Here is a 144179-nt window from a genome sequence, read left to right as displayed (position 1 = left end):
CTTCCAACACTATGTTGAATAGGAGTGGTGAGAGAGGGCATCCCTGTCTTGTGCCAGTTTTCAAAGGGAATTTTTCCAGTTTTTGCCCATTCAGTATGATATTAGCTGTGGGTTTGTCATAAATAGCTCTTATTATTTTGAGGTACGTTCCATCAATACCGAATTTATTGAGCGTTTTTAGCATGAAGGGCTGTTGAATTTTGTCAAAAGCCTTTTCTGCATCTATTGAGACAATCATGTGGACATACCATGCTCATGGATAGGAAGAATCAATATCGTGAAAATGGCCATACTCCCCAAGGTTATTTATAGATTCAATGCCATCCCCATCAAGCTACCAATGAGTTTCTTCACAGAATTGGAAAAAACTGCTTTAAAGTTCATATGGAACCAAAAAAGGGCCCGCATTGCCAAGACAATCCTAAGTCAAAAGGACAAAGCTGGAGGCGTCACGCTACCTGACTTCAAACTATACTACAAGGCTACAGTCACCAAAACAGCATGGTACTGGTACCAAAACAGAGATATAGATCAATGGAACAGAACAGAGTCCTCAGAAATAATACCACACATCTACAGCCATCTGATCTTTGACAAACCTGAGACAAACAAGAAATGGGGAAAGGATTCCCTATTTAATAAATGGTGCTGGGAAAATTGGCTAGCCATAAGTAGAAAGCTGAAACTGGATCCTTTCCTTACCCCTTATACGAAGATTAATTCAAGATGGATTAGAGACTTAAATGTTAGACCTAATACCATAAAAACCCTAGAAGAAAATCTAGGTAGTACCATTCAGGACATAGGCATGGGCAAGGACTTCATGTCTAAAACACCAAAAGCAACGGCAGCAAAAGCAAAAATTGACAAATGGGATCTAATTAAACTAAAGAGCTTTTGCACAGCAAAAGAAACTACCATCAGAGTGAACAGGCAACCTACAGAATGGGAGAAAATTTTTGCAACCTACTCATCTGACAAAGGGCTAATATCCAGAATCTACAAAGAACTCAAACAAATATACGAGAAAAAAACAAACAACCCCATCAAAAAGTGGGGAAAGGATATGAACAGACATTTCTCAAAAGAAGATATTCATACAGCCAACAGACACATGAAAAAATGCTCATCGTCACTCGCCATCAGAGAAATGCAAATCAAAACCACAATGAGATACCATCTCACACCAGTTAGAATGGCAATCATTCAGAAGTCAGGAAACAACAGGTGTTGGAGAGGATGTGGAGAAATAGGAACACTTTTACACTGTTGGTGGGATTGTAAACTAGTTCAACCATTATGGAAAACAGTATGGCAATTCCTCAAGGATCTAGAACTAGATGTACCATATGACCCAGCCATCCCACTACTGGGTATATACCCAAAGGATTATAAATTATTCTACTACAAAGACACATGTACACGTATGTTTATTGCGGCACTATTCACAATAGCAAAGACTTGGAATCAACCCAAATGTCCATCTGTGACAGACTGGATTAAGAAAATGTGGCACATATACACCATGGAATACTATGCAGCCATAAAAAAGGATGAGTTTGCGTCCTTTGTAGGGACATGGATGCAGCTGGAAACCATCATTCTCAGCAAACTATCACAAGAACAGAAAACCAAACACCGCATGTTCTCACTCATAGGCGGGAACTGAACAATGAGATCACTTGGACTCGGGAAGGGGAACATCACGCACTGGGGCCTATCATGGGGAGGGGGGAGGGGGGAGGAGGGAGGGCTTGCATTGGGGAGTTATACAAGATATAAATGATGAATTGATGGGTGCTGACGAGTTGATGGGTGCAGCACACCAACATGGCATAAGTATACATATGTAACAAACCTGCACGTTATGCACATGTACCCTAGAACTTAAAGTATAATAATAAAAATAAAATAAAATAAAATAAAATAAAATGACAATTTCAACATAGGGTGATGTGGGATGTCAGAGAAGGTTAGGGAGCTACAAAGAGCCAACCTAGGAACAAAAAGTTCACCAAATACAGAAGAAAGATTTTGTTTAGCCTAAACCTGGCTCAAGATTTTGCCATGTGATGAGGAATTCCAAGTCAACCCCAGAGCCATTCAATATCACAGCTGCAAGTAAAAGACACAGCGGTGAAGGGGACTCAAAAAGACCACTGCATTGGAGAATCTCCTGCCCCTTCAGACACTGACTAATTGGTAGCATGTGTCAAAATAATGAGTATGTGTGCCATTTGACCTGGCGATTTCCCTTCCAGCAACCTACCCTAAGAAACAGTGAGACAGGTGTACATGCAAGATGTTTATAATAGTGAAAAATTAGAAACAAGCTAAATATCCAACAATAGGAGATAGTTTGTAAAAGTCATGGTACCTCCAAAAAATGAAAACTATATACAGCCATTAAAAAAGTTTATAGATTCACTTATTAACATATGTTCACAACACATTGCTAAGTAAAAATTGTAGGCTGCAAAAATCTGTAGGCTATGCTCCCACTATAAAAAATGTATTGACATGTGTATATGCATCTGAAATAAAATATACCAATGTTAAAGACATTTATTCCTGGTTAGTGAGATAAGTATTGTGGGGTTTTTGAAGATCATGCTTGTGTCTAATTAGTACGGATTTCATCTATGATGAATAAATTCGTTATGGATAAACTCTCCACCCTTAAAGAATGATGCCTTAATATGGTTTACTTCAGCCACATATAGGTATATCTGTGAAAAATCAATCCCATGAAAATTTATAGAAAGACAATTTTTTTAAGTCTAACTACTTGATTCTCCTGAAAAATAATCAAATAGAAGTCTTTTAGTGCTTGCTGGTGAAAAGTATCAAACTGTGTAAAATATTTGAGAAAATCTGTTCTGAACCAAATATGAGTGACTATGGTCCGCGACACAACCCCAGGAGATCCTGAGAATATGTGCCCAAGGGGGTCCGGCTATGGCTTGGTTTGTTTACACATTTTACACATTTTGGGGAGACATAAAACATCAATCAATACATGTAAGATGCACATTGTTTCGGTTCCAAAAGGCAGAACAACTGGAAGCAAGGAGGTGGGTAGGTGGGGCTTCAGTGTGAAAGGTAGGTTCAAGGATTTTCTGATTGGTAATTGGTTGAAAAAGTTTATTTAAAGACCTAGAATCAATGGAAGGGAGTGTCTGGGTTAAGATAAGGGGTTGTGGGGACCAAGGTCCTTATTAAGCAGATTAAGTCTACAGGTAGCAGGTGTCAGAGAGAATGGACTATAAGTGTTTCTTATCAGACTTAAAAATGTGCCAGACTCTTAGTTAATTCTCTCCTGGATCAGAAAAAAAGACTTGAAAAAGGAACAGGATTTTCTACAGAAGGTAGATTTTCCCCACAAGAGACAGCTTTTGCAGGGCATTTCAAAATATGTTAAATATATATTTGGGGGTGAAATTTCTTTCAGGGCCTGTTATCTGTCATGTTGATATCTTATTGCTACAAACAGTCTGTTTTGTCTGTCTTAAGGTTCCTGTTTAAATGTTAATGCTGGTCAACTGTACCTGAATTCCAAATGAAGGAGGGTATAACGAGGCATGTTCAACCACCCATCCTCATGATGGCCTAAACTAGTGTTTCAGGTTTGCTTTAGAATGCCCTTGGCTGAGAGAAGGGGTCCATTCAGTTGCTTGGGGAGCTTAGAATTTTATTTTTGGTTACATGTCCTAGCTGCATACTATTTTTTTAATGTTTTATTTTGGAGATGAGCATTTTCTACACCACATGGATTCCCTTTACCCACGTACCTACTCACCTGTTAATTATACCATTCTGTCACATGTTTCTCAGTCAAACTCATCTTGGCCTTCGAGATGCTTTAAGGTGTTGGAAACCTTAAAGCACCATATTGGTGGGGGTAGACCCTCAGTGTTAAAGGAAGCAACAGTCATCCAGTCCATCCCCTCCTTCCAAGGCTCGGGGCCCTCTATGATGCCCCTGCCTAGTGGCTGCCTGTCCTAGGCTTGAAACATCTTTTACTTCCTTTCCCCCCACCCAACATCACCTGAAACAATCAGTTATATTTTTAGAAAGTTTGTGAATGAATGAATGAATGAGTGAAAAGTCAGGCACTCCTTGCTTGGGGAGACTTTGATATTATAGGGCTGTGATACAGTAAAAAATAAATATTTGGTCTTTGTCCCAAGATCCTGGCACATAGCTAAAATCTTTGAGTGACTTTTGTGTGCGAATGAGATGACCAGTGGCTGGGGGCCCCTAGATAGCTTCAGGATGGGGACTGCTCGCCAGAAAGACTAAGGATTAGAACTTTCACTGCCACCCACCAACCTCCAGGGAGGGAAGAGGGGCTGGAGGATGTGTTAATCACCAATGGTCAATGATTTAATCAATCATACCTACATAATGAATGCTCCATAAAAATCCCTGAAGAGTGGGGTCTGAGAAACTTCAGGTTGGTGAACACATCCAGGTGCCGGGAGGGTGGCCCACCCAGAGAGGCATGGAAGCTCCAAGCCCTTCCCCGATACCTTGCCCTATGCATCTCTTTCACTTGGCTGTTTTGAGTTGTATCCTTTATAATAAACTGGTAAATATCAGTAAAATGTTTCCCTTTATTCTATAAGCTGTTTTAGGGAATTATTGAACTTGAGGAGGGTGTTGTGCAAATCCCCTGAAATTACAGCCTGTCAGTCAGAAGTACCAGTGACAACCTGGGACTTGTGACTGACACCTGAAGCGAAGGCAGCCTCATAGGACTGAGCCCTCAATCTATAGGATAGCCATAGTCCAGGTGGATAGCATTAGAATTGAATTGATTTGTAGGATACTTGCCTGGTGTCCGGAAAGACACCATGCATTTGCAGTCAGAAGTGTTGTGAGTAAAAACAGTTATGGATTAAAAGCACATAAGAGAAAAAGCTTCAAACAACCCTTCGCTAGTGCAAACACAGCACTCAAATGATCAAAGAAGCCCAGGGTCTACTTTCTAATCTTATCACCTGTGGCTCTATGGAAAAGAATTAGCAAACATACCTGTGGGTATGCACCAAATGTTAGCAGCCTAATTTGCAAAGTCAAGAGACTGAGGGATAACCCCATCTAAGTTCAACAGACTAAAAGTAACACAGTAATGTTATTCCAAGAAGAATAATGATAATCACCATTATGGGTATCTTCCAGGTCCCAGGCATTAATGCCAAGTGCTTCACACACATCCTGCCTTCATCCATTGCAAAACTCTATCAGGTGGGTGATAATATCCTTATTTATCAGACAAAGAAACTGAGTCTCAAAGAGGCTAATTAACTTCTCCAAAGTCGCACAACTAGTGAGTGGTGGAACAGGAATTGTTGCCTAGGTCTTTCTGAGTATAAAACACATCTTTTTAACTGCTGTGCAACACTGGCTCCGAAGCTGTTTTATGAAAGTATCTCCTTATGAGAATATTTCAGTGCACTGCCAGAAGGCAGATTGTCTCAAGGTCATCTGTCATCTTTACCATGTTCACTGTCACTGGTAAGAGGATTTCATATGAGCCTTCACACATGTGGCTTCCCTGTAGGACTGGCTACATAATGTGTGGGTCTGCACGTAATTTGTGCAAAATGAAGTCTTGAGACCCCTTGTTCAAATTAAACATTTCAAGGTAAGAGCAGAGCATTAAACCACGGACTGCCCAAGTCGCATATCCATAAAGCAGGTCCTCCTCCCAGGGTTCCTATGTTTATGCCCAAATAATCTAAGATTGTCTTGAAGGAGAAACCAGAAATTCCTGAGGTAAAGAACTCATCCAGTAAGCTCTTCAGCTGCATGCATTTATTTATTCAACAAATATCCTGTGATCTTATGACATGAGAAACTCAAGGGTTAATTTAAAATGCCCCCTAACTAGACACTAGAGCCACAGCTGGACAGAACCCTGATTTTCCTTCTCCCTAAAAACAAGGGAACATCTTCATCTTGCTGGCTTGGCTCAGCAGCTTAGCTTAAAGGCAAAGGGGGAAAGTCCTCTTTTTTTTTTTTTTTTTTTTTTTTTTGAGAAAGAGTCTCAATCTGTGGCCCAGGCTGGAGTGCAGTGGCGCAACTTCAGCTCACTGCAACCTCTGCCTCCCAGGTTTAAGCGATTCTCCTGCCTCGGCCTCCCAAGTAGCTAGGACTACAGGTGCTCGCCACCATGCCCGGCTAAATTTTGTATTTTTAGTAGAAATGGGGTTTCAACTATTGGCCAGGCTGGTCTGGAGCTCCTGACCTCATGATCCACCCACCTCGACGTCCCAAAGTGCTGGGATTACAGGTGTGAGCCACCACACCGGGGAAAGTCCCCTTTAAGCAAACATATGGACGCATGGATCAGTCCATGCTCCATCACGGCCGCCTCAGCTACACAGAATCCTGATATTCCTGCTCTCAGGGAAACAGGGAATGAACATCTTCCTCTTGCTGGCTTGCCTCGGCAGCTTAGCTCAAAGGCAAAGAGGGAAAGTCCTCTCTAAGCAAACATATGGACACGTGGATCAGTCTCCGCTCCTCCACCGGTGCCTCCTAAGGCAGTATGCCCTTTACCAGAATACAACGTTTTCATGCCTATTTTAATTGTGTTGCTTGCTTCCCGTTGGGTTGAAAGCTAGACCGTGGGGGTGGCTGGTAAGTCATTTTGAAAAGACGAATACCTGTTTTCACACCTCCATTCTTGTGTTGTTGATTTTGGGGCCTTTCCAACCCTTTCCAAATGTTTTCTCAATCCCTTGAGTGTCTAGGCTTCCTGCTTTAAAGGCCTCCCTTCTAACCCAGGGTTGCCCCATTCCCCTTAAAACATTTTTCAATAACCCAGAAAAAACCAGGCTGAACATACCCAAGCTCCGGAACCAGCAAATCTTGCTCAAACCCCACTGATGACTCCCAGGGGAAGCCAAGAGGACAAAGACAAGGATGAGGACGAGGACCCAGGACCCGCTGGTGAATGTCAACTGCTGTCAACTCACTTTCAACCTCGGCCAGTTGTCCCAGGTGTAGCCTTGGCCTCCAGAGAGCTGGTCCCCGGTTGTTACTCCAGGTCACTTGGAATGTAAACAAAGTGGTTGGGCTTTCCTTCTTGGAAACCAAGACAACAGCTGGTGCGGGGCATGGGAAAGAGGTAATTTGCCCTCTCGCTCTTGCTTCAAAGCAGCAGGAAAAATCACCATGACTCAGAGGTGTGGCTCCACAGTGCTCCCTGCTGGGCAAATTGTTCCGGTCTGTCTGACCACTGGACAATCACGTGTGAATTTTGTGTTGAGATCTGGAGTTTACTTGCCTTGAACCCCGTTGAGTGTCTTCAGAGGGAGAAAGAAAGCAAATAAGTAAAAATGAAATCTGTATATGCTTGGTTCTCCCAACTAACAATGGCTTCCCCATCAGAGCAGACGAGAGAAAACCCAGCATCGCGGTTTTGACTCTACTTTCACTTCAAAAACAGCAGTTTGAGTGCCCTAGCTCTGAATCTAGGAGGATTCTAGGATTTTCCATAAGGATGATGAGGATAGCTTCAGCTGAAGACTTTCCCATAGGGCTCAGGAAGGGGATTTTATAAACTGATCTTTCATCCAATCACAGGACTGGCACTGTGAGGACTCACAGAGTCAAGAAAGAAGATGCCAGCCATAGTTGTTCTTCTCTTATCCCACCAGGATGCAATAAATATCCCCCAACATGTCCAGTCGCCAGAAAACTCCAGAAAAGAACTCCATTTCAGGAAATATAAGAATAGCTAACATTTTTATTTAGGTTACTGGAAAACACATATACCAACTACAAGGTATTATTTCTAGACCCACAGAAAACCAGAGTAAGGGAACTCTATTGAAACTGACTAAATATACTAGTGTCTCTTTAATAGTTAAAAGATCAATTTAACAACAATGTTGTCTGCTTCTGGTAACTTTTCTTTTTCTAAATCATTTTTCAAGTGCTGTTTGTTTTTTTTTTGGGGTTTTTTTTTGTTTTTTTTTGTTTGTTTGTTTGTTTTTACTAATGCAATTGAAAAATCCACTTTGACTTAAGAAATCCCTTCTTTGTATCTGAATATCAAATTCATTCTAGCTTCTCCTTGTTTTCTTTTACAAAGAACAAGGGAAGGGAATAGACAGACATGATTCTGAGAGGAGGCAGGCATCTTGGGAAAGATAGAGGATGGGCTCAAAGACTCTTTTCTGATGAAATTTCATTGCATTTTAAAAGAACTGCAGATACAGGAGTTTGTAATTTTCCCAGACAGTAGCATTGGGACATGATTGACTGACAAATACATTTTTGGCTTCACAAGATAAGCTGCTGCCCAGCTGATTATTCTTGTAACCTCCTTGAACCCTATTAACCCTTAGCAAAGGGCAATTATTGACTGGTAGGCGGGAATAGGGATATTCAATTGACCACCAGAACCTTACCAAGATGACCATGCCCCAACAAGCAAAAGGAAATGTTTTCTCAACCTTGGATCTGTTTCCTCCCACACCTGTTCCCTTCTGTCGTCTCTATGCCCTTGCATATCTCTTTTGCAAGGCAGACAATTCAATTACACTAACATTCATAGTGATAATGGTAATAAGATGAGGCACAAAGAAATTAATGTAACCCTGATCCTCAGAGAGATACCAGGATAGTGAACAGGCAGACAAGAAAACACTTAGCACACTCTGTTATGATGAATTGCTATGAGAGAGCTCTGAACAAAGTGTAATAAGGACAGACTCCCTGAAAGAGGCACAACTCAAACATCACCTCTTCTGAGAAGCCTTCCCTCCTTCTCCAGGCTGACAAGGATAAGAATTCAGCCAACAAATGCTTACTGAGTGCACTGCATTAGGATCTAGGAGGACGTGATGACGAAGTAGTACTCAAAGTGCTTACTTTGTAGATACAAACAGACAGATGAATAAAATACGTAAAAGTTGTAACTGATGCAGTGAAGGAAGCAAACAAGGGGAATGAGGTAGGACTAGGAAAGAGAGACCTATTTTAGGTGGAATGGGAAGAGGAGGCCTCTCTGGGAAATATCATTCAAACTGAGGACCAAAGCATGCTCCAGGATCAGAGGGTGCCAGTCATCTGTGAAATGGCGGTAGGTGGAGGGTAGAAAGTGGTTCTGGAAAACAGAATGCAAATGTGGGCAAGACCATGGGATATCTGAGGAACTGAGGTAGAAATGAGTAAGCTTGTAGGTTGAGGCTGAAGGAAGAAAAAAAGGCAGCGATAATACCAACATTTCTGGCTTTGAATCTCTAAACAGATAGAATTTACTGAGATGGGGAAACTTGGGAGTGGGTACAGATGAGTTTGTACGGGGAAAAAAAAATCAAGAGTTCCATTGTACTATAATAATTTCCAGACATCTATGCATTGCACAAACAGAGACATCATTTAGGTTGTAGGATATATGAATCCAGAACCTGGGAAAAGGCCTGAAATAGAAACATACATTTGGGAGTTATCAGGATACATGTGCTATATAAATACCCAGGAAGTGATTCAAAGGGAATGCAGAGCCCAAGAGAAGACTGAGATTAAAACTGGGTCCAAGAAAATTTTCACAAACTATGCAAGAGCATAGATGATGAAGGGTTAAGGGAGGAAAGAGAAGAATTCCAACTAGGGAGACTTAGAAAGGATTAAAAAGGTAAATTAAAAAAAAAAAAAACAGCAAGCACTACTAAAATATATCCAACTCTAGCTGGCTGACTAATGAGGCTATAGAAGTAAGGACAAGCTGGCTGCCCCATCTGTCACTCTATGGATGACCAGGGTTGACCATGTGGACTTGACCATCTAGGCAGGCAGCCATTTCCTCACTGTCCCTTCTGGGTTATGCTCCCCTATACTGTGGGATCAGTCTCACAGAGGCACCCTGCTCTTCCTGCAGGAACCCCCAAAGCGAGCAATGAATTCGCCTCAGGTTCTAACTCTTTCCTTCATCAGTATCTTCCACAGATAATTCAAGACCTCATCTTCATTAATCAAGCCTTTCCCTTAGCAGATGAACAGGCTTATAGCACACCCAGCCTAAAACTAAAACAACCCAACATATAATCCTGCTCTCACCTTATCTGCTTTCCTAGTACCATCTACCTCTGACTACCATTTATGGAAAAAAATAATTTGCATTCATTTTCTCTCCACCCGTTTTCAACCTATGCCAACATAGCAGCTGCCATCACTTTGCTGACCCAGCTCTGGCAAAGGCCAATGATAGCCTTGAAACTGACTAATCCAATGACCACTTTTCAGTCCCAGGATTTGATCTCTCCATAGCATGCGGCACTGTCGGCCACTTCAAGTCACCTGCTCACTCCTGACTCCCCTCCTTACTTCTCAGCACTCTGCACCCTGTGAATCACCTCCCTCTGCCCATCCTCGGATACTAGAGCTTCCCAGGATTCTTCTGTCACCCCAATTCTTTTCTCTAACTTCATGCTCTGTGCAGGTGAGCTCCCTTACATCTGTAATACAAATAGCACTCCATAAAGTTCCTGGCTTCTCGTAACTCTAACTGCCCAGTGAGCATCTCTACTGATATCCCATTCGCCACAAATGCTAAGCCAGTATGCTGAACCAAATTCACTGTCTTCTTCAAATTTAATTTCTCTCCTGAATTCCTTTTCTGCACTTACTTCACCCCCATTTGCTTAATCTAGAAAGCTGAGAGATGGCTTTAAGCCCTTCCACCTGCTCACACGTACTTGCACTTGATCACCAAGTCCTTCTAAATATCCTTGGAATCTGGTAACCTATGTTCATTTCTATGCCTTAATTTAGGTCATAATCTCCCACCTAAATTATTGCTGCCATCTTCTAACTGGTCTCAGTGCCTCATTCCCCTTGATATGGTTTGGCTCTGTCTCTACCCAAATCTCAACTTGAATTGTATCTCCCAGAATTCCCATGTGTTGTGGGAGGGATCCAGAGGGAGGCAATTGAATCATGGGGGCTCGTCTTTACTGTGCTGTTCTCGTGATAGTGAATAAGTCTCATGAGATCTGATGGGTTTATCAGGGGTTCCCACTTTTGCTTCTTCCTCATTTTTTTCTTGGTGCAGCCATGTAAGAAATGCCTTTCACCTCTCACCATGAATCGGAGGCCTCCTCAGCCATGTGGAACTGTAAGTTTAATTAAACCTCTTTTTTTTTCCCAGTTTCAGGTATGTCGGGTATATTTAAGGGTTTTGTTTTTATTGTTAATAAAGTCATGTTTTTGTGTTATGGGAAAGGAGCCACTGGTCCAGAGGACAAAAGGTTAAAAGTTTTTGTTAAAAATAATTTCTTTGACAGTGAATAGTGAATCATTCATACCCTTTTATTTGGCTGTTACATTCTATGTGCAAAAATGTATTTCCTAAATGTAGATTGAATGTAATCAGTGACATCTTTACCCATAAACTGGAAATATGCACAATATTGATCTGCCATGGTAAATAACAGACTTGTAACTATTAAAAACAGGTAAGGAAAGAAAAGAAAGGCAATTGCCAGTGAGATTTGGTTGGCTTGCTCTACCTTCTATTGCTCTACAATTGAGTCACTGGAATTAATTTGTTGTGCTGGTAAAAACACAAACACAATGATAATCAATGTCTTGGTCTCAGAAAGTAGAGTCAACTGAAGCAAGAAAATAAGGGAAAACACACACGAAGATACAATTTGCAAGGCCTTGGGTTGTGTGAACAAAAGTGTTCTTTCACCTCTGAACATGTCTTAATATTTGCCAGTGGAATAGAACAGAGAAATGTCAACATATACGTACCTTTGGCTTGAAGTTGACAGAATACCTGACTTCTTGAATCAACAGAACAATGCAGTGGATATTCCAGAAAGGATTTATCTAATTCATTATTCACTTTTCTCCAGGTAAGGACTCCTTGGGAAATAACCCTTGCAGGAGTGTGAAAATGGCTGCTGTCAACACTGAAAATATCAATAATAGCTACACTCTTGTTCCCAATATATTTATTTATTATTCCTTCTGACCCCTTCCATTATACTCACCACTCTAGATAGAAATTAGATTAATATAACTAATTTCTCTCTCTAAAGCAGGACTTTCAGATAACCATCTTTCCATTGGACATGGCACCCTTGGAAGGACTGGAATGAAGAGAAGGGCTTCTGTCATATGTACTTGGTGACTTTGTGAGACACAGCTAAAACTGAGGAAGATGGCTAGGCATGGTGGTTCATGCCTATAATCTCAGCACTTTGGGAGGCCTAGGCAGGAGGATCACCTGAGGTCAGGAGTTCAAGACCAGCCTGGCCAACGTGGTGAAATCCTATCTCTACTAAAAATACAAAAATTAGCCAGGCATCATGGCATGTACCTGTAAACCCAGCTACTCAAGAGGCTGAGGCAGGAGAATCACTGGAACCCAGGAAGTGGAAGCTGCAGTGAGGAGAGATCATGCCACTGCACTCCAGCCTGGGTGACAGAGCAAGACTCTGTCTCAAAAAAAAAAAAAAAAAGAAACCTGAGGAAAATGATGACCTTGAATTCTCCCCAGCCTGCCCATCAGAATCCACTTTCCCTGTCTTAAAGGGCAGACAAAAAAATGACTATTTCTGGAGAACAGGATTGGGACAGCAGATAGTCTTTTACTTTTTTACTTTATGCCATTTTATAATATTTAAGGTTTTTATTTTTTAAGATACAGCTTTATTTATTTACTTATTTATTTCTAACGAATAAAAATTGTATGTATTTATGGTATACAACATGATGCTTTGATATACACGTACACTGTGGAATAAAATAAATCAAGCTAATTAATGTATCCATTACTTTATATACTTATCATTTTTTGGCGGTGAGAACACTGAAAATCTACCGTTCTCCCAATTTTCAAGTACACAATCCATTGCTGTCAACTCTAGTCACCATGCTGAACAATAGACCACTTGACGTTATTCCTCCTACCTGAAATTTTGTATCATTTGACCTGTAAGGTACAGCATTTTATTACAGATGATAGCTTTGTGGATGCCTGAATATTCTGATCACAAGCAACCAGATTCATTATTTTATTACCTTTCAAACATTTGAATTTAGAAAGTGGTGGATGCTGTGACATGCTACCCAGATCCCTATCCCCCCACGTTCAGGACTGAATGATTCATTCGCCCAGCTGCTGGGCATGTTGATAAGTGACAGCTCTTAACTATATTCCCCCCAACCCCAACCCTGTCCCCTGTTCCAGCACAGCCCCATTCAATAGCTCGTTAATGCAGGGGTAGAGAGGCCCGACTGTTTTCCTCAATTCAAGATCATTCTGAAGGGTCATCCCTGTTCCAGAGCTCCTAGTCGGTGGGCAGGCTTTGGTGCAACTGTTTCAACCTCTCCCTCTGCCCACCCTTGTTTCCCTCATTCCTTCATGAGGATTTATGCTGAAAGCTCCTCCGAATAAACTCCATGCACACAAGTCTCCATCTCACAATCTGCTTCCTGGGACCAACCAATGTCACCTCAACCCCAGTGTATCAATATCTGTGGAAAGAATCTAAAGTTCAATGCTCTCAGACTAATAGATAATGAGTTCTCCATTTGAAATGTTAGCAATTAATTATGATCTAAAAATCAATGATCCTTCAAATGCTAAGATTCTATGAAGAGTTTATAAATATCTGCTGATTGATGGGATTGAGTTCCATAAAAATACTGGGAAAATAGATTCAGTCTATAATTCCATTACTCTCTATTCTTAGAAATTAGTCCAATATTTATTCTTTACACTTTTTCTAGACCATATGTTGCATATAAATAGAAAAAATGATAGCTGAACCAATCCCCCAGGTACCATCAGCCACTTCAGAATATCTGAGATGTGTGTTGTTGGTTAATAACCATCCATTTCACTCTTGAACAAGTTTGTCTAATTGGGTTTTGTTCATGCTGACATCCATCCACTTTCCTAAGAAATCTACCCAATTCCAACTGTTCTTTCTTAATTTTTTTAGAGACAGGGTCTTGCTATGTTGCCCAGGTTGGAGTGCAGTGGTTATTCACAGGCATTGTGATAGTTAGCTCACTGCAGCCCCCAACTCCCAGGCTCAAGAGATCCTCTCGCCTCAGCCTCCTAAATAGCTAGGACTACAGGTGCACACCACTATGCCCAGCCCAACTATCCTTTTAAGTAAAGATTGAGATTAAACACAATCTTCAGCAGTTAGCTTTCCATGATATCTAAGAGAGAAGGATGATTTTCTTCCTTTCTCTGTTTTCTTCTACCTATCTCCCTTCGTGTACTACTCCTTCTTCCATTTAAAATTCTCTTGTTTGACATCTACAAATAGGTCTGACAATCATTTTCAATTACCTAAACTTATTCTCACTTTTTTATGGTGACCTTTTCTTTTGAATGCTACATCTCCACTCAAAGAATGACTTCTTTCTGTAATCATTGTTGTCCTTCTTAAGGCAGTGCCTCTTAAATTCTTTAAGATTCTTTAAGAATTTAAGATTCTTACATTATTTTTTCTTCAGAGGCACCTGGCTATCTTGCTTTTTTTGAATGAAATTATTGAAGACACCCACTGGAACAAAAAATAAAAATAAAAAAAAAAAAAGCAAAAGAAGGATCCATGAAATTTTAAGGAAATGTGGATTTATTGAAAAATATGGATAATACAAAACACCGTACAATTAGATGACAAAAAAAAGAAAACTCAGTAACAGCATAAAATCAAAACTTCTCTAAGTTTCAGTTTTTTCATCTCTAAAATTAGATAATATTCCCTAGGGGATTTTCAAGGATGAAATGAAGTCATGTATATATAGCCACATAAGCTTGGCTGATCCTATTTATATTTGTTTATGGTGATATTGAACACTGTAGATATATGTCATTGCCTCACTCTTACCAAATTTCATACTTGGTGGAGAAAGCTTTTATAATCAAAAGAGAATGAAATGCCATGGATATTGGGATTCCCTAAGGACTGAAGGGCTTCCAAAGGGAGTCAGACCACCACCAGTGTGGACCAAGTGCTGACATTTACTGCCATCTGTTGGGTGATGAGCAAACTGTTCCACTCTTTAAAACACACAGAAATTCGCTTCTGGAAGATTTCTTCCTCAATTCAAAAGGCATCCCTAGCTCATCACTGTTTGCATATGCTGTGAAATAAACATCAGCCCCACTCATATAGAGACAAGACCAGTAGCTGTTTCAGGAAAAAGCGTAAGTTAAGTCACAACCCTAAACAGCCACACCTGAAGGCTGCAAAAGAAAAAAATTAATTCCAGGGGCTGCTATATGCTCGGCTACATTTGCCACTACAAAGCACATACCCAAGGCTCAATTCAATATCTCAAAGGTTGGGACCCATGTGGTCATGCCCTGGGCTCTTTCAAAGCACTGCCTCTAGACCAGACAATGCTATTGGCTTCCTGACAACCAAACCAATAATCACAAAATAATTACCTCTCCATTAAATACAACCTGGAGCAAAGTTAAAGAAAATAACAAGCAGTGCTTGGGTGTGGGTTGGGGGAGGGGAAGGTAGCTTGAATGATCCTTCCTTACACAGAAATGAGATTTTGAATAATTCTTCAAATCCAAAACCACTAGGCAATCGTATATACCAAGAGGATGGAACGCATGCTTTCAGTCTCTCGATAGCTTCCTTGGAGAGGTAAGGGGTCAAGCAGGTAACATGAGAAAAGTAGTCCCAGAACAGACTGTGCGCAACCTGAAAGGTATATGCCCTATCTCAAGAGACAGCCATTCCTCAACCCCAGTTAACCCCTGCCCTGCTGGACTAAGAGGTGTGGCCTAGTAACTACAGGCATGGATCCCAGAGCCAGGATGCTTGGGTTGAAGGCCTAGCTTTGTCACTCACTGGCTGTAAAATCTTGGGCAACTCACCTACTCTTTCTGTGCCTCAGTTTCTATACCGGTAAAATGAGGTTAAGAGTCACTCCTGCTGCATCATATTGTTGTGGGGATTAAATAAATTGATACACATTAAAGCATTTAAAGCCATACTGGGATATAATCACTCAATAAATGGTACCAAGATAAAAGGAAATGTTGTTTGTCATCAGATCTCCCAATTTTTAAGAGAAGCCAGAATCAGGATTTTTTTTTAAGGTAAAACATTTTTAAGTATAGGTGAACAATTAAAACAGGTCCAAAATCCTCTGTGAGCCTAAAGAATATACCCATGGGCCACATACAGTCCACAGGCACCCAGTACCTCATGTCCAGTGCTGGGAAAAAGGCAAAGCGGGAGGCAGTCAGGTCTCAGACTCACTTCCAACTTCATCACCAGCTCTGTGATCCTGACAACACAGTGGCTGGGAACTTGGGATGGTAGAACCACATGACAGAAAGTCCTGTGCCAGATTACAAACAGCAAGTGACAGATGGCTCTCCTGACCAAACGTAAGAGAAAAAAGTACTCTCAGTGACATAAGTGACGCCTCTAACATAGACAGGGCATGGGGACAGCATCTCCCTCCTTGACCCCAAACACTTCATTCAAGGTCTTTAACATTGCCGTCATCTATCCTAGAGACCAGGATTGACACAGATCAAGTCCAGCCACCAAATCGAGTTCATTCTTTTCATTCCATTTTCAAAGGACAGTTCTTGCTCAGTGAGTCCATACTCTAAAGCAACTGTCGAGATTGCCAAAAACACCAAACGGCAGTTCCACAAACAGTGGTCATATCTGCTTATCCAAGTGAGACATTAAATACATGAGTGAAAAATAAATAAATATCATCATCATTGAGAAACAACACTTTTTAAAAGAAAAACCAAAGCATTAAGAAAATGAGGTCTTCTTTTTAAAATTGTAAAGATCTTCCTTTCATTCTCCTTTAATACTGCGGGCCCATTGTCTTTTCTGACATCATTTAAAGCCAACCAGACAGATTCATAACGAGATGCTAGTCCTCTTCTATTCTACCGACAAATATGTGGCCCATCTGCCTCCAGTCAATGATGGAGCACGTGGAGATGGAGCAATGAGATATTTTTAAACATTCCTTTAATTAATTCATTCCAAGGAGTTGGCACTTGGAGAGTTGCGGGGTGAGGGGCGGGCAGAGGGAGGAGAGAGCGAGCTCACGATCACGGTAAATAAAGAGATTTGCCATAATCTGGATTCTAAAACCCTTTCTATGAAGCATCCTGCCTGGCCCCCAACAAGCTGTTAAGGGCATGAAATCAAAAGCTGCAAGCAAGGCAGTGTCTGGTGTTTGTTAGATGTTTCTTCAGACTGCGAAGACAAGTTCTTTAAATGCAAGCAAAACTAAAATTTTATCTTCAGAATAATGCTTCTGCTTACTATTGCTAGAAGATTTAATACTATTGGTGTGTTAGTAGATTAAAATAATTGTAGTAGATGACTGAAATGAAGAATAGTTTCAGCTCATGCCAAGAGGCAAGCCAGTCCAATGGGGGAAAAATTCAATATGAGAAACAATTCAGTTTGCCTTTAAAAGGGGGGAAACCAGACATCAGGGCATTGTGTGACACAGCCATGGAGGAGGGCAGGGAGGGGAGGATTTACATTGAAATCACTCTGTGTTGAGCTTCAAATTATGAAAAAGCTTTGCAATTCTGGAACTGTAGGATTTATGGCACACTGACCCAGAAATCTCACACTTAGCTGTTAAATATAATGCTCGTTTTTTGCAGCTGAAACATCATTGCTTAAGGACTTTTCCTTGTCTGACACATCCTTTAAAGCCAAAGCCAAAGGAGACACAAAACACCTAATTGTGTTGCATGGAAGAAGAAAAGAAGTGCCATTGGTACTGATGAACAGATTTGTCTTTTGGTTGTTAATAACATGGAGTTTCCGCCTCACAAGTTTCATCTGGATTTAGAAATTATTTCCTGAGAATTAAGCTTTCAATTACTCACAAGCGACTGTCTTAGTAAACATGAAATGGTTTTCTCATAGCTCTACTAATATCTATTTTCCCCAAGGAGGCTGATTTCTATATTATTGAAAATGAGAAAATAAAATTCCAGCCAAGCCTGAGGCATGCAACCTGCAAACCCCTCTAGACCATAGAAGCCCCATATCTTTCACTCATTTCCCAATAAGTCCACTCTATGGGCTCTTCCTCCTGCTGACCTCAGATTCATTCCCAAGGGGAAAAGCGAGAGGACAATGGTTATGGTTTGCTTTTACTTGCTTGAAATAATAAATTCAAGGGGTCTCCCTTGTCAGGGTTTTTCCACTGTCAGCAGATTTCTGTTTCCCTTGCTCTTTAAGTCAAACTGAAGCACAAGCCCTCATGGCTGGCTTTCGCCCTGACCCCTTGGCTCACGGGAGCTGATCAGAAGACAGATTGCCTTGGGTCTCTGACATACAGAGTGACCTAGCCACCCCCCACCTCCAAGAAGATATTTCTAAAATGCCTGCCTCTTCAGCATCTGGGCACTCCACTGTGACCTAGTCTGTAATGGACACTAGCCTGGCTGCCACCAACTACTTATAATCTCTTTCCAATTTGGGTCAGGGACCTAAAAGCCATCTCCGTAATTCTAGCCATGACAGGGGACTCAGAAAGAAAGAATGCTCAACTATTAAATTCGACCTTGCTTTGCAGGAAAATATCTCTCAGAACCTGGGAACTACCAAAGTGTCCACTATTGATTTTTATAGAAACCATATGCTAATAATCTCAATTCCAAATAATCAAAGCCCTCAGAAAACCAGACTGTGGTGGCATACGCTCTGCACAGGCAAAGACCAATGCACAGGTTACAAAGAGAATATCCTAAAAGGCAGTTTGCAGGATAGGTATGCCAAAAGTTTGAGAGAAAGCCAGTAATCTCACCAGCCATGCCCAGCACACATCATTTTCAGATGATAACCCCAAAGCTTTTCCAAGTATTGGAATCTTTCTGGAAAGATGGTATTATATTCTCTCTATATAATTTTATCCTTAAAGTCTATTTTTGTTGGACTGCCTACTTCAGAACCAAATGTGATGAGGTACACAAATGAGCTTTGAAAGTGAAGTGTTAAACAAACATAAGATGTCATTATTGCTTCTAATAATTCTTTAGAAATTGGTAATTAACATGTTCTGCTGCTGTTAATGACATCACCAAATAAATGTGAACCAGAATGGTCAGTTTCCCATATTACCCTATTCCCCAAACATTCTGGATCAAACAGAGTTGAACTGAAAACATATAAATTGAAAGCATATAACAATATTGCTATTTTTGCTTCCTTCTCAGTAATTTATTTTTCAAGGAAACAATTTCAATATTGTTAAATGGCAAAAGCTAACAAAGGAGATAGCCTGAGGAGTCTTAGTAAATTTTTCTTTACAAGGCACATTAATCAAAGATGTTAGAAGGGCCAAGAGATCTCATGAATCCATGTGAACAATTTATTAATAAAAATCCTTGACTGGATGGAGCTAGACTTCTAAAAGGCAGATCCCAGACTGTTTCTGTATCCCCCCAACTCGGAGTTCCTCACATGTGAGTTCCACCCAACAAGTTCTCAGTAAATGCTCCTGGAATAAAAGAAGAGAAGAAGAAAGGAAAGACCAGGGCTTCTGAGAATGTCACCTGCTCATCAGTTACTGCTGTTAAATAATAACGGATCATAGATCCTATATTTGTTTCGCAGCCATTCAACTTTTTTTCAATTCTTTCATCTCTTAAATATAAATTCCTCTGATGAATCTTTTCTTAACCATACACAGTGCAGAAAGATGGGATTAATTGGATGGGAATCTTTCTAAAATGCTGAAAATCACTTTGGCTCTATATTGAATGTCACATCATTTGACAGCTTTCATTTAGGACAAAAGTGAAATAAACATACTCAGTTTGGGGTTGTTGTCATAACTTCTCCTCTATCTGGCCATCAAAATAGGGAGTAAGCTGGATGCAGGATTTGGAAGACTAATATCATCCATCTTTTTCACAGATGTTTTCCACCCTAGCCGTTACAAGCAAGGATAAGTCTAGAAGGTCCCTGAAGGCAACCAGAAATGCTTTCATATCTTTTCTCATATAAAAACCTTTTTAATTAAACATGGGAAGGCACTGATCTTGATCAATATGGGCTCCTACTATCTATTTCTAGATATCTTTTTTAGCACAAGGTACCACCCTCCTTGAACACAGGTGTCTTCTTGAAACATCTTTTTGGAGAAATAATAATCAAAAAAGTCCAAACTGCAGAATGGTTAGGGCAAAGGGAGAGACAAAATTTCATGCAATGACAAGATGCCAGATGCGTTTGGAAGGACTCTGGGGGACAGAAAAGGAAGGAATTCCTTCTCCTGGACACAGAGAGACAGTTTTAGAAATATTTTCCTTCTATTGGAGATTGCAGTCTAGAGATCTGGCTTTGGATACCAGCTCTTCATGCCTGCTTAGAGATCCATTCCCCTAAAACAAGCCTGCGGAGTTGGTAAAATATCTTAGAAGAAACTGGAAAATGCCAACACCACCACTTGAGCCCAGAGAAGTCCCTGATATTTGCTTTTCACATAACATGGATCCTGTGATCGCTTGCAAGTAAGTGCAATTTTGGGAATTAACCAAAGGGCTGAGCTGCCCAGTCTTTTCATTGCCACTCAGGTTCTATCAAGCCCAAAAAGTTTTCTGAGAGATACTGGTCCAAGGATTCTGTTTGTGGACCTTTCCTTTGATGTGTCCGTATTCAAAGAATCCTTTTGCCCCCTGCAGCCCCTTCTGTCTCTTGCTAAAGACAGATGTCTTTAATTATCACTGTGAGGGAGCTTTCCCCATGCCAACTGCAGTCTCGGGAGGCAGGACACGACTCCAGACCCTTGGGATGAATAGGGAAGCCAATGCTATCCCCGTCCGCTGGAGTCTAGCGACTCCTGCCCTTGTCCCAGACCACACGTTTTCCCGCCTCCTCCCGGGAAGCACCCAAATCTCTTCCACCCTTCCTTAGAGCTAGCCAGGGAGATTCCGCCTTCCAGGGACAAGGAGCGATCGGAGTGGGCCCAGTATCTCTACGGCGACTCTGCAAACCTGGCGTTCAAGGCCGGGCGCGCTGGTCCTTGCCCCGCCCCAAGGCCCGGTCTTGGCTCATTCATTCCGGGCCGGTCCCACCTGCAAGCCCGCGTCCGGCCTGCGGCGCCGCTCTCCAGGCGCTGCTACCTCGGTGTCTGCTCACACTGTGCCCAATCCCCTATTGTTTTGAAATCTCAAAAGTAACCTCAAGAGGATTTCTTCCTCACACTCTCACGCCTCCAGCGCACCTTACCCTTTTAATCAAAATAAAACCCTCCGCCTCTCGCATTTTCAAAGGATTAAGCAGCAATCTCCAAGAAAGAAAATCAATCCCCTCCCCACCATCGCATCCCCAGCCAAGCCACTGCTCCGCCACCATCTCCCAGGCCCGCCGCCGACGCCTCTCTGTCCCCATCCCGGATAGGGGCACCACCACCCCGCGCGCGACCCCGCTTTCCCGCGGGTACAGCTAAAAATCCCCTCACCCTTCCGTGGATGCCATGGTCTGGGGAACGCCCCCTCCTCTTCAGCACTATCCGGCAGCTGTGGGCGAGGGAGAGAGCGTGCGCCGGGGTGAGCGCGAAGTGCGGCCGGGAGCGGTATTTAAGAGGAGCCTCTGCCTGCCCTTCCACCCGCCTCCGGGGTAAGCCCTTTAGCGCCTCAACGGGCGCAGGAGGCTCCTGCCGGCGCTAATCCGCGTCCCGGCTCTCCAAGGCGCGCGACCCGCGCTCCCCTCCGCCCGCGGGGATGGCGCTTGGCCTGAGCTCCGGGGGCTCCGAGGGTGGCTTCCCTGAGAGAGCGATGCGCCCAGGACTGCAGGAGGGCGTACGCCGGTGATGCGCCCCTGCAGCCGCTGCCACCTGTGCTTTGCTGCGGGGCTTGCGGGTGCGGCGAGTGGCGGGAGCAGAGAGTGGTGGCAGAGGACGGTGAGCGTGCGTGCGCGTGTGCGGGTGTGTGCGCGCCGGGGGAGGCGGTGGAGGCCGCTGCGCCCTGGCTCGGCGCCGGCCGGGGAGGGATTGCAAGGTTTAGCCCCGCCGGAGCTGGGGATTTGCAGGCGATCCCTCTCTATTTTCGTCGAGAGCTGACATCACCCGCGCCGCCGCCTGGGGCAACTCCTTTAACCGCCGCCCCCCGCCCCCAACTCCAGACACGGTCCCTCCTCTGCCATCCCTCCCCCCAGCCTCTCGCCATAAATTAGCCAAATAAGAAAAGAGGCCCCACCGCTCGTCCGGGAAGGCTTGGGCAGCCGGTGGCAGGAGCCCAGGATCTAACGAGTTGCTATTGTTTCCCCTGAAGCCCGCGTGGCCCCGGGTCACCCCGTGAGGGGTGAAGCGCAGGCGACGGCGCGGAGACCCGGGATGCCCCTCCGTCTCCGCCTCCCTGGAGCAGCCCCTGGCGCTCCCTCCTCACTCCCCGGGGCACCCGCTTCAGCTCACACTCACCCCCAAACTCACAGGCGGGCACACCCACCCCATCCTCCCACGTCTGGGGGTCCCAGGCCCCGCGGAGTCGGGCGGCTGAAACACGCGGGTGGTGCAGCCTAAACGCGGCCCAGCTGCGCGCCCTCCCCCGCCGAAGCTCGAATAAATCTCCGGCCTTCAATTATTCAGCGAGATTAATATTAATGCAGCTCCCTGGGGGCGGCGGGCGGGGTGCAGGGGAGGCCGGGATTTTTTTTTTTTTTTTTTTTTTAGTCCGAGAGAGGTCGGCCTGGTGGGTGCGGGCTGAGAAGGCGCAGAGAGTTGGCCGAAGTGAGTGGCGGCGGACGCTTCTCCACCCACTCGGCGCTGCTCGCCGCCTGCTTCCGAGCCCCGGGGGCGGCGCACAGAGACAGATGGGCTTGTGTAAGGGAGAGTTCGAGTCTTCCGGATGGCTTTGCATAAAAATGACGAGACCTGTGCAGCTTTGATTATCTCTGGAACACAGCAGGAACCTAGGGTCCCGCTACCTGCCGAGCCTGTGACCGCAGAGCAGGCAAAGCCTCACTTTCCTCGTCTAGACAATGGAACCCAAAAGAACTCACTTGGAGGGCCACAGGAGAATTAAACAGACTCTCTTTTCCCCCCAGGCTGTAGACGCTCTTCGGATTTGCGCTGTGCTGGACCTTGTTAGACGATGTAACGCGACCGGCCACGTACAAACTCTCAGAGCAGGTCCTGGGGATGGTGCAGAGGAGCCAGGGTGCCAGCAGGACGATTGGTAGTTAAATGCCGCGCGCTGATATCCGAAGGCTTGAGTTCTTCACCACATTCTAGCTGAGTAACCTAGGGCAAATTCCTCCATCTCTTTTTTCATCCCACCTGTAAAATGGGACTATCTTCTCCCACTTCTCTGTGCTAAGCGAACTAAATGAAATGGAGAAGATATGTAAAGTTCCTAAACTGGCGTCTGGCACCCAGTAAACCCTCCAAAAATGTTCAGTGCATTCTCAGAGTCCTTAGAAGATAGTTTATTGGACAAAATATCCAAGTATGAATAGACAGATGAGAAAAATAACAAGAAAAAGAGGGAAAACACATTAATAGAATTTAAAAAATAAATCTCAGCTCACCTCCTTCCTTCACTGTCCTTTACAAAATCTGAATCCAAACGTCTTCCTCCATCCATGCCTTTCTCCATCTCTCCCCTCCCCTCTTCTCTCTCAATCCTGTCTGCACCATTAGAATAATCATCTGTATCTTACTCATCCTAGGGTCCTTCAGAACTACTCTAACTTTGCATTTTCTTTATTAAAAAAAAAAATACCATAAGCATCCTTCATCCTAGGGCATTTGACTTTGGGTACTCTCCTCTTCCAAAAAATTATTGTTTACCCTGGTAAATGTGTTTAAAAATAATTTGTAGATGAAAAGCTACCTTCTTTCACTTTGGTATTATGTTTGACACTCTCTCCTCTTAAGCCCCGTCAAGGGTAAGTTTGTGGCTTTGTATCTGAAGTTGTCACATATACAAACTTTACAGTCTAATTGTCTAACTTTACAATTTAGGCATTTTATTTCCCTTTCTGCTGAGGTGGCAACTGGAAAAGAAGCCATCTCCATCTCTCCCAGGCCTAGATATTAATAATCCCAGGGGCACTACTCTGCTATTAGCACCCCCCTTAACATGAACATGAATGAACTACTCCATCACAATCCCTCAGTCTCTACACACAGGCTTTGGGGGCTGAGCTGTGCCGTTCATTCATACTGCCAAGAGCAAGGCACCTGGTGGTACATAAATACAAGGTAAAAAGGAAACAGAAAAAGGGATGGAGTTGTTTTCACCTTTTTAAACATTCAATTTAAAAACTCTTCATTATGTTTTCAATGCTCAGGACATGAGAGAATCCAGGTGAATCATCCAGCATGGCCGAATTAGATGGTCATCATTCCAGTTTGCCACTTTCTCTGTAAGCCCTGACGTCCCGTTCTACACTTGAGAAACATTTGCATTCAGCTGCCCTGGAAGACCAGGTCTATTAAGTCACATGGACTATGCCACAGATAATTCTGGCTAACAAACATTAACTAGAAGAAACTGGTTCTCTTTCTTCGTGCCAGAGGGCTTTTGCCAATATTCACACCAATTATTTTTTAACAAACTGGAGCAGTTATTTTCAACACTGGCTGCCCATTAAAACATTCTGAGAGAGCCTTTTAGAAAATAATAATACTCAGGTCACCTTTCAGAGATTTCTGGTTCATCCATCTTGGGGGTTAGGCGGGGGCTGACTTGGGTATTTTTAAAGGATTTCCCCAGGTGATTGAGCCCACTGTGCAGCCAAAGTCGGGAAGTGCTGGACTAGAAGTGGTTCAACAACATAGAGGAGGGTCTAGAAATAGGGCTCCAGGAAGTAGTTGGAGCATGGTACATTTAGCCTTTGGAAAGAAATTGATAGGGAAGATATGATATAGGGCTGATCCTCTTGCCTTTAAAGACAGGGAATAAAAAACTTTCCAGGCAAACACACACTTGTATGTTATTCTAGAAAACCAATGTGAGTAGCTACAAAAACATAGAGCTTTCTTCTAATGTTGTGCACACACAAAGCACACATTAGCTACTGTACAGCATGCGACCATGCTGAATAAAAACTCAGCTCTGGGTCAGACAGTTGTGCCTTAAATACTATCCCTGCTAAGTATTAGACTCTGTGTTACCTTATTCTGGGCACAGGATCTTAGCTTCCTCATCCCCAAACTGGAGAAGATAATAATGGCCACCATCGGGGTTGTTGTGAGGATTAAATGGGATGTGTGGGAAATGCTTACATCTTTTTCATGCTCAATAGAGAACCATCCTAGACACGTGGGAACAGCAGCATTCACCCGGTGTAATTTACAGCGAGTTGTCTTGAGAACCTAGCCTCCCCACCTACCGTGTGACCTCAGGGTCTCCTTTTAATCGTCACAGCAAACTACAAGTCTCTTAACCAGCCATAAGTTGATAGAACATTGGAAGGAGAACAGAACAAGGCCAACCCCACAGGCTGCAGGAATACTTATGAATTTGCTGGCATCTCTCAGTCTCCTCTAGGGATCCCATAGTCATGGCGAAAGCAGAAGACTGACATTTATGTATAGATTTACCTTTCTTAAGTCTAGCTAATGGGTTCTCGAACTTCAGTGTCAACAAGAACTACTCAGCAGGACTGCATACAAGAAAATCAACTGTACCATACTCTGATAGGTGATGTAAGGGATTCTTTTTTTTTTTTTTTTTTTTTTTTTTGAGACGGAGTCTCGCTCTGTCGCCCAGGCTGGAGTGCAGTGGCCGGATCTCAGCTCACTGCAAGCTCCGCCTCCTGGGTTCACGCCATTCTCCTGCCTCAGCCTCCCGAGTAGCTGGGACTACAGGCGCCCGCCAGGTCGCCCGGCTAGCTTTTTGTATTTTTAGTAGAGACGGGGTTTCACCATGTTAGCCAGGATGGTCTTGATCTCCTGACCTCGTGATCCGCCCGTCTCGGCCTCCCAAAGTGCTGGGATTACAGGCTTGAGCCACCGCGCCCGGCCAGGGATTCTTAAAAATGAATTTTGATCATAAGGGTTTTTTTCTTTGTTGCCTTATTGATTCTTGACTGAAACTTAACCGAAGTTCCCAGAAGTGAGTTACTATAGTTGAGTTAAGGTAGTGTGTGAGCTAGAACTTCGTGGTAGTCGTATGAGCTTAGCATTCCCTTAGTAATTCCTATATGCATAATGTACTGTACCTTATATATTGTATCTTGTTTGGTTCCTAAGATGACATTCTGCAGAAAATATTATTAAACCACCTTTTTACAGAGGAGAAAACTGAGGCCAAGAGGAATTCAGGAATTTGCCCAAGGTTGTATTTGTCGGAGTCCCAGCTTAAAAAAAAAAAAAAAAAGATGGCATATTTAAATTAAGTAAATTGTGATAAGTTTAATAAAGGAGTCATTTAGAAGGGTGTGGGAGGGGGTAGGGAAACTCTAAGAGATAGGGCAGACTCCCTGGGCTACTAACTGTAGGGAACAATTGCCCATCCTAAGCCAAAGGGAGGGTGCCAGGACCCACAGGAGAGTTCTGCATGCAGAAGGCCACTTGACAGGAGCTGAGACTGTGGCCATAGCAGCCTGCTGGAAGGGGGTCTGGGAATAAATACCCCAATGCCCACTTTCCTCCAGTCCTTCTTTTCCTTCCAGGACTCTGTACTGGCCAAAGCCAGATGGAAGCTTCAGGGCAGGAGAGTCCACTGAAACAATTCACATGCAGTCCTTGCAGTTCAACCTCCCTGAGAAACAGAGGATGGAGAAGGGTGAAGAATGGCTCTACAGGGCTAATGGATGAAGCCAGGGTTTGAGTTTAGGCAGTCTTCCTGCAGAATCTTGCTTTTTAACCTCTCTGCTATGCAACTTGGAGTGACGATGTTATCATTATTGGAACAGGTAGCCCCCATAACATGTGGGACCTCTCTACTATGGGGTTTTCCAGCAGATAAATAGACTTAGAGTATTTACAAGAAATCAGAAGAAGGTATATTTATACTGTGGAAGAAGTCACAACATGGCCTCAAATTTTTTAGTCCTAAATGCTACAATTCTCAATATTCTTCAGCAATTATTGTAGGAGCTTAGTTGGACCAAAGAAGAGACAAAGACTCCCTTATATTGGGCCTTCTAAGGGATTCATCCCCTGTCTTGGCTCTCCTGCAGAATGCTTCAGATTGGTTGTTGCAGCTCCACATAAGGGAGGTGGGGTGGGAGTGAACTCCTAATATAGAAAAAAAAAAAAAGTCCTACATTGCTTTCCCATGAAAGGCTGCTGAATAAAACCATTCCCCCTCATGATGACAACAAAGGAGAAATGTTTCAACGTTCAAAGTTTATCAGAAGAAAGTGACCTAGAGAGAGAAATAACAGCCAAGTGACCCAAGGGTTATCCACTCGAAAGTCACTGTCATTTAGTAATGTCTGAGAAATACGAATTTGACTTTTCCCCCCATGTGCAATTACTGTATCATCTGCTTTGCTTTTTAAGATTATTGATGTCCTCCAAAACTTAGTAATGAGAAAACTATCCACCATCAGCTCGTTAGGTGGGGTATTCATATTTGTGGTTCTTTGCAAAGTCAGAACCACTCTGGGAACAGATTTGTCCTAACAGACTTTCCACACAGCTGTTCTTGGTAAAGTAAATCTAGGCAGGCCTGTATTCAAATCCCACTTTCTCCACAAGTGACATTGAGTGGGTCACCTAATCTCTTTGAGCCTAAACTCCCTCCTCTGTAAAATGGAAATAATCCTTGTAGCTTCAAAAATTATATATGTAAAGCAGATATCACAGGTCCTGGCATGTAGTGTGAATACACTGTTGGTATACAATGTCCTCTGCCTGCCTAAATAACCAGGGAATTATAAGCTGTGTGTCTGGATCTATCTGTAACACCTTGACCCATTCATTAACTATAAGACTACTAGTTTTCAAAAATATGAGCTATTTTAGGATGAATGAAAAACGTGAATGAAAATTATTATATAGTGTTCCAATTTCAGAGGAAAGATAGTATTCTCTGACAGTGTTGGTTCTGAAGCCAAGAGCATGCAAGAGAGAAACTGGAGAATCCTGAAACCAAATTGAAAAGATTTCAGAAAGATAAGTGGATTTAGAGCAATAAGTAGCAGGAGGAGAATGTTCACAGTGGCACCACCATGACATTGAATTAGGAATGCTCATGTGGCCACAGAAGTTATAACAGTCTTCCGAATTAGACCAACCTGGGAACCATCCATCTTGACCATGTTTGGAGCAGTGAGATTCAAACTGAGTTCACCATTCTTTCTTTCCATTTTCAGTGAACTTGAGTAAGTTATTTAACCCTCTGAGCATCAGTGGGTATAGTAGTGACCCCATCCACTGGGCTGATATGAGAACTGAATGAGGCTATGTCACATAAAGCACTTAGCACAGTTCCTGGCACACTGAGCTGTTATCATCTTTATGACGTCAGCTTCCTAGCTGCTGGCACTCTCATCACCCAAAAGATCGGTGGTAATGCTTTGGTTTCAACAACACAGTACAGCTACAGATGAGCCAGCCTGTAGCCCTGTCAGTCTGGTGGTGGTCACTGAGTAGATTCAAGGGAATCATCTGTCTTAAGGGTGTTTGGAGCTGTAAGATACAAGCTGAGTTCATTCACTCTTCTTGTTAATACACATTAGCAAAAGAGAAGTCTGGGAGTTCTATTTTTACCTCACTCTCTTAGCTGATGAGAGAAAAGATATTACTTCATAGAAATCTCAATTCAGACTGAGAACTTGGTCTAAATATAATCCATTCTGCAGGCAGAAATTGTCTCATTAAGTAGAGGGCTCGGGAAGGTTCAAACAGTGGATAGCTATGCTTACTGCCTGATGAATTCTAATGGAAAGAGTGTGAATTCATCCCATTTGTTTAGTATAGATGAAGAAAGGAGACAATGGAAAAAGATGAATTGTGAGTTCTCAGTATATCATTCCCTCTGTCAGCGTTTCTGCTACAAGATGACTTGAGGGTAAATGTCAGGGGTAGTGCAAATTCTTTATGCCCACCATAAAAACCATAACATTTTGAATTAGAGCAACTGTCTGTTTTTTTAGCTGCTTGATCCTGTATGAAGTAGAAATACTCTTTGAGAGTGATTACTGGTATTTTAATTTCTACCCCCAGTTTCTCCTAACCTTGGCAATGATTGCCAGTAATGCCTCCATCTTCCCTCTTCCCTTTGTTCTGCTGGGACATTACAATATTCAGTAGTGACAGCCTCATGAGGAACAAAAGAATGGAGAGACTTTTTTTTTTTTATCTTTGGGGGGATTTCTTTGCTGAACAGCAGCTCACTGTGATTAAATGCTAAGTGATTTGGATAAAGGACTGAATCAAGGACCCAAGCCAGAATCTGATGACCTCAGAAAATCCAGCGATGTTATTCTTGTTCTATTTTCTCTGTTCACTTCTTTATGAAATTCCTTGGTCATTCTGAAAGAGGCTGTGTATCACATCCCAAAAGTATTTTTCTTATAAAGTGATTTTCCTTAATAAGAGAAAGAGAGAGAGAGCAACCAGGTAATTTAGTTTTAAATTGAGATTACAGATTCAGAGTTGTTGTTGTTTTTTATAATCAAAGACTAAAGGACTAAATTATGCCTTTTCATAAGTGCAGTGAATTGGAAGTTATCCCAGTTCACTCTGAAGTTTCATTTCATTAGCACCTGGACACAGCTTTATTTGTAACACCCTGTTCCCCTTTCAATGGAAAATAAACAACTTTTCCTGAATTGCACATATTTAAGCACAAAGGAAGATCATTCTTTCCTTCTGTCTTGTGCGGAATTACTTTTTCCTAGAAACCATAAGTTCAGGAACATAACAGTGGTTCGTTTTTCTCCAAGAATTCATTCTTGAATGTATTCCTCACCTGAGAAAGCTATTCCCTAATTTTATCTACTGACTTTTTTTTTTCTTTATTGACAAAGCTCTCCATCAAACCTAGTCCAAGCTTCTGGATAAACAGTCAGTGAATTGGAATACAAACGTGAAGTGAGCCCTAAAAAACTCAGCCATTGAGACAGTCTTCTTAAAATGCTGGGCCTCAACAGCACATCCGGGCAGAGCTCTGCCAGGGAAAGCAAGTTCTGCTGCCAAGAAAAGCAAGGAGAGACCACAAATTGCTACCAAGCCACTCCAAAATGTTCTTTCCAACAGCCCTATCTTTCCAACAGCCCTGACAAGATAAACTTCCCCAAGCCCTAGGGATCCAAAGTATTTCACTTGAAATTTTCACAGGATACTAAAGAAGGAGAAAAAATAAGGCAGGAGTAAAGATACGTGTCTTACTTCTTTGGCTCATCCATTGGCTGTCAGCTTTCTTCTTTTAATTCATCTGATACCATTTAAGATAATTCTCTGTTAGAACAACATGCACTTGTGTCAATGCAATGAGACTCAAGGTCTTTATTCATGTCCAGGTTAGGACAATACAAAAGCCCAAATTCAGGTCAGGCACGGTGGCTCATGCCTGTAATCCTAGCACTTTGGGAGGCCAAGGCAGGCAGATTGCCTGAGCTCAGGAGTTCGAGACCAGCCTAGCCAACACAGTGAAACCCCGTCTCTACTAAAATGCATAAATAAATAAATAAATAAATAAATAAATAGCTGGGGCCGGGAGCAGTGGCTCATGCCTATAATCCCAGCACTTTAGGAGGCTAAGGTGGGTAGATCACCTAAGGTCGGTAGTTCGCGACCAACCTGACCAACATGGAGAAATCCCATCTCTAACCCTGTGTTTCATCTTATGTATTTTCCAAACTCGCTCCTTACTTACAGTATCTTCCTTTTTTCCTGTCCATCTTGCCAATGACTTGATTGAAGTTCTAACTACCTGTGAATGAAAAGTTAACAGTCCTACTTGAATTGCCCCTTCCTCTCAATTTCTTTTGGAGTTTACATAAGAAAATACAGAGTGAGTTGACTACCCAGTCACTCATGAAAAGTCCATTTAGTGTATAAACCTGATCACTCCCAAGGAAAGTAAGTCTTGTTTAAATCATAGATTTTACTTAAAGTTTGTGTACCATATGATTAAATTTATGTGATACGTAAAATTTAAGTAAAATCTGTATGATTAGGGAAGATGCTTAAATACATACAGAGATGCTCCTCAGCTTACTATGGGGTTCCATCCCAGTAAACTCATCATAATTTGAAAACATCATAAGTCAATAATGCATTTAACATACTTAACCTACTAAACATCATAGCTTAGTCTCGCCTTCCTTAAATGTGCTCAGAACACTTACATTAGCCTACAGTTGGACAAAATCATCTAACAGCCTATTTCATAACAAACTATTAAATAGGTATCTCATGTACTTTATTGAACACAGTACTGAAAGTGACAAACAATGGTTGTATTGGCACTTGAAGTACGATTGTGCTAAATGCATATTGTTTTCATACTATCATAAAGTCAGAAAGTCTTAAGTCAAACCATTGTAAGCCAGGGAGCATCTGTATATGTATATGTGTGTTGCATCTGTATATGTGTGTACGTACGTGTATATATATGCATGTATATATGAATATATGTATATATGAATATATACATATAGTATATATACACATATATATTATATATGTATGTATATTTTATATATATATAGTCAATGCCTTCCAACCAAAGACCACTGGAAACATACCTGTAACTGAACAAGTGGGATTTTTTGCTCCTTGCAATGAGGTAGGATGCACATCATGGTCAACCATGGGGTGTCTCATCAAGAGTGTGTTAGAAAGGAGTTACAGGATTTGAGTTTCTATTAAGTGATCTTAGGTTTCAAAGTGGGGCTTTGTTCTGGACTGGATGGGAGTAATTCTATAATTGGCCATGTAATAAATGTTATCTAAAAGGAAAAAAGACTATAAAGATGCTACCACTGTAATTGATGAAGAAGCAGCAGTCACTCATACTAAATAGCAGAGGGGGATATTTAGCACCTTTGTAGTTTGCATAGTCACCTGGCTTTTGTCTGTTATTACAGAAGTTATGAAGTGGTATTGTTTAGGTCTTGATCCATCAAAGTCGCAGAATAATTCTGACGATATTGGCATTCTGTGAAAGTATTTATCTTCAACAAGAGAGCATCACAGTCTCATTGTGAGTGCCAGATCAACTCCTGGGCACCAAAGCCCAGCTGGTATAATGTCAGATGTCAGGGGCTACATGGATACATAAAAAACAAAGCAATCATCACAAAAGAAATCAGAACCAAAGTACTCTGGATGAAGCAAGAGCCTTCTCTGGTGCTCCCTGAAGGTGTCCTCAGTCGACAGCCACTTTTTCAGCATTAGTATTCCATAACTTGTGACTGCTTTGTTCCGTGTCAACTTAGGGAAACTGAAACTAGGTTGCAGAATTCCCTTCCCTGTATGGTTCCAGGTTAGTGAGCACAAGAGAAATTGACATGAGATTTGGAAAGGAGAGTAAAGCAATGCCTACTTTCATGCTTTGGGAGTTGTTTAAGCACATCAGACACTGTGGCAGCTCACACACAATGTCACTATCTGTCGGCTCACCTTGTTGGGGTGAGAAAGCACCCAGGCCCACAGCTTCTCCAATGCCTGCTGAAAATCCTCCTCTGGCTTCCCTGAGTCCTGGACTGGGTGAGTGTGCAGCTATGAGCAAAGGGCACCCGCTTCTACTACAAGTCACTCACATCATGGAGGCTGGAGGCAGCAAGAGACAAACACAGGTTTCCATTTGTCCTTGCTTTGCTGACTTCACATCCAGCTTTCCTTCCTGACCACTGGCGTGGTTGATTTTAGGTCCAACACCAAAAACAAAGGCAACAGTCTTGCACAGACTTCTCCATCAGTGGTCACAATTTTGTGTGGTTATAATAATCTCTTATTCTATAGGACTGTTAAAAGTTCTGATTCTCTGAAAAGCCCCTGACTTATATATGCTCAAGATTTCTAGCTTTGGAGTTCTATGCTAGGAGGCAAGGGCTATGTTACAAAAAGAGATGGACAACATTCTGATAGCAGCCAGATATGACCAAGGGACAAGCTTGGATCTGATCCTCTTTGCCTGCCTCAAAGTCTTAGGTGAGTGTAATCAAGTGTTCATAGCCCACAAGAGCAGTGCTAGGGTAGGAAGATCTAGGGGTGGTGGCAAATGGCCATGGAGCTATTAACCAAGCAGCCTGGGATGTCATTACCAAAATTTCAGGCCAGATTCAGCTTCTGAGGGGGCCAGAGTCATAGCTAAGATGATGTACATGTGAACCAAATCTGAGTAGTAAGACAAGAAGAGAAAATAACACAAGTAGTAAAGAGAGCATTAAAAAGAAGTAGAGAACATGATATTCCAGGTGGAGGGTCAGGAGACGGAGGGTGTAGGCACGTATGTGTGGAGCACCTACCGAGGCAGTTGTGGAGCTGTGCCTAGCTGAAGAGCGCTGACCCTGCCGGGTATATCATGTATTATGTTCATTGTTTTACACAACATCTCACTTAATTGTCACAGCTACCACAATAAAATCTCAAGATTTTATTATGCCAACTTACCAGATAATGAAACTGAGGTAGAGAGGCTAAGTACTTGCCCAAGATCACTTTAGAAAAGAAGTTAAAAGACAGGAATTTGTATTCAGATCTATCTCTTTGATCCAAGTTCCATTACACCTTTTAAGATCCAAGCTTTCTAGGCTTAACAAAGAAAAACCTTTGAGTGACCTGATAAATATTTATAGAATCAAATCCTCCAGCCTCCGTCAAGGCTTCAGTTGATGACAACCTCGGGTTAAGCTGCTCACCAATTCCTGACCCACTGACACTGTGAGAGAATAAACACTTACCATTTAAGCCACTAAGTGTCGGGTAATTTGTACTCAACCATTGATAACTAACACATCCCTCTTTGATTAAGCCAGGAGGATGGGCATGGAGGGTTGAATGAAAGGAGGAGGATGTGATTTATGGAAAGCCCCAGGAAAGGCTGACAAAAAGAGAAGTAGAAGAAATTCTCTTGTGGCTCAAGACCCAGACATGGGGGGAGACAGGTTGGGAAACAAATAAAATCCTCACCTCCTGTCTTGGGCTAAAGTCCTTGAGCTTTTTGAGATAGATTAAGGGAACAGGGGAGTTCCTGTTTGGGTCTACAGAAGGCAAATGTCTCCCGGAAAGCTCTGTAACAAGCCTGGCCTCTCAGCTGTCATGTGGTATGGAAAGGACCAAGAAGTTCCCCCAATCCCCCAAAGGAGGAATAGGAGGTTGCAGAGAGTCTGGCTGGGCAGTTGCCAGAGGTTGTCACTGTGGCCATGAGGCTGAGTGACCCAGACAAGGGTCAAACAGGAGTCAGTCTGCAGGAAGGAGGGCTGGGCCCCATGAAAGAGAGAACATAGCATAAGTTACACTAATTACAGACTCTAGCATTAAATGTCAGCAACAAAAAGACCCACCACACACACCCAAGAACCAGCAGGAACTTGGGGGTCCCCCACTCTTATCCCAATGCTTGAAGGAAGGTAAGCCTCCAAAGCATCAGCCTAGTGAAGAGAAAACTGGCGAGGAGAGCAGGGGAGAAAGGATAAAAGAGTAAGTCAACCCAAAAAGAGGGTCACTGCCAAAATTACTTAAGGTGTCTGACTAGACTGAATTCATGTTCTTTCCTTCACTATCCGGTGGGAAGTGAGAGTAAGGCTTGAGAGAAAAATCACATAAGTTATAGACAACAGTGAAGCTACAGTTTCTTGGCATATCTAAACTTAGTGTGAGTTAATATGTGACTCCAATTCATATGCTATAAAAACATTCCATGAAGATTTATGGAGGTTCAAAGCAGGACTTTGTGCTAGATCTAGAAGACAAGAAGCAGAGGCAATCCTAAAAATCATCGAATCTCTGGTGTTTCTGTTTGTGCCTTATCGTAGGGTACCCATGTCCCTCCTCCCCTGGCCCATGACCCATTGAGCTCTAAGAGTTGGTATTAAAAAGATGATATTGACTTTGTCAAACACACTATTTGGGAATGATAGCCCTTGGCACTATTTTAAAGGGCTATCACCAAGCCATCAGCCCTGATACATGTAGCTCTGAGAAACAGCATGCAGAAATAAGAGCATAGCACATTTGTTTTGTAGTTCAGAAGCCAACCCTTGTTTTATTAAAATGTGTACAAGAGATGGGGAAGGAAAAGGACCAGCGTGTACTGCGGCCATGTACACAAAGGCATGCGCCACATCCCAGTTCTGCTGCCCTGGGCTGTCCCATGGGCAGCTTTCTAGAACTTGAGAGCCTCAAAAGGGGTCTCATGAAGCCCAGATCTTCCCTGGTCAAGCTGATGGCATTCGTGACACTGAAAGGTGGGGAAGACCACCAGGTCAGTGGAGTGGAGAGGTTTTGTATATGGTCTTCTTTGAAGAAACTTACTTCTTGCAAGCCCTGGCATCTTCCAATTGACTGTCCTGTTAGTGGAGGCAGCATCAGCCTACCAGCAATGGAGGTCTACTCACCCTTCACTGAGTTTTGTCCCTGAAGTCAGAAACCCTGGCACAGCCAAGTTCACAGACAAAATCACACTTCAGGCCCACACTGCTTCACGCAATGACACATGTATAGATGGATATACAGAAACACTTCTCAAGGAGTGCATGAGCCTGGTTCATTTCATGTTTCTTTCAATCCAGTCTTTAAAAGGCAGCACCTTGGTGAAGGCAGTGGAGAGCCTGTGGCTGCATGTTTTATCATAGCTCCAGCTGACCAGTCCCATCAGATGCCAGCGTGGCTCAGGAGATGCTCGTCCCGGGAAGGACACAGCTGCGATGCCTCCTGTCTCTGCAGTGCAGATATCAGAAGGGGCAGTGGGGTCCTGGCTGGCACAGAACATGTTATCAGTGACACTCACTGGGATGCCATGGTCCTCATGCTGCTCCTCACACAACAGCGAGTCCACCACGCTGACCACCCCAGAGCGCAGTGTGTCGTTCTTGAAGCCAGGGCTCCTCACATCTGCCAGGACATTCCAGCCAGCCACAGTGATGTGGGACTCCTGGAAGGAAGTGCTGAGATCCCGACTGGCAGCAAGGCAGATGGGCTGGACTCGGGTGCTGATGCGGGCCTTGTCTAGGAGCTTCAGGATGGCGATGTCAGCATCAAGCAGGATGGGGTCATAGTTGGGATGCAGAATGATAGCAGAAATCTACAAATGTAAGGAATGGGCAGCAACGGTGAGGAGGCGCTCCACAGTGGACAAGAACAGGCAAGGCTTGGGGCTAAATTTTTGGGAGAAAATGTCTAAGAGGCAGCTACAATTATTTGGAGATACTTTACTCAAGAAATCATGGAAAACAACTGCTCTACTTCCAGGATTGCAAACCAAAGTGCTTTCTACAGCCTGGAAAGTGGGATTAAGTAAGTGAAGTGGACAGTTGAGGCTGCACAGCGATCTAAGGTGGGCAGCGGCCACATCACTGCAGTCAGCCACTCCATGCTGAAATGGGACCAGCATTCTAGTTTTGCCAGAAAATGAATTCCAAATCTTTATTTGAAATATCTTGATGTTAAACAATGCTTGCAAATAAATAAATGATTAAAAATATGTGTCAGCACCATCAAGGCACAAACCCTCACAGGCTAAGTTTTCAACCTCTGGTCCACCGTAAATATTTCATTTACATTCAAGTCAGCAAATAGAGCTATGCTCAGAATATTCCACAAGAGTTTTCCACAAAGTCTTCCCTGATTTTCCCAGTCCTTGCTGGTCATGCCTTTTGATGGGTGCCTGTAGGAGCACACATCTTGTAAAATTTTTATGCATATGTTCTATTACCTCAGTCTCCTTTGAGTATATTGCCTTGGGGCTTCTCTTGTGTCACACTGATTATGATAAATTTGTCTGTCTCTCCCACTCAACTGTGGACTTTTCAGAGAAAATAAAACACGCTCTATTCTTTTCTGTGTCTACTTACAGTGGAAGGCCCATTGTGGGGGCTCAACAATAGATGGACAGGCAGGTGGATAGATGAAGAGATGGATGGATGGATGGATAGATGGATGGAGGGATGGATGGATGGATGAATGGATGGATGGATGAACAGATAGATGGATAGACAGATGGGTAGGTGAATAAAAGGGAGGAAGGAAGGGAAAGACAGACATATATTATAAATTTGTTAGGAGTGTATCTAGGTTAAAACATCTCTGTCTACCTAGGACAGTGCCCAAATGTAATAGGTGATTAACCTTTTTTATTCAAAAAATATTTATTGATAATCTACTTTGAGCCAGGCACTGTGCCACGCTGTGAGGGTACAATGACAAATCGCAACATTCATGGAGCTAACCGTTTCAGGCAGAGCCAGCCATTAAACAAATAATTTCACTAATTTTTAATTTGTTACAATTTATGACATATGCTACCAAGTAACATATGCTACTAGGAGAAGTACATTTTGCTCTTAGGTGATTAACTTTTGATGACCACAGTGATAGATGACTTTGCCTCTATCTTGTTTATAAAATAATCAAGGTGAAAAAAAGACTCCACAGTCTTTCTAGATGCCCCCGTCTAGTATCTCACTATGAAATATTGAACACTGCTATATGCCAGGCTCCAGGCTGGCTGCTGACATGCTAAGGGGACAGGGCTTGGCATAATCACTGTTCTCCCATGCTTGGAGTTTTTTGAGCCAGAGCCCCAGCTTCCAAGTACAAGCCCTCTCTTACCCGTAGGCTCTGGATGGTCTTCTCATCCCGGTCATCATCCCGGTAGAATTTCCCCAAAACAACTTTCAGGTCTGCTGTCTTGATCATGGTGACCTTCCCCAGGTCAGTAACACAGTGGGCAGCCACCACCACGGTGCGCTCATTCACCAGGGCACCGCTGCAGACCAGGAACCATGCTCCCTTGTGAAGGCTGCCATCATGCACCCCGCTGGTCCTCCTATAGATGGCCGCCTGCCATGGCCAGCGCAACCCTTGGGTCTTCGGAGCAGTGACGTTCTCAATTTTCCCACAGACTATGGAGAAAGTACCGGATTAGTAAGATAAACTCAGACTTTGCCATCCAAAGGAGAATGTATCACTCAACCAGAGAGCACACATCTGGAAAGGTGAACCCTATGGGCGTGATGATCACTAAGCCAAGTAACCTGGTTTTCTTCTCCCCTTAAATATGAATCAACCCACCTTGACATGGCTAGCTATAAATCTAGGGTTAAAATTGGAGGCTTTGCAGTCAAATGAAACCTAAGTTCTGATCCCAGGCACTTACTATCAATAGAACTTTGGGCAAGTTGTCTAATCTTTTAGAGCCTCTGTCTTCCTGCCTGTAAAATGGATAGAACAGTAATAATGGTCTCACAGCTCTTGAGGAGATTAAATGAGATGGTACATGTAAACAAACTCAAAATATCCTGACTATCCTCATAGTCATAACCACAACGAACTAAACCATACTGTTCTCCTTTCACAAAAAGAGTGGGGAAGGCAGCTTAGTAAATGCAGGCCCCTAATCCAGACACTTCCACATATTATCTCAGTATTCATCATCATAACCTTATGATGTAATTAATACCTCATTACATTTTTTATTTTTTGAAGCAGAGGCTCACTCTATCACCCAGGCTGGAGTGCAGTGGCATGATCTTGGCTCACTGCAACCTCTGCCTCCCAGGTTCAAATGATTCTCCTGCCTCAGCCTCCCAAGTAGCTGGAATTATAGGCATTTGCCACTACACCCAACTACTTTTTTTTTTTTTTTTTTTGTATTTTCAGTAGAGACGGGTTTTCACCATGTTGACCAGGCTGGTCTCGAGCTCCTGACCTCAAATGACCTGTCCACCTTAAATAGGGGAGCCAAGATTATGTAACTTGAGGCCCTCTGGCACCTTTAACCCCTTTCCCCACTTGGTGACTTAATGACCCTTTTCTCTAAGTAAATATGACAGAATCACCCAAGAACTTATGCCCCTAAGATTTAATGAGTCAATTTCTCCTGGGTAGTAAGGTTAAGCCAAAGGAAAAAAAGTTCTAACTATGGAATTTCAGATATCACCAAACTAGAGAAAGCACTGGAGATGCTTTCCCAAAAGTCAGGGTTAATGGTTTTTCCCAGGCAGCCACAAAAGATGGAGCATGCTCAAGCCCAAGAATGAGCCTTGACTCACTAGGGATGCAGGATGGTGCCCGCCCACTCCACTTCCCAGTCCTCAGACATGTCCTCCGGCTGCTGCCCAGGCGGCGGTAGAAGGGTGAGATGCACTCATACTGGAGCTGGGTGTGCAGATGTTGGTATCCCGTGGGCAGATCTCCAAAGGGAAGGGCTGGCTTCTTGGTAGGGGTGCTCTGCAGTTTCTGCTTGCTGAAGGCCGCTGAGTATAGCTGGTGTAATGGTGTCTCCCTGGGTCAGGAAACATGCGCCCAGAGAAAGGGCAGAGCGAGAGAAAGTCATTGTGGCCTCTTTAGCATTCATGCCATGTCCCATGTAGATATTTGGTTACAGAAACAGAAAAAATCTCTCTCTCTCTCTTTCTCTCTCTCTCTCTGTCTGTCTTCTGAGGCAGGGTCTCCCTCTGTCCCTCACTCCAAGATGGAGTGCAGTGATGCGATCTTGGCTCATTGCAACCTCTACTTTCCGAGTTCAAGCAGTTCTTGTGTCTCAGCCTCCTGAATAGCTGGGATTACAGACATGTAACACCACACCCAGCTAATTTTTGTATTTTTTGTAGAGATGGGTTTTCATCATGTTGTCCAGGCAGATCTTGAATTCCCAGGTTCAATTCCCAGATTCAAGCAATCCACCCGCGTTGGCCTCCCAAAGTGCCGGGATTACAGGTGTGAGCTACCCTGCCCAGCCAAAAATGTCTTTCTCATTCTATGTCTCTCTGTTTCTCTCTTTCTGTGTCTCTCTCTCTCTCTCTCTCTCTCTCTCTCTCTCTCTCTCTCTCTCTCTCTCTCTCTCACACACACACACACACACACACACTTCAACTCTCCCACTGAGCAAATTCTCTTGTACACTTCAATCTTCATTTTATGTCTCCGTGTCTATTCCTGGCATGATTCCAACTGCTTAAGATTTTAACCAAAGAGAATAATATCTGGCATAATAGCTGCTATCCAAAGGTACATTATACATGCACACACACAGAAATTAATTGCAACATTAAACAGAAAAGGGAGTTAATTTGAATGAGCAAAATCTAGACTTTTTTTTTCTCCAAACATTATCATAATGGGGCAATATTAGGAATTGACTTGAACTAAACTGTGTTGATACAGTAGCTTGATTTAGCAATTAGCAGGTGTAATTAGTACACCTCAGAGAATAGAATTTTCTCTCAGGGCATATTGATTGGGAGAAATATGAAGCATTGTGTATAAATGGGAAAAGGGGATATTAAATGAGCCCTGAAGTTGGAGCCATCAGAGACAACTCAGGGATTCTTGGGGAAGATGTGCACACATTCTGCAGGTTGTGTTCATTTTATATTGGCACCTAATGACTGTCACCTGAAAAGCTGAAATTCCTTTAGGAATCTATGTTTTCATCCCTGTTTAATGAATGGGCAAAGGAAGCGCAGAGAGACTAGTGGAAGTACACAGAGGCACGCAGTAAAGAAACTTGGTACCCAAGGCAGTGCTTAGCAGTCACAATTTCCACCCTGGTGTCCCCACCACACCAATATGATATCATCATAAGAAATCTATTTCATATACAGTGCTTGGCTCAGAGCAAATATTCCAATCCTCTTGATTTCATTCAACAAATCTTTAGCTCATGTTTATAAGGAGGTCTGTAGCTCAGGGAGCTCCTGAACTTGCAAACAAGCTCCTCCCTTGGCCATGGAAGGTATACACTGTTGTTGGGGGCTTCTGGATGAGGAGGTAGCTTCTGGATGAGGAGGGATACCCTCCACTTCAGCAGCCTGTCTTCCCAACAGATACTTAAAACTAGTTTCAGCCTTGCTTTTTCATTTACTTGAGAAACCTGGCACCTTGCCACCTAACCTCCCATTAATATTGCTTTAAAAATAGGAAGCCCAGTAGTCTTTTTGAATAGTGCAGGGGCCTGTCTACAGCATGTGTCTTTGGGAAGAACAGGTTGGTCCCATTTAGTGGAGAGTCCAGCCCAGGAAAATCACACAGATCAGGAAAGAGGGCAGAATTTGAATTTCACTGCCACCGTTTCCAAGGAAATGCCTTGCCCCTGAAAGGAAAAAGACAAAAATGGAAGGAGACAGCCTGAGGAGGGGTGAGAGACTGATGGATATTCTGACTTATGAATATTCCAGGGAACTTGGCTGTGGTCAATTTCAGTCACCGGAATTCACTGTTACTATTTCTAACAATAGGTGAGAAATCACTTTCCGATGAATTATGTGTGCAAGGTGCTTTGCTACAGCCTTTACATAAGACTCAAAGTATAGTGCATAAGGGAGCAGACCATGAAGCCAGATACTGAATTTACATCCTGGCTTTGCCAGTTCTAGCAATGTGACATTGGACAAGTTACTTAACTTCTCGGAGCTTCAGTTTACCCCTCTGTAATATAAATAATAAAATCTATAATAAAATGGTGATAACAAAAATACTGACCTCAGAGGTTATAGTGAGGATTAAATGAACTAATGCATGAAAAGCAACTGATACAGAGCAAACATGCAATAAACGTTAGCTATTAGTGTTGCATATAATCCTTAAAACAATCCCCAGAGGCAGATTGCTATGATTATCCCTACTTTTCAAAAGAAAAAACTAAGGCTCAGCAGGTTTAGGAACTTGCTGAAGAATACCCAGCACTAAAGACAGAGGCAGACTCAGGTCTTAAACCTTTGTTTGTCAATCCAATTCATTCATTCAATAAATACTTACTGAATGCCTACTATGTGGCAGATACTGTTGTAGGCACTAGAACTTTCAGCACGAACAAAACAGATAATGTTCCTGTATGTGTAACTTTCACATTTTGGGGAGGGTGAGGGAGACAGAAATTGGACAAATAAACCCTTACAAAATATGTGAGACAACAGGTGGAGAGAGATGCCAAGATAAAAACAGAAACAGAGTAAAGGCTAGAGTATTCTGGCTAAAGGGGTCCACTAGACAGTCAGGGTGAAGATAGGATTGCTATCTTTAAAAGGATATTTAGGGAAGATTTCTCTCTGTTAGGCAAAAACTGAGCAGAGAACTGAAGGAAGAGAGGCATTAAGCCTCACTGAGATCTTGTGGAAGCAGGTTCCAGACAGAAGGAGCCACAGTGTCAAGTTTCCAAAGCAGGACTGTGCTTGAAGTGATAGAGGAAAATCAAGGAGGCCCATGTAGCTGAGTGGAGACAGTGAGGAGGAGAATGTAGAAGAGATGAGTAGAAAGGGGCTACTCCCTCCCCACCAGGTGGACCCCACCTTTGTCTTCCCAGGAGAAAGGCTGAGCATACCAGAGGGCTCACATCCTTCTGTGTGGCTGGTCATTTGTCTCTAGTTCCTGGGTTCCCCCAGCCTGCCTCATCTCACTGGTTACCTCCAAGCATAACTTCCTAAATTGTAGCTGGTTGTGTTTAACAGAAATGTCATCTTCCTAGAAGCTACCATAACAAGTACATAGTAATTTCAGGAAGACTCAAGGATTCAAGTCCATTTTCTCAAAGATCATCTGAAAGTCTTGCTTTCTACCAGTCGTCTACTTTCCCACGATCCAGTGAAATTTGTACATCTTCCAACAGTTGCTACCTCTTGGCTAAAGGCAGCTGGCTAATAAGCCTCCATCTAACAAGCCCTATTCTTTCATGACCAGTTAGCACTAAATGTCCCTAAGAAACCTCAAACCATCTTTGGCCAAACACAAGTGGGGAAGGGGAATGGAAGGGGAAATACTCATTAGCCTTTAGGGCAGAGTGCAGGTGTTTCGACCTCACCTTGACTGAACCTGCATTGGAAGAACTCTCCTTCTTACCAGGTCTGAAATCTTTGGTTCTCGGCAGGCTAGAAATAAAAAAGACAATGCTGCACAATCCTTTTCCATATTCACTGTTCACATTATTCAGTTCAGATTCATACCTGACTCCCACTTCTGGACACCAGGTGCCCATTCCCCAGGCTCTCAGAGGCACGACATGTCAGGCAAGCTTGAACATCTCACTTTACAAAAGAGCTTGCTGCCTTTAATCTTGATTGACAGCACCCTCTGAAGAATCTAAGAAGACCAGATGCCTCTGAAAGGCTGCCCCACCTGAGTGATTTGGGACAATGGCATCATAGAGTAGGATCATCTGTTCATGTGAATGTAATTAGCAAACTTGATCAAAATGGAATAAAATTCAAAGTGAAGGTTCTAAAACGTAGCCCACATGGGGAATTACAAGGTTCTCTTTTGACACCAGACAGCAGTGTCAACCATAGATAAGTCTTGGAAAACAGATTCCTTCGTGTTCTTTCTCTGCCGTTAAGGCCCCTAACAATCACTTGAGGGCAATTCAAAGCCCAGTTTAATTTTGTTGAAGTCTCTCTTTCTTCATGAGTGAAAAGGAATCCCTCCCATCTCACTTTCCCAATCAGGCAGCCAACATTCATCTAATTAGCAACTTAGAGAACTTTGGTTGTATTAATTTGTAAGAGAAGAGTGGACAAAAATCTCCAAGGACATATGTGACACCGTTCCCATACTTAATGAAATAAAAATCAGAATTTGTGCTGGTGGGGATGAAGGTCGCTTCTGGCTAAAGTCTAAAGTGATTTATTCCTTTCACAAACCATTCCCTTTCAATCCTTTTCCCATGATTCAGGTTGTTGACAAACACCCAGAAGGCAAAGTGGAGGATTAAGACAATTATCTGGATAATCTAGGACAAGGACATGTTTTCTTCCCAGTAAACAGCCAGATCATTGTGGCCTGCCCCCAAATAGAGAGGCTGTTAACCTGAAGCAACTAGTGAATCAATTCGGTGAGAAACTATACATCCCCACTGCCAATAGAGAAGGTTCAAACGTCTCTATTCAATATTCCACTTTTCTGTCCAACCTACATATTTAAGTTTACCCCTTGATTCCCAGATTGTCTCACTTTGAGTTTACCATGATGACTTCACTTCTGCCTACACCTCTTTTCTTTTCCGCTGTCTTCCATCTGGAATACCATCCCAACTCCTCTTCACATGTGCAAATCCTCCCCAGCTTTCCAGACTGGCTCCAGTCCTACTGGATTCATGCAATTGTCCCTATTTCAGGAACATTGATCTCTCCTTTTGCTGAACTTACACCACTCATCTCTTCCTGTAACTATCCCTTGAATGTACAAGGGTTTACTCTCTGTCTTTGTTTTTAAATATCTTAACATCTTCAATCCTCCCCCTCCATAGGCTGGTAGGGATGATGCATCTATTTTGTTCTTTTATTTCTCGCATCAACTTAATATTGCATAGAAAGTAGATAAGTGGAGCTACGTAAATGCTTATACATTACCTCAATTCTATACTTGGATTTGCATATATTAAACTCAGCCCTGTCATCTTTCCTAAATTGCTCTGATAACTACATTCCTCTTCTTGATCACCTCTCGAGGTGTTGTGATTAGGGAAAGCAGGTCCTCTTGAGGGGAAAAAAAAAAAAAAAAGAGAAGCAAATGTTTTTAGGATGGTTTCCAACCTCAGAGTTATATATGGTTTCAGAAGGGACTTAAGAGAGAAAGGCATTTTTCCAGGGGCTTAAAAACATGCAAAGGAGCTACCAAAAGGTCTAGCAACTTCATCAATGTCTGTAGACTTCAGAAACAATTGTAAATTACCTTTTATGCAGATGGGCTGTTTCCCTGACCACTCTCCATTCTGCTGGCAAGTTCTTTTCTCATTGCCACTAAGAACATAGGAGTTGTTACAAAAGAAGGACACAACGGTGCCAATTTTAGCATGGCGTCCATTGATAAGCCCAGGGCCCCCTGTTATTTTCTTGTACCCATTGACTGGGCCCCCAGGGTCTGAGCAGTTTCTTTCTTCAAGGACTAAAAGAAAGTAAAAGAAAAGGAGAATTGTTAAAAGTCTGAGTTATTCTATTTTAGAATAGAATCTTTCATGTTTCATTGAACTAAAAATACAATGATATAGGACTTGGTGCTCAAAAGTATTACTAAAAGAAATCGTATAATAGAAAATTCATGTATTAGACATGTATTTCCCTTGTTTTCATAATTTATTCTTAAATTGAAAAGTATCTAATTCTATATATAAATAAATTTGATGCCAAATCTGGCTCTTATATCATCTTGTCCATTTCTTTCTCAAACTGTAGGAGCTAGGCAACCCTGAGTAAAATAAATATCTCACCTAAATTTCATTATCGGTATACAAGGATTATTGATTTTCAGTGTTGTTGTATTATCTCCTTCATTCTTTAAAGCTTGGGCAATTAAAAACTATTCCATTTCCTATTTGTATTGTACCCAGAAAGTACAGCTGCTTAGAAATAAGAGTAGATACGTGAAGTTAATTTAGATTTCATATTTAATCTCTAGGAAAATAAGTGTGTTGAAAGTTATAGTTAAAAATACTAGAGGACAATATAATTGTAGAGAGACAATAAATTTCCCTTGATCTCCAAATACAACTTTCCATCTAAGTATTGATACTCATTACAGAGTTATCTCTATTCTTTGACTCCTGTTGAATGGCTATTTAAAGTAGAAATGGCATCAGCAGCTATTCTGAGCACTAAATAGGACTTTTTAGATACATTCTGGAAATATTCTATCAGATAGGTAACATATTTCTCTCAAATAGATTATGACACTGTACTGAACATGACTTGCCTAAGGAAACTGAGCTCCCAGAGAATTCAAACTGTGACTACTTGATTTGGGTACCACTCTACCAGCCTCCCTACTTTCTTTTCCCTTTTCTTTCCTTTCCTTTTTTTTTTTTTTTTTTTTTTTTTTTTTTTTTTTTTTTTTTTTTTGAGACATGGTCTCACTCTGTCACCCAGGCTGGAGTGCAGTGGCACAGTCTCGGCTCACTGCAACCTCCATCCCCTGGGCTCCAGTGATCCTCCTACCTCAGGCTCCTGAGTAGCTGGGACCATAGGCACACACCAGCTGATTTTTGTATTTTTAGTAGAGATGGGGTTTCACCATGTTGCCCAGGTTGGTCTTGAACTCCTAAGCTCAAGCTGTCCTCCCACCTTGGCCTCCCAAAGTGCTGGGATCACAGGTGTAAGCCACCACAACTGATCTTAGTTTCTTTTTTTTATAAATAATTTCAACTTTTATTTCAGATTCGGGGGTACATGTGCAGAATTATTACCTGAGTATATTGCATTATGCTGAGCTTTGGGGTACAATTGATCCTGTCACACAGGCATTGATCATGATATCCAGTAGTTTTCAACCCTTGCCACCTTTTCTGTCTCCTCTTCTAGTAGACTCTCTGGTTTCCTTAAAATCATTTATTCTAAGACACAGACAGGCTCATCCCTGTAAAACAGTCTCTGTGCAATGCAATTATGCTTTTGTTTCTTTCCTTCTTTTTAGTTTTATTTTATTTTCAGTTTCAGATACATGTGCAGGACGTTCAGGTGTCTTACCTAGGTAAACGTGTGCCATGGTGGTTTGCTGCACCTATCAATCCATCACCTAGCTTTTAAGCCCCCCATGTATTAGCTATTTATCCTGATGGTCTCCCTCCCCCCACAACCCCCCAACAGACACCAGTGTGTGTTATTCCCCTCCATGTGTCCATATGTTCTCATCATTCAGCTCCCACTTACGAGTAAGAACATTCAGTGTTTGGTTTTCTGTTCCTGCATTAATTTGCTGAGGATCATGGCTTCTAGCTTCATCTAAGTCCCTGCAATGGATATGATCTTGTTCCTTTTTATGGCTGCATAGTATTCCATGGTGTATCATGTACCACATTGTCTTTATCCAGTCTATCATTGATGGGCATTTGGGTTGATTCCATGTCTTTGCTGTTGTGCGTAGTGATGCAATGAACATACATGTGCATGTATCTTTATAGTAGAATGATTTATATTCCTTTGGGTACATACCCAGTAATGGGATTGCTGGGTCAAATGGTATTTCTGGTTCTAGGTCTTTGAGGAATCACCAAATTAGTTCAATCACCTTAAACTAATTTACATTCCACCAGCAGTGTAAAAGTGTTCCTATTTCTCCACAGCCTTGGCAGCATCTGTTGTTTCTTGACTTTTAAATACTCACCATTCTGACTGCTGTGAGATGGTGTCTCATTGTGGTTTTTATTTACATTTCTCTAATGATCAGTAATGTTGAGCTTTTTTCAAATATTTGTTGGCTGCATACATGTCTTTAAATTCATAAGGAACCAAAAAAGAACCCATATAGCCAAGATAATCCTAAGCAAAAAGAACAAAGCTGGAGGCATCATGCTAACTGACTTCAAATTATACTATAAGGTTACAGTAACCAAAACAGCATGGTACTGATACAAAACCAGTACCTTTGAGAAGTGTCTGTTCATGTCCTTGGCCCCCTTTTTAATGGGATTGTTTCTTTTTTCTTGTAAAGTGTTTAATTTCCTTGTAGACTCTGGATATTAGATCTTTGTCGGTTGGATAGGTTCCAAAAATTTCCTCCCATTCTGTAGGTTGTGTGTTCACTCTGATGATAGTTTATTTTGCTGTGCAGAAGCTCTGTAGTTTAATTAGATTCAATTTGTCAATTTTTGGTTTTGTTTCAATTGCTTTTGACGTTTTTGTCATGAAATCTTTGTCTGTGCCTATGCTGTATGGTATTGCCTAGATTTTCTTCTAGGGTTTTTATAGCTTTGGATTTTACATTTAAGTCATTATTCCATCTTGAGTTAATTTTTGCATAAAGTGTAAGGAAGGGGTCCAGGTTCAATTTTCTGCATATGCCTAGCCAGTTCTGTTTAACCATTTATTAAACAGGGAATCATTTCCTCATTGCTTGTTTTTGTCAGGTTTGTTGAAGATCAGATGGTTGTAGATGTATGGTCTTATTTCTGAGGTCTCTGTTCTATTCCATTGGTCTACATGTCTGTTTTTATACCAGTACCATGCTGTTTTGGTTACTGTAGCCTTGTGTGGTTTGAAGTAGGTTAGTGTGATGCCTCCAGTTTCATTCTTTTTGCTTAGGATTATCTTGACTATATGGGCTGTTTTTTGTTTCCTTATGAATTTTTAAATAGTTTTTTCTAATTCTGTGAAGAATGTCAATGGTAGTTTGATGGGAATAGCATTGAATCTATAAATTACTTTGGACAGTATGGCCATTTTCACAATATTGATTTTTTCTATCCATGAGCATGGAATGTTTTCCCATTTGTTTGTGTCCTATATGATTTCCTTGAGCAGTGGTTTCTAGTTCTCCTTGAAAAGATCCTTCATGGCCGGGCGCGGTGGCTCAAGCCTGTAATCCCAGCACTTTGGGAGGCCGAGGCGGGCGGATCACAAGGTCAGGAGATCGAGACCATCCTGGCTAACACGGTGAAACCCCGTCTCTACTAAAAAATACAAAAAACTAGCTGGGCGAGGTGGCGGGCGCCTGTAGTCCCAGCTACTCGGGAGGCTGAGGCAGGAGAATGGCGTGAACCCGGGAGGCAGAGCTTGCAGTGAGCTGAGATCTGGCCAGTGCACTCCAGCTTGGGTGACAGAGCGAGACTCCGTCTCAAAAAAAAAAAAAAAAAAAAAAAAAAAAAAAAAAAAAAAAAAAAAAAAGAAAAGATCCTTCACTTCCCTTGTTAGCTGAATTCCTAGATATTTTATTCTCTTTGTGGCAATTGTGAATGGGAGTTCATTCATGATTTGATTCTCTGCCTGTCTGTTGGTGTATAGGAATGCTTACGATTTTTGTACATTGATTTTGTGTCCTGAGACTTTGCTGAAGTTGTTTATCAGCTTAAGAAGCTTTTCAGCTGAGACGATGGGGTTTTCTAGATATAGGATCATGCCATCCACAAACAAAGAAAATTTGACTTCCTCTTTTCCTGTTTGAATACACTTTATTTCTTTCTCTTGCCTGATTGCCCTGGCCTGAACTTCCAGTACTACATTGAATAGGAGTGATGAGAGAGGGCATCCTTGTCTTGTGCCAGTTTTCAATGGGAATGCTTCCAGCTTTTGCCCATTCAGTATGATATTGGCTTTGGGTTTGTTATAAATGGCTCTTATTTTGAGGTATGTTCCTTCAATGCCTAGTTTATTGAGAGTTTTTAACATGAAGGGATGCTGAATTTTATCAAGGGCCTTTTCTGTGTCTATTTAGATAATCATGTGTTTTTCATTTTTAGTTCTGTTTATGTGATGAATTATGTTTATTGATTTGCACATGTTGAACCAGCCTTGCATCCTGGGGATAAAGCCAACTTGATCATGGTGGATAAGCTTTTTGATGCGCTGCTGGATTTGGTTTGCCAGTATTTTATAGAGGATTTTTGCATTGATGTATATCAGGGATATTGGCCTGAAGTTTTGGTTTTTTTTTTTGTTGCATCTCTGATAGGTTTTGTTTTCAGGATGATGCTGGCCTCATAAAATAAGTTAGGGAGAAGTCCCTCCTTTTCCATTGTTTTGAATAGTTTCAGAAGAAATGGGACCAGATCCTCTCTGTACCTCTGGTGAAATTCGACTGTAAATCCGTCTGATCCTGGGCTTCTTTTGGTTGATAGGCTGTTAATTACTGCCTCAATTTCAGAACTAGTTATTGGTTTATTCAGGGATTCAAATTCTTCCTGTTCAGTCCTGGGAGGGTGTATGTGTCCAGGAATTTATCCATTTATCATAGATTTTCTGGTTTATTTGCATAGAGGTGTTTCTAGCATTCTCTGATAATTGTTTGCCTTTCTGTGGGGTTAGTGGTGATATCCCCTTTATTATTTTATATTGTGTCTATTTGATTCTTTAATTAGTCTCTCCTTTCTTCTTTATTAATCTAGCTAGCTATCTCTTTTATTAATTTTTTTCAAAAAAACAGCTCCCGGATTTTTTGATTTTTGGAAGGTTTTTCTGTGTCTCAATCTCCTTCAGCTCTGCTCTGTTCTTGGTTATTTCTTGTCTTCTGCTAGCTTTGGAGTTTGTTTTTCTTAGTTCTCTAGTTCTTTTAGTTGTGATGCTAGGATATCAATTTGAGATCTTTGTAGTTTTTTGATGTGGGCATTTAGTGCTATAAATTTTCCTTGTAACATTGCTTTAGCTGCATCCCAGTGATTCTGGTATGTTGTCTCTTTGCTCTCAGTGGTTTCAAAGAACTTCTTGATTTCTGCCTTAATTTCATTATCTACCCAGGAGTCTTTCAGGAGCAGGTTGTTCAGTTTCCGTATAATTGTATGGTTGAGTGAGTTTCTTAATCTTGAGTTCTAATTTAATTGTGCTGCAGTCTGAGAGACTGTTATGATTTCAGTTCTTTGTATTGGCTGAGAAGTGTTTTACTTTCAATTATGTGATCAATTTCAGAGTAAGTGCTTTGTGGCGCCAAGAAGAATATTTATTCTTTTGTTTTTGGGGGAAGAGTTCTGCAGATATCTATCAGGTCCACTTGGTCCAGAGCTGAGTTCAACTCCTGCATATCTTTGTTAATTTTCTGTCTTGACGATCTAATATTGACAATGGGGAGTTAAAGTCTCCCACTGTTTTTGTATGGGAGTCTAAGTCTCTTTTTAGGTCTCTAAGAACTTGTTTTATGAATCTGGGTGCTCCTGTATTGGGTGCATATATATTTAGGAGAGTTAGCTCTTCTTGTTTAATTGAATCCTTTACAATTATATAATGCCCTTCTTTATCTTTTTGATATTGTTTGTTTAAAGTCTGTTTTGTCAGAAACTAAGATTGCAGCCCCTGCTTTTTTCTGCTTTCTATTTGCTTGGTAAATTTTTCTCCATCCCTTTATTTTGAGCCTATCTGTGTCTTTGCATGTGAGATGGGGCTCTTGAACACAGCACACCAATGGGTCTTCACTTTATCCAGCTTGCCATTCTGTGTCTTTTAATTGAGGCATTTAGCCTATTTACATTTAAGGTTAATATCATTATGTGTAAATTTGATCCTGTCATCATGATGCTCACTGGTTATTTTGCAGACTCGTTTATGTAGTTGTTTCATAGTGTCATTAGTCTGTGTACTTCAGTGTGTTTTTGTAGTGGCTGGTAACAGTTTTTCCTTTCACTATTCAGTGCTTCCTTCAGGAACTCTTGCAAGGCAGGTCTTGTGGTGCCAAATTCCCTCAGCATTTGCTTGTCTGAAAGAGATTTTATTTCTTTTTCACTTATGAAGCTTAGTTTGGCCGGATATGAAATTCTGGGTTGGAAATTCTTTTCTTTAAGAATGTTAAATATTGGCCCCCAATCTCTTCTGGCTTGTAGGTTTCTCCTGAGATATCTAATGTTAGTCTGATGGCATTCCCTTTGTAGGTGACCTTGCCTTTCTCTCTGGCTGCCCTTAACATTTTTTCCTTCATTTCAACCTTGGAAAGTCTGATGATTATGTGTCTTGGAGTTGACCTTCTCATGGCATATCTTGCTGGGGTTCTCTGGATTTCCTGAATTTGAATGTTAGCCTGTCTTTCTAGGTTGGGGAAGTTCTCCGAGATGACATCCTGAAGTATGTTTTCCAGCATGGTTCCATTCTCCCTATCTCTTTCAGGTACCCCCGTCAGTTGCAGGTTTAGTCTTTTTACATAATCCCATAGTTCTCAGAGGTTTGGTTCATCCCTTTACATTTTTTTTTTTTTTTAATCTAATCTTGTCTGCATGTCTTATTTCAGCAGGGTAGTTTTCATGTTCTGAGATTCCCTCCTCCATTTTGTCTGTTCAGCTATTGATACTTCTGGTTGCATTGTGTTTTTGTGTTGTGTTTTTCAGCTCCATCAGGTCATTTATGTTCCTCTCTAAACTGATTATTCTGATTAACAGCTCCTGTAGTGTTTTATCACGATTCTTACCTTCTTTGCGTTAGGTTAGAACATACTCCTTTAGTTCAGCAAAGTTCATTATTACCCACCTTTTGAAGCCTACTTCTGTCAATTCATCTATCTCAGCCTCAGTCCAGTTCTGTGCCCTTGCTGGAGAGGTGTTGCAATCATTTGGAAGAGAAGAGACACTCTGGCTTTTTGAATTTTCAGCATGTTATGTTGATTTTTTTCTCATCTTCATGGGTTTATCTACCTTCAATCTTTGAGGCTGCTGACCTTTGGATGAGATTTTTGTGGGGTCTTTTTTGTCAATGTTGTTGTTGCTTTCTGTTTTTCTTTTAACAGCCAGACCCCTCTTCTGCAGGGCTGCTGCAGTTTGCTGGAGGTCCACTCCAGACTCTACTCACCTGGGTCCCTCCCACACCTGGAGAGATCACCAGTGGAGGCTACAGCAAAGCAAAGATGGCTGCCTGCTCCTTCCTCCAGGAGCTCCATTGCACAAGAGCACCAACCTGATGCTGGCTGGAACTCTCCTGTATGAGGTGTCTGGTAACCCCTGTTAGGAGGTTCCACCCAGTAAGGAGGCACGGGATCAGGGGCCTGCTTAATGAAGCAACCTGGCTGCCCCTTAGCAGAGCAGGTGCACTGCACTGGGGGGAATCCCACTTGTCTGGACTACCAGCCACCTCAGAAGCCAGCAAGCAGGAAAGACCAAGTCTGTTGAACAGGAGATCATGACTGCCTCCCCACAGGGGCTCTGTCCCAGGAAGATTGGTATTCTGTCCATAAATCCCTGGCTGGAGTTGCTGGAATTCCTGCAGGGAGGTGCCACCCAGTGAGGGAGGAGGCATGGATCCAGGTCCCACCTAAAGAAGGAGTCTGGCCAAAATCTGCCACAGTCACTGTACTGCACTGTGAGGAATTCTTCTCCATCCAAACCATCCAATCTTTCTGGACCAGTGGGGAAAAATGGCCAACTGAAACCACAGTGATAGCTGCCTCCCCTCCCCCTGGGAACTTGGTCATCTTAGGCAGTCTCCAGCTTGCTGCCACTGGCCGCAACCCAAGCAGCCTCCGAGAGACTGCACAGCTCTGTGCTTGAGACCAAAGGCCCTGTTGGCACAGGCTCACAAGGGGATCTCCTGATCCATGGGTTGCACAGATTCATGGCAAAATTGTGGTTTCCCTGGCAGGGTAGCACATCACTCACTGCCCCCTTTGGCTGGGGTGGGAGTTTGCTTTACTCCATGCAGCTCCCGGCTGGGCCATCACTCCACCCTGCTTTTCCTTGCTCTCCACAGGTCATGACAACCACCTAGTCAGTCTCAATAAGAGGACCTGGATACCTCAGCTGAAAGTGCAGGATTCACTTGCTGTTTTCATTTTTCTCAGTGGGAGCCGCAGACCAGAGCTGCTTCTAATCGGTCATCTTGGCCCCCACAATTATGCATTTGATATGCTTTCTTCCCTGTAACTGTTACAACTGCCTTCCAAGCAACTCAGTTGCTTGCCTCCAGGCAAAAAAAAAATTCTCCATTCAGATAACACCTCTAAAATATTTAAGAATTAAAAATAAATAACTTTCCTATGTGCAACTTGGCAAGGCTGCAACAATTAGCCAAATCACTGGTTTGTCCACTCTAAGACCATCCATAGACTATGTGGAAGTTGATTTCAATGACACTCTGTATGCCTTTGGACTATGTAATATCAGCATTTTTTCTGGCAAATGAATCCAAAACTCCCATTTTATAAAAGTGTAAAAGTATAAAAAAGGGACCCCACTGAGTAAACTATTTAAAAATACTGTGATGGTATGAAAAGGGTAATGGGTTTCTTGAGCTTCAAGTGAACTCAGAAAACTCCAGTGCTTATATTTTCAGAAATGCCTCCATGATGTGGGAGGAAAACGCAGATAAAGCAGTCTATGTTGCCTCACTGATGGTGGCAGCTTCTAATAGCACAGACTCATTCATTCTGAAAACTGGCTTAATAAGCACCCATTGGGGCCCACAGACTGAAATTGTCTCAAAAACATAATGTTATGCCTGAAAGTTTTATAAAATGGAATTCATTGCAGACATAAAAATCGGGAGATTTCATTTAAAAATCTGTATTATTCATTTCTAACATAATTCAGATCTGAAACCCTGGGTCTGTATTCCCATATAGCAATAATCAACTGGAGTTGAAAAGTGTCTTTGCTTAGAAGGGAGCCCTATTCTTCACAGCCCCCAAGGGCTGCCTAGTTCTAGCAGGCATGGGAATATGTAGCCAATTAGCCTATTAAAGGGCTATAATTTGGGTAATTTAAGTGGAGCTTCCCATCGATTTTGACCATTGCTAGATAAAGCTCATAGCCAAGAAAGATTGAGTGATATTTAAGACCAGTCTTGGAATACTAAGAGAAAATGAACTATACTCTAGCCACATGTGCCTCAGCAGAGGATAAGAAATCCTTTTCATTGTTGGCTTTGACAGGTAAGCCTGATAGTTGGGTTTTTCTGCCCTTGGAAGGAAGTGCTTCCATGGTCCACTAGCCTCCCACCCCATTACTTTCCAAATGCAGGGTTCTAACGGCTCATAGCTCTACTACATTTAATGTGGGTTTAACTAGCAGAAACTTTAGAGAGTTTTTGAGCCCTTGAAAGTAACAGAGATTTAGAACAATTTAGATCCTTTGTTTCTTTCACTAAGCAAACTTTAAAAGAAGACTTAAAGAGAAACTGAATCAGGACATACAAACACTTGTGCCCAAGGCATATAGCTATATTTCCATAATGCTTAGATGTGTATTCTTTTATAATCTGGCATTTCTGAAATCAAAGCACATGGGATGGTGTACTTTTCATGTAGTATTTCTTTCCTCATAAACCCAGAAAAGCTATATTAAATCAATGGTACAACTTTAACTTGACAAGATCTTAGAATGGAGAACTATGAGAACCATTATTTAGTTTTAAGTTATTGCTTACAGAATGTCACAAGGATAGAGCCAAGTGATGCTTCTGAGTTAGGATCCAATAGAAGGTACAATGTACTGAATGTGTGTGTCCCCCCAGTATTCATATATTGAAATCCGAATCCCCAAAATCATGGTATTAGGATGTGGGGCATTTGGGGGTAGATTAGGTCATAAGGGTGGAGACCTCATGAATAAGATTAGTGCCTTTATAAAAAAGAACCCAGAGAGCTCTCCCACCCTCCTTCTGCCACATGAGGATACAGCAAGAAGTCAGCATCTGAAGCAAGCCCTCACCAGACAACGAATCTTCTGACGCCTTGATCTTGGACCTCCCAGCCTCCAGAACTGTGAGAAATAAATGTTTGTTGTTTAAGTCACCCAGTCTATGGTATTCTGTTGTAACAGCCCAAACTGACTAAGACAGAAGGCAAGACTGAAAATCAACAGAAATACAGACAATAGAAATACATTTATAAAGAATACAGATAATGTTGTTACCTACCACTACACAAAAATAATTATGCTGAATATGTTCAAGGAAATAAAACAAGATTAAGCAGAAGACTGGAAACCTTAAAAAAAAAAAAAAGGGAAAAACATGTAACTGAAAATTATAAGGGCAGGAATTTAAAGCTCAGTGGGTAAGTTTGATAGCAAATCAGATACCACTGAAGAGTATTAGTAAACTAAAAAATGGCTTAAAAACACTCAGAATGAAGCAAAAAAAGACAAAAAGATTTAAAAGGTATGGGAAAAAATAAGGGACATAGGGGATCGAGTGAGAAGGTTAAAAAATAAATGTAATTGGCGTCCAAGAAAGAGAAGGGAGAGAAAATGGAGTACAAATAATATGCAAAGAAATAATAGCTAAAACTTTTCCCATATTGATAAAAGACATCAACCTACAGATTCACAAAGTTCAAAGCCAGATAAATATGAAGCAGCCAAGGGGTGCAGGGGGGAGAAACTAGAACATACTTTAAAATAATTACACTTATTATCTCTGGCTTATAACATTAAAAATAAATTTTGCTTCTTTATAATTTTTTCCAAAGTTCTATAATCAGAAAATGTGACCCTAAAAGTTTGTTACTATTTTTGTTGTTTCTGTGGTTAAGTACATATCAAGCAAAATGGCTTGGGTCTTCCTGCCAAGTGTCTAAATCTAGCATTATTCAGTCTTCCACGCCTATTTTTATGTGTCCCCATAGTCTCACCACCCCATACAAATCTCTTTAATATCTTGCATAATCATAGAGTAATATAATTTTCTATGAAATTATTTAAATAAGTTTATTCACTAGACTCTAATGGAAAAAGAATGGCTGTCAGGATCAGATAGATATGAGTTCAGACAATCATTTGGTTCCCCAGTGTCCAGAGCAAGCGCATAGTAGGTGTTCAATAAATATTTGTTGGTGGATGGAAGGGATAAAGGGTGAAATATATTCATTCTTCCACTTAATGAACTAGGGTTTGGAAAAATTACATAATTTCCCCAAGCCTTGTTCTTCTCATCTGTAAAACAGGATAACACTTACCTGCCTGGGCTAGTTTTGAGAAGTAACTGAAATAGTACAGTTTCCTTTTCCCTTACTTGCCTTTGTTCACAAAGCCCCCAACTGCCTTTAAATGCCAATTTCCCAAATACATCTTAAAGAAAACCCCACAGAGAAGTATAAAAGCCCATTGTTGGGCCTATTCAAACGTAATGCAATATTCCACTCCATTTTCTGAGATCCTGGTAATGTCTACCCACAACGGGCTTCCATGCCTCATTCCAAGGTGTTGATCACACTTCTGGGTGCCAACCACGGTGTCCGTACATTGGTATCTTTTAATCCTGCACAATAAAGCCTTCAAATTGCATCCTATATCAAACAACCACTGGGTATTATTCTCTCTTATCTCTCATTTATTTTCTGTGCTTCCCAAAGCCACACTGTCTCCTATGATGCTTTTGAAGTTAATTCTAAGACTTGCCCTCCCAGTTTAGACATCTACCTGGTGGGTACATAGGCCATCTGCACCTCATCAGAGCTCCTCCCCAGGGTAAGATTTCAAAACAATCTTTTGTTTTTCCTATTCATTCTCTTTTTAGAAACCTTTATGTCTCCCCATTGAACTGATTTATGATTCTTTCCTATTTGAGTTTTTAATGAGTGTTTCATTTATCTTCAGTGGGATGGGGTTTTTTTGGTGCAAAGCCAAATGAGAATTTAAAATATTTGCATTTCTGGCCTGAAGGAGCATCAAGATCCTGCTTCGCTAAGTGAAATATTCTGTGATTAATAATAAATAGCACATTGCCATGCTACTTTCAGGATTCATCCTGCAGACAGAAACACACTAGGTTTAGCATGCCCTTACGTGCTATTGCATGAACAAAAAATAGGAATCAAAGGTGCATTTCTCTGGGATATTGTTTCAGATAAATATTTAAAGAAAGACCTTTCTTATTTTTGTTTTCTTTTTTCCTTTGGGCAATTATATGAGGTGGTTCACTGCCAGGTCAGTTTACAGAAGCATATGTGATGGTTTTGGAATGGCTCTATAGTGAACACTCAAGTCTCCCAGATTTCTTTTGCCAGCTCAACTTCTACATGAGTGCTTTGCGCTGAGAACTGGCACTTGCAACCTTCAGAGGACTGCCCTTGGACATGGCCACCATCCTGCACTTGTTATGTGTACTTCATATGAGCTGAAAAATACCTAGGAGATTTTTGTCTCCCTATGCCAACCCCAGGGTTGCCTGTAGGCAATGACTGATGGGTATGGAAGTTTACAAGCCCAAATAGTGTTTCTGGAGGTGTAATTTATACTCCACAGAGCCCATGAGATCAGGTTGAGTCTGGGAGTTCAGTTGAAAATGCTCTTGCTTGATTCCATCCCCATTCTTATCTTGCTTCCCCAACTCTGTTACTGGTTGATCCTGGGAGTGCTTCCTTTGATAAATCAGTTGGACCCAAGCACGTGACTCAAGGTCTGCTTGGGGGAGAAAACTAACCTGAGACAACTCTGCTGTTTTCTTAGCCCTGGACATCAAGATCCCTCATGCCTTCCCTCAGTCTCACTCCTGGAGGTGATGATACCACAAAAAGGCAGCTGTCTTAACCATGGGCATTAGGCCTTGTGTGCAGCACTCCTGGGCGGTGAAAAGATCTTGGCGAGTATGATTAGCCAAGCAAGTAGAGGCCAGGTCCTCATGAGAGGACCTCCAGCCTCCACAGATACACTCACCTCGGGCTCCAGGCCAGCCCCATACAAGCCAAGATGTTTTACCTGAAAGAATGAGGTAGTCTAAGACATTGGGCTTCCTTGACTAAATAGCGTAGACCTAAAATCTGCCATGAGATGATTCCCTCTGATGATTTGGTGCTGTCTGTGTAAAGCAAGTAACCTTTTTACAAGTCTAGGGCACAGAGGAGGCCCCAAGAATGACAGCGACTGCATTTTTCATGAGCCTCAATTACAGGTCTGAGAGACGGATTTTAGTGGATTCAAGGCAAGTAAAGTGACATCCTTTTTTCACCTGATTGTCATACTCAACATAAAAGTAGCTGAGATGACCAGGTCCATAAATTCTATAAGAAGTAGACAGGATGATGGTGATATCAGGACAAGGTGGAGTTATTTTCAGGAAAAGTGGTTCCTCAGTGCACACTCATGACACCATTTTCTATGTCCTCCAGTGAAATCAGTAATATTAAATATGTGAAAAGGAAGTCCATACTCTTCATTCCTAACCTGGGAACGGATGCCCCCTCCATATCCTCTGATAAACACAAAACTCAGGAGTAGATCCTAGCTGTGGTGAGACAACAGACCTCTTCATTAATTTATTGTTATCCACCAGTGTATGCCTGTCTATAATGAACAAATGAATCTAGAATTTTAATATGATACACCAGCCTTGCATGAATATATGTCTTTTCCTTTTGCTTAAGTCTCCAAGCCATAAATTCAAATTTGGAGCTGAGAGCTACAAAAAGCCCCTAGAAGCCAAATAGTTCAAGCACTGCTTTGCCTTTCAGAAGTCAAGCATGTCACACAGAATGACGAAGTGCTATTAACTATTGATTTGATTCATTTTCTTGGATCTTCACATATTTAATGAGTGCCTCCTCTGTGCCCAGCTGAATAAGCCAGTAGAAGATGTCTTTCTGTATGTTTCATTTAGAATTTGTTTATTTAAACCCTGAAATAGAAGTGATGCCAGTTCAAGCTGTTCTACTAAGGTGCTTTATACTTTTCAAGGCTCTCTCCAGATTCACTTAAACACTTACCAAAAAAAAAAAAAGAAAAGAAAAGATTTGGGGCTTTCCTTCCACTTATTCCCCAGGTCAGATTTTTACACAGCACAATCTTTTTCAATCAAAAAAGAGAGTTAATAGTTCAACTAGTACTTGAAGGGATGTCACTGCAGGAAATTCAGGTTTACTTCTTTGGGCCAACTCAACTCATTCTGACCAGAAAAGGAGAAAGAGAGAGAGTAAGAATGGGGAGAATAAATATATATAATTTTTTTCACTTGCACCAATTCTTCCTAAGTGACTAGTACCTTTCTTAATTTTGCTTCTATAATTACATCGGAGGATAAGTTGTGAACCAATGAATACAGTAAAGGTAATCATGGGTCCTTAGATGAATTTGAATGAGGTGCAGGGTCTCAGCAAATACTAACCAACCCCAGAAGTTGACTGTAGTCTGGATTGCAGCAAAGATTTCATCAGGTGCAATTAACTGAAGTGGTTTCATACCACTTAGCCTGCCATGCTGTCTGAAAAGAAATTTCTTAATCTACAGGTAGAGTGCTGAGATAAATGGAACCAAATTCTAATTTAAATGTTTCTGCTGAGAATAATCATTGGAGATTTGTTGGAATTGGAGCTCCCAGTTTTATCCTATTTGTGTTCCCCTTGTAGTACTAGATAGAACTGTTGATGCAGAGATCACCATTTAACCAGGGCACATTCGTGTAGTTAATGCAGTGTGGACAGTTGATCAGGGCACAATTACAAGAGATGAGATAATTAGAAGAGACCCAGAGACACTTCTTTATGATAGGAGCAGCCATTTTCCAACATGCTGCACGGCAAAGTTTGAACAAACCCTTCAGAAGATACCAAATCCTCTGGGAAGTATTGTGGGCTCTCTCCACAAATACTGTAGTCTCCACTCACTCCCATGACCCTACAAAGGACTAGGCTTGCTCTGACACACAGAGAAGAGCTTGTGCATGTGCACACGTGTGTGTACAGAATATCAATTCTTAGATCTAACATTGTTAAATCAGCATTTAAAAATTTAAAAATCTAACATTTTTAAATCAGCAATGCAGATGATTCATATTTTGAGTATCCTTCAGATAATGCAACCCTAAAATATATGTTATTCAGCATTAATCAAAGGCTTATCTAATAGTTTAGAGAAACAACCAGATGGTGATCTACCTGACTGTGGTACTTAATTTTATGTGTCAACTAGACTGGATCATGAAATGCCAGATATCTCGTTAAGCATTTTATCTGGATGTGTCTGTGAGGGTGTTTCTGGAAGAAATTGGTGTTTGAATTGGTAGAACGAGTAAAAATGATTGCTGTCTCCCAATGTGGGCAGGCATCATCCAATCTGCTGAGGGCCAGAATAGAATAAAAAGGTGCAGGAAGGGATAATCTGGGTTATCTCTCTGCCTGAATGCTTGAGTGGGGCAGCCATCTCTGCCCTCAGCACTCTTGGTTTTTAGACTTTCAGATGCTTACTGAAGTCTACACTATTGGATCTCCAGCCTTCAAATTACACCACTAGCTTTCCTGGTCTCCAGCTTGTAGACAGCACATTATAGCACTTCTCAGCCTCCATAATTGTGTGAGCCAATACTTTATGTGTGTGTGTGTGTGTGTGTGTGTGTGTGTGTGTGTGTGTATACACATGTATACAAATTATATTAGTCCTGTTTCTTTAGAGAACCATGACTAATACAAACCTGTAGACCTCTGTTAAGTTAGCTCCTCAAGGAAACACCTTCATGAGGTGTCTTAGGTTGGGTTCTCTCAGAAGTTGCCTGTGTGACAAGGCTTTGAGTGCAAGTAGTTCATTTAAGTGACAATCTTAGGAAGAACCAACAGTGGAATGAGGGAAATGAGATGGGGATTATTATAAATGAGAAAGGAGATAAGACTGCATTATCAAGGAGGTTACCACAGAGGATAACAGAGTTGGAATGATGTTTAGAAACTCTGGGAGATAGTGTGGAGCATGTCTCATCATTATCCTACTCACAGAGGAAAGGATATGAGTTATAACCTACCAATTGCCATTAATCATTTGTTGAAGGATGATGAGATGAACACTAAATCTTCATACCTCCCATTTGCCCACCAATAGGAGCCTGTGCACCCTGAGAGCCAGAGGAAGTCTCAGACAGGGCAGAAGGCACATGAAAGTGCAAGACAGTTGGGTTGGCATGCACAGAAATGGTGTGCATGATCAAGTCCAGCTACCTTTTTCTTTTCAGGAAAGGGAGAATAATCTACTTTTTAGAAAGATATAATATTTAAAAATTAACATTTCTATAATTTACAAAACTCCAGTGAACAACATTTCCTCAGCACCCATCCTTAGATAAGGGGAAGAAAGGAGTAGATGTTTAGAATAAAATCAGCAATGGTTGCATCTCCAGATGAATGTGTGTTCACTTTCTTTTAATCTCCATCCCATCTAATACTCTGTTTTTTATTGTTCTTGTTCAGCTTCTAAATTATTTTATTTTACTTTAATTATTTATACCCTGCTTGCTTTCAGAAAGAGTTTGCAGTGATTTACAAAACTATACATAAAAAAAATACTTCTTTTTTTGCAAATGTTATGTTAATGAAATATTTATGATTGCCAGATACCTCCTGAGCTAAAAACCAAGCCAGGCAGGGTGCTTATTTTGTTTCTTTAATATGAGCTGAGTTTTGGAGCTATAAGATTATCTGAGAGTTCCAGGAAAGGAAACAGATCCAGAGTCAGCAAAACTGATGACTGCCATCTAACTGGTAGTAACGGCCAGGGATGGAGAGATGTTTGTCTCAAATCTTAGCATACTCTTGCCATCCGCCCATTGTCACTTGTCACCAAAATCAAGGAAACAACTTGTGACAGAATTTTGGTTCTGTTTAGAAAAGGCATTAACTTTCTCATCAGGGCATTGTTCATCCTGGAAATCTACTTAACACGACTCTATTTAACTCTACTTAACTCTTAGAGACAGCCATCACATGGCCTCTCTTCTCTTCCTCACTTTTTCCTGTTCAGCTTATATTTGCGTTTTGTGACTCTGGACCAAACCAAATATTTTTTACTCCCGGGAAGGTCTTCACCAACCAGGAATAATGACACCAACTGGTGATGTAATCCCCAGTGAAAACTCTTTTTATCCCTTTCCAGCCAATGGAATTCCTCCCCCCGATGTTTTCCAGCCCTCTGGGGGTGTGAATGAGAAATTCTCATTCTCTCTCTATGTGAAATTATGCTTGGATTGCACACACTGTTATTTTTTCATCCGGCAGCAATTTAGAGGCTGAGGCTTACAATTAGCTATTTGATCTTAATCAGTATTGTCCTTGGGCATGGTACACTATGTCTTTCGGATACCACTTTTCCGGTGTTTGGATGGCCTATTTAATTAGACAGCTGAAACTGCCTGTGCCTAAGAGACAGGTCAACTTGGAAAATTTTTTGAAAAGTTCTGGTCATTTCATTTCTTCTTCAAAATCAACCTGCCACATTCCCATTTGATAGAATAGATGGGTAACCTTTGTAGGTGTTAGAAACTTCACTGTCCAAATACAATCTGCTTGGTAACATTAGTTTTCTTGGGGTTTCCCCAAATCTCAGAAGATTTCTGCTTCAGCTCCTTGGGGGTGGATAATAACTCTAAACTACTGGGGGAAATGTTCCCCAGTGGTATTCATAGCCAACTTCTCAAACTATAAGAAATGTCTGCTATGAAAATGGCCCAAACTAGGCAATTCTCTTCTGTTTAGCCTTGGGGATGAAGAGAATGACCTTGCAGAAGAGTCCTCGGCTGCTAAGCACATTTGAGTCCTAGCAGATCCCGCCCAGTTCATGGCATACTGGACACGTGTAATAACTTTCATCATCACCATCACTATTACCAAAAACCTTGCTAGAAGAAGCTGTAGCTAGAAACTGCATGGCATGTAACATTCTTCTAAGGACTAGGAAAGGGCTAAGATTGGAATTGTTTTATAGTTTTGTCAAAAGGAGGGGAAAATATATACTGGATAGCCCTGTCTTATTTCCCCAGTGCCTGGTACCTAGTAGACACTCAAAAATGTCTAGCTGGGTGAATTTGTAAAGTGTAAATGATCAAAGTATCTACTACATGGGAACATTGAGACAAATAAATGGACCACGTCACATAAAGCCTAGAGCCTGGCCTATATTAACGACAGACAGAATAATGACTATTACTTTAGTACATGGATATCAACAAGAGTACCTTGCATTTTGCAAAAGGGAAGCTTTCATTTTCTGACACAGGAAGAGGGACATGTAGTTAATGTCCCACAAGGGGAGGGACAGGTGGCAAATATCCCACAAGGCAGATGCCTTTATGGAAAAGTGGGGCTCTATAACCATTGCCAACAGGCTGGTGTCTGTCTTGGATCCCATAATGTCAGGGATGCTTGTTTCCAAGAGAAGTTAATTGTGCTGTGCTCTCGCTGTTTGTACCCTTCTCTTTCAACCCTCAGTAGGTACAGAGTCCATCCCAGTTCTAATGAAATAGCTCTTAACCCAGAACCCAAATACAATCTGCCTCCCACATTAAGTCCTATCTCAGTGACCTCATCTGCCAAAGAAAAAGCCAAAAGGGCCTTGACAAGAATCAGACAGGTGCAAGCAAAGCCTTAGCAAAGCAATGGTGGGTCTGGCCCTTTCAACACTGATGGGTGCTCTGTTCCCAACTCTTGGAGGTAGTCTTGATGCATTGTTTAGATGGCCTCACCTTGGTATTTGGCTCTAGTCTTGGTATTTGGCTAGAATGCTGTCCATGCTGAAATAATTCCTGAGTAGCAAAATACACCCCTTATGTCACAATCCCCAAGCCTCTTGCCCTGCATGAGACATAGCAATGTTTTGGTCAAGAAGCCACAAGGCTCATGGAGCCCAGGAGAGTTCATACTAAGATGTCACTCGGGCTAGGTAGACCCAAGATCATCTAACAAGGATTGATCTAAATGAAAAGAAAACTTTTCAGCAAAATTAAAAAAAAAAAACAACCACACATACACACCCCCCCCCACACACACACACACCTTGGTAACTATAAAAGGGCAGCTTCTACTATGTTCAGTGACAGCTTTTGTTTTTTGGATCTAAATCCGAACGGGATGGCATCCCTCTGAATACACCAAGGAGGACATTACAGATTCATTTCATATTAGGGAGGTGAATAGAGGAGAGACCCAGGTAATGTGTAAGAAGACAGTGGCCCGCTAGCTAATGGTTTTTCTGGGCTCCTAAAGTCTGCAAAGGCTCTGGGCTATCAAGAGCATATGGGTAATAGCCACGGATTCCTTGGGACTGTTCTCCATGGAATTAGCCCTATGCCCTTCATACCCTCTCAAGACAGATTGCTCCTTTGTTTTTCTCCCTGCCCCTTTAACAAAATACCAAAATGTTACTCTGAAGTCTTGTCTCCAAAATGACCAGCAGGGGACTGACACAGACCACACTAAATAAGTGACTAATAAAACCCCATGAGAAAAAGCGTGGCTGGCCAGATAATATGATGCTTTGAGCAACCTGCTCTGGAGTGTCCGAATCTGGTTTCTCCCCAACATTACTCTATTTGTCATTTCTAACAGCCCCCTCCCGAGGCTGTCCAGGGTACAAAGTCTCAGCATTCAACATGCCTAATGTGGGTGTCTTTTCCTGGGATCCAGTATTTCTTTACAACAATGACACTGGCAACACCTACTTGTCCTTTTAAAACCAGATCTTTCTTGCCTGTTTGTTGGTGCAGTGGTGGCAATATTTAGTGTTCAGCAATGGCTTCGGGAGGTTTGCAAAGGAAACTCAGAAAGTCTTAGAAGAGTTTTCTTAAATCCTGGGACTTTGAGAAAGTTATGTCATAATTGTCTAGATTGTAGAAACTAGTGTTGTTGCCCTAATCCCTTATCCAGGGAATCCCTTACTTTCTGCCATACTTTTAAATGGCTGTAATGTGGAATCAGAAACAGTGGGATGGCTCCTATTACTCAACTCAGTGCCTTATGTGGATCATCTCATCCCCTCCCTACAAACACCCTAAGAGGAATTTGGTATTATTTTTCTGGAGATTATAAATGGGGAAACTGAGGCTCATAGGAGCTAAATGACTCGCTCAAGACCACCTGACTAGTTAATTGAAGACTTAGTGTCAAACCAAGGTTTTTCTGGCCACAGATTCTAAGGTGATTCTTCACCTTGGGGTGTACCATCTCATGATGGACAAAGATGCACCTGTCTTCTGTGTATTAAGGATAAGAGAGGTCTTAGAACTGTGAAAAAGGAAGTAAATAATTCCATTTTTAAATGCCTCACCCTCAGAGATTTCAAAATACTTTGCAATAATTCCACCTAGACTGCAGTATATGTATCTGTCCCTGATGGGAGAGATGATAGTTTACCCACTAGAGGTCTCAGTACATTCTCACTGGTTCGGCTTCATGTTTTTGTGAACATCCCAAAGTTCCTAATTGTTTATTCTGATGAGAAGTGCGGGTCTCCCCTTTGAAGCTAAAGCATAAAGTGTGCCTCTCAGCCTGAGCTCTTTTCTTCCCAGGCCTTGGGACAGGCCAGTGGGAACTTTCTGAGACTCCAAAACCCAAATGAATCCAGATTCACCATTTTTCTTTAATTGGTGGAGGCCGATTTGTTTTGCTCCAAGGCGCGTCAGAGCCTGCAGTGTGAGCATTGTGCCCCAAGAGTTAGCCCGTTTCATCGTCCTTCATTAGGATGCAGGGGGAAGTCCCGGCCCGTCAACTGGGCCGGGGGAACAAAGGCAACATGGAAATTAGAGCAGGACGATGAATCCCTTGCTCTCCACTTTTTCAAAACAAGATTCTGACCATTTACTCGAGGACCCATTTTGTCGTTGTGTTCCATACAAAGAAACAGGAAACTTCAGAGGGAAGAAGGGGCCCCAGTTTCCTACACGGTGGCCCAGGGAGGCTGGAGGTTGCTGACGGTGTTGGCAGGAGGCTAGCTTGGCCTCAAGGCAGAGGAGGGGGCTGTTCCCCCTGTTATGCTTCCGAGGAGGTCACCCAGGCACCAGGGGAAGTTTTTCCTCCTTCGGAAGCAATCTAGGGCAGGTGAGGCCTGGGGTAGCAGACCTTGAAGACTGTCCCATCGGGGCTCTCACACCTTCTTGACCGCTGGTAGTAGGCCAAATCTAGCTGATTATTTTGCATTCTTTAACCTATCCCACAAAAGTCTGAAGGAGAAATTTCTCCCCAGACCAATGGAATTCCTTTGAAAATAAATTCATTTCCAGCTTGACAAGGATAGATCCTAGTTTCTGCAATGCAGGTCCCAAGTCTTATTTTGAGGACAGGTGTTGATAATGAATGGTTCCTCTTCTAAATTGCCAAAACCTTTTAGTGACCATAGTAGCTCTCAAAATCAAAATATGTGTACCCTTTGAATGAACAGTTCAGCATCTAAGAATTTATCTTACAAAAATATTTCTACGTATGAGCGAACAAATAAATGTAAGGATATTCCTTGCAGTGCTCTTCAAAATAGCAAAATACTAAAAGCAATATCAAGTCCATCTTAAGGACTTGGATGAATATATAATTATATTAGTACATTCAGCCATACAATGAATACTCAGCAATCATTTTTTCAAATCAGTATAACAACATGGACAGATCTCGAAAAAATATCTGTAACATGGGGACTGAAAATAAATTGAAAAATTGTATGAATACTTAATCCACTTGTGTTTAAAACAAGGTTTTTCAACCTTGGCACTACTGATCTTTGAGCCAGATAACTGTTGTGGGGCCTGTCCTGTGCGTTGTAGGATGTTTAGCAGCATCCCTGGCCTCTACCCACTAGATGCCAGCAGCACACCACCTCACTCCTACAATTATCACAACCAACACTGTTTCCAGACATTGCCAAATGTCCCCTGTGGGTAGAGATGGAGAGCAAAATCACCCCTCGTTGAGAACCACTGGTTTAAAATAATGACACATAGACCACTTAGGTTTGCATACCATAGGAAAAAAAGTCTAGAAGAATATCCCCCAAGTTTCTTACAATGCTTCCACTGGGAACCAGGATTGTGCAGGAAAAAACAATGTTCTCTTTTTATTCTATATACCTCTGTACTGTTTGATTTTTTTGACATATATTTCTGCAATTAAGTAAAAAATCTACTTCTATTCCATTCCACTCACAGACATATACATACATAAGGAAAATAAAGAGAATAGCTTCTATCAAGAGATTGCACATCGGAATTCTATTTGGAAAAGAGAAACAGATGAGCTCTACCTGGGAAGGGAAGTCCTTTAAGAGGACTCGCTAATGGGACATAATGGTAATCAGAGTTCATCAGTCAAGCATCTGGAGTCTCACCAAAACATACAGCAAGTGTCGTGTCTGAGAGATTGTGAACTAAATGGGAAACGTGAAATTATGGCCTCTGGTTTTGAACTTGATGGGGACCAGTGTCTTGCATTCTCTGCTTCAAATCACTCGTCCGCAAAACCGAGCATCTACCTTTCCACAAAGACTTGAAGAGATCATTAAAGCAGTACCTAAGAAATGGTTTCCCCTCGTCAGATGTGGCACTGCATAAATGAAAGAATTCTCATTAATATTGATTTTGGTCACTAATACTGATTTTAAAGCTATTTTTTTAAAAAAGAGCCTAGTCTAATTTGGGCACTTAAGAGTTTGGGGAATCCCAGATGCTTGGGTTTCTTCCTAATTTCAAAATAATTCCCGCCAGCATTTTTTTAATTTGTTGGTATCCTCATGAGGAAAACAAGAAAATAAATTTTTTCACTCTTTTTTGCTTTTCTAACTGATAGACTGCTCTGGAAAAATTGCTAACAAAGGTTGACTCAGAAATTATAACGTAAACTGCCATAGCCACTTTTTGTGACGTGTCCCCCAGTGAGTTAGTTGAAACTCGTGCCAAATTTCCTAGAAGGAAAAACGAACCTGCATCTTATAGAAAACAGACAAACAAAAAACATTTAGTCCCCCCATATCGGTGCCAGTAAATGACATATCAGATATCCATCGGTAACACCTTCACCTAGCTATAACTACATGGTACTAAGGGAATTATGGCTTTTGAACAATATTTTGAAAACCAGCAAGGGAGAATTTTCCTGCCCATCTATGCTGATGTTTTAAAGTAATTTGAGACAGTTTGTGATTAAATTATGAATCAGCTCATGGTGATATATTTTACATTCTTTTTTCATTATGTTTCTTTTTTCTTGATGGAATAACAATGCTGAGAAATCTGTTTTGACTCACAAGCTACCCATGAATATTTTAATCATAAGTTTTGGACCAATTTATTTTTCTTTCCTAATTTGACTCAGCTTCTTAAAGGCATTTTGGCTTTATTTGGTGATATTTTACTTCTTTCCAATTCTACTTTTCTTTATCAAAGGATTGTGTAGTTCGTTCGTCAAGAAATTAAGCCTTTCCTCTTTTTGTTTCCTCCTCTGAATCCAAAGAGTGAAGCTCAGGATTTGCCATTGTCAAGAAACTAGAATCACTCTACATACAAATTCTTGAAGCCAAGAGAATGCAACATTTCCCTGCTCTGCCTTGCATGCAACATGGCAGGCTCAAATGAGGCAAGAACCATGAAGCAGAACATCATTTTCTACGTCTCTAGCATAGTCACACTCAAGTCAGCTGTGCCAAACCAGGGCAAGGATGCTTTTAGTAGAAATCAGTGGTACACACAGGGACCCACTATTGAAACCATGGTTTCCATCTGCATTGTTTGTAAGAAAACATTAGTGAAAATTAATTCAAAACATACACAAACTTTAGAGAATACTGCCAGACCAGGCTGCTAGATGACCAACAGAGCACCTGTGCATGCTAGTTAGAAGCGACTGTAGTAGACACTGTTGGTGCTCTGCTCTCGGGTCTATTTTCAGTGTTTCTGTGGGCCCTTTTCCCCTCCCCATCCTATGGTATTTTACTTCCAATGGACTGTATCTGTGACTCTCTTTCAGGGAGCTGCTCAGGAGCTACTGGAACCACTTTGCCCACATGCATAGAAAGCCAAGTGTGCCCACGGTTTATGTCCTCCAGTCCCCCAGGGCAGCCTGTACCCAATGACTGATTGCTGTGGGGATATGAAAGCCCAGATCCCTTGCCTTAAAGCTAGAACATTACTCTAAAGAGTAATGTACATTCCAGATCTCATGACAGGTTAACACTGAGGTTGGTATTTTGCCTGAAATCGCACCCCTACTTGTCCTCCTTCCCTTCCCAGGCCAGCTTCCCACTCCTCTATCAGCTTCTCCAGGGAGCCTGTCCTTAACACTTCCCTTGTGTACACATTCTCAACTCACAATCTGCTTTGGGGAAACCTACCTAGGACACTTTCTGTCCTCCTTTGCTCTCCCCCAAATTCTTGTCCTTATGCACATCTCATTCCATGCTGACGGCTTCCATCTGTGACACCTGTTTTCAGTCTGGTAACCAAGACCTTATATATGACATGTGTTAAAACATGACCATATAGTTTGTCATCCAATTCACGACACTTTGCCCCTGAAAGAGTATGCTACCAATAATTTTGCTCAGCAAAATGTATAGACTGAGATTATCCCTGAGAAACTGGAGCTGATGGTCACCCTAAATATCTACCCCCTCATTGCAAGGCTTCAAGATGTGCAATAACTCACACTGGAGTCTGTGAATGGTGCCTGGAGTATAAATCTAAAATACAGATCTTAGAATGGACAGGGATACAGACTGAGCCACAGGGAAGTTTGTTGACCTTTTTTCAGTGTTTTTGAGCTCTGAATATTACTGGAGGCCATTGTATCTTTCTCAGAGATATTTGCAGCAAGTGAGGGTTGGAAATGCCAATGGACAAACCTAAGAAGTTGCAGACAACCTGACTCAGAAGCAGCTCTGCCCTTCTGAGAACCACTCACTGGGAGTGTCCACACTGTGTGCCATCTTGGACAGACCAGCCTAGACATCAAGAAAGAGTAGGCCCTGCAAGCTCTTAAAATCCTTCCATACCAGCCCCATCTGACGCCTTAACTCCCACTTAGGAAGCATACTCACGATTTTCACAGTGCTGCCCAGTATAGCCTGCCAAGCAGGCACACTTGTAAGATCCAGCCTTGTCAAGGACGCACGTGCCGTCATGGAAACAAGGGGATGAGGAGCATGCTGTAAGAGAAAAGGCATTCCTCAGTGCCACTGTGCATTGAGTTGATGTCTTCCGGCCCAGAGTCTTGACCAAAGTCTTTTACTTGCTTATTAAAGTCTTCTTGCAATGTTTTTTATTCCCTTTACTGAATTCATGTTATCATTATTTGAAAATGCCTAAAATAGATACTCATTAAATATCAAATGTTGGTGATATTATTTGATGTTTTTGAGGGCCCCAGAAGTATGCTTAATACTCCTATATTCTGAAGACCACAAGGCAATGCAAACAACAACATTAAACTGATGAAAGCAGAGCCATGCTTGTATCTCTCTCATAGGGATTTCAGTGGACGGAGATATCTCTGGGTAGCTGAAGACCATCTTTTTTCAAATAAAAGCTCAGCATCCTGGGTACTGGGGCAATACAACTGGAAGACAATCTTTATGACACTGTTGAAGGTGTATTCAATAATTTCCAAACTTATATTCTGTAATCATTAGTCCCTTGAGATGTTGATGTGTTTTACTGAGGGTTCTAAGCTCAAATATGTTAGGGAAATGTTGCTTACTTTCAATGCTAACTAGCCAGATTCTTTACTGCAGAACTTCTCAGTTCAATGCCCTAGTATACATTGTGCGTTTCCTAATACACATTGTGAATTTCAAGCTCATTTGACCTCAAAGCATGCATTTTACAAGGCATCCTGGGGACTATTTTTCTACAGAAAATATTTTGAGAAACACTCATCTGTGTGTTATCCATCAAACCTACATTCATTTATCCCAATGTAGAAGTATATTCCTTGGCTCAGTTCAACAAATCTATCTTGAGTACTTGCTCTGTGGAAGGCATGGGAGAAATACAAAGATGAACAGGACATCCTATTTACCAGATTAAAGCTACTTGAAGAAAAGTATAAAACAACTATGACTTGAAGTATATAGTTAGTGTATTATGAAGAAAGAAGAGGCAATGCTACAAGACATTCAAAAGAGGGCAAAGTCATAGCTTGTTGGAGCAAGAGAAAAGATTTAGGAGAGGAGAAAGAATGTAGTAGGGACTGTGAAGGATGGATTTTGATATGTAGGTTGCAGACAGGTGACTTTAGCCAGAGGAAATATCTTGAGGGCAAGTGAACAAACAGGGATGTTTGAAAAATGGGAAGTGGTATTATTTGACAGCATTGATAAAACGCAGGCCAGTATTGCCAAAGTTCTCCAAGGGAGGTTGAGGAGGTCATTTCAGAGGAGGGAGACATTCTCCTGACCGTCCCTCAGTCCCAGAGTCACAGACCGGCCAGTCACTGCTGCCCCTACCTGGTTTGCTGACTGTCCTAAGCCCCCACAGATGCATCTCACTTGGGACCTTGCTCAGCCTATACCTGCAGGGTGTCACCAAGAGATGAGGATTCAGCCACAGGCTGATCACACCACAGCAGCAAGGCCTCAGAACTCCCAGGCCCTGCACAGCTCCACAGGGGGCAGGCACAGAGACTGGAAAGAGCACCCGCCGAGGCTTCCTGTAGGCAGCATACTAAAAGAGGGGTAGACAGGGGAGCAGGGTCTCCTGGCCTTGCTGAACAGACAGGACTGAAGAAACACTGATTATTTAGCCACCCACCTTCTTTCCTGAGACTTTCATGTCATACCCTATGAATAAGGAAACCTTAATGATCAGAATACCATTACAAGCTCTTTTTTAATTCAGTTTTTTTTTAATCAAACTTCAAGCGTGTGTTTATTTTGTAAAACCTGATGCAATCTGATCTCAGAATGATGAGAGTGGGATGATTGCTTAGGATTGAGCATTTTGTTCAGTTTGGTCAAATCCTACTTCCTAATATGATCACAGCAAGAGTTACAGTCAGGCTTAGAGTTACTCATCAAGTCAATGACATTTACCATTATAGTCTTTTAATACCTATTTTATAGATGGCAAGCAGAGGGTAAGGGTATGCCTAGGGTTGGGCAGCTGTTGAGTTCTTACTATGTACCAGACTATGTTAAGCTCTCCATTTGTTCTGTCTCTCAAAGCCTCCTTAATGGAGAAGGATCTACTATTACTCCCTTATCACTATCATAATTCCCAATGTTCACTATCATTAGGAAACAGAGGCCCAGAGGGGCAGAAGAACTTACCCAAGGTCACATAGCTTGATCTGTCAGAGATCTAAAGCCAATGCTCTCAACCATGAGAGGTCCCCTTGTGTGAGCTCTAGAGCCGAACAGCTTGGATACAAATCCCTGGTTCTGCCCCTATATCTGTGTGACCTCGGACAAGTCATTCAGCCTCTCTGTGCTTTAGCCACTGTATTTGTATAAGGGAGATAATTCCTACTTGTGGTTCTGGGTAAACTTTTCTGAAATATACCTTGCTATTTCTTTTTTCTCAGTGTGTAGGCTGTTTCTGAGAACACAGTCTGCTAGGTTTGAATAAGTCTGAGACAAAGAAAGGAAGGGACATAGAAAGGAGGTATGTGTCTGGAGCAAGCCACAAAGTGCACATTTGTCTCATTGGCCTTTACCTGTGATCTCCTCAAAAATGGCATGGAAGCCATCGAAATTCTTGGAGCCATCGGAATGGAAGAGGACGTGGAGTGAGGATCCCGTGCTCTGGATAGGAGCCGGCCGCTCGTTGCCACAGACACGTTTGATGATCTGGCCGTCACGGTTGTCTCCATCACGAACCTCAACATAGTCATACTGGCACATGTAGTCAAACTCCAGGCTCAACATGACAAACCTGTGGGTGGGCAGGGTGACAGAGGGAAGCAGATGGATCCTGGAAGTCCTGAGACCACTGGGCACATTCAAGGCCAGATGAGGAACAGACCTGAGGAAAAGATGGTGTCATTGGCCTGATCTGACAGGAAAATGGTGCTCGGAGGTTGGCGAATTTCTCTTAGTGGAGAAGTATGTATTTGTGCACTGTTTGTATGTATATGCACATGCAAGTGCTTGCCCAGATAGAGCAAGGTGCCATAATCCATGCAGAGAGTCTTTGCATGTGTTCGTCACTTTTCCAGGGCCCTTTTTCCTCCCAGTCTGCGTGGCTGGTTCCTTCCTATCCTCAGGCCTAAGCTTAAATATTCTCTCCTCAAAGAGGCTTCCCTGACCACTCTTTCCAAAGAAGATCCCTTCTTTTTCTCATAATGTAGACATACATTTTAACTTCTTATATTTACCTCCTTGGCTTTTTGTGTGTGGATGTGTGCCCTGTCTTCTCCACTAGCCTGCAAGTTACTTGAAGGCAGGGAGGAACACCTGCCTCGTTCCACGGTTTTCACAGTGTCCAGCACAGTGCCTGGCCTATGGAGATGCTACAGATATTGCCAAATATATGACTGAATGGTTACTTTATTGTAATTTTATAGTTGGAGAATGAAAAAAAGCTCATATTGTTTTGCAAGACTAAATAAAGGGGAAAACAACAACAACAGCAACAACAACAAAAAACCTCTGCACACTCTTCTGTTTGATGGAAGAATCAGAAGGTAATTATCGTCTAGGCGACGATAATTCTCACCCAAAGAGTAGACAAAGTAGCACCAAGTCAGAATTTCAGGGGTTAAGGAAACCTGATACATCCATGCTTATCCAAAAGGGGTCTTGGGTTTGAAAGCATTGAGATACACCAGATTGGAAACACAGAAGATGACATTAAGCCCCCGAGTCCAAAAGACAAGAAAAGCAGCAGCCACATCCCAGGGCAAGACAGGCAAAAGCATTTTTCCAGGATTTCCAAGGGAATACCTGAGTATCAAGTTCACAAAATGTGTATGTGGATCTTCTTCTCCACACTCTGGAGAAAAAATAGAAATAGAAAGGCTCATAACTGCTGCCTAAAATGTTGGGAGTAGGGATATTTCTGCCAACTACAGTAAAAACCCAACACACCAGCATTAGGGAACACTGGAATATAGTGACAAAGAGTATATTGATTTTAAGTGTTCTAAAAGGTACTAATAACAAAGAAATCCAATAACCGAGTTTCATCAGTGTTTACTTCACAAAGGGTTGATCACAGTGCTTTTGCGGTGTAGGTCCTATGAATTGCATTTTGTACAGCCTGCTCTAACATCTAAGAGGACACCTGATTTCTTATCCAGATGCCACCACGCACTCACTGTGTGTGTTAAGGAATCAGCTTCTTCTCTTGGCCTTGATATCTTTGTCTGCAGAGTAAGGGAGAGGCTACTACCTGACAGAGTAACCACAGTTTTTCCTGAAGCTGAAGAGACATTGCAACTATATTTGCATTCATCCATTCATTTGTCCTTTTGTTCACTTACTGAACACATATTTCTGGAGGCCAGCTCTGTCCCAGACACTGTCCTAGGTGCTGTCAGCATTGTAGTGTCCCAACTACCAACTAGACATGTGCCAGCCCTCACAGAGATTAATTCTGGGTTAGAAGATAGATAATAAGCAAGGAGACTAAAAAACAAGGTAATTTTAGAGTGCTGAGTGCTACGAATCAAATTAACCAGGTAAGCGCATGAAAAGTGACTAAGGTCTTAAGTTTCTGACGCAATGTGGTCAAAGAAGCCCCCTCTGAGGATGTGCTAGCTGGGCAGAGGTTTAAATGATGCAGTAGAGCCAGCCATGTGAAAGTCATGGGGGCAGAGTGGTCCAGGCAGGGGAATCTGTAAGTGCAAAGGCCCTGGGGCAATGATGAGGTTAGCATGTTCGAGGAACTGGAAGAAAGCCAGGGATGCTGCAAGGTGGGTGAATGAAGAGGAGAGTGATAGGATCTGAGGCCAGTGAGGGGAGCCTGCAACCGATCTTGTGTGGTAAGGAAACTAGCTTTTATTCCAAGTCTATAGGAAGCCACTGAAAGGTTTCAACAAGGGGATAATGCAGATTTTAAAGGCTCCCTGCAGGCACTCTGCAGAGAGGAGATGGCAGAGCTGGCAGGAGTAGAAGCCAGGAAGCCAGTTAGGAGGGCATGACAGAATCCCAGTGGGAGATGGGCGTGGCTTGAAGCAGAATGGTGACAGTGGTGACAGAGAGCTATGGATGGACTATTTTTCAAGTAAGAAAATAGATTTTGTGGTGGTCTGGTGGTAGGTGAAGGAAAAGGGGTATCAGGGACACCTTCTGGGCTTTGGGGCTGAACATTGTGTCTATACTTCCAAGTGTTTCCATCATTATTACCATCCCTGGCCAGGTGATCCAGACTTAACTTGAGGAAAAGAAATCCACACATTTCCATGCCTCCCTAAGGCCCTTTCCTGGGCAGCTAATATGCTTCTCAATCCTCCACAGTTTTGCTATTTTAGAATTTCCTTTTGCATCTTGGATTTTGGAGACGCTCCTGAGAGGCCCAGAGGGGACCATTTTTCTTGGTCCCTAAGCTGCTGAAATATTAACATGCAGCATTTAACACCTACTTTTGTCATCCCTGCAGACTCAGCCTTGAGCCCACTGGGCAGAACAGTGTGGTTCATCACTTGTTCCTTGAGCCAGCCTTCCTCTAGGAATTAATGAGACTCATTCCCAACCCCAGGTCCTCAGGGAGTAGAAACACAATCTGTCAAGCGCTAGTTTTGAAGAGGAAGATTGAGAAGGAGACCTGTTTTGCTGGATTTTTCTAATTCAGGGTACCATGTTGCCCCTCCTGGAGGACAGAGAGACATTCAAGAAGCCAGGTAGCATGTGGTAACCTCTGTGTCCGTTTATCCACCCAGAAAATACTTAGTGAAAGCCTGTGCCCTAGCGGATCAGGGATTTTAAATCCACTCACTGTCACCACAGGGTTAAAATGAGAAGAGCTAAGTGAACAATGACCCTAGCCATTCTAGGGGTGAGTGAGGAAAAGGGGAGGTGTTTTTCAGGAGAGAGGATACACTGGAATCAGAGAGCAGTTCTTTCGGCATTTATTCATGCAACAAGTATTTATCATGCAACTATAGTGTGCCATGAACTGTTCCAGCACAATGATGCAGTCATGAACAGCTCTCACCAAACAGGTCCCTTGTGTAGCATTTATCAATAGTTACAGTAAAACAGGGTCTATACTTTGGACTATGGCATAAACAACATTTGTGAGGGCCCTAAAGCTCCATAAAAAGAAATGACTCGTCTTCCACACAGGTGAGAGAATTAGTTTATTTGTTGTGGGATGTTTGCTTTTTTTCTGAAAGCTCCAATTAAAGGAGCTGTGACAAGCATCAGCCCCAATCTAAAGTATAATTCTTTGAAAGTTAGGCCTGTGCCTTTTATTTCTTTACATCCCTCCCATAGGAACCAGCTCAGTCCTGAGTAAGTAGGAAACACTGTTGAAGATTTGTGGATGGGTAGATTGCTCTCAGTGTTTTGCTTTGTTGGTGTTATCCTTGGGTCAAAATCATCTGAGCCCTACACTTCTAAGGCAATGATGACAAGCATTTAGTTGGCTGTAGTTTCAGCCAGGCCTTATCCCAGAGAATCACAGAATGGTAAAGAGAAAGGCTCCAATATATATAAAGGCTCCAGAGGATTCCAGTGACCAAGAGCCTTCTATCTCATTGCTGTGTCCTTAAAACCTCAGACTCCTTAGTTCTGGCCCCAGCTCCTTACCTTAGTTGGATGATAAACCCAGGTTTAGCATGAATGGTCCATTCGCAGTGAGAATTTAGGGGATAGCTTTCCAACAAAATCTGACCCTTTGGGGCTCGCAGAACCTGGCCACATCCTAAGAAAAGAAGAAAAGATTGGGACATAAAAATGGAGGGCAATAGGAAAGAGACTGGAGAAGGTCTCAAAGAGACTTTGAGCTCATGTCACACCCCTGAGGACAGGATGTATAAGGAAAAGGAAGAAGGAAATTAATATTTCTCAAGCAGCTGGCAACGTGCCAGGCAATTTACATACATTAATTCATTTAATCCACCCAACAGCTTGGGAAGGGAAGTGCTGTCCTCACAATTTTCCAGCTGGGAAAACAGATAGATCAGAGAGTTAAATAAATAACTTGTCTAGCCACTAAGTGACAGAGCAAAGACTCAAACCTAGCTGTGTTTGAATGTAAAGTTTAAGCCACCCTATCATCCTTCCTCTCCAGGCCTGGCAAATGCCAGCCTGCTGCCCCTACCTTAAAAGGCTCAGAAAGTAGACCCACTCCCCAGCTCTACTCTCTTCCCTCCACCATCCAGGGAGGAAATCAAGGCACTAATTTATTCTATGAGCAGTCATGTAATAAATGCCTCTTTAAAGCATGACAGTGGAAAGGAGAGATGATTTCCAACCAGTTGGACTGGATTGATTATTTTCTCATTTTTTTCTTGCTCCCAACTCCTTTTGTTCAAATAAACTCCTATCAAGATCACCAATAAAACTAAATATATCAAAAAGGGGCTCCTGGTTAAAACAGAAGGAGGGGCCCAAAACCCTCCACCCCGAACCTTACCTAGTCTGCTGGGTTACCTCCAAGGAATCCCTAAGATTTAAAAACCACTGTACTGAACAGTCTTTAAATTAGATCATGTTTTCTAGTGTTAAGATAAGCACAAGTATAGCAGATGCACTTGTGTAACCAAAAGTTTGGGGAAAATGTCTTGAAGTGGTTCTATGGAAAAGTTATTTGGACAATGAAATAAATGATATTCTCTACCTGGGGGTGGCACACTATGATCCTTGGGCCAAATATAGCCGACTGCCTGCTTTTGTAAGTAAAGTTTTATTGAAACACAGTGACACCCATTCATTTATGTATTCCCTATGGCTGTTTTTAGACTATCATGACAGAGTTAAGTAATTATAGTAAGAGACAGTAGGCCCCATAAAATGAAAACACTTACTATCCAGCTCTTTACTTAAAAAGTGTACCTTTCCTATTTCTATACAGAAATCCGGATTGCCTTCTTAAACTCTGGATACATAGTTATATTCAATAACTCCCCAAAAGTATAAGATTTCATAACTGAAAATAAAAATATTATCAGTGGATACTGCACCATAGCAAGGTGACAGTAGTAACATTTCTAGTGTTAGGAAAAGAGCCCAAATTCCACTTTTGACAAAGCTATGAGGTCTGAGGCTTCTTACTTTTGTGAAAACTACTGCTAGGTCATACAATCTATCTCTTCACTAAGATCTTTATTGCTGCTGCCCTGTGCCAATGATGAGAAGCATCATCCACTAGTTTCCACTTGGGGCTCCTGTCTGGTCCCAGCCTCCATCATCTCTCTTTGTAATCTCATCTCCTCCTCGATCTCCTGGTGATACGGTCTGGCTGTGCCCCTACCCAAATCTCATCTTTATAGTTCCCATAATCCCCACATGTCATAGGAGGGACTTGGTGGGAGGTAACTGAATCATGTGAGTGGTTACTCTCATGCTGTTCTCATGACAGTGAGTGAGTTTTCACGAGATTTGATGGTTTTATAAGAGGTTTTCCATCTTCACTTGGCACTTCTCTCTCCTGCTACCATGTGAAGAAGGACGTGTTTGCTTCCCCTTCTGCTGTGATTGTAAGTTTCCTGAGACCTCCCCAGCCACACAGAACTATGAGTCAATTAAACCTCTTTCCTTTATAAATTACCCAGTCTCAGGTATTTCTACATAGCAGCGTGAAAACAAACTAATACGCCTGCCATTCACCCTTGTCCCCTAACCTTCTATTGTCTACCCAGCATCCAAAGCCACCTTTTAAATAAATGAATCAGATTACATTATCCTCTTGATTCAAAGAGGTTCTCCTTCCAAAGGTTCTCCACTGTGTAAACACCTTCCTATGACATTTGTAGCCCTGCCTTGTTGGCTGCCTAAACCAACCCTCCTCCCAATCTCACATACCACTCATCTGCTTGTCCACACTGCCCCAGACACAGCCTGCTTTCTGTGCCCCACTCCCGCCTTGTACTTGCTGTTTCCTATACCTAAAAGGCCCCTCTTCGTCTGCATCTCTTTCCTGTAAGAATTAAGCTTATATGATTGCACCACTGCACTCTAGCCTGGGTGACACAGCAAGACTTCACCTAAAAAGATATAATAATAAAAATAATAAGCTCAACTGCCACTTCTTCAAAAGGCCTTCCTTGCCATCCAGCTAAAATAGGCCCTCTTAATTCTATGGTCAATATCATTACTATGTTTTGTTTTCTTCATAATACACATGCTTATTTGAAATTATCCCGCTTACTTGCTTACTCCCTTTGATAGAGCTGGGATCTTTTCTAGCTTGTACACCTAGAACGGCACCTGCCATATAACAGGTGCTCAATGCATATTTGTTGAGTAAATGGATGATGATATTATTATAGGCCAGGCACTAAAGCTTTGCATTTTCTCATTTAATCTTCATAAAAAACCAAAGAGAACAACATTCATCTCCCCGTTTTTCAGATGTGGAACACTAAAGATGGAGAAGTTAAGTGATTTCCCTAAACTCAGATCCCAGGAAGTTAGAAGACTGTAAATCGTTGTCCTAATGGTAAAGCAGTGGTTAAGAATAGAGACTGCAGAATCTGACTGGCCTTAGTTTGAAACTCAGCTTTATTTTCCCTAGCTGTGCAGCCTTGGGCAAGTTACTTCCTCTGTCAGAACCTCAGTCAACTTGAATCAAATGTGAATAAAAGTGGCAGCTACTGTATATGGTTTTGTAAGGCTTAAATCAAATTGTGCATGGCAAACTCTTAGCAGGAAAATTAGTAAATGTTAGCCGTTTGTATTGAGTGGCAGAGCAGAGATTTGACCTTGGATCTGTCTAGTATCAACGCTGAGTCTTTGCTGGTATGTTAAACTATCTTTGGGGCATTCTGACCCAGTCCTCTCCCACTCCATTTTGAAACGGCAGAATTTTTCCACCCCTAAGAGAGATACATGGAATCTTTGCCCGCTCCCTTTTTATAATGCACGTTCCTTCTTCCTGCACACCTCACACTCCTCATCGCCCCCATCTACCCATCTGCTGCTGGGCTACGAAAGTGATATGTGGGGTGTGAGAGACAACAAAACAAGCCTTCCTGCACAGCCCCCGCCCTCAGGGACGGGCAGCTTCCCAGCCTGCAAGGTGTTAAATCCCAGCTCCCTCAGCAAACCTCCTGCTGGGGATCCCAAATTAGAACCAGCAGCAAATGCTGCCAGCCTGCTCCCAGTTTCTTTTCTCCATATGGAAGCTGGAAGCAGACAGCTGTGCCTCAGGCCCCTCCCCAAATCCAAGGGAAGGCAGTGCTCATCTCCATTTAGGCTTCCTTGGCACATCCATTTGGGCTTTGGCCAGCTCCAGGGTCTCTTGCAGTCTCTAGAGGGCTCAGTTCCCATCCTCAACCAGGTGCCCGATCCCTGGCCGTGTAAAATGCTGGACCACCTGTTCCTGTAGGCTCAGGGGCTGTCCTTCAGAAGTAGCCAGGATTCTAAACACATGCAACATCTCCATTCTTCTTAATGAGGTTCCTTTTCACTCTGAAGGGGAGGGCAGAGTTGGCCCCAAGATGGGGAACAACTTCCAAACAACCAGAGACAAAGGGGCCACTTCTTGGAAATGTGCTTGGAAGAAGGAATATTAGGGAAACAGCAAGAGGAGGAGGGAGCTGCACTCCCTCCCCACATCAAGGAACGCCTTAAATTCCCTCTCCACTCTTGCCTCTACTTGGAGAGCTGGCGAGCCTGGGTGCAGGGGCAGCCTGACTACACCTCTCTGTCCAGGGCAGAACAGTGAACACAGCTGAGTGTCCCTGCCAAGGAAGTATCACTGGCCAACCTAGCAGGTGGTCCTGAGTCTGAAAGACCAGAGCAAGCAAAGAGCCTGGAAGATGTGCTCAGATTCCTTAACAATGTCTTACTGCAGGAGAAGAGGGGTATAGGTGTGTGCGTGTGTTTGTGTGTGTGTAGTGATATTTGTCAGTGAAGCTGAACTGTGCCCTGAGCTCTCAAATCCTGGCATCATCGCCAATCTTCCCCCATGACTATATTCCCAAACAGAAGGGGCAGTTGGAGAGACCCTGCTTCTACAGAACTGAAAGGAAATCTTTATTAATTTCTAGACCAGTAAGACAGCTGGAAAAGGCTCTCAACAAAAATGAACACCCTTAGCCTCATTCAAAAGTCTTCTTATCTTCAGCATTTGGTGCAGGGAAGGGGATTGCGGGAGAGACACACACACTTCTAAGAAGTGGTTGAGTTTTGTTTTTCTTTACTGTTTCCTCCTAGAAAGAAAAGGAGGACTTAAAGAAAATTCAGAGAGAGGCATTTGCATTTCTTTTCTCCTTCAAAGATGACAGTCTGTGATGCCAGCCAGGGTCCAAATCTTAGTTCGACCACTTACTAGTTGTGTGACTAAAAAAGGCCACTGTATTTTCTGAGCCAAGGTCTCTTATTTGGAAATGAGAATATTTGTACCTACAACAATGTGTTTTTCTCACTCGTCTTGGGGATTAAATGAGATATTGTATGTAAAGCACTTAGCACAGCACCTGGTACATAAAAATGCTCAATAAGTGGCAACAAATACTGTTATTTTTCTCGAGTCTTGTCTGGATCTGAGGCACTGACTGTTTTGGTCCAGGAATCACAGGGGACAGCTCAGGTTCTAACCCACTGCTCCAGGGTTCATGAGAGCCTCATCTCATCACTGACTAGAATCCTAAACTCATCAGGCTTAGCATCCCAGACAGTGATAGCAGAGCCAAGGCTTGGATGATGAAGACCCCAAGGGCCTCCCACATCAAGAGATGGTTTCGTGGAGAGGATAAAAGAAGGGGCTCTGGGGCTGGCTTCTGAATTTGCATCTTGGCTTTGCCACTTACAAGCTGTATGACAGCAGAAAAGTTATTTATCCCTCTGTGCCTGAGTGTCCTCGTCTGTCACATTGCTGTGACAAGGGTTGCAATGGGGATTAAATGAGTCAGTACAGGAAGGTACTCCGAACAATGTCTGGTTCATAGTAAGTACTAAGTGTTGGCTTTTTTCAGGGGCTCAGGTGTTCATCAGGAACAATGACAGGTCCTCAGCTCAGCCTGCGAGTTGACCTGTAACCCCAATCCACCTGACTCCATGACGACTGTTTACTGAGTTGTCTGCCTCCCCCATGACACAGTTCCACGAGAGCAGGGATATCATCTGTCCTGTTTACACCTATATGTCCATCAAGTCAGTGCTCAATTACCATAGCTACTAACTGAATGAATGGTTAGACCAAAAAACCAATTCAAAATTATTCCTGTCCAAACAAACCATTTTTAAAGCCCCTCCCCACCACCCTGTGTCAAATGGTCTGTCCATTCAGTTGAGAAAATGATTGTCCAGAAAGAATAGCATCTACCACTTTGCTGCAGAAAGTCTTTCTTCCCCCAAAGTTGCCAGGGTTATCATAAAACACTCACATGGAAATAGCTCTGCTAATGGAACTCAATGGACAGAGTCTGGCTAGGGTAGCACAAAGAGTTAAGATTGCTAAATACTTTCAGTCTCTTTTCCCTTGCTTCAGTTTGGTTGATTTCTATTGATATGTCTTTAAGTTCCCTGATCCTTTCTTCTATTTTGACCAATAGGCTGTTAATCGCCTCCAATAAATTTTTGTTTTATTTCACATAATGCATTTTTCAGTTCCAGGACTTCCAGTTGGTTTCTTTTTTATTGTATTGTTCAGTGCTAGGGTTTCCATTTTGTTCTTTTAAATACTTTCCAAATCTCTCCTGAATTTCTTTTTCTTTTCTTTTTTTTTTTGTTATTTTACTTTAAATTTCAGGATGCATGTGCAGAATGTGCAGGTTTGTTACATAGGAATACGTGTGCCATGGTGGTTTGCTGCACCTATCTACCCATCATCTAGGTTTTAAGCCCTGCATGCATTAGATATTTGTCCTGATGTTCTCCCTCCCCTCACTCCCCACCCTCAGACAGGCCCTGGTATGTGTTGTTTCCCTCCCCGTGGACATGTGTTCTCATCGTTGAGCTCCCACTTATTGTGACAACATGTGGTGTTTGGTTTTCTGTTCCTGTGTTAGTTTGCTAAGGATGATGCCTTCCAGCTTCATCCAGGTCCCTGCAAAGGACACGATCTCATTCCTTTTTATGGCTACATAGTATTCCATGATGTATTATGTATCTCATTTTCTTTATCGAATCTATCACTGATGGGCATTTGGGTTGGTTTCATATCTTTGCTATTGTACATAGTGCTGCAATAAACATACGTGTGCATATGTCTCTATAGTAGAAAGATTCATATTCCTTTAGGTATATACCCAATAAAGGAACTGCTGGGTCAAATGGTATTTCTGGTTCTAGATCCTTGAGGAATCACCACACTGTCTTCCACAATGGCTGAACTAATTGACATTCCCACCAACAGTTCAAAAGCTTTCCTATTTCTCCACAGCCTCACCAACATCTATCGTTTCTTGACTTTTTAACAACCGCCATTCTGACTGGCATGAGCTAGTATCTCATTGTGTTTCTAATTTGCATTTCTCTAATAATAGTGATGTTAAGTTTTTTATATGTTTGTTGGCTGCATAAATATCTTCTTGTTTTGTTTATTTGTCTGTTTGTTTGTTTGTTTTGAGACAGAGTCTTGCACCGTTGCCCAGGCTGGAGTGCAGTGGCATGACCTCGGCTCGCTGCAACCTCCACCTCCTGGGTTCAAACGATTTTCCTGCATCAGCCTCCCAAGTAGATGGGAGTACAGATGCACACCACCACACCTAGCTAATTTCTGTATTTTTAGTAGAGATGGGGTTTCACCATGTTGGCCAGGCTGGTGACAAACTCCTGATCTCAAGTGATCCACCACCTCAGCCTCCCAAAGTGCTGGTATTACAGGCATGAGCCACCTTGCCCAGCCATAAATGTTTTCTTTTGAGAAGTGCCTGTTCATATCTTTTGTCCACTTTTTGACGGGTTTGTTTTTTTCTTGTAAATTTGTTTAAGTTCCTCGTAGATTCTGGATATCAGACCTTTGTCAGATGGGTAGATTACAAAAATGTTCTCCCATTCTGTAGGTTGCCTGTTTGTTCTGATGATAGTTTCTTTTGCTGTGCAGAAGCTTTTTAGTCTAATTAGGTCCCATTTGTCAATTTTAGCTTATGTTGCAATTGCTTTTGGCATTTTCGTCATTAAGTCTTTGCCCATGCCTATGTCCTGAATGGTGTTGCCTATGTTTTCTTCTAGGGTTTTTATAGTTTTGGGCTTTACATTTAAGCCTTTAATCCATCTTGAGTTAAATTTTAAGGTGTAAGGAAGGGGTCCAGTTTCAGTTTTCTGCATATGGCTGACCAGTTTTCCCAGAACCATTTATTAAACAGGGAATCCTTTCCTCATTGCTTGTTTTTGTCAGGTCTGTTGAAGATCAGATGATTGTAGATGTGTGGTGTTCTTTCCAAGGTCTCTGTTCTGTTCCATTGGTCTATATGTCTGTTTTGGCAACAGCACCATGCTGTTTTGATTACTGTAGCCTTGTAGTATAGTTTGAGGTCAGGTAGCATGATGCCTCCAGCTTTATTCTTTTTGCTTAGGATTGTTTTGGCTATATGGGTTCTTTTTTGGTTCCATATGACATTTAAAGTATTTTTTTTTTCTAAATCTGTAAAAAACATCAATGGTAGTTTGATGGGAATAGCATTGGATCTATAAATTACTTTGGGCAGTATGGCCATTTTTACAATATTGATTCTTCCTATCCATGAGGATGGAATGTTTTTCCATGTGTTTGTGTCCTCTCTTATTTCCTTGAGTAGTGGTTTGTAGTTCTCCTTGAAGAGGTCCTTTATATCCCTTGTTATCTGTATTCCTAGGTATTTTGTTCTCTTTGTAGCAATTGTGAATGGGAGTTCATTCATGATTTGGCTCTCTGCTTGTCTATTGTTGGTATATAGGAATGTTTGTGATTTTTGCTCATTGATTTTGTTAATTTTTCATGTCTTCATCCATTATATTCATCTTTTCCTGTCAATCTTTTAGTGTATTTATTTTAAAGTTATGTAAAAGTTTCTTGTTTGAAAATTTCCATTTCATCATCCATGCTCTATTTCTTTTGACTGGGTGTTCTCTTGAATGTAGATCTTATTTTCTTGCTTCTTCACAACAGGAGATCTATTGTTTCCTTTGATTAGAAATGCCCTTTCCTCTATTAGGTTGGCAGGAGAACTGATGAGGGATGAATCAGTTTGACCCAATCAAGGGTTAAGCTGATTTGGGGCAGGACTGAAGCTATAACCTCACCAGAAGAGCCTTGAAATTCAAACTCCATAAACTTAAGGAAATCTCTCTTTGGTTTTCATCTCCTCCTTCCCCCAGCTTCCTGCACTCCCATGACTACAAGACTGGGAAGCTGTGAGCCCATGAGACTGTGAGACTTTGAGACCACAGGCTTATGAAGCTGCAAGGTGACGACATCCCAAGATCTCCTGCTTCGTAGCCTCATTCCAGCCTCTGCTTGCACAGCTAAATTCCATTTAAGAAAATACTTGGTGGAGAGGATTGTCTTTGCCTTGGGGTCTCCTCTAGATTTAAGTTCAAGGAGTCAGCCCACAGATTCAAAAGTTTTCCTGGCCCTCCTCCTCCTCTGTTAGGCCCCTTCCTGCACTTGCCCTGCCCCCAACCTCAGCAGCTGCCTTCAAGTATGAAGCATCCCAAATCTCTTGTTCACCCTGGAAGAACTCATCCCTCTGGAGTTTAAATTCTTTTAGATTTCATATTCACAGACATATTATGGCTTTAATGAAAATTGTTATTTTCTTTGGTTTAATCTAGTGATTTCTTACTGTTTAAGCAGGAGGGAAGGTCTTTCACATCCTTCTATACCTTCACCAGAAGCTGAGCTATGATTGATGAGTTCTTTTTTTTTTTTTTTTTTTTTTTTTTTGAGACAGAGTCTCGCTCTGTCGCCCAGGCTGGAGTGTAGTGGCCGGATCTCAGCTCACTGCAAGCTCCGCCTCCCGGGTTTAAGCCATTCTCCTGCCTCAGCCTCCCGAGTAGCTGGGGCTACAGGCGCCCGCCACCTCGCCCGGCTAGTTTTTTGTATTTTTTAGTAGAGACGGGGTTTCACCGTGTTGGCCAGGAGGGTCTCGATCTCCTGACCTCGTGATCCGCCCATCTCGGCCTCCCAAAGTGCTGGGATTACAGGCTTGAGCCACTGCGCCCGGCCTGATGAGTTCTTTAATAACATAAAATCCTCTACAAAGATTTAAACATTAATTCTCTGGGGTCAAAGAGCTTCAGCACATAAAATATAAAATACTATTTACCATACAATACTTTGTCTAGTGAAGACTACCTCCTTGTGTCCAGTGTATATTCTTTAACCTTAAAGACTTCTCTTTTATTATCTTTCTTCTCTGGCCTATATGGATTTCTTCCCCTGCCCCCTAAAACAACAACTAAGAAACAGAGCTCATTTCATGGCTCTGGATTATAAGAATAGCATCCACCAGTTATTGAGCACTTACTATATATCAGACTCCATCCACCATTTATTGAGCACTTACTATATATCAGACTCCATCCACCATTTATTGAGCACTTACTATATATCAGACTCCATATTAAGGGATTTATAGACAGTTCTTCACTTAAACTTCACAAAAACTCTGAGGGCCACTATGAGGATCCTAATTTTGTAAATGAGGAAACTGAGATTCACAAAGATTGGGTAACTTTGCCCAAAGCCAGGAAAGGAATACAGATTCAAATCCAAGCCCAGGCTGCTAACTGCTACCTAATACCATCCCCAGTTTGAATCAACCTGGGCATTGTTCTTCTTCTGGGAACATCAGGACACAAAAGGCTGGAGCGAGATGAGGCAATTTTCAGTGACACCACCCTAGGTGGTTCCACAACTCCCCTGGAGCGCAGCCCCAAAAGTTGGTAACACACAGCTTTGTAAGCCTTTTCCCCACTCCCCTTAAGTTTGCTCTTAATCATTCCTGCTTATGGCTCAGGAATCAGCCTGCACAAATCCTCTTCCTCTCTGATAACTCTTGCCCTACAAACATTTTTGGGCATGGCTTATGGCCAGTTCCTCTGTTTCTCTGCCTCTGTCCAAAATATGACTAAGAAGATAAATGTATTAAGGGCCTATAATCTCTCCCCATAAATCCTCTCATCGGGGCTGCTTTCCTATCCTCTCACATGCCCAGTATCCTTCAAGGCCTGAAAGGCTGGGATCACTGCCGTGCCAGCTAGAAGTGTGGCATTCTGGGTCCCTCTTGGGCCATCTCGCTGCTTATCTTTTTTGATGGCCAAAGAACTCAGCCTACAGCCAAGCTCAACCAACACCAGTCTGGTGGTCAGCAGTGGAAGTCAGCAGAGTGGTTCCACTTCAGAACTCAACTTTTGAGTTTAAGAAACCCTAAGAGGAAGCCTTAGTTTCGACTTTGGATATCAGCACCTCTAATAGCCAGCACCCAAATCGCAGTTCCTAAATACAATTTCCCACTATAAGAAACCAGGATACATGGAGAAATGGCTCGTTTCAAGACCTGGTATAGAAAATCAAGGTGAACTTAAAACATTTGAGGGTGAGGGGTAGAATGCAAGTAAGTGCTCAAGGAGAAATGAGGTGCAGCCAGCTTAAAGGGCCAAATCTGAGACAATCTAAGCATCAAAAGAAAAATTATGATAATGCCATGAAACGGAAAAAAATTAAAATTCATGAGTCTTATAGTGCAGAAAAAGAGAGAGAGCCAGATGTTGGAGAATGAGAAAAAGTGGCGAATCCTGGAAAGGAGCATGTGGATGTATGCTATTTCAACTCTCTGTAGAACTGAAATTTTTACATTAAAAAGTAGAGAAAGGTAGAAAGAACAGCTCTTTTTTTAAAATGGCAATAAAGTGCCACTAGCTCCTAGTCTGGATATTCTGAGATTACTAAACCAATCTTTCCTGGACAGAAAGATGTGAATGAGTTCTCTCCTGGGCTCAATAGCCTCAGGTCGTTTGCTCATCCTCCTGGATAATACAACCTGCCAATGGTTATGCATGAATCAATTGCATAAAGAATTTTAAGGTCGTCATTAGTTAGGTTAGTAACACAAACATTGTCAAGGACAGTGTGCATATAAAGGTGCTACTGCATCTGTTCAGTGCCAGATGCACTCTAATTCACATATAAAACAGCTCTGATCCTTCTGGCACTTGTCCGCCACTCCTCCCTCCTTCTAAGGCTCTGTGTAGTACTCAGGAAAAAAAAAAAAAAATGCCCAGGCTCTTCGGAGACGCTCAGAAGGAAGCGCCTTCAGGATAACGTTGTCCGAAAGGATCACTTGGGCGCCATCTAGTGGGAAAATGCTTACACTGCCATGGGGCTCCAGCGCCGTGTCCCAGCCATACACAGGCCACCCTTAACATACGCGGGCGGTATAGTGCTCAGCACCAGGCGGGCATTCAACAAAGAGTGGAATGAATTACTTCTTCCTATGAATTCCCTGCACGTATGTTTAGTGCCAGTATGAGGTGAGTGTAATAAGAAACTAATAACATCATATTGATGTTTTCTTATGGTCAAGCACTGTTTTCACGGATGGATTGTAAACTCATTGCAGAATCATTGTATTCCCTGGTGCCTAGCCCAGTGCTCCATAAGAAATGCTCCATCAGTGCTCATGGTGGTGGTAACATACACTGTGTGGAATGAGGCTTTCAGAACAAGCATAATGGAATTGAACAAGCACCACTGAACCAACACAGGATCGGATAGGAATCTGACCATTAGTTTTTTAAATTGCATAGCATTGACCACACTCCGTTTGTTTTTAACTTTAAAAAAAAAAAAAATATCCTCTCTAAACCACAAGCTCTAAGATGTCAGAGACCATGTCTGTCTGGCTTATCATTGTATATCCAGTACCTAGAAGCATCCATTCAAGAAATATCTTTTGACTGGATGGGTAGATTAATGAAGGAAGGCGTGAGCTCTCTGTTCTACCTGCCTAGGTGATAGACTGGTTGCTCTGAGCCAGTTCTGCTGTCCTTGAGAAAGCCTGGACCCTCACATGGACACGATCACCAGCCCAACCAATGAGGCTCCATAAAAAGCCTCTTACACCAAGGCACAACACAAGACTCGAACAGTAGGTGCTATTTAAAAAGACACATGCTCAGGATTTCTGAATATTAATATTTTCTGTTTCATAATGTTTGGGTGACTACTATCCTTGTTTTGTTACCATTTGCTTTATTGACCTCGTGCATGCAAATATTCTTTCCCTCCTGTCCCCTGTACCCTGAACAAACCCCCTTACTCACATGGAGTGACTGGAGTATTGTTTAGAAATATTTATCCACCCTGCTTCCTTGAGGATGGCATATACTTCCCTACTTCACTCATTGGGAACTTAGTCATGTGACTCCTTTTGGCCAGTGTAATATGGGTGAGTGTGATGTGCACAGAGGCCTTATGTGCACCTGTGTGTTTGGCTTCGCCTCTTGTGCTTCCTGCGACCCACCCTGAGAAGAGCATCCTCTGATGGCTGCTGTCCCTTCTGCCTGAGCCCTGCAGCCTGGAGCACAACCAACCCAGACCAGTCCAGTTGAAATCAGCGGAACCCCTGCCAACTCACAGACCCATAAGAAAGAAAAACAAACATTTGTCCTTTGAGATTGTTAGTTACCCAGAAAAAAAAAACTGAACACTTTAACACCACCACCTCTGAAAGCTTCAACATAGAAACTCTCCAACCATAATACCCCTTCCACCTACATGTTCCATTACTTTATTACCACCAAGCCTGCTTTTCCACTTAAGACTTCCTGTCCCTATTCCCCCTCTACCAGGCTCTTTCTGGTTTCATGTCCTTCTCAATTGGGATCCTTGGTCAGTCACGTCTCAGCTTATTCTTGGATTAACAAAACAACTGTTTTTATTCCCTTCTGCTACTGCACTTCTGGAAAGTATCAGTCAACGTCCTAACTGACTGCATCACCTCCCTAAGAACTCTGGCTTCGACTGGGTCCTCCGTCTTGCTTGCACATGCTTTAAGCTTAACACCAGCTGGCGCCTTTTCTTGTTCCTCAAGTGGCTGCCCCAAACCTTTGGTACTTTCAAGCCCCAGTCTCTCTTCTACTCATTCTCAGCAGATATTTCACTCCCTACTTCTCAGAGAAAACAGGGAAACTCACCAGCAGGAGGCAGGCTAGGACTGTGGTTAAGAACAAGAGTAAGGGGTCTGTAATCATCCTGCGCTTTACCCTAAGTGTATGGCCTCAGGCAAGTTACTTCACAGCTCTGCGCCTCAGTTTCATTATCTATAAAGTGGGAGTATGTATTTTCATAGGGTATGTTCATAGGGTACAGATAAAACAAGACATGGCACATAAAGTGCTCAGCACAGTTCCTACCATACAATTATGAACAAACCAGATATGCTACCTATACATAATTCTTTCCCTCCTGGCTCAATCTAGGACAGAAAAGGAAACTCCCTCTCCTTTAACTCTCACTTTTGTTCTTGATCTCACAAGAAGTTCTTCTCCTTCAGCATAACATGGTCTTACCTTCTTCAGTTATTCTTACTCTAATATCTTCAATCTCTCCTACTGACATTTTACTCACATTAGCTTAAAACATGTTTAACCCTTTCCCTTTTTTTTTTTTTTTTTTTTTTTTTTTTGAGAGAGACAGAGATGAGGTCTTGCTCTGTTGCTCAGGCTGGAATGCAGTAGTGCAATCATAGCTCACTGCAGTTTCAAAATCCTTGGCTGCAGAAGTGATTCTCCCTCCTCAGTCTCTTGAGTAGCTAGCACTACAGGCATGCACCACCATGCCTGGCTGATTTTTTTTTTAATATTGTACAGAGATAGAATCTTTTATTGTTGATCAGTCTGGCCTTGAACTCTTGTCCTCAAGTAACCTGACTGCCTCATCCTCCCAAAGTGTTGGGATTACAGGTATGAACCACTGCACCTGGCCTTTCCCATCTTAATTGGTATTTTTCCACAGCAGTTTATTTACTCGTATAAACTATCACCATAATTCTCCCCTTCCTTGCTTGATTAAGCTTATTTAAAAGTTGTCTGTATTCTTTATGTCCATTTTTCACCCTTCAAATCTTGCCTTTTTTTTTTTGAAACTATCTCACTCTGCCCAGGCTAGAGTACAGTGGTATGGCTAATTTTTGTATTGTTTGCAGAGATGGGTTTTCACCATGTTGCTCAGGCTGGTCTCGAACTTCTGGGCTCAAGTGATCCACCTGCCTTGGCCTCCCAAAGTGCTGGGCTTTCAGGCATGAGCCACCGTGCCCCACCAAATCTTTATATGAAGCTGCTATTGCTCAGGTCACTGATCACATGCTAGCCATCAAATACAAAAACCTCTTTACTGCCTTCATCCTGTGTGACCTTTCTGCCTTATTTTGAAACACTGCTTCCAGAACCCTACTCCTTCCTGGTTCTCCTCCCATCTCTCTATCTTTTCCCATCTCCTTCCTGGTTTTCTCTTCCTTTCTTTTTACATCTGTTGCTATTTCCTCTGCCCATGGTACTCTGTTCACCTCATACTTCCATCTATAACAGCCATATGCATTTCTCAAGTCTCCAAAATTATCTCGAGCTCCAGACACCTATTTCCTACTGTTTGCAGGGTATCCTACAGGTGTCCAAATTCCAACTTATCTCAGGTGGAACTCACCTTCTTTCCCCCACCAAACCTCTTCCCTTTTATTATTCACGTAACAGCATCAACTTCTAGAGAGCTGATCAAACTAAGAATTTGAAAGGCAAACTCTTGAGGTTCCTCACCCCTACCTTCAGTGAGTCTTGAGTCCTGTCACTTCTTCCTTTAAGCTCTTCTAACTCTAGTCTCCCTTCTTCATCCCCTGAACCACTGCAATTGCACTCCTAATGGCTACCTTTGGATATGGTCTTCCTCCACTCTACTGGAGTTATGCTACAAGAGTTATCTGTCAAATGGTACTCCCCTGATTAAACCATCCATCATCTCAGAGCCATGTCTAAGCTCTGAGCCCTGGCACACTATGACCTTCACAGTCAGAGCTTGCCACCCCAAGACCATCACCTTGCTCTGATCACACCTGTCACATGCTTCCTTGAACACACCTTGCATTTTCACACCCTGACCATACTATCCCTCTGCCTGAAATATCTTCCTGTTCTGCCAACATATGAGCAAAGGCATAGCTCAACCTTCACCTCCTGTCTGAAACTTTCCCTCCCTCTCCCTGTTATCAAATGTTCTCTTAGCTAGTTCTCAGAGCACTTGGTCCATTCCCTACTTCACCACTCTTCCTTGGCTCCCCACTGCACTTGGAATAGCATCTAAATTCCTTACCTAGCTTACCTACATACAAGGCTGTATTAGCCTGTTCCCACACCGCTAATAAAGACATACCTGAGACCGGGTAATTTGTAAAGGGAAAAGAGGTTTAATGAACTCACAATTGCACATGCTGGGAAGGCCTCACAATCATGGCGGAAGGCAAAGGAGAAACAAAGGTGCATCTTACATGGCAGCAGGCAAGAGAGCTTATGCAGGGGAACTCCTGTTTATAAAACCATCAGGTCTCGTGAGACTTATTCACTACCATGAGAACAGTATGGAGGAAACCGCTCCTATGATTTAATTATCTCCACCTGGCTCCACCCTTGACACATGGGGATTATTACAATTCAATGTGAGATTTGGGTGGGGACACAGCCTAATCATATCAAAGGCCACGTGTGATCACACTGGTGCCTCCCACTCCAACCCCAACAAATCCCCCTTTCCCTCTCATGTGCACAGAGAAAGAGCAATCTTCCATATGATCCAAAGCAGGGAAGAACCCAAAGTGATCCTATATAATCCAAAGGTCAATGTGAAGTCTAAAGCTGTGCACTACAGCTTTAATTATGACTATCCCAAACTATTATTGAAAGTAGTTTTGTCAGGCATGGTGGCATGTGCCTCTAGTCCCCACTATTTGAAAGGTTGAAACAGGAGGATTGCTTGAGTCCAGGAATTTGAGGCCAGCCTGGGCAATACAGAAGGACCCCATCTCGGAAGAAAGGAAAAGAAAGGAAAGGAGAAGAGTAGTCTTCTTTCTGAATCACCTAACAATTCAGTAATTAAGGAGTATATAGGATAATAGTGATGTATTTATTGCATTAATTGACCTTTTACTATTGTCAGAAAACTAGGTGCTTCACATACATTATCTCATTTAATCCTCAAATCAACCTTATGAGGTAGGTAGCCTTATTCTCCTTTTTTATAAAAGGACACTGATATTAGCAAGATTAGATGACTTGTCCAAAGTCATATGGGCAGTGATAGACAAAAACATTATTTAAACCCAGGTCTGTTTCATTCGAGAGCTTGTATTCTGCTCATTATGCGATACAGTCTCCATAGAACAGCTGCCAAAGAAGACCAGGTTAAATATTGCGGCTGACCTAACTGGAACATAATCTGCCAGGTACTGAATTAAATTTACGAGAAACCATCTAAAATGACAGGGAAGTTTTAAACCTGCAACTGAGACCAACACTTAAAAAAGTATCTGTATTATGGATAACTGAACTCCCCCGTTCACCTGGAAGTGCCAACAAGCCCCTTCTCCTCCTGGTATAGTTGAATTTCTCAGCTGCAGACCATATACTCATCCTTAGCCACAGAGTCTTGAAACTGATGGTATTTCAGTACAGATTATATCGGTCAAAGATACCAACCACACTCGATCCTCCATCTCTGTAAACTGGAAATATCATTCATAGGAGAAAATTAGACTGTAAGACCATTCTAATTACTTCTGATCCAAGTAGGAGGCATATGGAATAAGTTAGTGAAATAAAAGCAATTTGTACATTGCTTGAGATACAGACTGTCAGAGGGACATTTATCAATCAGGGCACTGTGGAGGGGAATCTTGGACTGAACGAGAGATTAGATTTCCACTCCATTTTCAAAGAATTGCTGAAACTCACAGAACTCTAATAAAAACTACGTAATTCTTTCACAACAAGCAGATGCCAGAAAGAATCTCTTTCCTTGGACAAAAGGCATGCTAGCAATTTGCTGTGGGTTCCAGGAATTTAATTCAGGATTCAAGAAATTTACCAACAGAAATTCATATGTACAGTGCACTACAGACAACATTTCTGAAGACTTATTCACTGTTTGCTGACCAAGGCTACCATGCAATTGCTTCTGGATTGCATAGAGCAGAAAGCCTTGGCCTCGCTTAGAAAGAGGAGATTGAAGAGTAGACATAAAACTCCTGTGGCCAAGAATTCAAACAAATGTTCACAATCCACACCTTGCAGATGGAAACCCATCTTTGTTTTTATAGTTTTACCTAGAAAGCCCTCTGGCTGCAGGCTTTCCAAAACTCAGATTCCAAGGAGATAAATCTTGGTCCATCGTAAGCTAAGACTTTAAGACAGTGTGCACTAGAGATAGAGCTAGGTCAAGGTCTACTTACGCATGCAGTCTCCTCCGTACCAGCCTGCTCGGCACTCGGCACAGTAGAACCCCTTCACGTAGAAGTCATCCAAGGTACCCCCCCATGAGCCATTTCGGCAGCTCTTGCAGTTTTCAAAGATGGTACAACCTGAAACATTCCCAAGAAGAGGAGTGTTAGGCCAAAGCACCTGCGGGTCCTAATCAGCTGCATGGGAGCACAACTGCACCTTCTCAGGGTCCTGTCTCAACTAAGAGCATCTGGGCCTAGAAAGGTGTCAGAGCCCAGAGGAAGAACCTCTCATCTCAAAGAAACTGCTAGAGGTGCCAGAATTCAGACTGGAGAGTTTAGAAGGATGGTCTCAACAAGTATCCCAGGTAGTGGCTGGTGTTTTAAAGTAACACGAAACTGCCTGCAGGAAAAGGAAGAATCTATCAATATAGAGTCTTTTGTATAAATGCGTTCCATGTTTATTTTGGAAGTTTTAGAAAATTTAGACCAGCAAAAAGAATTAAATAAAAAATATCTAAAACCCCATCACCCAAACTATTGCTAACAATCTTTCTCTGCCTATAAACACATACATTTTTTAAATTAGACTTATATGACTTATGGTATATTGTTTTTGTAACTTACTTTTGAATTTCATAATAGATAGTAAATATCTTCCTGTGCTATTAAATACTCTTCTATGTCATATACTTCTGTAATGAAAGTATGACATTGGAAACAACTCTCCTGTCTAACAACAGGCTCACCCTGGAATGTGTCCGGCTCCCCGCCTCGCAACCAGCAGGCCACACCAGAGGGGTCTGCGTGATTCTGCAACAAGGACCTGTTTAGAAACGTGGTCTCTTGAGGGAGTTGGAGGTCGTGAGAAAAAGTACAAATGATTCAATCCCACTTAGCAAAACAGAGAACTAAGTTCTGGCTCTGCCATTGTGCAGCTGTGTGTCTTGGGCAAATTGGTTAAACTTTCTGTGACTCAGTGTCCTCATTTGTCCAATTGGGTGTTATGATTTGGATCTGTGTCCCCACCCAAAGCTCATGTTGAAATGTAATCCCCAATGTTGGAGGTGCGGCCTGGTGGGAGGTGATTGGCTCATGGGAGTGTGTGTGTGTGTGTGTGTGTGTGTGTGTGTGTGTGTGTGTTTCTTTTTTTTTAGATGGAGTCTCGCTTTGTCACCCAGGCTGGAGTGCAGTGGTGCAATCTCAGCTCACTGCAACCTCCACCTCCCAGCTTCAAGTGATTCTCCTGCCTTAGCCCCCCGAGTAGCTGGAACTACAGGTGTGCCACCATGCCCAGCTAATTTATGTATTTTTAGTAAAGATGAGGTTTCATCATTTTGGCCAGGATGGTCTCCATCTCTTGACCTCATGATCCACCCACACTGGCATCCCAAAGTGCTGAAATTACAGGCGTGAGCCACTGCGCCTGGCCCATGGGAGTGGATTTCTCATGAATGGTTTAGTACCATCCCCTTGGTACTGTCCTTGCGATAGTGAGTGAGTTCTCTTGAGATCTGGTTGTTTAAAACTGTGTGTCACCTCCCCCTTCTCTTGTGCTCCTACTTTCACTCATGCTTTACCTTCCTCGATGAGTAAAAGCTGCATGAGGCCTCCCCAGAAACAGATGCCACCATCCTTTCTGTACAGCCTGCAGAACCGTAAGCCAATTAAACTTCTTTTCTTATCAATTATCCAGTCTCAGGTATTTCTTTATAGCAATGTGAGAATGGCCTAACCCTGGGATTAGATATCATATCTACCTCTTCAGACTGTTTTATTTTTTAATTAAATTATCACAAGTAAAGTGCCGGCACATAGTATCTATAATACAAAATATGAACTCTTATCCCTGCCACTCTTAACCACTCAATTTTTACAGCCTATTAGCTGTTTTCCTATAATAGACTTAAGTCAAGGACTGTATCTTGTCCAACATTGTATCCACAGCACCATACAGTGGCTTGCACATAGTAAGTGTTCAATAAATATTATTTGAGTGAATGAAGGAAGGAAGAAGGAATGGCTAATCCAAGCTTCTGAATTTCTTAAGATAAACAGCATTTCCTCGAGCTGATAGTATGCTTCTTTGCTTTCAGCTGAAATTAGGTTTTCCTTGGGCTGTAGTGTATATACGTGTGGTTACTGTAGGAGAGAGACTCATAGCTCTCTCTTTCCACACTATCCTGATTTTGCTTCCCTTCTTCCAGTGTCCCCTTCTATCAGAGAAGATGAGTTGCTAATACAGCTAGCCTTCCGTATTCACAGGTTTGACATGCATGGATTCAACCAACCATGGCTAAAAAATACAGTACTCACAGGATGCAGAGCCCTGGAGTTCCACAGGGCCAACGAGGGACTTGAGCATCTGTGGATTTTGGTATCTGCAGGGGTTGTGGAAACAGTCCCTCGTGGATATTGAGATATGACTGTATGATTTGTCAAATTCCAGTAGTCATGTGACCCATAACTGGGTCCCTGCAGGGTCACTGTGCCTTCCAAAGATTATCTTTACTTACATGCCAATTCCCCCTCTTTAACTCCCTATCTCATCACTGCTGAGGAGTCAAATGGACTGAGTCTGCCCCCAGCAGCTGTCTTAGTCTGTTCTCACACTGCTAATAAAGACACATCTGCGACTGGTTAATTTATAAAGGAAAGAGGTTTAATTGACTCACAGTTCCACATGGCTGGGGAGGCCTCACAATCATGGTGGAAGGCAAATTAGGAGCAAAGTCATGTCTTACATGGTGGCAGGCAAGAGAGCATGTGCAGGGGAACTCCCACTTATAGAACCATCAGATCTCATGAAATGTATTCACTATCATGAGAATAGCATGTGAAAGACCTGCCCCCATGATTCAATTACCTCCCACCAGATCCCTTCCACAACCTGTGGGGATTATTACAATTCAAGATGAAATTTGGGTGGGGACACAGAGCCAAATCCTATCAGCAGCCCTGGCCAACTCTCTTTCTTAGCAGAGTCACATCAGAGTGCTTAGATGTAAGCCACAGACAGCAGCCTGGTGATTAAGATGAACAAGGCTATACTAAAAAGACACTAAATACAGAAATAATAAATACCCAGGGTGATGGATACCCTAAATACTCTGACTTGATTATTACACATTCTATGCAAGTAACAAGATATTACATGTACCCCATAAACGTGTACAAATACTATGTATCAATTAAAAAGGAAAAAAAGACATTAGATAGTTCACAAAGTTGCTAGATGGGCCAGGGGACCAAATGCAGAGCTATACAACCTAGAACTACAGGAAACCACACTGGCCCAGTGAGGACCCTGGTGCTACCAGATGCTACTAGAAGTCACCATTGACATCCCTGCCATTGGTGCCCCTCGACCCTGATCCTGCTGCTCCACTGCCACCAGCAGAGAGAAGATCATTATCTATCATAATGATGGAAATGCAAACTGAAACTATCCACGATCCCACCTATGAGACTGACAAACATCCAAAATGACACATCGTGTTGCAAGGCTTAGGGAAAACAGTACTCTCACACACTGCTGGAAAAAATGTCAAATGTATGGAGAAAACATGGCAAAGCAAGGCTGGGAAGTGACATATGCACCCCCCTTTGACTCAGCAATCCCTCTTCTAGGAATCTACCTCGAAAATACACTGCAAAACTACTAAGTGATGTATGCCTAAGGGTAGTCATTGTAGTACTGTCAACAGCAAAAGGATGGAAACAACCCAAATGTTCATAAACTATGGTAATCCACACAAGGCAGTTACATGCAACCACATAAACAAATGAAGAACACAGTTTCATATGGACATAGAGTGACCTCCAGCATATATTGTTAAGAGATAAAAGCAGGACCAGGCACCAGGGCTCATCCCTGTAATCCCAGAACTTAGGGAGGCTGAGGCAGGCAGATCGCTTGAGCACAGGAGTTCGAGACAAGTCTGGGCAACATGGGGAAACTCCATCGCTATAAAAAATACAAAAATTACTTAGGCATGGTGGCACTTGCCTGTAGTCTCAGCTACTCAGGAGGCTGAGGTGGGAGGATTACCTGAGTCTGGGAGGCAGAGGCTGCAGTGAGCCATGATTGAGCCACTGCACTCCAGCCTGGGTAACAGAGTGAAACGCTGTCTCAAAAAATAATAAGAGAAAAAATCAAGATGGTTAGCAATGCTTCCGATATGCTATCTTTTGTGTAAGAAGAGGAAAAATATATATGTATATATACATTTGCTTGTGTTTTCAAATATGGAAAACACATAAAAACAACAAACCTATTTGTATATCAAATAGGTGACATCACAAAACAGAGAAAGGAACTATATCAATTGATTTTAACATGTAATATTTTGACTGTACATATCAAGTGGGAGATATTGGAAGGTCAATAATCACCACAAAGAAGTAACTGCTAAAAGGTCTCATTTCATCCAAAAACAAGATTCATATCACTGGGACCATTTCCCAAGTGTCCAGCTCAGAAACCAGAGCATCAGACTTGACTCTGTTCTTCCCTTCCCTCTCCTATCCTACCCAATAGATCCCAATGTGTGGTCAGTTCCACTCTCAGATCCCAAATCCCTCTACCTCTCTCCATCCATAGAGCTTGTACCTTTATTAAGGTCCCCATCATTTCTCTCCTGCCTCTAGTCATGCTTGTCCTCCAATCCTTTTCCCATACCACAGCTAAAGAGAAAAGTCTGCTTTCCCTTCTTTACTAAAAGATTTTCAGTGTTACCAAAATATCTTCAGTATATAGCCTAAACTTTGAAGCACAGTTTGCAAAGCACTTCAGGATCTGGCTCCTGTTCCTCCCTTTAGATTGCTCTCTCTTAATCTTTTCTCATTCATTCATTCCCTCTCCCTCTCCCTCTCCCTCCCTCTCTCCATCTATCCAGGTCTCTCATCACATACACATTTCTCCTGCCAGACTGCTACTTGCATCTCCCAAAACCCCATGCTTCCTCTTGCCACAGGACCTTGGCACATGTTATCCTCTGTGGCTTGACTTCTCCCGAGACCCCTCACCTTGTTTAGTCTGCTTCTCCCATCAGCATGCTCACCACCTTCTCTAGTAAGTCTTCACTGACTTTCCTCCCACCTGCCCCCATTCCCATCCATGTTGCCATAGTCCCCCATGCTTCTCTATCATAGCATTTGCTACACTGTATGGTAGCTGCCTGTTCTCCATATCCCCCCAGGCTATAAGCTCTGGGAATGCTGGAGTGTGTCTTTTGTTTTATCATTGTATTCCTAGTACCTGACTTGGTACAGAAAGCTGCTCAGTCAGCTTGTTAAATGAATGAGTGAATGAATTCAAAGTTGTACAAGTTTAACACTGAAAAGAGTACTGACTCCTTTTATTGCTGTGCCTTTAGTTAGAATAGGCTGAATTGTGTCACTTTTCATAATCATGGCACCACAGCCTCCTGATGGCTGCCTGCTAGAATTCAGGCGTTCAGCCTGTTCCTGTTCATTACCTCCAACAACATGAAGGCAACCTGAAGTCTCCCATTCCACACTCACCTGGGTGGATCAGGCAGGAGTCACACTCATTCTCCTCATTCCTGCAGCAAGGGATGGTATAACCCACAACTTCCTTCTTTCCGGGGCAGACGCACTCAATCTGATCATATTCACAACATTCCCGACACATGATATTCCACTCGGCTCCAGGACAGGCTTCATTAATGACTGTGTACTCTGAAATGGAAAACCAGCAGGTAAGGCTAGGGCCTGGCAGGGAGTGGTAAGACTCTTAAGCACTCTACTGCTAAGAGGCAACTTTGCCCTATAAAGGCATTGCCCTGCCTGAATGAGAAAGAAGATCCATGTGAATTCTTCCCAGGCCAATGTCTCCAAAGTATGGAGACCTACCCCAAGGAATATTTGAAACCACCCATGGGAGCATAGATGAAATTTGTTTTAACTGCTATTCATTTTTATTTTTATCTTTAAAAAATGAAATTAAGTTTCATCCTTATATAATCTAGGTGGATTGACAATAGAATTTAATGTATATAATTTATAAACCAGCACACATCTCTTAGGTATCTATGCTCATTTATATTTTTGTTAGAATACATCAGGCCGCTGTTTATGACTACATAGGTTGTGCACTGCACAGATCCATAGGCAGCCATTAAACTGCATGACTACACACTGCAGCCCAGGAATGTGGGCCATCAGAAAATTTGGAGACCAGTCTCCACACCAGGTCATTCAAGTGCAAGGCCGATTGCCAAGTAGAGACTATGTCATTTCTTCCAAACTCGGCCCCTCAATTTTTCAGTGTACTATTTTCATAGTACCTCCAAAGCGAAAACCAACAGAAAAGACAAAAAGTACCTTAATTAGTATGTTTGGGAGAATTTCACTGTTTTACAATGGTGAACTCATTAGCCCAACTTCATTCAGGCGCCAAGTGCAACTGAGTGTTCTTTCCCATAAGAAAAAAAAAATCCCTTTCTGTGCAGGATTTTTTCCTTCTCGTTTTCTTTTTTTATATATACCTTCAATAAAAACAAAAACCATCTGGCAAAGCCTATAAGAGGAATCAGTCAGAGGCTGCCCGAAAAAAGTCAGGCTAAGAAACAGACCTTCTAGTTTTGATTTCCTCTTCATTTTCCCCACTCTCCATTTCTAAAAATTTTGCACAAAGATGACAATTACAGCTGAAATGAATCAGATATTTGAAGAAGTGAATCTAGACAAGATCCCCACAAACCCTTCCCAAGAAACTCCAGGCAGGGTTCACCAGCATGCTTCGCAGGCCTGCATAAATGAACTCTAGCATATGCAGTGGCTTCTAAACCCTTGAATTTCATAGTTTCCTCCCTAAATTAGGAAGTGTGACACAGGGTTGGTCACTCTCAATTTTCCAAGTCGAGCCATTTAAAGAAAGTGTCATCATCTACTCTTAGCCTCAGGTCATAAGAACATGCCAGTATCATAGAAGGTAGCCACTTGCACAATGTGGGACAGTTATTTAAATGGAATACATTTAGTTTTATGAAAAGTTGACTTTTTAAATCATTTTTCCACAAACATTAGTGGACCAGAAAAGATCCTTACGTTGGTGTTTGGGGATGAATGGTTACATCATCACAGCACAATCACCACTGAGATTTGTTTCCACCACTACTGTCTGAGCCCCTTCAGGGGGACCGCCACGACTCACTTAGCTGTGCTTCCCATGTCTCTGATGATTTGCTGACAAAGTGAATGACTTCTAAAATCTGGATAAGAATTTAATGGTTAAAAGCAAGAAACAGCAGAAGGAAACACAGGAGTAAATCTCCATCCATGATCTTGGATTTGGCTATGGATTCTTAGATAGGATACCAAAAGCAGGAGCAACAAAATAAAAATGAATTCGACTTTATCGAAATTAAAAATGTTTGTGCAGCAAAGGACATTATCAAATAAGTGAAAAGACCACCCATAAAATGGGAGAAAATATCAGAAACTATTTCTATAAAGGCTTGATTTCCAGGACATATTTCTAAAACTCGTACAACTCAACCATAAAAAAGACAAACAACATAGTTTTTAAATGAGCAAATGACTTGAATAGACATTTCTCCAAAGAAGCTATATAAACGGCCAACAAGCACATGCAAAGATGTTTAACATCACAAGTCATTTGGGAAATGCAAATCAAAATCACAATGAGCTACCACTTACTGGGGTGGCTATGATCCAAACGAAGGAAAAAATGGAAAACAAGTGTTGGCAAAGAGGCAGATAACTTGGAACCCTTGTACATGGCTGATAGAAATGAGAAATGGTGCAGCCCCTGTGGAAAACAGTTTGGCAGTTCCTCTAAAAGCTAAACAGAATTGCCCAGCAATTACACTTCTAGGTATAGATCTAAAAAATTGAAAACAGAGACTCAGAGATACTTGTATGCCAATGTTCATTCACAATGGCCAAAAAGTGGAAACAACCCAATTTTCCACCAAGAGATGAATGGATACACGAAATGAAGCATATGGGCCGAACGCAGTGGCTCACACCTGTAATCCCAACACTTCGGGAGGCGAGGCAGGCAGATCACTTGAGGCCAGGAGTTCGAGACCAGCCTAGCCAACATGGTGAAACCTCAACTCAACTAAAAATACAAAAAATTAGCCGGGAGTGGTGGTGCACACCTGTAATCCCAGCTACTTAGGAGGCTGAGGCATGAGAATCGCTTGAACCCAGGGGGCGGAGGTTGCAGTGAGCCAAGACTGTGTCATTGGACACCAGCCTGGAGGACAGACCAAGACTTTTGTCTCAAAATAATAATAATAGTAATAATAATAAATAATATAAAAAATAAAAAATGAGGTATGTGCATACAATGGAATATTATTCAGCTGTGAAAAGGAATGAAGAGCTGCTATGTGCTACAATGTAGATGAACCTTGAAATCATGCCAAGCAAAAGAAGCCAAACACAAAAGGACAAATATAGTCTGTCGACTCCCATGTTTGAGCCTACTTCAATGCAATATCTACAATAGGCAAATTCGTAGAGACAGAAAGTAGACTAAAGGTTACCAGGAGCTGGGCGAAAGCTGAATGGAGAGTTGTTGCTTAATGGTTACAGAGTTTCTGTTTGGGGTGGTGAACTAGATAGAGGTGACGGTTGCACAGTCACAGGAATCTAATTAATGCCACAGAATTACACACTTAAAATGGCTAAAATGGCACATTTTCTTAGCCTTCTCTTCTCTATCCTTCCGTTCCTCCTCTGATTATCTGCACTCTGCTTTACCCCTTAGCTCTCTCTCCCCTCATTGTACATTTATATCTTCCTATAGGTAAAATGTTTTTGTGTGTCCATAAACCCTAAGACCATGTTGACCACTCTGAATTTTCAATAAATGCTGATTGATCAACTATAACGTGTCATTCTACTGATGTTTATTACTGTACTACATTATAACATTCAACTTCTTTTCTTCTTTCTCATTGCAAGTAAAATACCTAAAAATTCTCACTCAATACAGCTTTCTTTTATATATATATAGCTTCTTTTTAACATAGAAAAAAAATCATATTTTCAAAGGCTGAGAGAATGAAGGGAAGTCATCCAGTCAGAAAGAATAGCACACCCAAAGGCCACGGGATGAAAATAAACACAGGCCATATGCACAGGACAAAAACTAAGCTTGCTTGAAAGAAGCAAAGATTATGAATCCTGCACGAGTTCTTTTTTAGATCACAAGCTCCTACCTGTGCCAAGTTTTCCTACTGGAATGTGTATTATTAATAATATGCTATAGTGTGTTAAATCCATGCGGTATAGCCCGTTATTGAAATTATTCAAATTTTGGTATTTGTCATACCAAAAAAGGGCACTTTTTTTTTTTTTTTTTTTTTTTTTGAGACGGAGTCTCGCTCTGCCGCCCAGGCTGGAGTGCAGTGGCCTGATCTCAGCTCACTGCAAGCTCCACCTCCCGGGTTTTACGCCATTCTCCTGCCTCAGCCTCCGGAGTAGCTGGGACTACAGGCGCCCGCCACCTCGCCCGGCTAGTTTTTTGTATTTTTAGTAGAGACGGGGTTTCACCGTGTTAGCCAGGATGGTCTCGATCTCCTGACCTCATGATCCGCCCATCTCGGCCTCCCAAAGTGCTGGGATTACAGGCTTGAGCCACCGTGCCCAGCCCACAAAGGGCACATTTTATGTTATCTATATGTATTACCACAATGTTTTAATTGTGAAAAGTAGGGGAGGGAGACTGAGAAAAAACAAATCGATTAGAGGCTCAAACATGGGAGTCGACAGACCTGGGTTTGGAATCTCCCTCTGCTGCTTGCCTTGGTAAAGTTACGTTACTCTCTCAGCCTCAGTTTAGTATCCAGTAAAATGAGTACATTTTCTCCAATTTAGGCCTGTTGAAAATACTAGACAAAATAATGCGAAGAAACAGCTTAGCACAGCACCCAGTATGTACTAAGCATTCAGAAACTAATAGCTTAAAAAGAAAAAAAGAAAAACAATAGAGAATGCCCATATTTCTCAAGGATATTGTTTTTTATGCATGTCAGGTCAATTTCTTGCTTAAAATGGTCACCTTGCTTCCCACTGCTTTTTGGAATAACCCTCAAATCCTCTGCCACGGCCCACAAGGCCTTTGAGGTCTATGGTCTCCCAGCTCCGTCAAGCTTTTTCTGGCTACTGTTTCCCACCTTCTCTCCATTTCTCAAAATCACCAAGCTCTGGCCCACCTTGGGACCCCACATTTGCCTCTCCCCAGGCCTCTGTCTCAGGCCTTCACGTTAATGACGTGTGTTCAGAGAGGTCCTCCCTGGCATTCCCCTCTGAAATGCACACTCCTTCCATCCCATCCGTGGTTATTTCTGTCTCAGTATCCTCAGTTTCCTGGTCCTTAACCACAGTTTAGAATCGTTTTCTGTTCTCATTTACCTGCCGAGTGTCTGCCTCCCTTACATGCCCATAAGCTAACAGGAGCCACATCAAACGTGTTCACCACTGCCAGGACAGGGCTGGCTGGCACACAGAGGTGCTGAACAAATATCTGTTGAATGAATTTAGTCTGAACTCAAGAGCTAACCTTTCTTCAGCAGTCAAATATTTCCATCCAGTGGGTTCAGCTTGGAGCCATGAGCCAGGAGAGCTGGCTTTGCCTCTCATTTGTTGATACCAGAGCTGGGTGCCTTTCCTCCCACAGTGAGGTATCTAGACATGAAGGTCCAGGTGGCCTGCCTTGGGTCCGTATTTCTGGACTCAGCCCCCACCCTGTACAGATGTATGTTTGCTCCACCCTCTGAACAGCGAATATGCCCATGGGGTGTGGCTCATGCCTCACACCCCCTCCCTCTATTCACCCTGCGGCAAGCACGACATTCTTCTAGGTTTTCTAAGAATTTTGTAAATACTAATAACTCGAGGGGGTACACCAACAGGATAAATAATTTGCAAATTTTATAAGATTCTGTACGTCAACACGGAAGGCCATGTAAGGTTTGTTCCACTCCGTTTCCCCCTAAGCAGCAGACTTGTCACCTCCGGCCTGTCACATACGAGGGGCCTCCCTTTTACCCAGGAATTAATTCCCTAAAATACCTTCACTGGCATTTCTCTTTGCTCCAATGAGCCAGCCCACCTCAGCCCTCTTTACTCCATTACTCTTTATTTCATAGATAAGATCCATTTCTCTCTACTTCAATGAGCAAGCCCACCTCTGCCCCCTTTACGTCATGATTATTTACTTTATAGGTAAGATCCATCTCAGGCTAAGGGAATGACCCCAGGGAATCCTGGCAGAAGGGATTTTACAGATGTGACTAATTTAAGGATTTTGAGATGGGAGGAATACGCTGTAATATCCAGGTGGAACCAATGTAGTCACAAGGACCCCTGTAAGAGGGAGACAGGAGGGTCAGAGTCAGAAAGGAAGTCTGCTGACAGAAATGGAGGTTAGAGTGATGTGCTTTGAAGATGGACTGTGGCACCACAATCTAAAGAGGCAGGCAGCCTCTAGAAGTCTGAAAAGGCAAAGAAACAGATTCTCCTGCAGAGCATCTGGAAGGAAAGCAGCCCTGCCAACCCTTTGATTTTAGCCTTGTAAGATTCATTTTCGACTTCTGACCTTCACGACTGGAAGGGAATACATGTGTGCTGTTTTAAGGCCCTAAAGTTGTGGTAATTTGTTACAGTATCAGCAGGGGACTAACATACTGGGACTTCTTGAAAGAAAGGTTAGCCCACAGCAAGTCTTTGAACCACTCTGTTCCTCATTTTCCCCACTGAGCACAATGCCTAGAGCAAGGGTGAATGATGAACTCATTCTTTCATTCTACAAGTATTTATTGAGTGTTGACTATGTCCTAGGCAAGAGATGGGGCGCTGGAATGCAATAGAAAAAAAATGGACACCATCACTAGCCTGGTGGTACTCACAGTTCAATAGAGAAGACATTGGTCAAATGACCCCACAAATACATAATCATAAACCATGATAAGGAAAACTTACAATGCTAGAAGAATGAATGAGTGGTCATGAAGGTGCATTAGCACCAAATCTACGGACCTCATAGGTTAGCGAGGTTTAAATAAAATTACAGAAAGAAATCCATCTACAGCTATGCATCACTTAATGACAGGGATATGTTCTGTGAAATGTGTCATTAAGCAATTTCATCGTTGTGTGAACATCAGAGTGTATTTAACACAAATCTAAGTGGTATAGCCTACTACACACCTACACGCAGGCTACAAACCTGTATAGCATGTTACTGTACTGAATACTATAGGCAATTGTAACACAATGGTAAGTACTGGTGTATCTAAACATATCTAAACAGAAAAAATATGGTAGAAAAGATTTTAAAAAATGGAACAGCTATATAGGGCACTTACCATGAACAGAGCTTGCAGGACTGGAAATTGCTCTGGGTGAGTCAGTGAGTGAGTGGTGAGTGAATGTCATAGGCCTTCACTATACACTATTGTAGACTTTATAAACACCATACACTTAGCCTACACTCAATTTATCAAAAATATTTGCTTCAGTAATAAATTAACCTTAGTTTTCTGTAACTTTTTAATTTTATAAACTTTTTTTTTTTTGAGACAGGGTCTCACTCTGTCACCCAGGCTGGAGTGCAGTGGCACAATCTCAGCTCACTGCAATCTCTGTTTCCCAAACTCAAGCGATCCCCTCACTTCAGCCTCCCAAGTAGCTGGAACTGCAGGCATGCGCCACCAGGCCCGGCTAATTTTTATATTATTTTTGTAGAGACAGGGTTTCATCATGTGGCCCAGGCTGGTTTTGAACTGCTGGGCTCAAGCAATTCACCTGCTTTGGCCTCCCAAAGTGTTGAGATTACAGGTGTGAGCCACTGCACCCAGCCAATAAACTTTTTAGTGTTCACTTTTTGAGTCTTTTACAACAGCTCAAAACATAAACACAAGTACAGTTGTACAAAAATATTTTCTTTCTTTATATTTTTATTCTATATGCTTTTTTCCTATTAATTTTTTTATTTTTATTTTTTTACTTTTTAAACTTATTTGTTGAAAACTAAGACACAAACATACATATTAGCCTAGGCCTACACAGGGTCAGGATCACTGCTTCCACATATGAGTAAGAACATGCAATATTTGTGGTTCTATGCGTGCTTATTTCACCTAACATGATAACCTCCAGTTCTATCCATGTAGCTGCAAATAACAAGATTTCATTCTTTTGCATAAATAAATAATACTCCCTTATATATAGGTACCACATTTTCGTTCAGCAGTCATCCACCAATGGGCACTTAGGTTGATTCCATATCTTGTCTATAATGAATAGTGCTGCAATAAACATAAGAGTAGAGATGTCTCTTTGATATATTGATTTCCTTTATTTTGGATATATTCCCAGTAGTGGAGCTGCTGGATCACATAGTAGTTCTGTTTTTAGTTTGCTGAGAAACCTCCATACAGTTTTCCATAATGGCTGCACTAATATACATTCCCACCAACACTGTACCAGGGTCCCTCTTTCTCTGTATCTTCACCAGCATGTTATTCCCTGTCTTTCTGATAAAAGCCATTTTAACTGGGTTGAGATGATATCTCACTGTGGTTTTGATTTGCATTTATCTGCAGTTTTTCATATGCCTGTTGACCATTTGTATGTCTACTTTTGAGAAAAGTCTATTTGGATCTTTTGCCCATTTTAAAATTTAATTAATTAATTTTTAAGTTCTGGGGTACATGAGCAAGATGTGCAGGTTTGTTATATAGGTAAACATGTGCCATGATGGTTTGCTGCAGCTACCAACCCATCATCCAGGTATTAAGCCTGGCATGCATTAGCTCTTTTCCCTAATGCTCTCCCCCAACCCACCTTCCTCTGACAGGCCCCAGTGTGGGTTATTCCCCTTCCGGTGTCCATGTGTTCTCATTTTTCAGCTCCCAATTATAAGTGAGAACATGTGGTGTTTGGTTTTGTGTCCCTGTCTTAGTTTGAGGAGGATAATGGCTTCCGACTTCATCCATGTCCCTGCAAAGGACATGATCTCATTCCTTGTTATGGCTGCATAGTATTCCATGGTGTATATGTACCACATTTTCTTTGTCCAGTCTGTCATTGATGGTTTTGCCCATTTTTAAATCAGATTTTTTTTTTTTTTTTTTTTTTTTTTTTGCTATTGAGTTGTTTTAGCACATTGTATCTTCTGCTTATTAATCCCTTGTCAGATGGATAGCTTGCAAATATTTTCTCTCATTCTGTGGTTGTCTCTTCACTTTGTTGATTGCTTCCTTTGCTGTGTGTAAGCCTTTTGGCTCAGTGTATTAATAATCCCATTTGTCCATTCTTGCTTTCATTGCTACGCTTTTGAGGTTTTACCCGAAAAATCTTTGCCCAGATCAAAGTCCTGGAGCATTTCCCCAATGTTTTATTTTAGTAGCTTCATAGTTTCATATTGGATTTAGTCTTTAATTCATTCTGATTTGATTTTGTATGTAAGAAATAAGGGTCAAGTTTCTTTCTTCTGCATATAGATATCCTGTTTTCCTGGCACTATTTATTGAAGAGACTGTTCTTTCCCCCATTGTATGTTCTTGGTACCTTTGTCAAAAATGAGGTGGCTATAAGAAATGTGGATTTGTATCCGGGTTCTCTATTATGTTTCACTGATCTATGCGTCTATTATTATATAAGTACCACGCTGGTTTGGTTACTACAGCTTTGTAGTGTACTTTGAAGTCATGTAGTGTGATGTCTCCAGCTTTTTTTTTTTTTTTTTTTCTTGCTCAGGATTGCTTTAACTATTCAGAATCATTTGTGATTCCATATCAACTCTAGGATTGCTTTTTCTATTTCTGTGAAGAATGTAATTGGTACTTTGATTAAGGGTTGCACTGAATCTATAAATTGCTTTGAGTAGTATTGTCATTTTAATGGTATTAATTCTCCCAATCCATAAGCATGCAATATCTTTCCATTTTCTTGTGAACTCTTTAATTTCTTTCATCAGTGTTTTATAGTTTTTCTTGTATAGCTCTTTCACTGCTCTGGTTAAATTGACTTCTAGGTATTTTATATTCTTTGTAGCTATCGTAAGTGAGTTGCTTTCTTGATTTCTTTCTCAGATTATGTTAGTGTATATAAATGCTACTGATTCTTATAGATTGATTTGTATTTTATGACTTTACTGAATTCACTCATCAGTTCTAATAGTTTTTTGGTACAGTCTTTTGATTTTTTAAAAATATAAGATTATTTGGTCTGCAAGTAAGGCTAATTTGACTTCTTCCTTTCCAAATTGGATGTCCTTGATTTCTTTCTCTTGTCTAATTGCTCTGGCCAAGACTCCCAGTATTATAATGAATAATAAAAGTGGTGGAAGTGGGCATCCTTGCCTTATTCCCAATCTTAGAGGGAAACCTTTCCAATTTTTCCCCATTAAATATGATATTGGCTGTTGGTTTGTCACATATGGCCTTTATTATTTTGGAGCATGTTCTTTCTACGTCTAATTTTTTCAGGGTTTTCATCATGAAGGGATGTTGAATTTTATCAAATGCTTTTTCAGCATCTATTGAAATGATCATATGGTTTTTGTTCTTGGTTTTTTTGATGCATGTATCATGTCTGTTTATTTGCATATTATTTGAATCATCCTTGCATCCTTGGGGTGAATCATGGTGAATGATCCTTTTAATGTGTTGTTGAATTCAGTTTGCTAGCATTTTGTTGAAGATATTTGCATCTGTGCTCATTAGTGATATTTGCTTCTAGTTATCTTTTTTGCTGTTCTATCCTCATCTGGTTTTGATAATAGGGCAATGCTAGCCTCGTAGAATGAATTTGGAAATATTCCTTCTTCAATTTTTTTGGTAGAGTTTAAGGAAAATTGGTATTAATTATTCTTTAAATGTTTGGTAGAATTCAGCAGTGAAGCCATCAAGTCCTAGACTTTTCTTTGATGGGAGACTTTTTATTACAGCTTCAACCTTGTTACTAATTACTGGTTTGTTGGGGTTTTCTATTTATTCCTGGTTCAATCTTGGTAGGTCGCAAGTGTCCTGGAATTTATCCATTTATTCTAGGTTTTCCAATTTGTTGGATTATAGTTGTTCATAATAGTCTCTAAAAATTCTCTGTGTTTCTGTGGTCTTGGTTATGTCTTTTCTCATTTCTAATTTTATTTAATTGGGATTCCTCTTTTTTTAATTTTAGCTAAAGGTCTGTTGATTCTATCTTTTCAAAAAACCAACTTTTTGTTTCATTGAATATTCTTAATTTTTTGGTCTCAATTTAATTTATTTCCACTATAATCTTTATATTTCTTTCCTTCTACTTAATTTCGGATATTTTTGTTGTTCTAGTTCCCTGAGGTGCATTGTTAGCTTTTTTGAAGTCCTTCCACTTTTTTGGTGTAGGTGTTTATTGCTCCAAACTTCCCTCTTAATACTACTTTTGCTGTACCCCATAGATTTTGGTATGTTGTATTTCCATTATCATTTGTTTGAAGAAATTTTTTTATTATACTTTATGTTCTAGAGTACACGTGCAACATGTGCCATGTTGGTGTGCTGCACCCATTAACTTGTCATTTACATTAAGTATATCTCCTAATGCTATCCCTCCCCCCTCTCCACACCCCACAGCAGGCCCCAATGTGTGATGTTCCCCTTCCTGTGTCCAAGTGATCTCATTGTTCAATTCCCACCTATGAGTGAGAACATGCAGTGTTTGGTTTTCTGTTCTTGCAATAGTTTGCTGAGAATGATGGTTTCCAGCTGCATCCATTTCCCTACAAAGGACAGGAACTCATCCTTTTTTATGGCTGCATAGTATTCCATGGTGTATATGTGCCACATTTTCTTCATACAGTCTGTCGTTGATGGACATTTGAGTTGGTTCCAAGTCTTTGCTATTGTGAATAGTGCCGCAATAAACATACGTGTGCATGTGTCTTTATAGCAGCATGATTTATAATCCTTTGGGTATATACCCAGTAATGGGATGGCTCAAATGGTATTTCTAGTTCTAGATCCTTGAGGAATCACCACACTGTCTTCCACAATGGTTGAACTAGTTTACAGTCCCACCAATAGTGTAAAAGTGTTCCTATTTCTCCACATCCTCTCCAGCACCTGTTGTTTCCTGACTTTTTCATGATTGCCATTCTAACTGGTGTGAGATGGTATCTCATTGTGCTTTTGATTTGCATTTCTCTGATGACTAGTGATGATGAGCATTTTTTTCATGTGTCTGTTGGCTGCATAAACGTCTTCTTTTGAGAAGTGTCTGTTCATATCCTTTGCCCACTTTTTGATGGGGTTGTTTCTTTCTGTAAATTTGTTTGAGTTCTGCTGTTAGTCTGATGGGCTTCCCTTTGTAGGCAACCCGACCTTTCTCTCTGGCTGCCCTTAACATTTTTTCCTTCATTTCAACTTTGGTGAATCTGACAATTATGTGTCTTGGAGTTGCTCTTCTCAAGGAGTATCTTTGTGGTGTTCTCTGTATTTCCTGAATTTGAATGTTGGCCGGCCTTGCTAGGTTGGGGAAGTTCTCCTGGATAATATCCTGCAGAGTGTTTTCCAACTTGGTTCCACTCTCCCCGTCACTTTCAGGTACACCAATCAGTCGTAGATTTGGTCTTTTCACATAATCCCATATTTCTTGGAGGCTTTGTTCATTTCTTTTTACTCTTTTTTCTCTAAACTTCTCTTCTCACTTCATTTCATTCATTTGATCTTCAATCTCTGATAATCTTTCTTCCAGTTGGTCATCGGTTACTGAAGCTTGTGCATTTGTCACGTAGTTCTCGTGTCATGGTTTTCATCTCTATCAGGTCGTTTATGGACTTCTCTGCATTGGTTATTCTAGTTATCCATTTGTCAAATCTCTTTTCAAGGTTTTTTAGTTTCTTTGCGCTGGGTTCATAGTTCCTCCTTAAGCTCTGAGAAGTTTGATGGACTGAAGCCTTCTTCTCTCAACTCGTCAAAGTCGTTCTCCGTCCAGCTTTGTTCCGTTGCTGGCGAGGAGCTGCATTCCTTTGGAGGGGTGGAGAGGCACTCTGATTTTTTTAATTCTGAGCTTTTCTGCACTGCTTTTTCCCCATCTTTGTGGTTTTATCTACCTTTGGTCTTTGATGATGGTGATGTACAGATAGGGTTTTGGTGTGGATGTCCTTTCTGTTTGTTAGTTTTCCTTCTAACGGTCAGGACCCTCAGCTGCAGGTCTGTTGGAGTTTGCTTGAGGTCCACTCCAGTTAGGCTACTCCCAGTTAGGCTCTCTCAGTTACGTTACTCGGGGGTCAGGGACCCACTTGAGCAGGCAGTCTGTCCATTCCCAGATCTCAACCTCTGTGCTGGGAAAATCACCACTCTATTCAAAGCTGTCAGATAGGGACATTTACATCTGCAGAGGTTTCTGCTGCTTTTTGTTTAGCTATGCCCTGTCCCCAGAATTGGAGTCTACAGAGGCAGGCAGGCCTCCTTGAGCTACAGTGGGCTCCACCCAGTTCGAGCTTCCCGGAAGCTTTGTTTACCTACTGAAGCCTCAGCAACCGTGGGTGCCACTCCCCCAGCCTCACTGCCACCTTGCAGTTATATCTCAGACTGCTGTGCTAGCAATGAGGGAGGCTCCGTGGGTGTGGGACCCTCCGAACTAGGTGTGGGATATAATCTCCTAGTGTGCCATTTGCTAAGACCCTTGGAAAAGCGCAGTATTAGGGTGGGAGTGACCTGATTTTCCAGGTGTTGCATGTCATGGTTTCCCTTGGCTAGGAAAAGGAATTCCCTTCCCCCTTGTGCATCCTGGGTGAGGTGATGCCTCACCCTGCTTTGGCTCTTGCTCCTTGGGCTGCACCCACTGTCCTGCACTGACTGTCCGACACGCCCCAGTGAGATGAACCCGGTACCTCAGTTGGAAATGCAGAAATCAACCGTCTTCTGTGTCGCTCACGCTGGGAGCTGGAGGCTGGAGCTGTTCCTATTCTGGTTGAAGAAATTTTTATATTTCTTTCTTAATTTCTTTATTGACCTATTGGTCATTCATGGGCACACTGTTTAATTTCCATCTATTTATGTATTTTCCAACGTTCCTCTTGTTATTTATGTCTAGTTTTATTCCACTATAGTCAGAAAAGATAACTGATATAATTTCGACTGTTTTGAATTTGTTGAGAGTTGCTTTAATGCCTAAGATATGGTCTATTGTGGAGACTGTTTCATGTTCTGATGAAAACAATGTGCATTCCGTAGCATCTGGGTAAAATCTGCTGGGTAAACGTCAGTTGGGTTCATTTAGTCTACTGTGTAGTTTAACTCCAATGTTTCTTTGTTTTTTGATTGAATGATCTGCCCACTACAGGGAGTGGGGTGTTGAAGTACCCTACTGTTATCGTATTGCAGTCTATCTCTCCCTTTAGATATATTGTTTTCTTTATACACTTGGGTGCTCTATTGTTGGGTGCATACATTGTTGGGTGCATAGATATTTATAATTATTATATCCTCTTGCTGAATTGACTTCTTCATATTATATAGTGACCTTCTTTGTCTGTTTTCACAGTATTTAACAGGCATGCTATTTCTATCTGATAGAAGAAGTATGCTACTTCTGTCTGATAGAAGTATAACTACTCTTGCTCTTTTTTGGTTTCTACTTGCATAGAATTTCTTTTTCCATCCCTTCACATTCATTCTGTATCTGTATAAGTGAGGTGGGTTTCTTGTAGGCAGCATATAATTGAGCTTTGTTTCTTATCCTTTCAGTCATTCTATGTCTTTTAATTTTGCAGAATTGAGCTCATGTAAATTTAGAGTTGTTATTGATAAGTAAGGACTTACTATTGCCATTTTGCGGTTTGTTCTCTGTTTGTCATGTAACTCATCTCTTCCTTTGTCCTTTTTTACTGTCTTCCTTTGTGGTTAAGGGTTATTCTTGGGTGGTATGTTTGAATTCATTGCTTTTTATTTTTAGTGTATCTATTATAGTCTTTTTTTCATTGAGTTACCATGAGGTTTACAAAAATATCTTATAGATATAACAAATTATTTAAATAGATGACAACTTATATCACTAAAAAAGAACAGGAACAAGGAAAGAAAACAGACTTTAAAAAATTCTACAATTTAATTCCATCCCCCCCAAATTTTGACTTTTTGTTGTCTCAATTTACATATTTTTACAGTGCCTATTTCTTAACAAGTTGCTGTACTATTATTGTTTTTGACAGATTTGTATTTTAGGTGTCATACTAGAGTTATGGGTGAATGACCCACCACAATTTTAATATTAGCGTATTCTAGGGTTATCTGTGTATTTAATTTTACCAGTGGGTTTTATACCTTCAATTTTTTTTTTTTTTGAATGTTAGTGTTTTTTTTTTTCTTCTTCTTTCAGATTAAAGAACTCCCCTTAGCATTTCTTGTAAGATGGGTCTGGTGGTGGTAATTCTCTCAACTTTTGTTTATCTCAGAAAGACTTTATCTCTCTTTCATATTCAAAGGGTAGATTTGCTGGATGCCATATTCTTGGGTGACAGGGTTTGTTTGTTTGTTTTCAGCACTTTGAATATGTTGTCCTCCTCCCCCATGACCTGAGTGGTTTCCATTCAGAAGTCTGTTGTCAGACAAATTGGAGCTCCCTTTATATATTATTTGCTTCTTTTCTCTTACTGGTTTCAGGGTCCCCTCTTTGTCCTTGACTTTTAAGAGTTTGATTAGCATATGCCTTAGGGTAGTCTTATTTGGGTCAAACCTGTTTGGTGTTCTCTGACCTTCCTGCATGTGGATATTTATATCTTTTTTAAGTTTGGAAAGGTTTTTGTTATTATTTTTTTGGATAAGCTTTCTACTCCTTGCTCTGGCACAACTCTCTCGGATACCAATAATTCTTAGATTTATTCTTTTGAGGTAATTTTCTATATTGTACAAATAATCTTTGTTCCTTTTCTTTCTTTTTTCTCCTCTATTTTCAAATAGCCTGACTTTTTTTTTTTTTTTTAACAGAGTTTTGCTCTTGTTGCCCAGGCTGGAGTGCAATGATGCAATCTCGGCTCACCGCAACCTCCACCTCCCAGGTTCAAGCGATTCTCCTGCCTCAGCCTTTCCAAGTAGCTGGGATTATAGGCATGCGCTACCAAGCCCGGCTAATTTTGTATTTTTAGTAGAGATGGGGTTTCTCCATGTGAGTCACACTGGTCTTGAACTCCCGACCTCAGGTGATCTGCACACCTCGGCCTCCCAAAGCACTGGGATTAGAGGTGTGAGCCACCATGCTCGGCCTCAAATAGCCCGACTTCAAACTCACTGATTCTTTCCTCTGCATGATCCATTCTGCTGTTGAAAGCTTCAAATAAATTTTTCAGTTCAGCAGATGTATTTCTCAGTTCCAAGATTTCTGTTTGGTTTCTTTGTTATTATTTAATCTCTTTGTGAAATTTTTCTGATAAATTTCTGAGTTAATATTCTGTGTTATCTTAGAAATCACTGAGATTCTCTAAAACTGCTATTTTAAATTCTTGGTCAGAGCCCACATGTTGCCATCTCATTAGGGTCAGTCACTGTTCCTTGTTTTGTCTGTTTGGGGAAGTCATGGTTCCCTGTTTGCTGTTGTTTTTTGTGGATGCACATCTTTGTTTTTGCATTGAAGGATTATTTATTTTAGTCTACTCTGTATGCCTTATTTTTTATTGGGTATGTTTGCTTAGAGATTCTTTGTAATTTACCTATTGAAATCTTTTTTTTTTTTTCCTTCCTGCTGAGTTGCTACTTCTTTTGGGGCAGTAGATGGTGTCTTAAGCCCAGATTTGCCTTGGCTCTAGTAAACAGAACACTGCCTGTTCCAAATTGGGGAATTCCCAAAAGGAATACCCCAATAGTTTTGAAAGGCTGGCTAGGAGTTCATGCCTGGGGAACTTGTAGATGTACCTCCTGCAGCATAGCGCCCCTGAATCACCACTCTGATTTGGTGTTTCTTTTGGCCGAGTTGAAAAGCAGAGTTTCCAGGGCTGTGGATGGTAGTCCTTTCTCTGGCTCATCTCTGGCTGTTGCCAGGGATGTTTTTCCCTTCAGGTACTTACAATGCTTCCTGTGCACTTTGAGGCAGGAAATGATCTCTTGTCAAAGAACCCAAGATGGTGGGGAAGCTGGTTATCCGCCTCAATATCAGTTTTTCCAGTGTAGAAACCATGAGTCAGAAGAAAATTTTCAACATGCCTCGTGCTGGGAAGACTGTGGAAAGGGACATTATCGATAAAGAAGTTCAATTCTCTTACCATCTGCTCGGAGTTTTTTCAATTCTCTGTAGCCCCTGAAACTCAGTTATCCTCATATTTGAGTTCTGGGACTTTGCTGCTGAAAATCTTAGTGCTATATACTTATTTTTAGTTTTGTGTCAGGAGAGTGAAGCTAGCTTGCTTCTATGCCACCATTTTGGAAACAGGAACCTCCATTATAATCTTTTTTTTTTTTTAACTTTTATTCAGGTTCAGGGGTACATGCGCAGCTTTTTTGTGTAGGTAAACTATGTATCATGCGGGTTTGATGTACAGATTATTTCATCACCCAGGTAATAAGCATAGTACCTAAGGGATATTTTTTTATGCTCATTCTCCTCCTACCCTCCATCTGCAAGTAGGCCCCAGTGTCCTTTGTTCCCTTGTTTGTATCCATGTGTACTCAGTGTTTAACTCCCACTTATAAGTGAGAACATGCAGTGTTTGGTTTTCTGTTCTTGTGTTAGTTGACTTAGGATAGTGGCCTCCAGCTCCATCCACGTGGTTGTGAAGGATATTATATCATTTTTTATGGCTGTGTAGTATTCCATAGTGTATATGTACCACATTTTCTTTATCCAGTCTACCATTGATGGGCATTTAGGTTGACTCCATGTCTTTGCTATTTGAATAGTGCTCTCTATTATAAACTTACGAGAATACCATCATATATGCAGTCTGTCATTGACCAAAATGTCATTAAATAGCACATGACTATATTTGCAAAAATAAAACCAGTTCCCAGCAATATGGAGGTGATGGTTTGGATGATTTTGTAACTTTGCTCCTTCCCCTCTGGTTTGATAAATCCACTATCCCTCTTTCTCTCCCAGCTTGAGCAGAGACAGAAAAGTACCCCAAAAAATGAATGTGTAAGAAATAGATACGTGAAATATATTTTGAGAAATTTTCAAGTTAACCAGCTAAAGACATTTTAAAATGCAATAAATAGACAACATCTTGTTGCTTGCATTTTTTTCCCCCCATTTATCAGAATTACATTTGTGGAAAGGTCACATTGGCCATTTGGCTTCAGCTGTACAAATTTCAGGGAATTTCAATGTGGTGCTAAGGGCCAGTTCTCAAACTAGGATTTAGAGCGATGTCAACAGCAATAGAAATTATTGCATGTTTTCTTATATGTATGCTAAAGCAATTTAACGTTATTTTAGCTAAAATGTTTTTAAATTCTTAATACAATTTAATCTTCAAAATGATCTATTAAGTTGCTAATAAATTTTATTTTAAATTAAAATTATTTAACCCAACTCCTTCACTTTACCAGTGAAGAAAAGGGTGAAGTAGGGAAGAGTTGGTCTTATTTATTGAAACAAAGAGAAATACCAAATAATCTTTTTTTAGAGAATTAATTCTGGGAGAAAAGATGGGTCCACAGAATTCCAGGGGTAGGGAGAGGGGCAGTGAACAAGCCTGCTACTTGGGGGGAAAGAGCTGGCCAACTTGTAGTTTTACCAGCTACTGGAATTGAGCAAACTTTACTTTGCTTTTCACATTTAAAGGCAAAGCCTTATGAAAGCTGCAAATAAATTTTACCTTGTCAGTGCTTCCCAATGAATAAGCACAAAGAAAACACAAAGAACTCATAGACTCCACACTGGGATAAACCAAGGCACTGAGAAAGCAAGCATATGCCCATGATCACACAGCAAAATCAAGCTTAGGGAGTTCTGGGTGCTACATGCATTCATTCATCACTAGCTCTTCCATTGGATAAAATACTTTTTTCTTTATAAAACACTTAAGCCTTCATTTTTAGAGCAATTTTAGGTTCACGGGAAAATTGAGAGGAAGGTATAGAAATTCCCCACATACTCTTTCTCCCACAATTGCACAGCCTCTCCATTATCAACATCCCCACTAGAGTTGTGCATTTGTTACAACTGATGAACCTACATGGACTCATCATTATCACTGGAGCCCACAGTTTACATTAGGGTTCACTCTTGGTCTTGTACATTCTGTGGGTTTGGACAAATGTATAATGCCATGTACTCACCATTAGAGTTTCCTACAGAGCAGTTTTACTGCCCTAAGAATTGTCTGTGCTCTGCGAACGCCACAAAGATACTCCTCCAGAAGAGCAACTCCAAGACACATAATTGCCAGATTCACCAAAGTTGAAATGAAGGAAAAAATCTTAAGGGCAGCCAGAGAGAAAGGTCGGGTTACCCACAAAGGGAAGCCCATCAGACTAACAGCAGATCTCTCGGCAGAAACTCTACAAGCCAGAAGAGAGTGGGGGCCAATATTCAACGTTCTTAAAGAAAAGAATTTTAAACCCAGAATTTCATATCCAGCCAAACTAAGTTTCATAAGTGAAGGAGAAATAAAATCCTTTACAGATAAGCAAATGCTTAGAGATTTTGTCACCACCAGGCCTGCCTTACAAGAGACCCTGAAGGAAGCCCTAAACATGGAAAGGAACAACCGGTACCAGCCATCGCAAAAACATGCCAAAATGTAAAGACCATCGAGGCTCCGAAGAAACTGCATCAACTAACGAGCAAAATAACCAGTTAATATCATAATGGCAGGATCAAGTTCACACATAACAATATTAACCTTAAATGTTAATGGACTAAATGCTCCAATTAAAAGACACAGACTGGCAAACTGGATAAAGAGTCAAGACCCATCAGTCTGCTGTATTCAGGAGACCCATCTCACATGCAGAGACATACATAGGCTCAAAATAAAGGGATGGAGGAAGATCTACCAAGCAAACGGAGAACAAAAAAAAGCAGGGGTTGCAATCCTTGTCTCTGATAAAACAGACTTTAAACCATCAAAGATCAAAAGAGACAAAGAAGGCCATTACATAATGGTAAAGGGATCAATTCAACAGGAAGAGCTAACTCTCCTAAATATATATGCACCCAATACAGGAGCACCCAGATTCATAAAGCAAGTCCTTAGAGACTTACAAAGAGACTTAGACTCCCATACAATAATAATGGGAGACTTCAACACTCCGCTGTCAACATTAGACAGATCAACGAGACAGAAAGTTAACAAGGATATCCAGGAATTGAACTCATCTCTGTACCAAGCGGACCTAATAGACATCTATAGAACTCTCCACCCCAAATCAACAGAATATACATTCTTCTCAGCACCACATCGCACTTATTCCAAAATTGACCACATAATTGGAAGTAAAGTACTCCTCAGCAAATGTAAAAGAACAGAAATTATAACAAACTGTCTCTCAGACCACAGTGCAATCAAACTAGAACTCAGTACTAAGAAACTCAATCAAAACCGCTCAACTACATGGAAACTGAACAACCTGCTCCTGAATGAATACTGGGTACATAACGAAATGAAAGCGGAAATAAAGATGTTCTTTGAAACCAATGAGAACAAAGATACAACATACCAGAATCTCTGGGACACATTTAAAGCAGTGTGTAGAGGGAAATTTATAGCACTAAATGCCCACAAGAGAAAGCAGGAAAGATCTAAAATTGACACTCTAACATCACAATTAAAAGAACTAGAGAGGCAAGAGCAAACACATTCAAAAGCTAGCAGAAGGCAAGAAATAACTAAGATCAGAGCAGAACTGAAGGAGATAGAGACACAAAAAACCCTCCAAAAAATCAATGAATCCAGGAGTTGGTTTTTTGAAAAGATCAACAAAATTGACAGACTGCTAGCAAGGCTAATAAAGAAGAAAAGAGAGAGGAATCAAATAGATGCAATAAAAAATGATAAAGGGGATATCACCACTGACCCCACAGAAATACAAACTACCATCAGAGAATACTATAAACGCCTCTACGCAAATCAACTAGAAAATCTAGAAGAAATGGATAATTTCCTGGACACTTACACTCTCCCAAGGCTAAACCAGGAAGAAGTTGAATCCCTGAATAGACCAATAGCAGGCTCTGAAATTGAGGCAACAATTAATAGCCTACCCACCAAAAAAAGTCCAGGACCAGATGGATTCACAGCTGAATTCTACCAGAGGTACAAGGAGGAGCTGGTACCATTCCTTCTGAAACTATTCCAATCAATAGAAAAAGAGGGAATCCTCCCTAACTCATTTTATGAGGCCAACATCATCCTGATACCAAAGCCTGGCAGAGACACAACAAAAAAAGAGAATTTTAGACCAATATCCCTGATGAACATTGATGCAAAAATTCTCAATAAAATACTGGCAAACCGGATTCAGCAGCACATCAAAAAGCTTATCCACCATGATCAAGTGGGCTTCATCCCTGGGATGCAAGGCTGGTTCAACATTCGCAAATCAATAAACGTAATCCAGCATATAAACAGAACCAAAGACAAGAACCACATGATTGTCTCAATAGATGCAGAAAAGGCTTTTGACAAAATTCAACAGCCCTTCATGCTAAAAACGCTCAATAAATTCGGTATTGATGGAACGTACCTCAAAATAATAAGAGCTATTTATGACAAACCCACAGCTAATATCATACTGAATGGGCAAAAACTGGAAAAATTTCCTTTGAAAACTGGCACAAGACAGGGATGCCCTCTCTCACCACTCCTATTCAACATAGTGTTAGAAGTTCTGGCTAGGGCAATCAGGCAAGAGAAAGAAATCAAGGGTATCCAGTTAGGAAAAGAAGAAGTCAAATTGTCCCTGTTTGCAGATGACATGATTGTATATTTAGAAAACCCCATCGTCTCAGCCCAAAATCTCCTTAAGCTGATAAGCAACTTCAGCAAAGTCTCAGGATACAAAATTAATGTGCAAAAATCACAAGCATTCTTATACACCAGTAACAGACAAGCAGAGAGCCAAATCATGAATGAACTTCCATTCACAATTGCTTCAAAGAGAATAAAATACCTAGGAATCCAGCTTACAAGGGATGTAAAGGACCTCTTCAAGGAGAACTACAAACCACTGCTCAGTGAAATCAAAGAGGACACAAACAAATGGAAGAACATACCATGCTCATGGATAGGAAGAATCAATATCGTGAAAATGGCCATACTGCCCAAGGTTATTTATAGATTCAATGCCATCCCCATCAAGCTACCAATGAGTTTCTTCACAGAATTGGAAAAAACTGCTTTAAAGTTCATATGGAACCAAAAAAGAGCCCGCATTGCCAAGACAATCCTAAGTCAAAAGGACAAAGCTGGAGGCGTCACGCTACCTGACTTCAAACTATACTACAAGGCTACAGTAACCAAAACAGCATGGTACTGGTACCAAAACAGAGATATAGACCAATGGAACAGAACAGAGTCCTCAGAAATAATACGGCACATCTACAGCCATCTGATCTTTGACAAACCTGAGAGAAACAAGAAATGGGGAAAGGATTCCCTATTTAATAAATGGTGCTGGGAAAATTGGCTAGCCATAAGTAGAAAGCTGAAACTGGATCCTTTCCTTACCCCTTATACGAAGATTAATTCAAGATGGATTAGAGACTTAAATGTTAGACCTAATACCATAAAAACCCTAGAAGAAAATCTAGGTAGTACCATTCAGGACATAGGCATGGGCAAGGACTTCATGTCTAAAACACCAAAAGCAACGGCAGCAAAAGCAAAAATTGACAAATGGGATCTAATTAAACTAAAGAGCTTTTGCACAGCAAAAGAAACTACCATCAGAGTGAACAGGCAACCTACAGAATGGGAGAAAATTTTTGCAACCTACTCATCTGACAAAGGGCTAATATCCAGAATCTACAAAGAACTCAAACAAATATACGAGAAAAAAACAAACAACCCCATCAAAAAGTGGGGAAAGGATATGAACAGACATTTCTCAAAAGAAGATATTCATACAGCCAACAGACACATGAAAAAATGCTCATCATCACTCGCCATCAGAGAAATGCAAATCAAAACCACAATGAGATACCATCTCACACCAGTTAGAATGGCAATCATTAAGAAGTCAGGAAACAACAGGTGTTGGAGAGGATGTGGAGAAATAGGAACACTTTTACACTGTTGGTGGGATTGTAAACTAGTTCAACCATTATGGAAAACAGTATGGCAATTCCTCAAGGATCTAGAACTAGATGTACCATATGACCCAGCCATCCCACTACTGGGTATATACCCAAAGGATTATAAATTATTCTACTACAAAGACACATGCACACGTATGTTTATTGCGGCACTATTCACAATAGCAAAGACTTGGAATCAACCCAAATGTCCATCTGTGACAGACTGGATTAAGAAAATGTGGCACATATACACCATGGAATACTATGCAGCCATAAAAAAGGATGAGTTTGCGTCCTTTGTAGGGACATGGATGCAGCTGGAAACCATCATTCTTAGCAAACTATCACAAGAACAGAAAACCAAACACCGCATGTTCTCACTCATAGGTGGGAACTGAACAATGAGATCACTTGGACTCGGGAAGGGGAACATCACGCACTGGGGCCTATCATGGGGAGGGGGGAGGGGGGAGGAGGGAGGGATTGCATTGGGGAGTTATACATGATATAAATGATGAATTGATGGGTGCTGACGAGTTGATGGGTGCAGCACACCAACATGGCATAAGTATACATATGTAACAAACCTGCACGTTATGCACATGTACCCTAGAACTTAAAGTATAATAAAAAAAAAAAAAAAGAATTGTCTGTGCTCTGCCTAATCATTCCTGCACAACCCTCCCCACACCCACCCCCCAAAAAAAGTACACTTTTTATTCCCCCCCCAAAAAAAGAGTTCCTTGTGAAAATCTTTGGAAAATGAAGGAAAGTCTAAATAAGGAAATTAAAGGTATTCAAAATAATGTCAACATTTTGATGTCTATCCTTCAAGTCATGTGTTCAATGGGCATATATATCCACATGTAGGTATTAATAAATGTATAAACAGAGTCTTATTACCTCTCAAAATTGTTTTATTTTATAAGCTGCTTTTTTTTTTTCTTGTATCATGAACATTTTCTCTTGGCAGTGAATAGTCTTTACAAGAAATTTTAAATTGCTGCATAATTATTCTATGTGTGCAAGTGCTCCCCGGATCCCCTCTCTAAAATCAGGGTAAAAAAAATTAACAGAGTTGCAAAGTATTTTGGCATCATAAGTCCAAACACTTCTCTCAACTTCCATAGCTATGGGCAGCCATACTGGTATCTCCTATCTAAAGTGAGAAGTCCAGTTATATTAGTCCTGCCCTATTTCTTCCAGAATTCACTTTGGCAAATGTAAGACATTTAACCTCTTGGTCCTGTTTTATCAATGAGAATAGCAAGTCAATGAACACAATGCTGACCAATTGGCACAGGTTCAGCTTTCATATATTTGGTGAACAAATGAACGAATGAGTGAGTGAAAGAAAGCTGTCATCATCATCATCATCATCATCATCATCTTGCACAGCCCCTCACCAGGCTGACAAAATGTGCTTTACGACTATCCAATACTGATCCGTTTCTACTGCTGACAAATGGAAAAGCATGTAATCCCTCAAACAGCAGGGGCTTAGCTGTGCAGAAGGATAGGAGCAGCAAATGTGCCCCTCAGGCATAGTCTGCAAGTGCAATGTCTTCAACATTATATTTTAAGAAAACATGTTGCCATGATGGCTGTTAAGGTCAACCTGAAAAGACTCTGAGGATTCTGTATGAACATAAAGGTCAGGCTGTTCCAGACCGGATAGAAACATCAGATGTCAGACTAAAGGCTGCCAAGACCACCCCAGAAGGTGGCAAAGAAAGACACTTTTGTCATGTGCCTGCTCCTCTTCCTTGATGTGAAAACCTACCTTTGAGTCCACCAAAAACCCCACAGCTCTCCCTTCTAACCACATTTAATTAAAATGTCTACTGAGGTTTTATTTTTACCGTCTGCATTCTGTAAACCTTCTGAGACCAGAAGGAGAAAAAAGGACATAGGAATCAGAGAGAGATACAACTAGGCAGCTTGGGCTCCTCACCCATCCCTACTCACTGCCCCCTCATCTTGTGCTGTCTGAATCTCTGGTATTGATGTCTAAACAGCACACAACATTCCTAACCACTGGAGGATCTGACCACTGGCTCCATGGGCCTGATGACACCGACAAGACCAGGCAGGAACCATGAGACTGTGAGTCAGAGGGTTGCTTGCTGGGGCCCTTGGTGATTCTATCCCTCCCCTGAGCTTTTGACAGCCAACCAGTCACCAAGTGACCCTCTGTCCATCCTGGTTAGATCTCAACCTAGGTGACCTCAGTCTTCTCCTTCCTTCTCACAGCTGCTCCTGTTAACAGCATATTGACAGCTGGAGAGTCAAGGCCTTCATCAGCCCCTGTTTGGGTACCAGGAGTGATCAAACTTTCAATGGATTTGCTAGAAATCTGATTTTTGATCATGTACCCTGGGGAGAGGTAAAGGAGTGAAAATGAATGTGTTGCTTTCTTTCCTTTCTCACCTTTTATTAAGCACAGTACCTCACACTGAGGCTTTTCATTCATCCTCCTCTACTTCCAGCATCCGCTAAGAATATATATGAGCCCTTGACACATACCAGCTCATTACATTCTCATAACCACCCTTTGAAGTAGGTTATTTTCTTCATTTAGTAGATAAGGAAAGAGGGTAAATAAATTGCCCCAGGTAACACAGTTTCAGGTGAAAAGAAAGATCAGAACTCAGCTTTTTAGGGACAAAGCCTTGCTCTTTCCAACACAATACATTGGTTCTTGAGAATTCATGCCTCTGACTTTACAGTTGAAGAAGAAAGCAGCATTGGTGAGTAGAAACATCTAGGAATGAGGCTGCCCAAATTTGAATCCCAGCTCCACCAGTTCCTAGGTGGCCCTGAGAGAGTCACTGAACTTCCTAGTTTTCTCGTCTGTGAAATGTGGGTAATAATAGCACTTCCTCATGGTTGTGATGAGTATACGAAACCTAATAAAAGGAAAATGGTTAGGCCGGGCAGGGTGGTTCGTGCCTGTAACCCAAGCATTTTTGGGAGACTGAAGCTGGAGGATCTCTTGAGCCCAGGAGTTTGACACCAGCCTGGACAGCATAGCGAGACCCTGTCTTTAAAAATATAAAAATTAGCTGGGCATAGTCCCATGTGCCTGTAGTCCCAACTACTCAGGAGGCTGAGGTGAAAGAATCACATGTGCCTGGGAGGTCAAGGCTGCAGTGAGTTGTGATCACACCACTGCACTCCAGCCTGGGTGACAGAGTGAGACCCTGTCTAAAAAAAAAATTAAAAATAAAAAAGGAAAGCGGTGGCTAGCAGGGTGCTCAGTAAGCACTCAGTGTTACTATCATATTTAAGATCAACAATCGTGCTCTGAGTCATATCAGTAGTCTATTCAGAACAGAACTCTGCTCCCAATGGTGACACCAAAGGAAAGTTTAGGGGAGATATTGCTATACTCTGAAATCACTGAAAATGGTTGATGAATAACCTGTTTCAGATAATAATAGCAAACACCTTCACAGCACTTTCTATATACCAGACACAGTTCTAGGTTGTTCATCTATATCATCTCATTTAATCATTACAACAACCCTATAGCATAGGGACAATTAACACTTCTATCTTATAGATGAGAAAACTGAGGTTCAGAGGAGTTAAATACTCACAAGTAGTAAGTAGCAGAGACAGAATTCAAATCCAAGCAGGCTGTTTCCAGAGTCAGAGAGCATTAACCATCATGCTGGTCTGGCTCTCAGGTATGTCATTCATCATTCTGAATGGCAACAACAGCAATAAACTTACATGGAGAGCTTGCTCTGAGCCAGACACCATGCTGAGTGCTTTCCATGTGTTTCTCTGTGTTCTTTCATTTAGTCCTCACAATTGCATTACTATCTTGCATTTTATATATAAAGAAATCAAGGCACAGAAAGATTAAGTACCTTAATCAAAGTTAAACAGTAAGTGGCGGAGCTGGGACTCAGTCTGTGTGCATCAGAAGCCCATGTTCTCATTTACAACACACTCTCCAGACCACCTGTATTGAAACTACCTGCGATGCTTGTTTAAATGTCTTATTCCTGGACCACAGACCAGAACTCTTCCCTCAGAATCTCTGGAGGTGGGAGCTAAGTCTCTACCTTTCAAATAAGCACATTCCTTTAACAATCACAGCCCTATGATGCTGCTTTTACTATTTCCAGGAGAATGTGTTACCAAGAAAGGTACCTTCCCTCCAGTCCATGTAAAGATGGACTTACCTAAAGATGAAGGATAATAACCCTGACTTCTTAGTGGCCTTGAAAGGGATTCTCACCTTCTGGGCTATACTCTGGACCCACATCCATGGAACCTGCCCCTCCTTTATGCTGCCGGACAACCATGGACAAGACAGCTTGCCACAGCATTTCCCCAAAGCTTCAAGAGGATGGAGGTACAGGGATGAGATTGTTGATGTCACTGAAGTTGAAAAAACACAATGAGCATAAAGGGTTTTTGAAGAAAAAAAAGCATATTTGTCAGACATTACCCTTATTCTCTGCAGAACACAAAAAGACACAGAAGGCAAAGGAGCGAAGGAGGCAAGATGTAATGTCTCCTCCAGGGGCCCACACATACATGGCCTTTTCAAGCAGTCTGTTCAGGTTTATATCATGGCATTCTGGGCACCACCCACTTGCTTTTGCCTTTCCTGGTCCCTTTTCTCTAATCCCTCTTCCATTTATCTTGCCCCCTGCTGCTTTACTTCAAAAACAGAAATTCTACATCCATATCCAAAGGGAACAAAACCCAAATTCTAGGAGTTTGGAGGAATCCCCAGTTGCCATTATCCTCAACAACTGTGGTGCTCAAAATCGTTGAAGGACAGCTGCTTCTAGATTATTTCAAATGTTGGAATACGAGCTGAATAGGTCTTATTTTTATTAGCACTGGTTACCGAAAAAGATAATTGAATAATGCATCTAAAAATACTTGGCAGCCAGGTGTGATGGCTCATGCCTGTAATCTTAGAGCTTTGGGAGGCTGAGGCGGGGAATGGCTTGAGGTCAGGAGTTTGAGACCAGCCTGGGCAACATAGCACACCCACCCCCCTGCCACACACCCCCGGTTTCTACAAAAAATTAAAAAATTAACTGGGCACAGTGGTACACATCTGTGGTCCCAGCTACTTAGGAGGCTGAGGTGGGAGGATCACTTGAGCCCAGGAGGTCAAGGCTGCAGTGAACCATGATTGTGCCACTGCACTTCAGCCTGGGTGACAGAGCAAGATCCAGTCTCAAAAAGAGATAAATAAAACTTGGCAGTACAATTCAGCAAATATTATATCAATCAAAGCATTAGAATGACTACATTAAAAACAATGAAATATAAGCTATACCCTAAAAATTCAATCTCGTTTTCCCAAGACCCAAGAATTTTACAAACTATCCCACCTGTTCCCAGTCTTGCACACTTTAAAATCTTTCTGAGTCCAAATGCATTAGGACTACAGCAGGGGTCTTGATCTGCCATGGTCAACCTCTTTGCCAAAAGCTCCCAGAATTACTGTTACTTTCCTCCTATCCAGATTCCCCTATGCAAAGCCGAAGCCAGATTTTCTGTGTACCAAAGGCAGCTGGCCAACAACAGATGTCAAGTGTAGAAAAATGTTGAGCCAGGGTGATGCATTTGTAATGGTATGTCCAACGGGTCCCAAAGCCCTGAGCTGACAGCAGCTTCAGGCAGGCTAGTCCTTATTATAGTTACCTCCCCCAGCTCTGCAAGCTAGAACAAGATCAAGGGAAACTTCTTTTTGCCTGAGGATTCCTGGCTGGCTCTAAACTTGAATTATAACAGGTGGATGGTCATGAGCAACGTCTCATCTGCAGACTTTTAAGGGGGCCTCAGTGTTTGGAGTGGAACATCATTAGCCCAGAACCACCTGTTCTATAAGATATTATCCCTCACGTGCCTACAAGAACCTGCCACCAGCCCTATTTCAAACACAGAGAAATGAAGCCATGGCATGTGAAAGGCATTTCTCCTAAGGCTGGAAGGTGGATACATATTAAAACCAAGGAGAGAGAGCAAGTGTCAACAGATAGATGTATGACAAGTCTTTTGGGATTCTTTTTTTCTTTCTCTTTCTGACAGAGTCACAGATGAGTAGAATGGGAGTTTGGCCTGAAAAGAGGAGTCTCAAGAGGATCATATAAATTTCATCAAACTATAGATGAAAACACCCAGTATCATTCCTTCTCAGTTCCTTGTGAAACTTGTGTTAGTGGGAACAGTATGAGAAGGAAGGGGAAGAGTATGTGACAACTTTAATTTCTCAAGTCTTTCCATTTTGCCAGGCACTATGCTAAGTATGCTAAATGGATTATCTCATTTAATACCTGCAGTCAACCTATGATATAGACACAATTATCCTCAGTCTGCAGATTGGAAGGTGATAGGGCCACATCAGTGAGGGGAAGTAACTTGCTGAATAAAACTAGCCATAAATGACAGAGCCAGGATTCAAACCCTGATCAGTGTTTCAAACCACAATGCTTTATACCCCATGCATGTGCACATACATACATACACACACAGAAATATGCACCTCTTATGCCTACTTTTATTATTCTGTGTGCATGCACATGTAAACGTATATCCATTTCAAGAAATCTGTATCAAAGATGAATTCGGTATATATTCAGTGGGGGCTGAGAAGATCATAGCTTCCCAAAATCCACCTAGGCAAGATGCCCTTTAAAGGAGCAGCTGGTTTCATTCCTCATCCATTGTCACTGCAGTCATCCTGTCTGAAACAAGTCCGGGCAGAGAAAGAAGGCACACAATGCTAGGGCCAAGGGAAAAACTGTGTTGTGTGACAACAAGAACAATATTTAGCAAAGGCAGGAATAAAGTCGGTCCCACAAACAACAAAGAAGGGGTCAACGAACAGCTCAAACCCTTATGCTGTCTCTATGGGATACAGCCCCAGGGTAAACAGACAGACCACTTTCAGGTTGTGCAAATCAGGGTCACAGTGCCTGGGCTCTATCAGAACTGGCAAATACAGGAGTAATTTTGACCACAAATTGGACCACAATTCTTACTTTACATTGTAGTCAAATGTTTGGTAGTCAATGATGATCTAATAAAATATCAATCAGGTAGAAACAGTGACAATGCAGGGGGCAGCTCAAACAAATAATCGCAAGGGATTGAAGAAGCCTCTGGAGGAGGGGAGGGAAAAAAAGAGGCAGGGGAGGGGAGTGATTAGACCCTAGATTCAATGTCCCGGGGATTAGAAGGATGCTCAAATATTCTCTGTAGACTGATGATAATTGTATCTGACATGATACATCTAGCTGGGAAGTCAAGTCACAGCTCTTCTCACTCCCCCAGACTGCCACATCATCAGGCGTGCTAATAAATGAGATTCACACCTCAGTTTGCCAAGTGATCTCAGACCGCTCACATTGCTACAAGCACCTGGAATACAGGAAATGAGTTTTCTCCACAGCCCAAATCGATTAGTGCTGGCGAGAACCTTTCTTATAGGAACATGGATGTGCCATTATCTCCATAGCCCTTTCAACATCTCAGCAAATGTTAAGTGATGAGGACATCAGACTTCCTACCCATACCTCAGCAAAAGTCTGAAGAGAGGCCCATGATTCTTAGACTTTCAAAGTCCCTTCTTACCCTTTCTTCTGTAATGGTGAGATATTCTTCCATGTTTTATGCCTTATGGGCAAGAGATCAGAGTTTTCCAAACTGTATTTCATGAAGTACTAACTCCACTGGATGGTATAAGGTAAAAAGACAAAAAGAGGCTCTGTGGCCAAACAACTTTGTGAAATGTTTCATTGTAAAAATGAATTATAGCTTTCTTTACTGCAGGACTCTGCGGAGTCTATAATCTCCAAATCCCCCAGACTTATTTCATCATAACATCCTGGATTCTGTTTACTTTTGCTGAATATCTCCCAGGATTAGCATTTCCTGAAACCCACTTTGGGAAATGCCAAGTTGAACCATAAGTTCTCTCAGTAGATTGCCTTCAGAACAAGGACTTTGTCCTATTCATCTTGATATCCCCAACACCAATAACCATGACTGGCACCTGATAGGGGCTTGATAAGGATTACTGAATAAATACATGAATATGGACATGGGAGCATGTGTGATTCCCAGCGCAAAGGCTATTTGTGACAAAGACTGACATTAGAATCTTCTCTTGCTATGACTTTTCAGAGTCTCTACTATACAGAAAGAGGAATCCACTGGATCCATTAGTGAATATTTTTGTTGACTACAATTTGTATCTCATTTCCATGAGGGCTTGAGATACTTACCCATTGTATTCTACCAGTGGATTGGCCAGAGAATCAGGCTTGCCCAAAAGGGAGGCTGAACACCATTGAGAAGCAGGCAGTTAACCCCCTGGGAGGCAAAAAGCCAGAACAAAAAGTGCTGTAACAAGGTTTTTTTTACCACCAGCCATGTCCTCCCTTCTGCTTGTACCCAAGTAAGCAAAGGTAGGTTGGAAATTATAGGTGTAGATGATACCAGGTAGAAGCTAAGCCCAGGCACCTTGTCCTAGGACATTTCAGGTGTTCTCCATCATTCTCGTTAACTTCTAAGGCGGGATCCTATGGTGGATGCAAAAGTCTAAAGGGAAGCCCATGTTTCTTAGACTTTCAAATTCCCTTCTTACTCTTTCCTCTTTAATGGTGAGATATTATTCCATGTCTTATGCCTTACGGATGAAAGATCAGAGTTTTCCAAACTGTATTCCATGGAGCACTAATTCTGCTGTATAGTGTAAGGAAAAAAGACAAAAAGAGGCTCTGTGGTCAAACAACTTGAGGTGATCAGAGAATTAACTGATCACCTCAAGTTGTTTGACCACAGAGCCTCATTTTGTCTTGTTCCCTTATACCATCCAGTGGAATTATAAAGTAAATAGGGCCGGGCACGGTGGCTCAAGCCTGTAATCCCAGCACTTTGGGAGGCCGAGACGGGTGGATCACGAGGTCAGGAGATCGAGACCATCCTGGCTAACACAGTGAAACCCCGTCTCTACTAAAAAATACAAAAAACTAGCCGGGCGAGGTGGCGGGCGGCTGTAGTCCCAGCTACTTGGGAGGCTGAGGCAGGAGAATGGCGTAAACCCGGGAGGCGGAGCTTGCAGTGAGCTGAGATCCGGCCACTGCACTCCAGCCTGGGCGACACAGCGAGACTCCGTCTCAAAAAAAAATAAAAAATAAAAAAAATAAAGTAAATAGAAGTGCAACTGGATTTGAAAAACATTGATGCTTTAGTTTCTTGGAATCATCAAACAATTCATTTGATTTCAAGCAAACCAACCCAACATCCCCTCTCCATCCAGTGGTTTTTCATTAAACCAGCTGGAAATTTTTTCAACCCACCATAAATTCAGTGCGTGAGGACAATTGCTGTGTCTCCCCCGAGCTAAAGTTAGCTAAATGTGTTCCTCACTCTGTTCTGGCAGCAACAGCCTGGTTTTCCAATCATCAAGTCAACTGACCAGACTTCTACTTACAGGGATACTTGCTGCCAAACCACTAATTCAACCCTCTGAGACAGCCAGAACTTCAGAGAAGACGATGATAAAGATGCCCAGACTGCAGAAATAAAGGCATTTATCCAACACTAGAGACAGAAGAGTGACAGAAATAGTAGTCTTCATAGCTGCTCAGCCAAGGGGGCCACTTCCTTAAATAGCTGATATAAGATCCAGGACATTGGTATCTGGTAGATAGTAGATCCTCATTCAAAGTTGAGATGAATTGGTTAAAACCCATCTTAGGATTAGAGTAAAAGGGATTGAGTCTCCATCCCCTGCAATATTCATCAACTATGTTTTGCCAAAAAAGAAGGGAGAAAAGTGCTCCCCCTTATCCATTCCAGGTCTGCTCCTCCCATCCAATGGCTTAAGAGTTTACACAGAACACATCCATAAAGGAGCAGACGTACACAATGTCAGGGCCACGCTGGAAATAAATGGTCTCTTTCGCAATTCTGTTCCTCTGCAAACAGACATGTGATTTGGATGATAAAAATTTACCATGGGACAAAGAAATTCTCACCTCTCATATCTACTGAGGGCAAGGTACATGACACCATGGACAACTATCCCAGAAACTGGTTGGACTTTCGGTCTGCCTGGCACCCCTGTTTCCTCTAGGGAACGGCTCCTCTTGGGTTCCATGTGGTGCTACTGGGGCTGCTGATGCCTCTGTTTTTTCCTGCATCCACTCCACCTCCACAGAGGTGAGCACATGACTTGACGCAGGCCAATCTGGGCACATGGGATGTTCCAGGGATAATCAGACTCCTTTACTAACACCATGATTTTTTTATCATTTGGCCAAAATACAGCCAGTAGATCTGCCACCGTTGGACCTACTGCTTACTGTGGTGGTGTTGTGACGTATTTCAGGGCATGCCTTATAGAGTCAGACTGGATACAAAAACACGGATATCCAGTTATATGACCCGGGCAGGTACTGAAACCCTTTGCCTAAGCTCCTTTGTATGTGAAGTGGGGCAAACAACAATAGTATTTACCTCCTAGGTTTGTGGTGAGGATTAAGTAAATATATAAAAAGCATATAAGGGAGTGCCTAGTGTTCACCACAAACTCAATAAATTATTTGGATAACCAAACTTGGGATTCATTTCCTTAGGTATGCTAGGATGGAAGCCTCTTCAAAGGTGTTTCCCCCATCGATGATTCTATCATCAAAGGTAAAGATGCCCTGATGTGCAACCCCTACTTACTCCACTCTCAACCCACATGGGCTCTGAGTCTGTCTCACAGACAATTACAACCAAGAAAGAGGGTAGAGTTGAGTAGGGGGTAGCAGACACACTGATTCAGAGAGGAGTATCTCCAGCCAACTCCAATTCTCTGCCTTCCTTGAGTGGTTCTGTTTATAGGTGAGATCTGATGTGTCCTGAATTTTTTACTTCTTTCTCTTCATTTTAATCTAAAGCTCTCGCCCAGGTGTTGAGATGACTGACACACAGAATTCCTTAAACATAGACCAGGCTTGGAATCTAATAGAGTTTCTGCCACTGATCTGGTAGCTTTCAGTTTTCCAGCTGGCCTCTGGGTTCTCTGCCCTGGAATTCAGGAACTGGAAAATGTAAACATTGCATTTCCCTCATCTTTAAAATAAGAGGGGAGGGAGGCTGGGCTCTTGTTACTTTCAAATATCCACAAAGTGAGGATGACAGCTCCTCCCCCATGAGGGGGGAATAGGGCACAACCTTCCCTCATTTATCATGGAAATGACACTTTTCTCAATTTGCTTACACCCCAAATCAACTGCAGCTTCTAGAGCTGATCTCAGGGGAGGCAGTTAGAGAAGTTTTCTTTTGCATCAGGATTGGCCACCCCAGTGGGGCAGATGGAAATAATTTTCAGACTTAAGACCTGTCATTAGGTCCCAGACACCATTATCTTGGCTATTTCTGTCTAGCCAGTATAACCCAGATGCGGATAATAATAAGTCAAACCCATGGTCCATGCCAGTAGCATTCTAAAGCCCTCCCCAAGACTTCTGCATATTCCTGAGGGACTTACACACTCTAGGTCACCTCTGCTTCTGGGCTCCCATGTCTAAGGTACTTTGTTCACAGGTAATTGACCCAGATATAACACCCAGGCCTGTCTTCAGTTTCCACTGAAAGCTCATGCTCAAGGGCATTTATGAAAGTAAAACATTTTACCAATGAGTTAGAGGTCACAGAGACAGGTAAGATTATGTTCCATGAAATATACAGATTAAAATATGTTAGACACTGATAAAGTCTGATGTACTAGATGCTCTGAAAAATCCTGTGGCCAATTAGTCCTCAGCAGCTTAACTCCCTTGTTTCCCTCCGTTCACCATCCAGCCTTCCACCTTCTCCCTCTCATTCCCTCTTCCTGTCCCATCCCTCTCAGAAATGGGAGGTCAGAACTTCAAATGCTAGTAGGGATTAGCAGGTATCAGACATATGGGTTGAGAGGTGGGATGTCAGACCCTAGAGAGGATCCAGCCTAACTCAAGACATTCAGGTTCAAAATACTCTGAAGCACTTATGTCCTACTAAATACCTTCTGCAGGTCTTTTGGCTCCAAAGGCTGCCAGTTTGTGGTCTATGAGCATAGTCTCCCTCTTTGCCACAGCCAGCCAAGACGCAGCAACAATGCCACTAAAACAGGAGCTAGCAAGGGCTCTCTCTTCCCTGCTTCATGTGCATCCCGAAACCTTAACAAAGGTAGATGTCCGTCAGCATAATCAGTCCATATGCTGGATGTGTGAATGTAAGTCCTCCAGGTAACAGGAGAACTTGGGTTCAGAAACTAGACAGCCTGAGCTCACCCTGGGCTCCACTAATCTGCTAGTGTAGTTGTTTATTTATTTATTGTGGAAAAATACACATAACAAAAAATTACCTTTCAAATAGTTTTTTTGTTTGGTTGGTTAGTTGGGTTTTTTGTTTGTTTGTTTGAGACAGAGTCTCACTCTGTTGCCCAGGCTGGAGAGCAGTGGTGCAATCTCGGCTCACTGCAAGCTCCACCTCCCGAGTTCACGCCATTCTCCTGCCTCAGCCTCCCAAGTAGCTGGGACTACAAGCGTGAGCCACCACACCCGGCCTCAAATCGTTTTTAAGTGCATGGTTCAGTGGCATAAATACATTCATACTATTGTGCAACCATCACCACCATCTATCTCCAGAACTTTTCACTATTCCACATTGAAACTCTGTACCCATCAAATAATAACTCCCATCCCACCTTCTCCTGGCCCCCGGCAATTACCATCCCACTTTCTGTCTACATGAATTTGACTATTCTAAGTACCTCAAGTAAGTGGAATCACAGAACATTTGTCTTTTTGTGTCTGGCTTCTTTCACTTAGCATAAGGTCTTAAAGTTCATCTGTGTTATAGCATGTATCAGAAGATCCTTTATTTTTAAGGCTGAATAATATTCCATTGTAGGTGTAAACTGCATCCTGTTTACCAATGGACATTTGGGTTGTTTCCATCTTTTGGCTATTGGGAATAATGCTGCTATGAACGTTGATGTAAAAATATCTAATCAAGTCCCTGCTTTCAATTCTTTTGTGTATATACCCAGAAATTGAATTGCTAGATCAAATGGTAATTCTATGTTCAATTTTTGGGGGAACCATGCCTGTGTATCCTTAAACCTCTGTGTATCACAGAACCTCTCTGAACCTCATCTGTAAAACAGGGATAATAATAGCAATGCCATTTCAGGGTGGTCTGAGAATTAATGCACATAAAGCCTTTGGCTCAAAGACTGGACACATTAATAAATGTTCACTAAGTGTTTGCTTGATGTTTAATCTCTTCGTCCTCTGAATTGAGGGACTCATACTAAAATCATCTCTAAAGTCATTCTCAGCTCCTAAACTCCATGATCCCATCATTAAATTATTTTCCTGTTGGGGATGCCAGGAGCTCTCAGAGTATATATTAGAGGAACACCCTCTTCATGATCCCCATAAAAATCCACCCCTGCCAAGAAGGCCCAATTTTCCTAGCTTTCTCCTGGGAATTTGCCAACACATCCCAGTGTAATCTAACATCTAATTTTTCTTGACACGCCTCCGTTGCTTTCTTTCCACATTTCCTTTCTTAGCTGGTTTTTCCTGCCCACTGAATATCTGCACTTCAAATTATCTTCCCTGGTTGCATTTATGTTCATTCCCCACAAGTTAGTGTCTGTTGGAAGCAACACTTATGAAGTTCTCCAGATTAAGTTTTCATTCCCAAGAGTCCCATATTTTAAATGAGGTTTTCCTCTTCGGCAGAATCACACTGGCAGAGCTACTGCAATTTGGTGAAGTCAGTGGAGTTGGGCTTCTCCCCCTCTTCTGTTTATGTTGGGTTATCACTTGGCCTCATGTTTGGATTCTCATCCTCCCAACATGTATCACATGCCGGTGAGCAATAACGCTCTCCCGTACCATCCCCGTGGATGTTTATAATTCAGCAAATACTCTTTTTAGAAAAGTTAATTAGAGGAAATATGCTTCCAAGTTTTTCTCGACTGGGGCCAGATTCAGCATCCCAGCAGGGAGTGGACTCCCTTCACTGTTTGAAGAAATATTTTCCTTCTCCACGCGATTCCTCTGTCTTCCCTCGAAATGTGAGTAAAACATTCAACAACTAAAATATCCTCGCTAAATACATGAAGCTGCGCTCTGGTTCAGGCAGCAGTTTAGCCACCAACAAACTGTGCATCCTCCCTGAAGCTTTTTCACAGCCAAAGGTAAAAGAGGTTCTTGGGTCAGAAATAAATGGATTTTTCAGATTCTGGGCTAGGAAAAAGAGGCAGCTCAGGTGTTTTTATTTTTATTTTTTTAAAACTTTTATGACTTTGAAGAGCCTCACCTGCCATGTAATAAAAAAGGAAGCAGGGGAACACTGATGCAACCCTGAGGAATCGAATCCACTGAGCCCTGGCACTCTGAGAAGAACCAGGTCCTCTGGAGCTGGTCCACCGACACCATGCCCAAAGGCGAAGATGAAGTAGGGATGTGCCTTAATGCAAAGTCACCCACTTACCCTTGGTGTAAGGATTGCCAGCCCTTATGAAGGGCTCCTTCTTCCTTTATTATTGTCTTTGGGCTGCTCCAGACACCATGGAGGCAAAATTCAAATGAAACACTCACCATCTCTATTGTAAATCATTAAGGAACATCCTACCTGGGCAGGCAGGCTCTAGGTAGATGGAAAGTTTGACCAAAATGAAGGGCAGGGGGGTTTGTGTATCTCAGTTTTTTGCTGATCATGAAGGGATGTGCCCATGGCTGAGTTTCCCTTCTATACAGGCTATTGCATTTAGCATCCTCCCCACCTCACCTGGCCTGTTTCATTCTCAGGCATTTGCCAGCTACTTGCTGCGGCAGAGCACCCAGTGCTCAGGTAGAGTTCAGGTGACAGATAACCAGCACAGAAGGGAAGCAGCGAAGGCTCACACATAGCCTGCCCCTATTCAGAGCTGCCCCATTTGGTCATATCTGTACATCTCAGCCTGCCCTTACCTCATGAGGTCTCACCTCACTCCTGGGCTATAGAAGGACAGATGTTCCTATGACGTTCCCATTTCCCTGCCTGCCAGCAAGCGGGCTGTTATAAGACAAGCCTGCCATTCCCTCGCTTCTGCCCTTAGCTGGATCTCCATGTCATGTACCAGCCTCATTTGTCCCCAGAAGCCCATTTGACCTGGGGATTGTGGCTTAGAAAATGACATATGAAAACCAAAGAAGCCAGAGCTCCTTCAAAACAAACCCTGTGCGTCCCCAGAAACAATCTGCACTTTTAACCTTGGCTTTTTTCTTCTTTCTCACTCTCATCAGAAAGGGAGTGTTTCTACATATGCTGAGTGAGTCAATCTCCTGTGCTTGGATATGCTCTGAAGGGGTATGGCTGTAGGATTTCGTGAAGCAACATTCACCAGAACACCAAGCAAGCCCTGTTGCTCTTTTTCCTTTCCTTTCCTTTCTTTTCTTTTTTCTTTCTTTCTTTTCTTCTCTCTCTCTTTCTCTCTCTCTCCTTCCTTCCTTCCTTCTCTCTCTCTTTCCTTTTCTTTCTTTTTCTTTTTCTTTCCCTCTCTTCTTTCTTTCCTGCTCACCTCTGAGGGAGCCCTTTCCAAGGGAAACTTAGCTTTTGCAAGTCAGAGCGGGCAACTCAGAATTGATTCCCTAAGGCAATTTGGTGCTTTCAAAATGCTAAAAAGAGCAAATAAAATAGGAGCTGGTCCGCTTTCCTGAGACAGTTCAGGCCCACGATTTGGGATGACAAAACCATGTCACAGTCTCAGGGAGGGCCACAGGAGCTCCAGCACCACCAGCCAAGTCCCCAAGATTATCACTGGAAAAGCACCCCCTTCCAACCCCCCCACCTCAAACACACACACACACACCCCACACCTCCTGAGACTCCCAGTCCTGCTCCCAGGCAGACCCCAGGAGGAAAATGCTCCCTCCTAGGGTGTCCCGGACGCTACTCACAGTACCTCTTGGCAAGGACGAGATGAGAAGGAGCTGAAGAAAAGTGAGCCCCAACTGCGTCCAGCAACCCAGCTCCATCCTTGCCGCGGCTGGTGCCCGAGCGTCTGCTGGGGAGGGAGAGGAGCGACCCAGGGACGCCGGGGGCAGGCAGCTTTTACAGGGACCTCCCCGAGCCCCAGCTGAGCGGGAGCTCGGGTTTCAGCTCGCCAGGCTCTCCCATCTTCATCTGAGGGGAACCACCTTCAGCCAGAGCGACGTCAACCCAAACCTCTCCTCTCTGCTGCCTTAACCCTTGCGGGGCCCCAGGAGGTGTGGCCATTCCTGGAGACCGGGGACTGAGGCTGCGAAGGAAGCTGCGGGGCAGGGAAGCCAGCCCAGGTCCAGGTGGGCTCCCAGTGTTGGATGCTGGGAGGAGGGGCCGCAGGACCCTGGGTGGGAGCGAAGGTACACAGGGCTGCGGGAAGCTCAGGTGAGGCCGGGAGGTCTTCCTACGGGAGGCTGAGACAGGAGCTGGCTGTGCCCGCTCTGACTGCACACGGGGAGGCTGATTAAAAGCCTGGCCTACGGGCGTGGTGGCTCAAGCCTGTAATCCCAGCACTTTGGGAGGCCGAGGCGGGCGGATCACAAGGTCAGGAGGTCGAGACCATCCTGGCTAACACAGTGAAACCCCGTCTCCACTTAAAAAATACAAAAAATTAGCCGGGCGAGATGGCGGCGCCTGTAGTCCCAGCTACTCGGGAGGCTGAGGCAGGAGAATGGCGTGGACCCGGGAGGCGGAGCTTGCAGTGAGCTGAGATCCGGCCACTGCACTCCAGCCTGGGCGACAGAGCGAGACTCCGTCTCAAAAAAAAATAAAAGCCTGGCCTAAAGAGAAGGAGGAGTTGGTGATGGGAGGAGAAAGGGAGCCTTCCTCCACTCTGCACTCAACACCCCTCGTTTATCTCCTTTCTTCTCCGTTTGCTCCAGGTGATTACAGTTCGGAAAGCTTATCTTTTGCAACTATAGGCTACTGGAAAAAGTTTTCCTCTTACTGTGATCCATGGTGAATTCAGCAACATGAACACAGGCAGGGATGGAGAAGAACACATAAGAACCCTCACTGCCTCCACCGAGAGGGCTCAATTTAGGTACAAGATAGCAAGTGACATCTCGAAGCGAGGAAGAAGGATGTTTTATAAGATAATAGGTTACATTTTTTATAAACTTCTCCGTGCCAGGTACCTTACATGTATTAACTCAACTATTCGCCACAATAAACCTAGCCTCTGTATTTTACAATTAGAGAAACGGAACCATTGAGGATTCAATAACTCATCCAAGGCCACACAGTTAGTGAGGGGCAGAGCCAGAGTTTGAACCCAGGCAGCTTAGGTCCACAGGCTGTATTGTAGTCTTAGCCACTAGGCTATAGAGCTTCTTAGGATGCTGCATATGCAGAATTATATTTAACCATTTGAAGGGGCTTGGCTGTGTCCCCACCCAAACCTCATCTTGACTTGTGGCTCCTACTATCCCCATGTGTCATGGGAAGGACCAGGTGGAGATAATTGAATCATGGGGACAGTTACCTCTAATAAAAGTTTTAATTTTATTTTCTAGATATTGGGGAGCCCTGGTGGTTTAGGAGTAGGGGGTGCTGAGCTCAAAGCAACGTCTCAGGAAGAGAAGTCACCCTGGACTATTGATGAAGGCCTGGAGTGAGGATTAAGAAATGGAAGTGGAAGGGAAAAGATAAGGGGAGAAACCTGAGGAATAGAATCTGTAAGGCTCAGGACAGATCAGAAGGTCAGGAGCCCGGACACAGGTGCTCTACTAGAAAGAATTTCTGAACTCCAGCCCTGCTTCTGGGGGCCTATTGCAGTAAAGTGACTGGAAGCAAGAACTCAGCAGGCCTGTCTTCTAACTGTTGATTACCACTTACTGGCTGTGTGACCTTAAGCAAGTTAAGTAACTCTCTGAAACTCAGTCTTCACATCTGTAAAATGGAAAGAATAATCAAACCTACTTTGTAGATCATTGGAAGAATTTAATAAAATTATGCATGTAAGGCCCATAGCACAGAGCCTACCACATACTAAGTGCACAATAAATATTAATCATTATCTCTATTATCTGTCCTGAGACTGCCCCCAAGAACATCCCATGGTATGAGTCTTGTTCCTACACTCAACTTCCATATTGAGGTGAAATCAGTTTAAAATAAGCACCACGAGTAGCCTTAAACAGGAGCAGAATACCAGAGGGCAGCATATACCTAAGAAGTAGAGGGCAGAAGTTAGAAGAAGAGAAGTTCACCTTGTTGCTGGCCAACCAATACTGGTCCTTTGGTGATGGGAGGGGGAAGAAGATGACTTAGTTTCCAAATAACTGTAGGCATAAGAGCCTCTCGGGCGTCTGTTTCAACTCCAGCTGACAGCACTACTTCCTTTTTCCTTTCATCTCCTGGGTCCCCATCTCCCAACCCCCACCGCACACACCTTCCTGAGTCAATACCAAGCAGCCTCATCCCTACATGAATTGCATCCCCCTGACAGGATGGGGCTCTAGGTGATGAACCTGAAGGGTAGCAGTATATACCACCCCCAAATATGCCCCTTTGGCATAAGGATTATTTTGAGCTGAAAGCAGTTAAGAAGAAGTAGATACAAGAAGAGGTCTCCACCTCCCCTCTCTACCAGGACGGACAGAAGTTAATCACTGGAGACAACCCTAGACCCTTATCAGCCCAGAGGAATCTACATAGCAAAACTTACTAAGTAGTCTTATCTCCCATTAGTACCCCCACTTATTTATCTTCCCATAATTTGCTACCCATAGAAGCTCAAAGGCCTGTTTCGTTGTCTTGCCACTTCTCTGTGAATTTATTGTTCTTTTTTAAAATGCAATATAAACCCAAATTCTAACCATCCCTTTGAGTTACTCCTCACTAGGTACCTCCACGTGTAAGCACCATGCACAAGTTAATAAACTTTTGTTTGCTTTTCTCTTGTTAATCTTTTTTTTGTTGTTTTTCTGTTTGTTTGTTTGTTTGTCATTCTAATTTACAGGGCCCCAGCCAAGGAATCTAAGATGAGTAGCGAAGAAAGATTATTTTTCCTTCCCAACAAACCGGTTTGGCTACTTGCTAAGGAAGTCCCTGGTAGTAGGTCTTTAGTTCTCTAGGTTCGGGGGTCTGGAAACAGAGGCCCTTATTCTGTTTCTGGAATCCCCTTCAAGAGTTGATTTGCCAGTTTGTTGTCAGTAATTTGGGTTTGTAAATTTCCTAGAGCTGAGGAACCTGGAAAGAAACTCTCAAAAAGATGCTCTGCAAAGGTGGAGGATGTATTTTTCTGGAGAAGTCAAAGCAGTAATCAGATATTACCTTGTCGAACTGCACAATAATCCCAGGGCTAGAAGAGAAAGAGGAGAACTGTTATTACGATACAGAAAAGTCAGTAGTTTACCGAGGACATTCAGCACTACACAAATTTCTAGTTTCTACACAAGTTTACTTTTCTGTCCCCATTATGGTCAATTCTATTTTCATATTGATAGAGTTTAGTATTGTTCTAAATCAAGGGTTCTTAATCTGGAAGCTCCTGGTTGAGATAGGGTTTTTTGAGGGACTTTGAATCTTCCAAAATCATATGCAAATTTTTGCATGCATGCTTTTGAATAAGAGGGAGCCATAGCCTTCTCATTTGCAAACTTGCAACTTTTTTAGAATCACTAATCTTCATAAGTTGAAATTGAAAAATGGACCAAATATTTCTGAGATTTGGGGAAAGTGATTTTGTGAATATATACAGTCGTTGAGTCTAGGCTATAAACTGCACAGTGGACATTTGGAGGACCCTCTCATCTCCTCCTCACCTTTAAAAAAATATTTCTGACTTAAGAGCACTTGCTCTGGGCCACACTGACTAATGGTGAATGCAGATGGACCACTCGCTACCTGCATACACCTGGGCATATTATTTCACCTATGATGGCCTTGGTTTCCTCATCTGTTAAGTCTGAAGAACAGTACCTGTCCCCATAGGGCTAGAGTAAGGAGCTCAAAACAGTGCCTAAAATATACTAAGATCTCAGTAAATGTTAGCTATTTCTATGATGCTTATCTCCCCCTCTGCCCTCACCTCCTACCACTGCTTGCTTCAGGGGAGAATAAATCACAAGAAAGGCTGTGTATGAAAAAGACAAAGTGGCGTGCTGGGAGGTAGGGCATGATACCGGGGATTAAGAATTATCTACTAATAATCATCATCAGGAATAAAAAAAATTGGCTGTAATAGATAGAGTCAGGCCACCCATTTAATTACAAGTCATAATACCCACTAATTTTCACACGAAAGGATGAGGCACTCTAACAATACCCGTACCTTTTTCAGTACCACCAGGGAGGCTGGTTGCATGTGAATCCATAGGGAGAAACAGAGAGGAGACTGTCCTTGTGAATTCTTACAGTTCCCTCAATCTCCCAGCTATCACTTGTGCAGATCAGCAGCTAAGAAGCAACCACACACTGGGAAAGCCAGAGGAAAGCGGGCAGAGGTGGAACTGGTCTGCAAACCTATAAGAGGCATCCCAGACTTCTGGTAATTAAGTTTGGTTTCCATCAGCTGTGCAAAACACCAAGTTCAAGTCAGCCAAGGCCAGAGATGGAGAAGGGCAGGACTGTGGAAAAGACAAAGGGCCCTTCCACTGGAGCCTGCTATAACTGGTCCCTTCATGGAAGTCTCCAGCCCTAATGAATCCCGGCTGTTCACCTACACAATGAGCAATCATGTTCTGCCTCAGGTCTGGCTCAGCTCCACTCCCTTCCACTGGGAGCCAGCAAGGGGGTAGGTACATCTGTGGTTCTTTCTCCGGCCACATTCTTCTGGCTCTATGTCATTCTTCACACAAATTGCTGAAAGCCGGCAAGCTTTTCTCCTTCATAGTTAATATGCTTCTGAATCACTTGGGGAAACCTGTTCTTGACTTCCAAATGTATATTTATAAACTTCAATTTTTAAAAAAGTTGTCTGCTATGCAACTGAACTGCAAAGCCTTACAAAGAACACTGGCAAAAACGTTGACCAGAGTCCAAGTGGCTAACTCAAAAACAGTTGAGTCATTTGGGTAGGGAAGAAAACAAAAATAGAATAACTCCAAGAGAAGGTGATGGAGTAGAGTGGCATACAAAAAAGTCACTGTGGTCAAAAGATCCCCGTGTGGATCAAGGCTCTACTATGTATGAACCGGGGCAAGTCCATCAGCCCTTCTGAGCTTCAGTGTCCTCATCTGTAAAAAGGGGGTAATAACTACCTCTGAATTTTGGTGAGAAGACTACAATGATGCTGTTATACATAATAGGAGCTCAATCAATGTGTACTGTTTTTAATATTATAACTACTATAACTATCT

At 42.0% G+C, this 144179-nt stretch overlaps 1 protein-coding gene across 2 annotated transcripts; it reads right to left on the bottom strand.

Moving 5' to 3' along the window:
* Window positions 1–35106: 35106 nt before the first annotated feature.
* Window positions 35107–139313, bottom strand: PAMR1 (peptidase domain containing associated with muscle regeneration 1). Of its 2 annotated transcripts, XM_010358394.2 has the most exons (12): window positions 138797–139109; window positions 100117–100293; window positions 94603–94731; window positions 76826–76940; window positions 72790–73007; window positions 70175–70282; window positions 55121–55171; window positions 44752–44964; window positions 42887–42953; window positions 39141–39373; window positions 37699–37991; window positions 35107–36172 (listed from the first exon to the last, which is right to left on the bottom strand). In XM_010358394.2, the coding sequence occupies exons 1-12, from the start codon at window positions 138867–138869 to the stop codon at window positions 35636–35638; spliced, it is 2214 nt and encodes a 737-aa protein (XP_010356696.1). In that variant the 5' UTR covers window positions 138870–139109; the 3' UTR covers window positions 35107–35635. The 2 variants fall into 2 exon arrangements, with proteins under 2 accessions (XP_010356696.1, XP_010356697.1); XM_010358395.2 differs by lacking the exon at window positions 55121–55171 and having other exon boundaries at window positions 138797–139313.
* Window positions 139314–144179: the final 4866 nt, after the last annotated feature.

The sequence above is a fragment of the Rhinopithecus roxellana genome, chromosome 15 (genome assembly GCF_007565055.1).
Source record: "Rhinopithecus roxellana isolate Shanxi Qingling chromosome 15, ASM756505v1, whole genome shotgun sequence".
Taxonomy (NCBI): domain Eukaryota; kingdom Metazoa; phylum Chordata; class Mammalia; order Primates; family Cercopithecidae; genus Rhinopithecus; species Rhinopithecus roxellana.
This window is presented reverse-complemented; position numbering and strand designations above follow the sequence as displayed.

What these genes read in the sequence shown, in the direction of transcription:
- PAMR1 (XM_010358394.2), bottom strand. Translation starts at nt 138,869, where the DNA reads ATGGAGCTGGGTTGCTGGACGCAGTTGGGGCTCACTTTTCTTCAGCTC. An exon ending in GTACGGAGGAGACTGCATGC is followed by an intron (nt 76,941 to 94,602) that starts GTAAGTAGACCT and finishes TTCTTTTCTTAG; the next exon opens with GATGTGGCCAGGTTCTGCGA. An exon ending in GTCAGAAGATTCGTTGTCTG is followed by an intron (nt 44,965 to 55,120) that starts GTGAGGGCTTGC and finishes ACTTTCTTTTAG; the next exon opens with TCCTTGAAGAAAGAAACTGC.